General features: G+C 40.3%; 10 protein-coding genes across 19 annotated transcripts; 3 read left to right on the top strand and 7 right to left on the bottom strand.

The window, feature by feature from the left end:
• Positions 1-7,502: 7,502 nt before the first annotated feature.
• LOC115733943 (aldehyde dehydrogenase family 2 member C4-like) lies at positions 7,503-11,547 on the bottom strand. Its single transcript, XM_048277403.1, has 9 exons — positions 11,415-11,547; positions 10,807-10,949; positions 9,230-9,613; positions 8,835-8,924; positions 8,571-8,744; positions 8,334-8,471; positions 8,099-8,236; positions 7,928-7,989; positions 7,503-7,792 (listed from the first exon to the last, which is right to left on the bottom strand). Exons 1-9 carry the CDS (start codon positions 11,527-11,529, stop codon positions 7,519-7,521), a joined length of 1,518 nt encoding a protein of 505 aa, XP_048133360.1. The 5' UTR covers positions 11,530-11,547; the 3' UTR covers positions 7,503-7,518.
• Positions 11,548-16,972: 5,425 nt separating this feature from the next.
• LOC115734064 (TMV resistance protein N-like) lies at positions 16,973-24,178 on the bottom strand. The gene is made up of 6 exons (XM_048277396.1): positions 24,033-24,178; positions 23,280-23,867; positions 21,690-22,842; positions 21,142-21,423; positions 17,605-19,514; positions 16,973-17,235 (listed from the first exon to the last, which is right to left on the bottom strand). Exons 1-6 carry the CDS (start codon positions 24,089-24,091, stop codon positions 17,163-17,165), a joined length of 4,065 nt encoding a protein of 1,354 aa, XP_048133353.1. The 5' UTR covers positions 24,092-24,178; the 3' UTR covers positions 16,973-17,162.
• An 8,911-nt stretch (positions 24,179-33,089) lies between these two features.
• On the bottom strand, positions 33,090-40,326 carry LOC125314617 (disease resistance protein L6-like). Its single transcript, XM_048277408.1, has 6 exons — positions 40,053-40,326; positions 39,300-39,887; positions 37,742-38,894; positions 37,194-37,475; positions 33,699-35,608; positions 33,090-33,329 (listed from the first exon to the last, which is right to left on the bottom strand). Exons 1-6 carry the CDS (start codon positions 40,109-40,111, stop codon positions 33,257-33,259), a joined length of 4,065 nt encoding a protein of 1,354 aa, XP_048133365.1. The 5' UTR covers positions 40,112-40,326; the 3' UTR covers positions 33,090-33,256.
• A 15,645-nt stretch (positions 40,327-55,971) lies between these two features.
• On the top strand, positions 55,972-58,663 carry LOC125314825. The gene is made up of 4 exons (XM_048278048.1): positions 55,972-56,830; positions 56,930-57,652; positions 57,932-58,048; positions 58,386-58,663. The coding sequence occupies exons 1-4, from the start codon at positions 55,972-55,974 to the stop codon at positions 58,661-58,663; spliced, it is 1,977 nt and encodes a 658-aa protein (XP_048134005.1).
• A 15,362-nt stretch (positions 58,664-74,025) lies between these two features.
• On the bottom strand, positions 74,026-81,246 carry LOC125314618 (disease resistance protein L6-like). Its single transcript, XM_048277409.1, has 6 exons — positions 81,006-81,246; positions 80,253-80,840; positions 78,695-79,847; positions 78,154-78,428; positions 74,650-76,566; positions 74,026-74,280 (listed from the first exon to the last, which is right to left on the bottom strand). Exons 1-6 carry the CDS (start codon positions 81,062-81,064, stop codon positions 74,208-74,210), a joined length of 4,065 nt encoding a protein of 1,354 aa, XP_048133366.1. The 5' UTR covers positions 81,065-81,246; the 3' UTR covers positions 74,026-74,207.
• A 4,852-nt stretch (positions 81,247-86,098) lies between these two features.
• Positions 86,099-90,286, bottom strand: LOC115733402 (aldehyde dehydrogenase family 2 member C4-like). The gene is made up of 9 exons (XM_048277399.1): positions 90,135-90,286; positions 89,502-89,644; positions 87,875-88,258; positions 87,511-87,600; positions 87,209-87,382; positions 86,939-87,076; positions 86,703-86,840; positions 86,532-86,593; positions 86,099-86,387 (listed from the first exon to the last, which is right to left on the bottom strand). Exons 1-9 carry the CDS (start codon positions 90,247-90,249, stop codon positions 86,114-86,116), a joined length of 1,518 nt encoding a protein of 505 aa, XP_048133356.1. The 5' UTR covers positions 90,250-90,286; the 3' UTR covers positions 86,099-86,113.
• A 15,422-nt stretch (positions 90,287-105,708) lies between these two features.
• LOC115749091 (aldehyde dehydrogenase family 2 member C4-like) lies at positions 105,709-128,287 on the bottom strand. Of its 2 annotated transcripts, none has more exons than XM_048277398.1 (10): positions 128,283-128,287; positions 110,024-110,154; positions 109,407-109,549; positions 107,547-107,930; positions 107,183-107,272; positions 106,881-107,054; positions 106,651-106,788; positions 106,415-106,552; positions 106,244-106,305; positions 105,709-106,099 (listed from the first exon to the last, which is right to left on the bottom strand). In XM_048277398.1, exons 2-10 carry the CDS (start codon positions 110,136-110,138, stop codon positions 105,826-105,828), a joined length of 1,518 nt encoding a protein of 505 aa, XP_048133355.1. In that variant the 5' UTR covers positions 110,139-110,154; positions 128,283-128,287; the 3' UTR covers positions 105,709-105,825. The 2 variants fall into 2 exon arrangements, with proteins under 2 accessions (XP_048133355.1, XP_048133354.1); XM_048277397.1 differs by lacking the exon at positions 128,283-128,287 and adding an exon at positions 123,529-123,532.
• On the top strand, positions 120,528-127,088 carry LOC115749093 (15-cis-zeta-carotene isomerase, chloroplastic). 3 transcript variants are annotated; one of them, XM_048277405.1, is made up of 5 exons: positions 120,528-121,012; positions 123,708-124,140; positions 125,142-125,288; positions 125,457-125,666; positions 126,462-127,088. In XM_048277405.1, the coding sequence occupies exons 1-5, from the start codon at positions 120,975-120,977 to the stop codon at positions 126,783-126,785; spliced, it is 1,152 nt and encodes a 383-aa protein (XP_048133362.1). In that variant the 5' UTR covers positions 120,528-120,974; the 3' UTR covers positions 126,786-127,088. The 3 variants fall into 3 exon arrangements, with proteins under 3 accessions (XP_048133362.1, XP_048133361.1, XP_030541642.1); XM_048277404.1 differs by having other exon boundaries at positions 120,531-121,012; positions 126,450-127,088; XM_030685782.2 differs by lacking the exon at positions 120,528-121,012 and having other exon boundaries at positions 123,573-124,140; positions 126,450-127,088.
• LOC125314621 lies at positions 121,088-122,967 on the top strand. Its single transcript, XM_048277411.1, has 2 exons — positions 121,088-121,169; positions 122,432-122,967. Exons 1-2 carry the CDS (start codon positions 121,088-121,090, stop codon positions 122,950-122,952), a joined length of 603 nt encoding a protein of 200 aa, XP_048133368.1. The 3' UTR covers positions 122,953-122,967.
• Positions 128,288-131,839: 3,552 nt separating the features above from the next.
• On the bottom strand, positions 131,840-135,255 carry LOC115749094. 7 transcript variants are annotated; one of them, XR_007198099.1, is made up of 5 exons: positions 134,624-135,247; positions 133,298-133,369; positions 132,473-132,584; positions 132,297-132,365; positions 131,843-131,975 (listed from the first exon to the last, which is right to left on the bottom strand). XR_007198099.1 is itself a non-coding variant. In XM_048277406.1 (3 exons), the coding sequence occupies exons 1-3, from the start codon at positions 135,185-135,187 to the stop codon at positions 131,931-131,933; spliced, it is 681 nt and encodes a 226-aa protein (XP_048133363.1). In that variant the 5' UTR covers positions 135,188-135,255; the 3' UTR covers positions 131,840-131,930. The 7 variants fall into 7 exon arrangements, 3 of the variants coding, with proteins under 3 accessions (XP_048133363.1, XP_048133364.1, XP_030541643.1); XR_007198100.1 differs by lacking the exon at positions 132,473-132,584 and having other exon boundaries at positions 134,624-135,253; XR_007198097.1 differs by having other exon boundaries at positions 132,297-132,584; positions 134,624-135,246.
• Positions 135,256-136,426: the final 1,171 nt, after the last annotated feature.

Below are 136,426 nucleotides of genomic sequence, written 5' to 3'. Positions count from 1 at the left end.
CTAAAATTTTTAATAATTTGCCAATTTAGTCCTAAACATTTCAATTGTGCCAATTTAGTCATATATCGGCAAATCGTGAAAATGTTTGCTAAATTTACAAATCGTCAAAAGAGAGAACTCAATTGGCACAATTGAAATATTTATGACTGAATTGAATTGGCAAGCCCTCAAAAAGTTAAGGACTCAATTGGCACAATCGAAATATTTACGATTGAATATGCCACCATACAATAAGTTTAGGACTTTTAAAACAAATTTCTCTTTATCCGCTGATTACAGGTGACGAGACGAAAGATTAGCCGCGACACAAAAAGATGCTTGTTGAATGGCTTGGATAAGGGCTAGTACTTCGCACAGGCGCTACTTAAGTTGAGGGGATATAACGTGAAAAACGTGTAATCACAGGAGACCACCCCTCGATCAACTAGGTTAGGAGTTTAAGATCTTCGATGTGCAACATAATTGGTGAGAAGACACAAACAATCTGACGTGAACGAACCAATTTAATTGATTGATACTTATGGCTCAACGGTCACGTGCAAGATATTGCTAGTTTCTGCCGGAGCATCGAACGGGACGACGGGCTAGCTTTATTATAATCATGGAAGGTAGGGAATCTTTTCTACATAATATGCACATCCATGTGTATCAAAAAAGTCCCAAGCTATTAGAAACGGACCCACCTGCCTTTCGTATCTTAATCGTCACTCCCTCTTGCTCGAAGACTCTCAGGCGGAGAAAATTTTCCTAAAAGTCATAAATCTATTACTTTTTCGACAATTTAGTCTTAAATTTTTTAATTATATCAATTAATTCTTAAATATTTTCATGTTTTTTCTATTGAGTCTATCCGACCAATTATGGCCAGAATTCACCGATGCGGACATCGGGTCCTAAATGTCGTTTGTTGAAGTATTTCTCACACATCACTTGACAACGGGTCCTAAATGCTCTTTATAATTATGTGGTCTTTGTATATATATCGGTTTAAGTTTTTGGATTGGATTTTCGAACAATATTGAAGTTTATCATTCATTCCCTAATTATTTAATTAACTACTTTTACGTTCTTTTATTTGCACCATATATGTTTCGCTATTTCACATCTTGGTTAGGACGTCAAGCATTGAAAAATGGGCTAATATTTTCCTTCATCGCATCTTGGAGGATTACAACCAATTGGAGGAATTTGCTCCAATAAAAACCTCATGCTTGCTCCGTTTGTTTTCTACAGAAAATAAGGGTGCGATGCGGAAAATAAGAATGCATGACAACACTTCTAAAAGTAAATTTCTGGTTAGAAGTGCTTACGGAGCGGAAATCCGTTTAATAACATAACTTCTCAAATAGAAATCTGTTTGGTAAAAATTTCTATTTCCAAAAGAAATTTCTACTTCTAAGGTAAGTTTTCACTTCTGAAATTGTTTTTCCCCCAATTTGAGAGGTTAAAAAGAATTGTTTCTTAACTCAAGAAGTACTTCTCGCATCATCTTCTTTTCATTATACCCCTACTCTCTTTTTTACCACACCGGCCTCCGCCAACCTCCACCGCCGACCACCACCCTCGTTGCCAAACACTAACCAACACCCGCCATTGCCCACCGGAGACCTCCACCGATTGCTACCCATTGCCGCCACCTACCGACTGTCCCTCGCTGCCAACCACCGTCCACACCTGACCTCTGCTGGCTGCCGCTTATCGCCGCCGGTGACCACCGCCACCTGCCAACCAACACCGCCATTGCCCACCATCGATCTTCGCCGGCCGTCGCTAACCATCGACCACCGCTGTGACGCCCCGGAATTTCGTAGTTTGTTAAGAGACCAAGTTCAATAAAAAGGATTATTGTTGAATTCTAGTTGGTATAAAATTTCGGATCAAAAGGACGTAAGTGACGATTTTTTGGACGTTTCCCGAAATGTCGTTCGATTTCGATTGGGTCTCGAAATCGTGGTCATCGCGACTTAGGATTTTTATTCGTCGTGCCTAAAATTTTCCGGACCGAACCTAGCCCATGAAAATCCAAATTTTATCCCCAATCGATTGAGCCAAAAATCCAATTAGTCCCGATTTGTCAAATTACGGAACCGCCCTTGGATATTATGTATTTGAGACAAGATATTTAATTATTTGGTGGGCCCCACTTTCAGTCAAATTGGTCAAAACCCTAGCAGCCCACGTGATTATTTTCTCTTTTCTCCTCTCTCTTCTCTTTCTCTCCCTCACGTCTGCAGCCCCCCTGTTTTCCTTCGCGCGACTTCCTCCCCATCCATCACCGAACCATCTTCTTCCTTGGCGATTTTTGCCAAAACACCACCTCTATCCACCACCTTACTCCTCAATCCACCACTCCTTGCCGCCACCACCATCATCCCGGCCGCCGTTCGCCACCGGAAAGCCCAGAACAGCCCCGACGAAATTTTGCTCTGTTTAAGCCCCTGTTTTGCCCGGTTCTGTTTCCAGCCGTTGTGCACCGCTCCGCCGCCTTCCTCTGCCCATATCCGACCACCACATACTCCTCAAAACTCCATCGAACCATCCCCACCAGCCCCGCGACCTCGCGTCACCGCCGGAGCCCCGAAACAGCCCAAAACCGTCCCTCCCCTGCTGCTGTATAGTGCAGTTTTTAGAGTCTGACTTGGAGAAACAAAGCTTGTTCGCATAGCAAACGGACCCGAAACCACCCGAAATTTTGTACACACCTTCCTCTACCTCTCTACGACGTTACCAGCTAAAGAAAACCCCCAGATCAGTCCTCGAAATCGAAACTGTACACGTCGCCGTCCGGACTGCTCAATCTGCCCTGTTTTTTTAGAAACCGGACTGTTCTGCACCGTTGCTGTTCGGTCGCTTCCGGCCACCATCCGCCGCCCCCAGCTGGTCCCGAAGGTCGTCCTCGACTTGTAGGTGAGTCCCCCAGCCTTCCCCAGCCTCGCCTCAGCCCGCGAGATCGTTTTTCCCCCAAATTCAGCCGGTTTCCCCTGTTTTACCTCTGTTAATTCTGTTTTTCAGCTTCCGTCGCTCGCCGGACCTCCAATCGCTGAGCTGCTACCGTTTGCAGCGATTTCCCCGCTGAACTTGTCACCGTTTTTCGGCCGTGAACAGTATCGCCGGAACAGTACCGCCGGTGAACAGTGTTCCGGCGTGAATAGTGATTTCCGGCCCCGACCTCAAAAATCGTGCCCGACCCGACCTCGACCACCGTTTTTGGTGAGTTGACCCTAATCCTTGGTTAGGGCGCTAATTGCGCCTAGAATTAGTTAGCTAGTCGGTAGGGAATTTAGGTAGGTTTGATTATGGTCGGATTAGTTAGAAACCCGGTTTAGGGTAAATGACCATAATCGATTAAATTAGAATTGTCTGTGGCTAATTGTTGTTAGATGAATTTGACTGTATGTTGTGATTTGATCGCGAGCGAGCGATAGGTTAAGGACGAGCGATCGATTGACGATTATAAATCGAATTGGCTAATCAATGACTTTGACACGAAATTGAGCCTTTATGTGGCCTAATCGAATTGGTTTATTCGTGTTGAATTGATGACTTTGTTTGGGTGGATCGCCTCGTTGAAATATTGATTTGAGTACCTTGAATGCTCATTGAGTGAATTGGCATTCGCTTGGGAGTTAATTGTCCCGTGTGTCGTTGCGGCGTCGATTTGGTAGTCTGCATATGCATATGACCGTGTGCAAGATCAAAGACATAATTTAGCATGAAAATGGCCTTGGGCCGAGTCTTTGAGCACGTACGTGTGAGCATCCGGCCTAAATCAAAGAGAATAAATTGATTGATGTGTCGGGTATGCTTTGTATGGTCATATGAAGGAACGATGATGGGTTTTTCCTGGCAAGTTCGTCATGCGCCATAGTACACACCGTACCATTTTTTATGTAACCACACGACTTGCCGGAAGCACGATAATTCATGCCCCGTATGGTACGTACGGTTTTAAGGGATTATCGGATGCCGGTCGCAGCTTGTGAAGGACCGACGCCCCGTATAGGGATGCCTACTTGCCGTGCCGTGCGAGTGCCTGGATACACCGCTTGTAGTAGCCGTTGCCGAGAGGGAAAAGGAACGTAGCCCGGTCCTGCCGGAAGAATGCGGGATCGCATTAATTGTGAGAGTCGATCACGCCGGTCGCGTGGATCCTCATCACTGTGGCGCCAAGGGCGCGATCATCGTTAATAAATGGACTTGTGTGGTGTCCGATGCATACTTCGTGAGTGTGATGCGGTGTTCAGTTGGTTGTCCGATGTGATTGTTGGGTTGAGTCAAACATTGCATTATGTGTGGCTGAAGGCTGGTAAGTATGCATGTGGATGATTATTGCCATGTGATATGATTGTTGGATAAATGGCTGTATCGTGGTGTTATAATCCGCGTGGTTAGGATGTTTTAGGTGAATCAGTGTCCTAACCGAGCTTAGGCTTGATTCACTAAGATTTATATCTCACCCCGTTGTGGGAACCATTTTCAGATCCCGGGTGATGGAGCTTTATGGATACCAAGGCCAAGTTATGAGAGTGGTATTTTGGAATAGATGAGAAGTTAAGCTTATCTGACCTAGTAACCTTTTGAGGTCTTAGTGAGCCGCCCCGAAGTATGGGGTTGTATATCTTTCTGTAGCTCGGTAGGGTTAAGACTCATCTGCTGTCCGGTGATTGTATATGTTACTTTTGACTATTTTCCTTGGTATGTATTTCCTGCTATGCTATCCCCGTTGTTTATATGTTGTCCGGGAGTAAACCGTTTCCGCATGCGTATATAATTGAAAGGTCGATAACGCGCCTGGGACGTTATCCTTCGTGACCTCGTGGCGGTTTGGTAGGGATGTTGCGGGCTCGAGAGTCGGGGCGTGACAACCGCCTACCTCCGTTGGTTGCCGCCCCTTGTCGCCAACCACCGCCCAACGTTGACCGCCAACCTTTGACCACCGCTCTGCTAGCCACCTTTGTCGAATTGCCGTCTCCTGCAGCTAGAGTAAAAATACATAATATTTTTTATTTTAAAAGTAAATAATATTTTTCAATAATAAAAATTATTTTTTAAAGAAATTTCAAAAGTTTAAAAATGAAGTAGAAATTTTTTGGCTGTCGACAATAATTTTTCGTAGAAGATTTTCTATTGATAATATTTCAGAAGTAGAAATTTTCGACCGTTACCGAATGAATTTCCTTGATAAGAAATCAACTTCGAGAGTAGAAGTATAAAAATCAACTTCTGGCTAGAAGTTAATTTTTGAAGTAGAAGTGTTGCCATGTGCGTCCTAAATGATTTATAATTTTTTTAAAAAAATGATCTCTTATATTTCTTAAAATAATTAGTCAATGAAAAAAATCTATTATCGACAACAATTTATGTATAAGCATTTTCAAGGATAATGAAAAAAATTCATTCATTCATTTTTATAAGCGAAATAGCAATTAATTTTAAGAAAATATTTTTCAAATCATTTTTTTTTTCGCAAAACAAACGAAACCATAGAAAATTATCTCGTCATTTTCATTCCAGTTTGCTTGTGAGAGCAGGTAAGCTTGAAGGTGGCATTTTCATATATCCTCAGCCAGCTAGCCTTGATAATACTAGCCACCTAAATGGTCAACTAATCCCATGGATGCATGGAAATCATCTAGTATAAATTTGTTATTGCTTCACTCACGAAGTGACGAGCATGAACCAGAAATCACATTGCACTAAGGTTTCATTTGTTTCACGTAAAACAACTTTCAAGAATTTTTTTTTATTTTCGAGCATTTGGTTCATAAAAAAATTAGTCAATGCAAACATATTCAAAAGCGAAGAAAATATTTTCCTCTTTTTGAAAAAAGAAAATCATTTTCCCTTCTCTTTCTTTCACCAAATCAAGCACGTAGTTCTCCATACATTCTATTTCGTTATTTTGATTTCTTTTTATTTTTCACTTTCTTTTTAAAAAAAATTAAATTTCTAATTATCTTTCTTATCTTTTTTATATTTTTCTTTTTCGTTTTTCCTTCTTCTTCAGCCGGCCACCGATTATGGTGACGGTTGACAACCAGCCACAGGTGAGGTGGTCCGGTGGAATCGTGTAGTCCAATAAGTCATCAACAAACAAGGAAATCGATTTGAGGGATACCCAGAAATAGACAGGCCACCAAAAGAATTATAGGCGACAGGAATTAGTAACAAGGACTGTTGCCAGTCGACCACAAATTACAATTATGTGTTGAAATTAGAGGACAATAGGATCTGTCGATTCCAATGTCAAATGACTATTCTTTTTTGGTCGGAAAATAGACTTTCGTTACTTTGAAACACCAAATAAATCAAAGTTTTCGACATCAACACATAGGGGTTTAGGTATAGAATAAAGCCATGTGGAGAGGAGGGAGCCGGATTACTGTGCTTTTGCTGTCCAATCCGAGGTCCCATTAGTAGCTTTTTAAAATGATGATTAACGAACGAAAAACATGCCTAAAATCTCGGAGATTCCCAAATACGGTTAATTAAATTTATGAGGAAAATTTCAAATAAAGATATGAATTGCCTTCACATTCTCAAATAATGACATGAAGTTGACTTTGTTTCAAATAAGGGCATGACTAAGGAGCATTTTCGTCTTTTCATTTTTTGAGTTTTGTTTTTCTATTTTTTCGTCATTTCTATTTTTTTTCTTTTTTCTTTTTGCCTTCTCTTTTCTTTTTCTTTCCTTTTTTCCTTTTTTTTCTTCCTCCCCTCCCTAGGCCATCGCCAACCTCAGACCACCCTCGCTTGGGCCAACGTCAGGCAAGGGCTGCCCTTGCGCCGGCGTCTAACTAGGGCTGCCGTCACCCTGGTGAGGTAATTCTCGCTTGGGCAAGCGAGGGGTCCCCTCGCCTTTGCCGGACGCCGGCTCGAGCGAGGGTAGCCGGATGCCGGCTTGTGCAACACCGGGTTGGGCTAGGGTGGCCCCTAAGGCTGGTGATGGCCTGGGACGGGAGGGGAGAAAAAAAAAAAAGGAAAAAGAAAAGGCAAAAAGGGAAAAAAAGAAAAGAAACGAAAAACAGAAAAAGAATACAAAACCAAAAAAAATGAAAGGATGAAAATGCCCTTCGGTCATGTCCTTTTTTGAAACAATTTGAGCGCTTCAGGCCCCATTGCAAACAAAGCCCACTTCAAGCCTTTTTTAAAAATTTTCCCAATTTATTATTTACCTTTTATCGTGTTTCCTATTGATATGTTATTCCTGCACCTTAAAATTCCAGGACTTCCTCTTGATTTTCCTCCAATTTCAAGCCAAGTAGTTTCCCATCCTAGATCAACGCAGCACCCCTTATTTTTCACTTTCTAGGTGAAACGAGTACAGGAAAACTCTTGACGATAGACAACACAGAAATTGCACACCACAACTGGCCCTTTCGTAGCATGAAAATGTTAACATCATCTGTGTGCCAAAATGATCTGCATTCCGTTTCTTGTAATTATACCTCATAATTCTGAATTACACATTGTTTGAGCCACCATATGATGCAAAGCTCTTGTCCCAGAAAAATTCTCTCAAAGCCAGGGAGAGTTATAAATCGGGGTCACAACGGATTTAACGTGTAGGTACTTGTGGAGGGCATCCAAACCGAGATCTCTCCCGAAGCCGCTCATCTTGTAGCCACCATAAGGGCAGTCGTTGTCGAACGCAAAGTAGCAGTTTATCCAGATGACGCCAGCTCGGATTGACCTCGAGACCGTGTTCGCCAGATCTATGTTCTTCGTCAGAATCCCTGCCGCTAGACCGTACCTGGTGTCGTTGGCCCTCTTGATTGCCTCCTCCACGGTCCTGCAATCCTCCGTAAAATGATGAATGTTGCACAATGTACTATAATAGTTCTCTGTGTTTGTTTCAGCTACAAAGAGTAGTGGCTCAATTGCGTCGAACCAATAGCTTTGGATACCAACAGTGGGGCATACTCACTTGAATTTCATGAGCGACATGACGGGGCCGAAAATCTCATCCTTCACGATCATGTTGTCCTCCTGATGGAACCAGAGAGTTCGAGGATAGCGCAAAATAGATAGAAGTTTAATTCCTCTCAAAGCAAAGCCGCATGTTCTTTAAGGAACGTGCTGTGGATTGATAGTGCACCTTAACATTCGTGAAAATTGTTGGCTTAATGTAATACCCTTCGGTGCCCATACGCTCGCCCCCGGTCAAAAGAGTGGCTCCTTCTCTCTTTCCATGCTCGATGTAAGAAAGTATCTTCTCAAATTGTTTCTTATTGACCTAGGATTTACCACAATTCGTGTCAGGCTAATTGTCTACCATAAGCTTTATCGAACAATCTAGCCGATTCTTGCTTCATGCTAGCATTCGCTCTTACCTGCGGTCCTTGACGGACATTAGGATCAAACGGGTCGCCGACCGACCAAGTCTTCGCCTTCGCCACTAGCTTCTTCTCAAACTCTTCACAGATCCCTTCCTGAACATAGACACGAGAGCCTGCAACACATATTTCTCCCTGAAACAGAGGGTTCAATCAAGAAACCATCATGATGTCGGGCATTCGGAGCTTATTCTTTGTTTTCGCAAACTCCAAAAAAAAAATCAAACGCCTTACCTTGTTAAAGAGGATACCAGTTAGAGCAAGATCAGTAGCGGTATCTAAATCGGCATCATCAAAGACTATGAGAGGCGATTTCCCGCCCACTTCGAGGGACACTTGTTTCAAGTTGCTTGTTGCCGCAGCCTGCATCACCATGCGTCCTACTTCCGTAGATCCCGTAAAACTGACCTGAAGTGAGGTTTTGCAAGTTGCATTAGTCCAAGCTGAAAACTCATGAGCACATCAAATTTCCATGAAAGAAAGAACTTGGGATCGTACCATATCAATGTCCATATGACTGCTTATCGCCGCACCGGCCGTCGGTCCAAAACCGGTTATGACATTGATCACTCCATCAGGAACACCGGCCTGATAAAAAGCAAACCAAGATTTAAAGGCAGAAAATTTACTTGGATAATTTTCATGTGTATCCTCCCCTTCTTTTTTTCGACAACTGTTTTTTGCAACAACTTTGTTATGACATAACAGATATTCAAAGCGTGTTTTCACTTGCTTAACCATCACTTCTAGACTAATAAATGACGAAATTATTTCGATGTGCCTACTGAACTAATTCCAAATAATTAAATTATCTATTTATTAATACAATTGCATGATAGAAAAAATGACTTCTGCTCTCAAAAAGCGTCTTTCCCACGTCAATATCGACGTACCTTCTTAGCCAAATGACCGTAAAAGAGAGCCGACAGAGGGGTTTGCTCAGCGGGCTTCACGACCATGGTGCAACCAGCCGCCAGTGCCGGGGCAACCTTGACAAAGAACATGGTGGTCGGGAAGTTCCAAGGGATGATGTGCCCGACCACGCCAATGGGCTCCCGCAGCGTGTAACCATGAAGCTCACGCGACATCTTCAATACCTCGCCATGGATCTTGTCCGCTGCGCCGGCATAGTACCTGAGACATGTGGCAGCAAGAGGGATGTCCATGGCCTTGCCCATACCGAACAGCTTCCCGGCGTCGATAGTGTCCAGAGCGGCCAGCTCATCTATATTCTCTTCGATCAAGTCTGCGAATTTCGACATGATCCTTCGTCTTTGCTGTTGATCAAATTTATAATCAAATGTAATATAGAATTCAAGTTCATGAACATTGGGATTCAGAATGCAATGTGGCTTCCTCACAGGAAACTATGTTCTGGATTTGGATAGAACTTCCTTTGTTACATCAAAATTAAGAAGATAATACCACCAGAATTAATTCGTAAATTCATGAATCGCTTATGAATACAATTTTTATCGAATTACACTTGTTAACAAACATCTAACCGCCTGCATGTAGGGATTTTTTTTTTTTTTTGGTTCCATGTCTCTTTGTATTTAAACATGGAATTGCAGACAACTTTATACAATCAGCACAAAAGCACAAAAGAACACACGACAAACCAATCGAATCACATGTCAATGTTTTCAATGCTCACAACTTGTCGTTTGTCCGTATGGTATTGCTTGATAGGGTCGGACACTTCCAAATTCAACGGCCATTAAGTACTTTGTTGTGGCCCCCCGGAAGATAGGGGAAAACGAAAAATAAATCCCGAAAATATAATTAATTTTATTATTATTTTACCCAAAATCGTATTTTGATCGCCATCATCTCAACCATTATTAGTCATGGAGAAGATACTTTCATTTGGTTGGTCCTCCCTGATTTCTTAGGGCTCAACGCCGCCCTCCTCCCTTGCTTGCCTCTTTGAAATCACCAAATTAGGGACCGCTCAGGTTTGACCAATATTTGAGAAAATGTTACTGAAAATTGGAAAATATCTTTGGAGGAAAATTTGACGTCTTCGTTGTAATCAATGCTCCGTTAGTTTCACGGATAGTAAATGATGCCGAAAATATTTTCATTTTGAACAACATAACAATTTATGTCTAAATACTTTCGTGGACGTGAAAGTATTTTTTTTGCTTGTTTATTCATTTTTTTAAGCGATTCAAATAATCATCTTTGGGAAAATATATTCCGAACCATTCATTTTGCACAAAACAAATCAAGCCTAAGTTGAAGAAGATTTTTCGATGAATCATACGACGTAGTCACTTAAATAGAATTTATAATTTTGCCCCTAGACGCTGCAGTTGCACAAGTATTCTTTTCGATGTTACAGTTGCTTATGCTAGATTAGGAAAATAACTATTTCGGCATAGCTAACTTTAATAGAAAATGCTAAGCAGTTAAAGCCGTTTTGTAAGGTGACGAGTCAATAAATTGAAGGGGCAGGGGACGTTACGTAGCCGGGAAGGCGGGGCCAAGGTCCATGGTCAAATGCCTGGCGGGCAGCTTTCACGGCCAAATCCACGTCCTCTTTGTCTCCCTCTGCAACTCTCGCTGTCACTTGTCCATTTCTTGGATCTATCGTCTCCAATGTCCTCCCTGTTCATCCAGTTTCGATCACCATCGGAAACTAGAAACCAAAAAGGGGAAAAGAAGAAGAAGAAACCGACGAGAAAAAGAATTTGTGGGGACTGAACGAGTTTTTCTAATGGTCAACTGCAATACGATGTAAGATTTCTCTCAAGGGTCCATCTTGATTCAGATGGTCCTTGTCCTTTCGATGCTCTGTTTTTCTGTACTCCGAACAGAGCGTGTGAATTTCACTCATCAAGAGCAGAACAGCTCGAGTGAGATCAAAACCAACTTCAGGGCAATCGGATCATGGCACGACCGTAGTTTTTTTTTTTTTTTATTAAACTTTTTTAGAAAAAGGATAAGCTGGCAAAGAACAGAACTTTACGAGCACATCTGTCTGAGAGAAGAGTGCGGTGAAACATGAAACAGAGTAATGAATCTTCATCAAGCCAGCGCAAGAACTTGACAAGAAAGTTGGTGACTTTCTACCTTTGACAGAGTCGACGAACTTGCCATTGATGAAGAGCTTGGTGAACTTGATCTCCGGGACGTGAGCATCGTAAGTCTTCAGACTCCCGTTCCCGTTGCTCTGGTTCTCTGCCATCTCTCACTCCTCTGCACTCAAAACTCTCTTACGTTTTTGGCAGAGGGAGGAGGGACGGTCCCCTTATATAATAGATAGTCGTTTTTCTTCTAGCAACACCTAGGTCGGATTCATGAATCATCCTTGTTTTTTGCCTTTTCGGTTTTGACTTAAGTTCATAAAAGAATAATTTACAGAACACCGTATAAAACCTCGTAATTCGTGTTCACGACATTTAAGTTAATAGCATATGACGGGAAAATTTTTCAATCCGGTATGTTAAGAATTAAGAATTAAGAATTCAAGAGTTCGGTCAAAATTCATGTGAACACAAATGCACTAGCTAAGGTTTATGTGTTGATTTCTTTAACTACTATGCAAATGATATGTCTAGCATTCAGATTCAGCTATATTATGACATTTTTTTTTTGTCTTTTTTTCACTCAAGGATGGAGTTTCATTATATTCATGTGGTATTTATGATGTAATAACTATATAAACATGACAAAAATTGAGTTCTTATGCTCCACAACATATACTACGTAAAAGGAGAAAAAAACTCTTGTAAGTCATAAGGACAACCAAAACCCTTTTAAAAACAGCTTAATTAAACCCTAAAAGGGCATTTTTTTTTTAATCATACAGTGTGGCGTGGTCGAGACGTGTATGCACTCACGCCACACGTGTTGACCACGCCTTTTTTTTCCGTCGTGCATATGGATGGAATTCCATGTGGTCTAAAAGTCAGAGGACATCAACTTATTTCCCAAAGTTGACGAGACTCGCGCGCAACTGGCGGTTGAAAGACCACGTTAAAACTAGCTATGAACTGTCTTAATTCAAATAAAATTAATCAGAGAAAAAATTTTAAATAAAGATTCGAAGTGTTCTCATTATTTCATGAAAGGGACTGATCAAAAGTATTTTCTTTATTTTTTTAATTTTCTTCCTTTTTCTTTTTTTTTTCCTTTTCTTCTTGCTAGTTGACCGGCCACCGTCAAGAAGGACGGACAAAAAAGAAAAAGAAAAAAAATAGGAAAAAAGAAAAATAGTATAGAAATTAAAAACGAAAATGACGAAAATGCCCTCGATCATGCTCTTGTTTGAAATGATGTCACTTTTAGCCTTTATTTCGAATTTTTCCTTAATCAGTTGACACATTTAATCACGGGTCTTAGTCCGTTTGATTTCATTTTGCTCAAAATGTCTAGTCGAAGGGGATAATGGGAAGTTTGCGTTTCTATATTTGGCTGTGCATTTAATGCGCATCTTTGCACCAATGAGAAATGGCAAGAAATGGCGTCCCGGCCGTTACTTGGGGTTGACTTGTCTCTATTGGAACGAGATGATTCCTTTCCCCCTACGAAAAAGTAGGCAATTGCTTTGAGTGTTCCAACGATGAAATCCAACTCGTTCTTGACATTTTGTTGGGTTTTGAAAATTGGAAACGAAAATGCACTTCAGCCGCCTGAAGGATGCATATACGTGACGATTGATATAGAATACGAATTAAATTTCAAGTATTCGTGATTTTTTTTCGTGCTCTTTAAAGTTTGTGATCGATATCGATGTCCGGAAAAATATTCATGTGAATGAGAACAATCAAATCGAGCAACGAGTGAATCATGAAGCATTTTATCACGGTGAGATTAAAATTTGAAGATCACCACCAAGAGACACCATGAAGTAAGAGGTGGGAGGCAATATGCCCTTGCCGAAGTAGCTTGGGTGATTAGTGCATTAGTGGCATGAGTTGCTGGATAAGTGCAGCCAAGCATTATTTATGATTATCATATTTGCAATAATTGATTCTAGCAAAATAAGTGATAATTTTCTAAAAAGTTGTAAACATTTTGTATTGCGGTCAATTCAATCTTAAACTTTTCAATTTAGTCAATTTACTCTGAAACTTTTAAACAATTTTATAATGTAGCCTATTCCGACCAATTTTGTCTGAAAATTGCCGATGTAAACGCCAATTATCCTACGTGGGATGGTTGAAGGGCCATTTTTTATTTTCTTAATTTTTTCCTTTCCTTTTTCTTTTTTTTTTTCCTATTTTCTTCCGCTGGTCAGCTTGCTTGACGAAACAAGACATTTTCGACCAAAATTAATCATAAAAACATATTGACAAATCGTTAAAAGGTTGGGGACTAAATTGGTTAAACTAAAAAAATTAGATATAAGGATACTAGAAGTACCAAAAGTTTTGTATGACGCTCATTTTGGTGTAATTTTTTCTTGTCGAGTCACTTGAATGCCGCTTGAAAAAAAGCAAACACTTAGGTGCCAACGCCAATTGGGTTGCCCGAAATTTGACGTGACCACATGTTAATAATTTCCCCGACCAGTGTGGTTTGCCGGCATACCCAATTAGCATACCCCTAAACAACGTCACTACATGTTTTGCCTCAAATTTACAACCCTAATTTGAATTTTCCCATATTCAAAATCCTAATTCAATTTTCCCCCAAAACCGCATTCTTCCCCTAAGAAACGGCAGGAATCCCTGGCCACTAAACATCAGCGGGGACTTCAATCGCCATCTATCTCACTACCCTCATCATGTCCCTCCTTCATGTGCCTCATCCTGAGCCTCTCGAGAAACATCATGTGCTTCATGGGCTGAATCGCCGGTCGCTGGCACGACGGCTGCGGCACCGGCAATAACACATGGGCATGAGCTTGAGCCTTGCTAGCATCGTCGTGGGATGATGATTTGATGAGGCACCTGGCGAATGGAGGAGGAGGAGGAGGAGGGGGAAAATAGAGGAGGAGAGAGAGAGACTGGGACAAGATTGCTCGATCCATGCTCCCATACTTCGTGCGTGCGGCGTCGTTTAGGAAGTCCACGTGGACTTGTTTTTAATATAAAGATGACATGTACGATTACATATTTATTATAAATCTATTGAAATTTATCGTTGAAAATACTTAAGTGATCATTTTTTTATTCAATTTTGCATTTAAGTGAGGCGGCTAAAAATTTCGGCACCAAAGTGAGAACCTTATCAAACTTTTGACACTTTTAATGTTCTTAGACGAAAAGTTTGAAACAAATTGTCTGCCGTATAATAAGTTTATGACTTTTTTAAAAAATATATATAATAAAATAAAAAGGGTACGGAGATTAAGGATATTTTAGTAAATATGAGGGTTGACACCACATTCAATAGTTCGTCTTACAATTTGTATGCATAGATATTTTTATGTCCATTCTAACGCCGCCAAACCGTCATGAATCGTAATGGAAATTCTTCTTTGTTTTTCTCAAAATGAAAACTGGCGATGATAAGGATGGTCAGACCAATAATTGAATTCGCTCTTGCGGCACTGGCAGCCCATTTCGTCAGATTGTGGTCCTTACGAAAATGACTCGTCAATTAAAAATTTCGTGCGAGGAGCATTCACAATATACGATATTTGTTCGTCCTTGGATAATTTTTTTTAATATTCTCAGAAGTACGTAGTTTGTGTATTATTAGTATGGATAAATACACCGAAAATCCTAAAACTTACCGTCAAAATACAGTCGAGTCTTAAAACTTTAAAAGAACGTCATCAAATCCTAAAATTTATCGCGGTAGTATAATTGAGTCCTAAAACTTTCGGGAAGTGCAATCAAATCCTAAAAAAAATTTTAGTTTGTACAATCAAGTTCTAACGTTTATCAGCATTTTCCATTTATCAAGTTGGACAAAATTAATGAAAGGACTCGATTGCACTAACTTAACAAATTTTAGTACTTGATTACACTTTTTAAAAGTTTTAAGACTCAATTGCACTTTTGTGACAAGTTTTATAACTTCCAATGCACTTATCCCTTATTAGTATTGAGGTAGTGAGGGGCGGTCACCAAAAGGTCATCGAATCATCGAAACAAAACTCAAATCGTCTCCCACCACTCTAAACAACGACCGTATAAGGAATGTTTATCAAGATAAATTTAAGCGTATGTGACGAATTTAGTCATCATGTGGAAAATGATCAACTAAAAAAGAAAAGTGAAAAGACATTACTCTCGGCAATCTACTCGATCATTAATTGATCTTGTTTCTTTGGCTTACACATTAAAGGTGCGTATTAGAGAACTTTTACAAATTAATGTCGTCTTTGTTTCATGAAAAATGACTCATTTGGAAGATACTTTACTGTAAAATGATCGCTCATATCGCTTGAACTAATTAGTCCATGAAAAATGTTATTATTTTCAACAATAATTTATGTGCAAACATTTTCATAAACAATAAAAAAAAATTTCCCTACAATCATTTTTGTAAGCGATACAATCCATTATTCTTAGAAAAATATTTTTCAAATCAGTTATTTTTCTCGAAATAAAAAGAGCCTAAATGTCATACAGAATTCCCTCATTCTCCTATCGACAAAGATTTATAATTTACTATCTCGATTGGCTCATCATTTCTGTGGAGCTCGGTTGACTATTAAAGACAAAAAAGGGAAAATCAACCCAACATTTCCTTTGCATATTGCGGCAAGAATTTCAAACTCTATTAATAAGTACTCCAAAGGGGACGGACTTGAACTTGAACTCTCTCTTAACTGCCACCCTGGATGAATGTATCACATTTATACTACGCACTCCTAACAAAAAGTAAGGTCTAGAGAAACTAGGCCATATTCTTACAAGCTATTTCTAGTGATGTTCTAACAAAAACAACATTAATCTACTTTAATTTTTCATAAGAAAAATCATCTGCAAAGCTATATAAATATCTGTATCTTTACTACATATAATAAAATGCACTCCTCCAACTCTTTGGGCATTTTCAGTGTTTCGGTTGAATATCTAAAAAGATTTGAACTTCTGTTAACGTAATGTTTCCCTTTACTTCATAGTTCTCGAATTCTGTTCTAGTTAGCATTGTTGACCTATAGAGCGTTTCTAGTATTATATTGTCTTTTTACATTCCACTTGTTTCTCGGTAAATCAGCAATTGAAAAATACTTCTTCTCATTTTCTGTTGTTTGTATTGCTTAAGAAAATGAGCCAACAAAATAATGTTTCTATCTTCAACAAAAATAAGGTATTTGTCTCGTATGAAAACATTTCATGTTGACTTATCTTCCTAAGTGATAAAACTAACACTTTATCTTAATCTTTTATAGATTTTTACGGAAAATGCTATCAAAAACCTCAAAGTATACCGATGTGAACCAACTACAACTTTTTTTTTACCAAAAAACTCCTACCTTGTACTAGTGTGACGCATATCCTTTCCCTTGCGTAACGTCGGAAAAAGAAAATGGAAACAAGCCTAAAAAACAAAAAGAAATATTCCAGACCGATAAACCTTGAATCTCAACTAGCCTATTCAAGCATTTTAGAGTCAAGCGTGGTGAACTAAGAAGTTACTTCAAGATTGAAAGCTCTCTCCCGTGTGATTATTGGGTCTAGACTTGTTGGTCGCCTTGACTCTGATACCAGTTTTGAGTGATCTTGGGCTCTCTCGTACCAACAGTTAGCTGAAAGGATGATATTTTTCCTCATACTTATAAACCGACCACCAACTCCTTGCATAACCGATGTGGGATAAACCTAACAATAATATCTCTTAAGCCAAAGTGGCAAGAATGACATAGGAACAGAATGCAGTTGGGGAAAATTTCCTTACATTAACCAAAAGAAGGCTTCAGGAGTCAGCGTTTAACAATTTCCTTGCTCTAAAAACCTCTGCAATAATGGATTGAAGGACTTCTTCATAGCTGCAGAAATGCACAATTGAAGGACAGTACATTTTAGTTGGACAGACAGAAATTTAAAGGATGTTAATATGACGATCTGATTGTTGATTTGATTTCTCAAACCATAGTGACCGAAAGATCTTTTAACTCAGAATACAAAAGAAGAGAAAAACAAGAGAGTAGACAGAAGAATATGTGCAGTTGTACCAGTACCGGATATCACAAACTAGAATGATCTACCTCTTATTCTATAGGATTGAATTTGTTCGAGTGGACAATTATTTGAATGCAAAAGGGTTGCGTTGCAGAACTTTGAAACTCCCTGTGTTGGGAAAGTTCAATTCAATGACTGTTTTATCTCATGATTTAGCAGCGAAATAGCAGAATTACCTGGAATTTTTCAATACGAAACCCTTCATTGCTGCAACCTGAATTAGGGCCTCTTCCCATGACTTCACTTCGTTGTTGTCGAAGTTCGTTCGGTGCTTGTCCAGGTCGCTTTTATACAAATCAGTTTTGAGCTTAACGTCATCAATCTCCACATCGTAGAACATGGGGAGGATTCTTCTTTTCCCCTTTGATTCTGACGTGCATTTTACCATGTGGGCAAGCTTGCGGAGACAACAATGACTAGAAGCGTAGCTTCTAGAAAAGATGGGTATGCAAATATTGGAGTTACCGAGTGCCTGTAGAATCTCTTCCCCAATCCCTTCATTGGACCTCAAATCATCCTGATTACTATAAACAGAAACTCGATCTTGTAACATCCCATAGTGAAGGAAATTGACAATGCTGAAACGAATGTCTAGTCCCTTAAAACTCAAGAACACATCGTACATTGGTAATCTGTGGGAAAGCCAAATCGATCTCGAGACATCCAATAATCTTTCCAGGATAGTGCGGCCACGACTATCCAACACCCAACTTTCTAAGCCCTCGATGCCCTCAATGGCTCTTAAATTTGGACACGCTTCTAACTCTAGATGTTGTAGCTTACCCAACTTAGCCAAGTTGGGTAACTGCCCTATTAAACCACAATTGGAAAGAAGGAGGTACTGCAAAGATTCCAGTTCCGATAAACCTTGAATCTCAACTAGCTTATTCAAGCCCTTCAGTTCCAAGCGCTCCAGACATCTTAAGAGTGATAGACCAGGTATTTTCTCAAGGGATTTACATCTACGTATGAAGAGTTCCCTCGGATGTGTTAGGCCTGGATTGATAGGTAAGTGTGATATTGCACAGTCAATTACATGCAGAACTGTCAAATTTACCAAGTTGGAAAATTGTGGCAATGGACTAATACCCCTGAGTTTCAAGGTCGACAAATGAGATGGGAGCTGAAAGGACGGTTGCTCTCTCATTGAAGTTGCTTCAAGTTTGGACTGATAGTCCTGCCAAGTAGAGCGAGGTATATTTGTCGAATTGCTGAATCTTTGTAATTCTAGATGTTCTAAATCAATGATGCTTGAGGGGTGAGGGACAAGAGAGAAGTCCGGAGCTTGAACCGCCAGGAATTTCAAACTTGATGGAAGAGCCGGCACTCGTTGAAGCTCAATCGAACCCACTTCAAGTTCTTGGAGATGGAGACGACTTATCTCCGGAGGCAATCTAGAAACACTAGTAAATGCTAAGTTCAATGTCTTCAAATGGATTAGCTTCCCAATTTCCTCCAAGTTTTTATCCGTCGGATCCCAAGATCGATTGGCATATAAACCTTCAAGCATCTCCAGTCCTCCAATAGTACAAGGAAACTCCTTTATCTGAGTTCTCCGTAAACTCAACACCCTTAGTTTCTTTAAGTTTCCGATAGAATCAGGTAGTTGAACTAAGCCTGACGCTGATACATCCAACTCTATCAACATTTTTAGCTCCCCAATTGAGCTTGGAAGTTCCTTTATCCCCACGCACCCGTGTAAAGTTAAGCATGTAAGACTCGCTAGCCCTCCAAATGAGTCCGGGAGTTGGCGGATTTTAGGATGCTCGTTTAATTTAAAACTCGACAAAGATTTCAAATTCCCAAATCTCTCTGGAAGCTTCAAGAGTCGAAAATTTTGGGGCATGACAATCTGCTTTAATGATTGTAGAGAACCGACTTCTTCAGGCAACTCCCCAAGAGAACTACACCCTTTGATATTCAAAGTCTCTAGGAGTTGAAGTTTAGAAATGGAGGGGTGAATAGTGATTAAGTTGGAACACCGAGCAAGTGTTAACGTCTCCAAAGATGTGAAATTAGAGAAGTCGGGTGTCCTCCTCAACTTTGGGCAATCCGTTAAATCCAGAACTTTTAATTTTTCTGTCATCTGCAAAGAAAAACGTGGAATTAAAAAGAATGAAACACATCAATCAATCTAGATCGTTTACATAAGTAATTATTCTCATTTTTATAATTCAATATACTCCAACATTTAATTGCAAATGGTGCGACTAGGTTGCTTCTAATTACTAGAGATTTATTTGATAAAACAGTTGGTTTGTTCGTAAAATATCATTGGTAACCGATACTACTAGTGAAGTATACAAGCAATTAATTCATACTCTAAAAATGAAAAAAAACAAAAAAACAAAAAAAGCCTGCTCATTTATAGAAAACGAAAGGCTGCTTATAATCTACTAGGGCGAGCCGAGCGAGCCTGGTAAATCGGTTCTTTCATTAGTCTTTTGACCACTCATAAGCGTTGGTACTTGCAAAATCAAAATAAAGCTAACAACATGCTATGAATTCATTGTAAAAGAATAGGTCTCTTCATAACTCAGAACCATTAACCAATTCTCGCAGTGAAGTATGCTAGCAATTCATAGTCTTCTAGCTGAAATACACACTCGTTTGTCAAAGCGAACGACTGTTCATAGTCTACAAGGATATTTCAACCTGATAAGTAAATTATTTTATTTGTATGTTGCTAATAAATTGAACTTGGTACTCATTAAAACTGAAGCGATGGCCATAATCTACTGACCATTTACCACGATAAATAGTATTTTGTTTGTAAGTTACAGCAGTTAAATGACACTATTAGTAAAGTATCTGCGCAAATTGTAACCTACTAATTACTGATGGGGGTCGCTCGGTATACTCAAAAACAATTGGTGATCTGCTATTAGGTTTCATGATGGTAAAAATTGCTATTTCTTTGACAATTTATCGAACTCAAAAGTTGCCAATCAGTTGTTACTTATCAACGATATTTCCAATTTACCATTCACCTACCATTCCAATTTACAATGCACACATGGAACTCTATTTCGAGTCTATCAACTATATGAGAATAGGACACCTTTATATATCCCTCACTCGTGCATCTTCATGATGTAGAGTTCTATGGGGGTAGACGCACATACACGAAAAGAGTGGTATTGGCTCTAGCACCATAATAGAAAGTCCAATCCAAAATCTTAAGCTAACAGATGGAAGGAAACGGCATGAATATAAAGAGCATATAAGACCCATTGTCAAGCAAAGTAGGATAATATTTTAACAAATAGCTATTAGAAAAGCGACTGCAACAAGCCATAAAGCATCCCGAGTTCAAACTCCAATGTAGGTAAATCTTAAATTCCTCAAACCAAGTTGATGATGGATGCTTGGATAATACTATGGACTGGGGAGCACAGCTAATGATTCTTGCCAGTGCAGATTTCAAGCATATCATATTTGTATGTGGCTCGATTATTAAAGCAGTCTCTAGGGAATGAATGAGATAAAGAACAACAATGATATGCCACTCGTTATATCATATACTGGGCTGCCATGTGATTCTATAGCTTCCTCTTCTTTCTTTCCAAAAGGGTTTAGCTGGTTGTAGCCGACTCTAGATGTTGGACTTGTATAGAATGTTTTAGATCAGGGGATCACGCAACCTATGTATAAAGTGCATCGAATGATCCCTAGACATGGATAGAAGGTGAATATAGTAGGGCATATCCTACCTGGATTTGGCTCCACCCACCCCAATCATCTTCGATATCGCTCCTTGAAAGGTTTAGCACAACCAAATTAGCAAAATGAAAACTCTCCGCGTAAAATTCATTTTGCTTAATTTCCCAAGAAAGCCATCTTAACTCCGAAAGAAGATTGCCGAAGTTGCCAAGCATATCAATGCCTTTCACTTGAAGGAACCTTAGGTTTGGTAGAGCAGCTAGTTCTTCAGATGCAATGCCGTGGCTGCAGCCATCGGAAGTCAGGCTTAGTGCTACCACATCTTCATTTCTCTGCATATCACAGACTCAAGATTGAACATGCAACATAAACTGTTCTCTGTTTTCTCAAAATTTCAAGACAGCTACTTAAAAAGCCAATTGTCAGGCGATGTCTTTTGGGTCTCTCTTCAAACTTTGAGATCTTTGACCTGAAGGTCTGACGGAGAGATGTAACAGCCACAAGACAAAAGCGACAGTAGACTAAGCTATCTATCGGATGCATATTTTAACAAAATTGCTTCTCTAAACGGGAAAGAACAGATGCAGTTCCAGTTTACCTTTCTTCGCTCCAGTAGTTTCAGGGCATCCTCACGAATCCACACCCTACAAAACTTGCGAGGACACGCTCGAAGAACAATGTGCCTTCCAAAGTCTCGAACTTGGTCGTGCATCCAAAACCTGTTGTCATCTCTAATCTTGATCAAGGACCTTTGAGAGAGAACCCTCATTGCAATGCTGGGAAAGTATCCACAATCGTTCCACATGATAACCGGATATGTTCTGTCGACATTGATGAAGAAGCAGGCTATATCCAAAAATACCTCTTGGTGCTTGTCCTCTAATCGTTCATAACTTATCATTAACGTGTCTCGGACATCCTCAAAAGGACCTTCCTTTAACTTCCTCAACGTCTCGTCCCATACTTCTCTTTTATCCAAATGCCCCAAATCTTTGCCCCAGTCAAAAAGGTTGGACCCTATCACGACAACAGCCAAAGGGAGCATGCCCACTGTACGAACAATTTCTCTTGAAAGAGCATGATATTCTTCTACAGCAGAGTCACTTCTGAATGCATGCTTATGGAACAGATGAAGTGCTAAATCAAATCTCATTCCACGAACTTCATAACGCAAAATTCCTTCAGGTTGGTTTGGGACAACTTTACTGGATAAGCCCACTTCAGCCATCAGGATGCTTTCATCCCTAGTTGTTATAATGATTCTGCTACCAGAACAAAACCAATCAGATTTTCCGGCTGCAAGTTTTTCGAGTTGCTCTTTCTTGTCTAGATCATCAAGAATAATGAGTACTTCTTTATTACTCAATGCTTTTTTTATCATCTTGACCCCACCATCAACATCTTTAATTTGGTTAGCAATCCCATGGCCAACCAAATCTGATAAGAGCTTTTTCTGCAATTCTATAAGTCCACCATGAGATTGCGATGACGCTCGAACATCTGCCAGAAAACTACAACGGTCAAAGTGAAAAGATAGTTTGTTGAACATGACTTTGGCAAGAGTTGTTTTTCCAACACCACCCATGCCGTGGATACCGACAAAACGTACGCCACCAGCGCCAACATCTAACAACTTCATTATGGCTTCCATCTGAGCAGTGTCTTCAACCAAATGTTCGGTCACAATTGTTTGTCTTGTATTAAGTTTACGGGAAACCTCTTCAACAATCAATTCGATTTGTTCTCCTTGGCTGCAGCAAAGCATGAAAAATGCATTTCATTCAAAGACTTGATAGACCACAGGACTCTAGGCAACATGTAGATGCATAACTCAGCTGTTTCAACTACTCAAACAAATTGCAAACTAAGTTCTATAATCATTTGGACCAAAAAAAAAAAAAAAGTTCTATAATCATTTGAACTGGAAATTTTCAAGTGCACGTTGGGTTTTAGTTTTTTGGGGGTTTGAAAAAAGTTTTCCACCCATACCTATTTACCATTTGTAGTTTTTCGAGCACAATCTTAGTCAGAATTCCTTGAACTTCTAAAGTAATGCCACATTGATATAAGTTTGAAAATTTGGACACCACAAAGTTTCTTTCAAAGTAAAAGTGCAGGAAAATTCCCCTCTGCAAGAGGCTTCTTCCACATTGTGCTTATTAACCATAAAAAGTTTGAGCCAATTTACCCTTTGCCTTTAAGATCCCATCCCTTTATACGTGCAACCTCAACAAGGGCATTTTCCCACCGCTTCAATTCCTCGGAGCCAAACTTCTTCTTGTGCTTGGGCATGGCTTTTCTATATAACTTGGTTTTGAGCTTGACATCGTCAGAATTCACGTCGTAGAAGATGGGAAGTATCTCTTTCTTCTCATCTGATGGTGAGGTGCATTCCACCATGTGCGCAACCTCACGTAGACACCATGAACTGTTAGCATAACCCTTAGAGAAGATAGGTATGTAGATTCGAGACTTGTCAAGCGCATTCAAAAGCTCTCCATGAATTTCTTTACCGACTCGGAGTTCTTCGTTGTCGAGGAAAACGCGGATTCCCGCATCTCTCAAGCGATGGTAAAGACAACTGGTGAATCCATTGCGTGTATCTGGTCCTCGGAAACTTAGGAACACATCGTACTCTTCGCAAGATGCATCATCGGCTCTCGAGGTTGACTCTGAGTCCCTCCTTGACGCTCGGTTCTCTTTTCCAGGCCCATGGTTCGTTCTTGAGGTTGATTCCGAGTCCCTCCTCTTCCATTTCGTCAATTGTCTCCAAACCCTGCCAAAAATTACAAACTTTTAATCTGGTCGAGACTTGAAAAATAGGAATGTAAATTGAACAAGCGGGCTGAATTGCATCAAACATGTCCAGGAGCAAAGTCTCATTGTTTGCTGCGTTATCTGTCAACAAGAGCTCGAACAGAAGTTGAATCAGAGCACTTACAGTCCTCCTACAATCAAAGCAAGGATGGTGATTAGAGCCTGACTCCCGCCGAATTCCATGAGAGGGCTGATCCTCTCAGCTGTATTCACCCACAGGAGAGAACCACGCTTCTGTAAAAAATGCCTAGTTGGGAGAGTTCAGTGAAGGAAGATTGACTGACTTGTCAAGGTAAAGAGAAGAAGGGCAAAGTCAATGCAGGGCGCCGAAACTCAACATTGGAGGTGCACAGAGACTGAGAGGAGTCAACAGTGGCGGGCGAGAAAGGAGAAGTGCCGGTGGAAAATTCAAAGCCCAACATGATAAATTCATGTGCCGTGCACCTGTTCCGACACTAACATGATTAAAGAACAACTAGTTGAAGATTAATTGAAAAGAAAAAAAATCTCACTAACAACCAAAAAGAAGAAAGGCACAGGAAACGGGTAAAACTGAAATCTTCGAGAGAAATTTAACAGAATATTCCACGTTTTAAGCCGTTACAGGCACAATGACTAGATTCGTCTCAAATTTCAAATTACATGCATTTTTTCAAGCCAGTATGTAAATAGTAGGGATAACGATGCAAATGGTCCATAAACTTTGACATAATATGCAACATGATCTCTAAATTTTTAATTTATTCGATGCGATCCTTGAACTTTTGATACATGTTCAATTTAGTTCTTGAACTATATGAAAATATTCAATATTATCTTTCAATTAATTGAAATTCAGATACAACATTGAATATTTTAATTTAATTTAAGTACCAAATCGAATATGTGTCAAAAGTTTCAAAGACCACATCAAACAGATTAAAAGGTTAAAGGTCACATTATACGCCGAGCCACGGTGTGACGTCCCGAAATTTCGACATCCTCAAGAAAAATAGATTCGAGGGATTTTGATCACGAACTTTGGCCTGGTAAATGAATTTAGATTTTCGAGGGTTTAAGAGATCATAATCGGATTGCTCTGTGATGTCGATCGGTGGAAGTCAAGCTAGTGTAGTCAATCGTAAAATCGTAATGTCGAGACCCTTCACGCTTGAGCCTAGCCCCGACCGAACCCTAGTTACGAAATTACTCATTGACCCTCAGTTTCTAATTTCGGTAGATTAATTTATCCCGTGAGCTAAGTTATTAAATTGCCTCTTGATATTTACACTATAGAATAAAGAAATTCAATTTTGACTTGACTTTAATAGTCTCCACTTATCCTTTTCTCCCATTCATTACTATCACCTATTTCTCTCTCCCCTCTCTTCTGTCACGTCACCCCCCCCTCCCCCCCTCCCCCAGCTTGCCGACCTCTCTCTCCCTCTCCCCCCTTACGGCAACTCCCCCACCATCACATCACCACCCACTCACCTTTTCCCCCACCCACTCACCCTCTCTCCTCCCCGTCTCTCTTCCTTCGCACCCACCGCCGCGCCCCCGCCACCCCTCCCCCCCTGACTCTCCCTCACTCTCTCTTTCTCTCTCTCTCTCTTCTCTCCTCCTCCTCCTCTTCTTCTTCTTCTTCCTTCTTTCTCTGGTCTTCTTTTGCAACGTCGCCCCAACCGAATCTGCTGCTGCTGCTTCGCCGACTCACAGCCACCGCCACTGCTCCACCTCGCGTCACCGTTGCCACCACCACATCGCCACCAGCCGCTCAACCTCCGTCCACGCTCGCCGGTTGCCACGCCATCCCAAGCTCAGCCCAACGCAGGCCCGAGCCCCTTAGCCCGGCCTCCCTTGTTCGTCATCCCAAACCGGGACTCTTGGAAAAAATAATGGAATGGAGTAATAATGTATTCGGACTTTGATGCGTATAATCAATCTCTTTTAGGATCAATTTACCCCACAAAGTTACTATAGGTTTCTGACAAATTCCCTTCAGGATACAACAAAGTCACAATGAGAATACTGGATAACAATTTCAGTAAATCTCCTAAAACTCTCTACGAAATAATGAAGATTGACTGTTTCTCTTTTGAAGAAAAATGAAAGAATAAAAGTTAACTAAAGAAATTGAACAGAATTGTCCTTTATATAATACTAATAGAACACACCTCTTGGTGTCCAAACTACTCATGTACGAACACACATATTCATGTCCGAAACATCGCACTTATTCATGTCCGAAACATCATACCAATTCATGTCCGAAACATTACAATTCGGACATGACCGTTCGTGAGTGATGACAATCATTCAGACACAACCGTTAATAAGTGACAACCGCCGTTCGGACGCAATTGTTCATGTCCGAATAGTCATAATTAATAATATATAATATAATTATAAAAAGAATTGATTTCGAAATATAAATAAATAAATAAATAAAAATAATTAAGGTTTATTTCCGTCCGCGGCGCACAAGTGTGCAAAGTGCTAAGTATGTAATAATCGCGCACCAGCACACGGGTATAATGGGGTCTAGCCCACTTGCCCATTTCTTTATTCCGAAAAACTATTGTGGCCTTCTAACTAATAAAGAGACTTACACTATTCTTTATATCCTATGTGGGATTGAAAATGCAGCTTTTGTTTTACAAACAAACTTCAACAATCCCCCACTTTGTTTATAAAACAAATATATTTTGTTAATAAAATATATATATTTTAAAATTTGATACAGCCAAAATTTCATGAGATCATTATACATACATGAAGGTTTCTTTTGAGTTAAACCTTCATTTAATGCAAGTATCTCAAAGTTCTATTAAAGTCACAAGTAGCTGCTGGCTTTAAACTTGTTACTTTTACTAATAGTACCGGACTTACCGCACATATATTAACCTCTTGTTTCAACGAGAAGTTTATAATATACTTAGCATTGTTATGGCCTTGTGCTTGTATCTTTTCATGAGTTCTCTAGAAAGCAACCATAACTTTCGTAAGAAGCGGCACCACTTTTAAGCTCATATAGGTGAAGTATCAATCACATGTTTCTGTTACTAATGAACACGATACATTAATGTATTAGACTTCATTAAGAATATAATTTAGCCTCTAAAACGTAATGCACAATACCGATTTCTCATATTGGGGCTTATCAGTATTATACAATCACTTTCAGTAATTTGTTCTTACCCATTAAACCATATTACTAGTGATGTGCTAGTATTTGGTCGGGTTACCATTACTAGTGATTTAATTAAATGGTTTCAACCTCATTTCTTTTGAGCTCATTATTACTACTTCTCTTGGTAGTGCCTTCGTGAAAGGGTCAGCCAGATTCTTGCTTAACCTTACATAGACAATTGCTATGGTACTATCTTGAATCAATTGTCTTACATACTCATGTCTTAGACTAATATGCCTAGACTTACCATTCTAGGTGCTACTATATGCTTTTGCCAAAGTAGTTTGACTATCACAATAGATAGAAATATGAGGCATTGGACTAAGCCACAATTTGATATCTAACAACAAATTTCTAATCCATTCAGCATCTTTCCCTGCTGCTGCTAAAGCTATAAATGGGTAAGAACATAAACGACGTCATCTGCATGTTTTGCCTCGAGTGTAAAACCCTAATTTGAATTTTTCCAAATTCAAAACCCTAATTCAATTTTCCCTCAAAACCACATTCTTCCCCTAAGAAATGGCAGGAATCCCTAGGGACTGGATATTAGCGGGGACTTCAATCGCCAATCTATCCCCCAACACTCAGCACGTCCCTCCTGCTTTTGCTTTCCGGAAGTCTACTTTGTTGTGGCTTTGGAGCATCCTTCAAGTGCCTCATCCTCAGTCTCTCGAGAAACATCATGTGCTTCATGGGCTGAACCGCCGGTCGGTGGCACGACGACGGCGGTAGCGACAATAACACATGGGCCTGAGCTTGAGCCTTGCCAGCATCGTCGTGTGATGATAATCTGATGAGGCACTTGGCAGAGGAGAGGGGGGAGATTGGGAGGAAATTAGAGGAGAGAGAGACTGGGACAAGATTGCTCGACCCATGCTCCCACACTTCGTGCGTGCGGCGTCGTTTAGGAAGTCCACGTGGACTTGTTTTTAATATAAAGATGACATGTCTGATTAAATATTTTATTATAAATTTATCGAAATTTATTGCTAGAAACACTTAAGTGATCGTTTTTTTTTATCCGATTTGGCACATAAGTGAGGCGGCGAAAAATTTCGGCACCAAAGTAAGAACCCGATCAAAGTTTCGGTATTTCTAATGTCCTTAAGCGAAAAGTTTGAAACAAATTATCTGCTGTATAATAAATTTAAGATTTTTTTTAAAAAAATTGTAATAAAATAACAAAGGGTACGGTGATTAAGGATATTTTCGTAAATATGAGGGATGACACCAAATTCAAAAGTTTGTCTTACAATTTGTATGCATAGATATTTTTATGTCCATTCTAACACCGCCACACCGTCATGAATCCTAATGAAAATTCTTCATTGTTTTTCTCAAAATGAAAACTGGCGATGATAAGGATGGTCAGACCAATAATTGAATTCGCTCTTGCGGTACTGGCAGCCCATAAAATCTTCGTGCAATGAGCATTCACAGAATACGATATTTGTTCGCCCTCGGATAATTTTGTTTAATATTCTCAGAAGTACGTAGTTTGTGTATTATTAGTATGGATAAATACACCGAAAATCCTAAAACTTACCGTCAAAATACAGTCGAGTCTTAAAACTTTAAAAGAGCGCTATCAAATCCTAAAACTTATCGCGGAAGTACAATCGAGTCTTAAAACTTTTAGGAAGTGCATTCAAATCCTAAATTTTTTTTAGTTAGTGCAATCAAGTCCTAACGTTTGTTAGCATTTTTCATTTATCAAGTTGGACAAAGTTAATCGAAGGATTCGATTGCACCAACTTATCAAGTTTTAGTATTTGATTGCACTTTTTAAAAGTTTTAGGACTCAATTGTACTTTCGTGACAAGTTTTAGAACTTCTAGTGCACTTATTCCTTATCAATATTGAGGTAGTGAGGGGAAGTCACCATAAGGTCATCGAATCATCGAAACAAAACTTAAAATTGTCACCCACCACTTTAGACAACGATGGTATAAGGAGTGTTTATCAAGATAAATTTAAGCGTATGCGATGAATCGTGTCATCATGTGAAATGATCAATTGAAAAAGAAAAGTGAAAAGATATTACTCTCGGCAATCTACTCGATCATTAATTGATGTCATTTCTTTGGCTTACACATTAAAGGTGTGTATTAGAGAACTTTGACAAAGTAACTCATCTTTGTTTCGTGAAAAATGACTCATTTGGAAGATACTTTCGTGTAAAATGATCGCTCATATCTCTTGAACTAATTAGTGCATGAAAAATGTTATTATTTTCAACAATAATTTATGTGCAAACATTTTCATAAACAATAAAAAAAAATTTCCCTACAATCATTTTTGTAAGCGATACAATCCATTATTTTTAGAAAAATATCTTTCAAATCAATTATTTTTCGCGAAGTAAAAAGAGCCTAAATGTCATACAGAATTCCCTCATTCTCCTATCGACAAAGATTTATAATTTACTATCTCGATTGGTTGATCATTTCTATGGTGCTCGGTTAAATATTGAAGACAAAAAAGGGAAAATCAACCCAACATTTCCTTTGCATATTGCGGCAAGAATTTCACACTCTATTAATAAGTACTCCAAAGGGAAAAGACTTGAACTTGAACTCCCTCTTGACTGTCACCCTGGATGAATGCATCACATTTATACTACGCGCTCCTAACAAAAAGTAAGGTCTTGAGAAACTAGGCCGTATTCTTACAAGCTATTTCTAGTGATGTTCTAACAAAACCAACATTAATCTACTTTAATTTTTCATAAGAAAAATCATCTGCAAAGCTATATAAATATCTGTATCTTTACTATATATAATAAAATGTGCTTCTCCAACTCTTTGGGCATTTTCAGCGTTTCCCTTGAATATCTTAAAAGATTTGAACTTCTGTTAACGTAATGTTTCCCTTTACTTCATAGTTCTTGAATTCTGTTCTAGTTAGCATTGAAAAATACTTCTTCTCATTTTCTGTTGTTTGTATTGCTTAAGAAAATGAGCCAACAAAATAATGTTTCTATCTTCAACAAAAGTAAGGTATTTGTCTCGTATGAAAACATTTCATGTTGGCTTATCTTCCTAAGTGATAAAACTAACACTTTAACTTAATATTTTATAGATTTTTACGGAAAATGGTATCAAAAACCTCAAAGTATACCAATGTGAACCAACTACAATTTTTTTTTACCAAAAAACTCCTACCTTGTACTAGTGTGACGCATATCCTTTCCCTCAAAGATTGCCGTCTTGCGTGGTGGCAAGCATCGCATTGTCAATGTTTTCCCGGACAAGTGGCAATGATGTGGCGTCACGTGAACGCAACGTTGGAAAAAGAAAATGGAAACAAGCCTCAAAAACAAAAAGAAATATTCCAAACCGATAAACCTCGAATCTCAACTAGCCTATTCAAGCATTTTAGAGTCAAGCGTGGTGAACCAAGAAGTTACTTCAAGATTGAAAGCTCTCTCCCATGTGATTATGGGTCTAGATTTGTTGTTCACCTTGACTCTAATACCAATGTGTTGACACCTAAATTTTGATTTTTCTTATCATGCATTAAAAAAAAAAAAAAGAAGGGTAGTTTTAGTTCTCACAAAAAAAAAAGTCAATAAAGAGAGAAAGAATCATGGTCTGGGCGTGGGGAAATCAAGCAAAATATATTCATATATCAGCTGAAGGAGCAAAAAGAAATAAAAATCAAGAAAATATGCGTGAATATTTACAAAAAAGGAAAGACCATCTCTCAAGACGCACACTTTTTCTAATATAAAAGGGGAGACCACCAAACTATTTGTGGGGGGGGGCAATTTCTGCTCACAAAAAGAAAAGGGATACACGTGAGCATAAGAGAAAAAGAGAGAAGTTTTTTTAAACGTGGATTGGTTGTGTTTGGTGCTTCTCCTCCTGGCTAGGTGCCCCTTTTTGCTACTGATTCGACCTCGAATCTTGCCGCTGAGTACCCAATCTTCATGCTGTTCAATACCGGTTTCGTCACTGTCTGGGGCCTTTCTTCGCTGCTGATTGGTGCCCGGATCCACTGCTCTCCAGCCCTATTTTCACTGCTGTTCAAGGTTTATTTTGCTGCGACTTAGTGCGTAATTCGGCCACTGTTTAGTTCGGTTTTCCACAGCTGTTAAGGGAGTAATCTAGCTGCTGTTTAGTGGCTTTTCACTGCTGAATCGAGCACAAAACAGCTTTGTTTTTTTGGGTATTTTTGCTACTAATCGGTGCAGATTTGTATCGTTGTTAAAAGACGATTAGCTTGGCGTTTTCGAGTGATTTTCCTTGCAAATTGGCGTGGACTGAGGTTCAAATTAGCTGCTGCAAGTTCATCTTGCCAAGGTTTCCTTAGGCGCGCAAATCTCAACCGATCGGTCTAAGCAAAGTCGCTTGGTGTTCAAGTTTGCTTCAAGATCAAATTAGGTAACCTTTCTAATCTATTGATATTTGGAAAATTGCTTGCTTGATTTGAATATTCGGTGGATAAAGTAAATTTCGGATATTTGGTTGCCTAGTTTGGTGGATTTTGAACGTAGAGCATATCTCCCATTTTCAAAATTGTACATATCTTGAGCATAGTATATCTTTGGATATTTGATTTAAATTTAAGATAATCTGAAGTCCTATCATATCTTAAAGATATTACACACATCTTTTGGAATATTGAAGATTATCTTGTGTCTAAATTGGAATCCTTAAAAAATCCTTATCATATCTTTTAAACTTGAAAATTATATAATATACTTTGAAGATCTCAAGAGATAACTTTCCCTAAATTTAAAAGATATCGATATCCTTTGCGGATAGGGCCATATGCCCTTTAAAATTTTGGTAATCCCCTATGGGTTTTCGAAATTCATGCGGCCTTGATTGATTTTTACTTTTATATTTAGCATGTTTATATTCTGCATATTGTTTGCCATTTATTGTCATAAAGTTTGAACTTTAGTAAGCAATATTGCCCATAACACATGCTCCCTATTTGTGCCTTATCCCTCGGAAAACGTACATTAAAGGCAACATATGACTTCGATCTCGAAGTACGATCGTGCCCGTACATGTGAATTAGATATCAAATCCTCGATCTCGAGGAGCGGATCGCTAATTCCTAAATAGAATTTCAAGGTTTGCCCTATGTATATAGGGACGACGGTAAGTCTATAATATATTCACTTGCTAACCCTAATCTCGGGGGATGTTGTGCATAAAAATCAGAATTTCGGATTTAAAGGTGTTTTATGGGCAATATTGTTTATTTTTGTTCAAATTTCATTGTTTTCATGGTTTAAATAATTTCCTAAAAAATCCCAAAAAAAGATGTCACGTTTTCTTAAGCTTAATCACATTTCTCTTCACTTCTTGCATGAAAATAATGTCTAATAAAATTAGGACTTTGAGAAATCAATTTCTTAAGTTAAATTAGATGTTACTTCACGTTAGGGTAGTTTTTACCTTTATTTTTTCATGAATCCGAAAATACACAAAAATATACCAAAAAAATACCATCCACGTTGCATAGCATTATAGTTTAGTTTGCATTATTATATTTTCCTTGTCATGCATATTTGCCACGTCATTATGCCATGTCACGTATTTTTGCTATGTCATTACATCTCACATGTCATATAGGTAAATTGCATTAGCATTGCATTTAATAAAAGAAAACCCAAAAAAAAAAAAAATTAATTCAAATCATCAAACTAAGGATTTTTCATGAAAATCGGGTACCGAAAGGGCATTAATTGAAAAGTTAATGTAACAAAGTCCCCGAATTCATTTAATCTCTGGTTCGTATGAAACAAAGTATTTTCTCCCGAATACTTTATTTAGGTTTCTAATCTACCTACCATAAAAGATTAGTGGCGGCTCCAATTTAAAATCTTGGCATGTAATTGAACCTAAGTTGCGATTCGGTAGGACTTGGGAGAGTCCGAATTAGGTTAGTTAATCTAATTAACCTAATAATCCCTTAACCTGAAAAAACCAATTTTTAGGTCGCGACACAATGTTGAGTGATCTTGAGCTCTCTCGTACTAACAGTTAGCTGAAAGGATAAGATTTTCCCTCATACTTATAAACTGACTACCAACTCCTCGCACAACCGATGTGGGATAAACCTAACAACAATATCTCTTAAGCCAAAGTGGCAAGAATGACATAGGAACAGAATGCAGTTGGGGAAAATTTCCTTACATTAACCAAAAGAAGGCTTCAGGAGTCAGCGTTTAACAATTTCCTTGCTCTGAAAACCTCTGCAATAATGGATTGAAGGACTTCTTCATAGCTGCAGCAATGCACAATTGAAGGACAGTACATTTTAGTTGGACAGACAGAAATTTAAAGGATGTTAATATGACGATCTGATTGTTGATTTGATTTCTCAAACCATAGTGACCGAAAGATCTTTTAACTCAGAATACAAAAGAAGAGAAAAACAAGAGAGTAGACAGAAGAATATGTGCAGTTGTACCAGTACCGGATATCACAAACTAGAATGATCTACTTCTTATTCTACAGGATTGAATTTGTTCGAGTGGACAATTATTTGAATGCAAAAGGGTTGCGTTGCAGAACTTTGAAACTCTCTGTGTTGGGAAAGTTCAATTCAGTGACTGTTTTATCTCATGATTTAGCAGCGAAATAGCAGAATTACCTGGTATTTTCCAAGACGAAACCCTTCATTGCTGCAACCTGAATTAGGGCCTCTTCCCATGACTTCACTTCGTTGTTGTCGAAGTTCGTCCGGTGCTTGTCCAGGTCGCTTTTATATAAATCAGTTTTGAGCTTAACGTCATCAATCTCCACATCGTAGAACATGGGGAGGATTCTTCTTTTCCCCTTTGATTCTGACATGCATTTTACCATGTGGGCAAGCTCGCGGAGACAACAATGACTAGAAGCATAGTTTCTAGAAAAAATGGGTATGTAAATATTGGAGTTACCAAGTGCCTGTAGAATCTCTTCCCCAATCCCTTCGTTGGACCTCAAATCATCCCGATCACTATAAACAGAAACTCGATCTTGTAACATCCAATAGTGAAGGAAATTGACAATGCCGAGACGAATGTCTAGTCCCGTAGAACATAGGAACACATCGTACATTGGTAATCTGCGGGAAAGCCAAATCGATCTCGAGACATCCAATAATCTTTCTAGGATAGTGCGGCCACGACTATCCAACACCCAGCTTTCTAAGCCCTCGATGCCCTCAATGGCTCTTAAATTTGGACACGCTTCTAGCTCTAGATGTTGTAGCTTACCCAACTTAGCCAAGTTGGGTAATTGTCCTATTAAACCACAATTGGAAAGAAGGAGGTACTGCAAAGATTCCAGTTCCGATAAACCTTGAATCTCAACTAGCTTATTCAAGCCCTTCGGTTCCAAGCGCTCTAGACACCTTAAGAGTGATAAACCAGGTATTTTCTCAAGGGATTGACATCTACGTATGAACAGTTCCCTCGGATGTGTTAGGCCTGGATTGACAGGTAAGTGTGATATTGCACAGTCAATTACATGTAGAACTGTCAAATTTAACAAGTTGGAAAATTGTGGCAAAGGACTAATACCCCTGAGTTTCAAGGTCGACAAATGAGATGGAAGCTGATAGGACGGTTGCTCTCTCATCGAAGTTGCTTCAAGTTTGGACTGATAGTCCCGCCAAGCGGAGCGAGGTATATTTGTCGAATTGCTGAATCTTTGTAATTCCAGATGTTCTAAATCGGTGATGCTTGAGGGGTGAGGGACAAGAGAGAAGTCCGGAGCTTGAACCGCCAGGAATTTCAAACTTGATGGAAGAGCCGGCACTTGTTGAAGCTCAATCGAACCCACTTCAAACTTTTGGAGATGGAGACGACTTATCTGCGGAGGCAATCTAGAAACACTAGTAAATGCTAAGTTCAATGTCTTCAAATGGATTAGCTTCCCAATTTCCTCCAAGTTTTTATCCGTCGGATCCCAAGATCGCTGGGCATATAAACCTTCAAGCATCTCCAGTCCTCCAATTGTACGAGGAAACTCCTTTATCTTAGTTCCACGTAAAATCAACACCCTTAGTTTCTTTAAGTTTCCGATAGAATCAGGTAGTTGAACTAAGCCTGTCGCTGATACATCCAACTCTATCAACGTTTTTAGCTCCCCAATTGAGCTTGGAAGTTCCTTTATCCCTACGCACCCGCGTAAAGCTAAGCATGTAAGACTCGCCATCCCTCCAAATGAGTCCGGGAGTTGGCGGATTTTAGGATGCTCGTTTAATTTAAAACTCGACAAAGATTTCAAATTCCCAATTCTCTCTGGAAGCTTTGAGAGTCGAAAATTTTGGGGCATGACGATCTGCTTTAATGATGGTAGGGAACCGACTTCTTCAGGCAACTCCCCAAGAGAACTACACCCTTTGATATTCAAAGTCTCTAGGAGTTGAAGTTTAGAAATGGAGGGGTGAATAGTGATTAAGTTGGAACACCGAGTAAGTGTTAACGTCTCCAAAGATGTGAAATTAGAGAAGTTAGGTGTCCTCCTCAACTTTGGGCAATCTGTTAAATCCAGAACTTTTAATTTTTTTGTCATCTGCAAAGAAAAATGTGGAATTAAAAAGAATGAAACACATCAATCAATCTATATCGTTAACGTAAGTAATTATTCTCATTTTTATAATACAATATACTCCAACATTTAATTGCAAATGGTGCGACTAGGTTGCTTCTAATTACTAGAGATTTATTTGATAAAACAGTTGGTTTGTTCGTGAAATATCACTGGTAACCGGTACTACTAGTGAAGTATATGGCAATTAATTCATACTCTAAAATTGAAAAAGAAAAATACTCATTTATAGAAAACGAAAGGCTGCTTATAATCTACTAGGGCGAGCCTGGTAAATCGATTCTTTCATCAGTCTTTTGACGACCCATAAGCGTTGGTACTTGCAAAATCAAAATAAAGCTAACAACATGCTATGAATTCATTGTAAAAGAATAGGTCTCTTCATAACTCAGAACCATTAACCAATACTCGCAGCAATTCGTAGTCTACTAGCTGAAATACACGCTCGTTTGTCAAAGCGAACGACTGTTCATAGTCTCCAAGGATATTTCAACCTGATAAGTAAATTATTTTTTTTGCATGCTGCTAATAAATTAAACTTGGTACTCAGTAAAACTGAAGCGATGGCCATAATCTACTGACCATTTACCACGATACATAGTATTTTGTTTGTAAGTTACAACAGGTAAATAACACTATCAGTAAAGTATCTGCACAAATTGTAATCTCCTAACTACTGAAGGGGGTCACCCGGAATACTCAAAATCAATTGGTGGTCTGCTATTAGGTTTCATGATGGTAAAAATTGTTATTTCTTCGACAATTTATCGAACTCGAAAGTTGCCAATCAGTTCTTGCTTATTGCTTATCAACGATATTTCCAATTTACCATTCACCTATCATTCAAATTTACAATGCACACATGGAACTCTATTTCGAGACTATCAATATATGAGAATCGGACACTTCTATATATCCCTCACTCTTGCATCTTCAGGATGTAGAGTTCTATGGGGGTAGACGCACATACACGAAAGGAGTAGTATTGGCTCTAACAACATAATAGAAAGTCAAATCCAAAAGCTTAAGCTAACAAATGGAAGGAGAGCCACGTGAATTTAAAAAACATATAAGACCTGTTGTCAAGTAAAATAGGATAATATTTTAACAAATAGCTATCAGAAAAGCGACTGCAACAAGCCACAAAGCATCCCGAGTTCAAACTCCAATGTAGACAAATCTTGAATTCCTCAAACCAAGGTGATGATGGATGCTTGGATAATACTATGGACTGGGGAGCACAGCTAATGATTCTTGCTAGTACAGATTTTAAGCATATCATATTTATATGTGGCTCGATTACTAAAGCAGTCTGTAGGGAATGAATGAGATACAGAACAACAATGATATGCCACTCGTTATATCATTTACTGGGTTGTCATGTGATTATAAAGCTTCCTCTTCTTTCTTTCCAAATGTGTTTAGCTGGTTGGAGTCGACTCTAGATGTTAGACTTACACAGAATGTTTTAGATCAGGGGATCACGCAAGCTATGCATTGAATGATCCGTAGACATGGGCAGAAGGCGATAGAGCAGGGCATATCGTACCTGGATTTGGCTCCACCCACCCCAGTCATCTTCGATATTGCTCCTTGAAAGGTTTAGCACAACCAAATTAGCAAAATAAAAACTCTCCACGTAAAATTCATTTTGCTTAATTTCCCAAGAAAGCCATCTTAACTCCGAAAGAAGATTGCCGAAGTTGCCAAGCATATCAATGCCTTTCACTTGAAGGAACCTTAGATTTGGTAGAGCAGCTAGTTCTTCAGCTGCAATGCCATGGCTGCAGTCATCGGAAGTCAGGCTTAGTGCTACCACATCTTCATTTCTCTGCATATCACAGGCTCAACATTGAACATGCAACATAAACTGTTCTCTGTTTTCTCAAAATTTCAAGAAAGCTACTTAAAAAGCGAATTGTCAGGCGATGTCTTTTGGGTCTCTCTTCAAACTTTGACATCTTTGACGTGAAGGTTTGACGGAGAGTTGTAACAACCGCAAGACAAAAGCGGCGGTAAACAAAGCTATCTATTGGATGCATATTTTAACAAAATTGCTTCTCTAAATGGGAAAGAACATATGCAGTTCCAGTTTACCTTTCTTCCCTCCAGCAGTTTCAGGGCATCCTCACAAATCCACACCCTACAAAACTTGCAAGGATATACTCGAAGAACAATGTACCTTCCAAAATCTCTAACTTGGTCATGCATCCAAAACCCATTGTCATCTCTAATCTTGATCAAGGACCTTTGAGAGAGAACCCTCATTGCAATGCTGGGAAAGTACCCACAATCCTTCCACATGATAACCGGATATGTTTTGTCGGTATTGATGAAAAAACAGGCTATATCCAAAAATACCTCTTGGTGCTTATCCTCTAATCGTTCATAACTTATCATTAACGTATCTCGGACATCCTCAAAAGGACCGTCTTTTAACTTTCTCAGCGTTTCGTCCCATACTTCTCTTTTATCCAAATGCCCCAAATCTTTTCCCCAGTCGAAAAGGTTGGACCCTATCACCACGACAGCCAAAGGAAGCATGCCCACTGTACGAACAATTTCTCTTGAAAGAGCATCATATCCTTCTGCAGCAGAGTCACTTCTGAATGCATGCTTATAAAACAGATGAAGTGCTAAATCAAATCTCATTCCACGAACTTCATAACGCAAAATTCCTTCAGGTTGGTTTAGGACAACTTTACTGGATAAGCTCACTTGAGTCATCAGGATGCTTTCATCCCTAGTTGTGATAATGATTCTGCTACCAGAACAAAACCAATCAGATTTTCCGGCTGCGAGTTTTTCGAGTTGCTCTTTCTTGTCTAGATCATCAAGAATAATGAGTACTTCTTTGTTACTCAATGCTTTTTTTATCATCTTGATCCCACCATCAACATCTTTAATTTGGTTAGCAATCCCATGGCCGGCCAAATCTGATAAGAGCTTTTTCTGCAATTCTATAAGTCCATCATGAGGTTGTGATGATGTTCGAACATCTGCAAGAAAACTACAACGCTCAAAGTGAAGAGATAGTTTGTTGAACATTACTTTGGCAAGAGTTGTTTTTCCAACACCACCCATACCATGGATACCGACAAAACGTACGCCACCAGACCCAACATCTAACAACTTCATTATGGCTTCGATCTGATCAGTATCTTCAACCAAATGTTCAGTCACAATTATTTGTCTTGTCTTAAGTTTATGGGAAACCTCTTCAACAATCAATTCGATTTGTTCTCCTTGGCTGCAGCAAAGAATGAAAATTGCGTTTCATTCAAAGACTAGATAGACTACAGGACTCTAGGCAACATGTAGATACATAACTCAGCTACTTCAACTACTCAAACAAATTGCAAATTAAGTATTATAATCATTTGAACCGGAAATTTTCGAGTGCAGGTTGGGTTTGACATAGTTTTTTGCGGGTTTGAAAAAAGTTTTCCACCCACGCCTCTTTACCTTTTGTAGTTTTTCGAGCACAATCTTAGTCAGAATTCCTTGAACTTCTAATGTAATGCCACATTGATGTAAGTTTGAAAATTTGGACACCACAAAGTTTCTTCCAAAGTAAAAGTGCTGGAAAATTCCCCTCTGCAAGAGCCTTCTTCCACATTGTGCTTATTAACCACAAAAAGTTGAGCAAATTTACCCTTTGCCTTTGAGATCCCATCCCTTTATACGTGCAACCTCAACAAGGGCATTTTCCCAGCGCTTCAATTCCTCGGAGCCAAACTTCTTCTCGTGCTTGGGCATGGCTTTTCTATATAACTTGGTTTTGAGCTTGACATCGTCAGAATCCACGTCGTAGAAGATGGGAAGTATCTCTTTCTTCTCACCTGATGGTGAGGTGCATTCCACCATGTGCGCAACCTCACAGAGACACCACGAACTATCAGCATAACCCGTAGAGAAGATAGGCATGTAAATTCGAGACTTGTCAAGCGCATTCAGAAGCTCTCCACGAATTTCTTTACCGACTCGGAGTTCTTCGTTGTCAAAGAAAACGCGGATTCCCACATCTCTCAAGCGATGGTAAAGACAACTGGTGAATCCATTGCGTGTATCCGGTCCCCGGAAACTTAGGAACACATCGTACTCTTCGCGAGATGCATCATCGGCTCTCGAGGTTGACTCTGAGTCCCTCCTTGACGCCCGGTTCTCTTTTCCAGGCCCATGGTCCGTTCTTGAGGTTGATTCCGAGTCCCTCCTCTTCCATTTCGTCAATTGTCTCCAAACCCTGCCAAAAATTACAAACTTTTAATCTGGTCGAGACTTGAAAAATAGGAATGTAAGTAGAACAAGCGGGCTGAATTGCATCAAACATGTCCAGGAGCAAAGTCTCACTGTTTGCTGCGTTATCTGTCAACAAGAGCTCGAACAGAAGTTGAATCAGAGCACTTACAGTCCTCCTACAATCAAAGCAAGGATGGTGATTAGAGCCTGACTCCCGCCGAATTCCATGAGAGGGCTGATCCTCTCAGCTGTATTCACCCACAGGAGAGAACCACGCTTCTCTAAAAAATGCCTAGTTGGGAGGGTTCAGTGAAGGAAGATCGACTGACTTGTCAAGGTAAAGAGAAGAACGGCAAGGTCAATGCAGGGAGGTTGAAGGCGGGTTTCTGGGAAACGAAGGAAGACGCCGAAACTCAACATGGAGGTGCCCAGAGACTGAGAGGAGTCAACAGTGGTGGGAAAGAAAGGAGAAGTGCCGGTGGAAAATTCAAAGCCAAACATAATAAATTCATGTGCCGTGCACCTTCCGACGTCTAATATGATTAAAGAACAGCTAGTTGAAGATTAAAAAGTAAAAAAATCTCTCTAACAACCAAAAAGAAGAAAGGAACAAGAAACGGGCAAAACTGAAATCTTCGAGAGAAATTTAACAGAATATTCCACGTTTTAAGCTGTCACAAGGACAATGGCTAGATTCGTCTCAAATTTCAAATTACATGCATTTTTTCAGGCCAGTATGTAAATGGTAGGGATAACTAGACATGGCTATATGGAACCGTGGGCCCGGAACTAGCCCGTTGACCGGGCCCACTATTCCATAATTATGGGAACCGGCCCGGAACCGCCTGTTCCGGGCCGGTTCCAACCCACTAATAAAAAAAAAAAAAAAAAAGATATGGGCTGGTGGGGCAAAGAGCCGTTGGGCTCTCTGCCCCACAGGCCCCCCCTGCCCGCCCCCCTCCTCCACCCACCAAAGAGCCGTTGCAACTAGAGGGTGCCATTTGGGCCCGTGGGCCCGGAACCGGCCCGTTGACCCGGCCCACGGTTCCAACCCGGAACCGGCTCGTTGACCGGGCCCACGGTTCCAATCCGGAACCGTGGGAACCGGAATTTTTTTTTTTTTTAAAAAAAGTGGGGCTCGAGGCGGAGCCGTTGGGCTCTCCGCCCGGGCCCCACCCTTCCCCCACCGCCGGTTCCGAGCCGATTCGAACAGTAATTTTTTTTAAAAAAAAAGTGGGGCTCGGGGGCGAGAGCCGTTGGGCTCTGCCCCGGCCCCACCCTCCCCCCCCCCACCTTCCTCTTTGGGCCGTTGCCAAAAAAAAAAAAAAATTAAAATTAATTCTTGCCTATAAATACATATGCTCCCCCTTTCATTTTTGTCACAAATTCTCTGAACAATCTCTCGAATTCTCTCTGAAATCCTCTCAAATCTTTCAAATTCTCCCAATTCTCTCAATCCCGACTCAATTCTCTCAATCGGATTTCCGATCAATTCTCTCAAAAATGGCAAGTGGAAGCGGAAATGCCGACAAGGGCAAGATGACTATGGGAGATTCCGAGTATCCCATTCCTGAATATGATCCTCGTGAGTATGCAAGTTGGGAAGACGACGACGATAATATAAACTATGTCCCGATTCCGAACGTCGAGCACATCCCAACACAAGAAAGTTTTCATCCTCCCACTGGTGTCGAAGAAGCGTCAACGGCAAATGAGCCGGAACGGAAGGGCCGAGATAATACATCCGACTTGTGGCTACACTTCGACAAGGTACGTGATGAAGGCGAATGTAAGTATAATATAAAATGTAAATATTGTTCGCAAACATATAAATTTACGAAAGGAGACGGCTATGGAACATTCCGTCGGCATTTGACGAAAAAACATCCAACGCAAGCGGGGATCGACAATACGCAACAACAAATTTCCGGGTACGCCACTTCTAAGCCTCATCATTTATTTCGTTTCACTGAAGCACTTTATAAACAAACATTAGGTGAATATGTTGCCCTTGATCATGCTCCTTTTAATACTGGTGAAAATTTTAATATGAAATATTTGATAAATACTGCGTTGGTTCCCCAAGCGCCAACTATTCCAAAAAATACTCTTAAACGCGAAGTTTTTCATCTTTATAAAAAAGGAAAAAAATCTTTAGCAAAATTTTTTGCGGAATTCAATGGACGTGTGCATATATGTAGCGATATTTGGAGTGATCCTTGGCAAATTCATTCTTATATGGGTGTCACGTGTCATTGGATATGTGACGATTGGAGGATTCAAAATTTATGTGTACAAGATGGTTTACGAACTCTTGACACTTCTCTCGCCCCAATAAAGAGTGCAATTAAATTTTTATGGAGTCGTCCCCATTGTATGAAATCGTGGGGAAAATTTTGTAAACAAAATGGGAGAAGGGCAAGAAGATTTCCAAAAGATATTCCGACTCGTTGGAATTCTACGTACGAGTTGCTTCGGCAAACTTTTGAATATAAAGATTTATTATGTATGTTTATTTCATAAAATATTCCCGAAATTACTTTACTTCCTCAACATTGGGACGTTTGCAAGAAAATTTTAGATATTTTGAAAATTTTTAATGATGCTACTAAGACTTTATCTAGTATTTATTATCCTACTACGCATTTATTTTTAATAGAATGTGTTAATATTGGTAGTGTTTTTAGTGAATATGAAAATGATACCGAATTAGGTCGAACTATTTTAGTAATGCGAGAAAAATGGTTGCATTATTATTTGCAAATTCCTCTTGTCTATTTAGTTGGTATTGTTTTTTATCCACGTATTAAATTAGACGGTTTACATGATTATTTGAATGTGTATTATCATGATTGTTTACATTTGGAAGATTCAATAGATATTTCAAATATACTAGGAGATGTTAAAGAATCTATAGTAGCATTATATGGAGAATTTTGTAGTAGATATGGTTTAAGTGATTCTGGATCTTTACAATCTACTGCCTCACGTAGCGAAGGTGGTAGTTCACTTAGTAGAGGGTATAATATGCTTAAGAGTAGGCAAAAAAATAAAAAAGGGGCAACATGTAGTATTTCTGAATTAGAAAAATATTTAACCACTCAATTTGAGTTTCGTGATGCAGAACATAGTACAGATTTCGACATCCCGAATTGGTGGAAGAGTCACCAAATCGATTATCCAGTTCTCGCCCTCATCGCTCGTCGGATATTAGTAACCCCTTCTTCAACGGTTGCAGTTGAACAAGCATTTAGTGCTGTAGGATTAATTTTGGACTCTCGCCGTTCAAGATTAAGCCCCGACTCTGTGGAAGCTCAAACTTGTGTCGGCGATTGGACGAGGGCGAAATATCGACACCAAGAGTTAGATCGTGAACACGAATTTTTTAGCGATGATGTTGGAGATACCACCGCCACGGGTACCATAACGGGTAGCGACGATTGACGATGAGGTAAGTTGGGGTTCTCAAAGGTAAAAGAACTACATGGGCTTTGATTCTTCTATCCCCAAGAAGATATGTAAGCGCTTAATGATAATTCATTAAGTTCAAGCCCATTCCTCCTCTTTTTTTTTTCCTCATATTTTATTACAATGTACAATTTAATTGTATTTTATAATTCATAATTTATTATGTTTATTTTATTATTTATTATTTTAAAAATTAATATTAAAAAAGGAATCGGAATGAACCACCGGTTCCGAAGCGGAACCGGAACCGGCGGTTCCACCGAACCGGCCGTCTCTAGTTGCAACATGCAACGGCCAATTGGTCATGCAGACAATGGCCAAATTGGCCGTTGTTTAAAAAAAAAATTGAATTGTTTTTAATTCTTGCCTATAAATACCTATCCTCCCCATTTCATTTTTCTCACAAATCCTCTCAACAATTTTTTCAAATTCTCTCAAATCTTCTCAATTCGCTCAAATTCTCTCAATTCGCTCAATTCTCTCAATCCCGCCTCAATTCTCTCAATCGGATTTCCGATCAATTCTCTCAAAAATGGCAAGTGGAAGCAGAAATGCTGAAAAGGGCAAGATGACTATGGGAGATTCCGAGTATCCCATTTCTAAATATGATCCTCGTGAGTATGCATGTTGAGAAGACAACGACGATAATATCAACATTGTCCCGATTCCGAACGTTGAGCACATCCCAACACAAGAAAGTTTTCATCTTCCTACTGGTGTCGAAGAAACGTCAACGGCAAATGAGCCAGAACGGAAGGGCCGAGATAGTACATCTAACTTATGGCTACACTTCGATAAGTTACGTGATGAAAGCGAAGGTAAGTATAATATAAAATGTAAATATGATTCGCAAACATATAAATTTAAGAAAGGAGACGGTTGCGGAACATTCCGTCGGCATTTGACAAAAAAACATCCAACGCAAGCGGGGATGGACAATACGCAACAACAAATTTCCGGATATACCAATCCTAATACTCATCCTTTATTCCGTTACACTGATGCATTTTATAAATAAACATTAGTTGAATATGTTGCCCTTGATCATGCTCCGTTTACTACTGGTGAAAATTTTAATTTGAAATATTTGATAAATATTGCGTTGGTTCCGCAAGCACCAACTATTCCAAAAGGTACTCTTAAACGCGAAGTTTTTCATCTTTATAAAAAGGAAAAAAAAATTTAGCAAATTTTTTTGCGGAATTCAATGGACGTGTGCATATAGATAGCGATATTTGGAGTGATTTTTGGCAAATTCATTCTTATATGGGTGTCACATGTCATTGGATAGGTGACGATTGGACCATTCAAAAAAGACTTATTGCATTTCAAGTTTTTGATGAAAGACATTCGGCTCATAATATTTATAGAATAATTAGACAAGTTTTATAAGAATATAATTTGATAAATAAAGTATTTTCAATTGGTTTTGATAATACCGCCGCAAACACCACTTCTATTCCCGTATTAGAAAATATTTGCAAACCCACTTTTGACGGATAATTTTTTCACATTAGATGTGCTTGCCTTGTTTTAAATTTATGTGTACAATATGGTTTACGAACTCTTGACACTTTTCTCGCTCCAATAAATAGTGCAATTAAATTTTTATAGAGTCGTCCCCATTTTATGAAATCATGGGGAAAATTTTGTAAACAACATGGGAGAAGGGCAAAAAAATTTCCAAAAGATATTCCGACTCGTTGGAATTCTACCTAGGAGCTGCTTAGGCAAACTTTTGATTACAAATATTTATTATGTATGTTTATTTCACAAAATATTTCTGAAATTACTTTACTTCCGCAACATTGGGACGTTTGCAAAAATTTTTTAGGTTTTTTGAAAATTTTTAATGATGCTAATAAGACTTTATCTGGTATTTATTATCCTACTACGCATTCATTTTTAATAGAGTGTGTTAATATTGGTAGTGTTTTTAGTGAATATGAAAATGATACTGAATTAGCTCGAACTATTTTAGTAATGCGAGAAAAATGGTTGCATTATTATTTTCAAATTCCTCTTGTCTATTTAGTTGGTATTATTTTTTATCAACATATTAAATTAGACGGTTTACTAGGTTATTTGAATGTGTATTATCATGATTGTTTACATTTGGAAGATTCAATAGATATTTCAAATATACAAGGAAATGTTAAAGAATCTATAGTAGTATTATATGGAGAATTTTGTAGTATATATTGTTGACACCTAATTTTGGGCAATCCCATATTATTATTATTATTATTATTATTATTATTATTCATTAAATAAGAACACGTCTAATTTATTTTCGTCTTATTGCAAAATAGAAAAAATAAAAAAATATATACAACTATTGCTTTTATAAAAAAAAAAAAAGAAAGAAAGAAAAAAAAATGAAATGATAAGCTATTGAATATGCATATTTTCTTGTTGTACTATAGAATAAAAAAAATCAAAAATCAAATTTTATTTTATTATTTTATTTTATTTTTTTTAAGAAAAAAGAAAAAAAAAAAGAGAATAAAAAAATTGGATCGGGTTAGTCAAGCTCGCCCATGCGAGACTCGGCCCACGCTCTCTTTTCTTCTCAGGCGCAGCAGGCCCACGCGGGCCAGCCCAGCTGGGTTTCTTTTTCCCCCAAGTGGACAGCCCACCTTTTCCTCTTATTTCCCCAAAGCCCATCTCCTCTTTTATTCTTCCTTAGCCCATCTCTCATCTGTTAGCCCACATCTTCCCTCATGGACCCAAGCGAATGGCCCTTCTCGACAGCCCATTTTTTCTTCTTTTTATCCACTAGCCTACACTCTTTTTCTTTCCACCCATGCTCTCCACTCACGCCACTCCTCCCTGCACACCATCACGTCACTCTTAAATATACTGCGTACTTTACATGGTCTCCAATTGACCCACGTCCACATCATCCGGTTTTTACTCTCGTCCACGCAAGCAAGCTTGGGGAAGGAGTCAAGAAAAAGAGAAAAGAAAGAGAGAAAGGCAGGTGCGAGGGTTTGGCCCGGGGACAAAAAAAAATATGGAAGAAAAACTGAGAGAGAATTGAGTGAGGTTCGGCTCCAGGAAAAAAGTTGGATTCAGCGAAAAAAAATAGAGAGGAGATAGAGAAAAGGGAGGGAGTTTGGGAGTTGGCCTTGAAGGAGAAGGAGCAGATATGGGAGAAGCACTATTTTGTGCGCGCGTTTCCCCCCATTACACTTGATCAGTGGCCTCAGTCGTTCACCACCGCCATATTCTCGTCCAACCAGGTAAGTCAAATCCTCTCTTGTCGCTCCATGTCGCCTGAGCTGAACAAAAAATATATATTTTACTTTGATTAGTTGCCTTTTAGAGCGTTCTCTGCATGGTATAATTTACTCTTTCGGTGCCACTGTTCCCGTCGATTTTCGTGCCTCTCTTTGGTCCTGCTATGTTTCCTTGCTATGGGTGTCGTTGTGGAGCTTCCCTTGATGTCGGTGGTGTTGGTCGGGTGTCAAGCAAGAGCGAGCGGAGGTGACATCGTAGCTTGAACCAGTGGCCTTGTAAGCGCGAGCAAAAGAGTCGCATAAGCTTCGAACAATGACGAAACAATGATAAAGGCAAAGTAGACTAACTTGACGATGCCCGCATGAGCAAAAGGAAGGGCATGGTCGAGACCAGTAGCGATCCGACGAGATGGTAGAGTGTCCTGGTGGCGACACAGTGAACGAGCAGGAGAGGTGGTACAATAGCTCGAGCTCGTGACGATGCAAGCTTGGACTGAGGCGACGCGTGCGTAAGCGGTGCGGCGCACGAACACTGATCAGCGACGATGCCGTTGCGAGCAGAAGGAGGTCAGGCCGGACCGGCGTGGAAGACCGGCGGCCGACGAATCCGTCGTCCAGACTCGCGCCCAAACCAGCGGCGTTAGCTTTAGTCATGGCCGTAAGCGAAGTCGGAGTTGCAGACGCGCAAAAAAAGACGATGAACAGTGGCAATCGCGCGACGAGTGGATCTCGGCGATGCGGTGAACGAAACCTCACGGCGGCGCGATGATCGAGTCTTGGCGGTGCAGCGGCTAGGCGAGTGAAAGCTGTTGGCGTTGGAAGTGCAAAACTGCCGTCGGGTTTGCAGGTAGAGGCAGACGCGAAACGAAGAAGACGATCAACAGTAGCACGAGTTGGTCTTTGGGTTTGAAAGGCTGTCGTGCGGGCTGATCAAACAGGCCGGCAGAATAGAGAAAGAGAGATTGGGCTGGCGGCTGCAAGAAAAAAGAAGAAAAATGGGCCTGATTTGTGTTGCTGGTTGAGCGGGCTGAGGAAGAGAAGGAGAAGAGGAGAAGTTGGGCCAGCGTGAGAAAAAGAAAAGAAAAGGAAGGTGGGCCTCGTTGGTCTTATTTCAAGAATGTGGGCCTGGGGCTTTTTGGTTCAACAAAAGGGCTTTTTGGGCGTGAAAGAGATGGCAAAAAGAAAAGAAAAAGTGGGCTTGAGCCCTTTTTGTGCCCATCCGGCCCGAGTTTGATTCTCTCTCGGACCGGGTCTGCCCAAAGAGACTTGATCCAGGTCCGGGTCCGAGGACCCGACCCGGGCCCGGTTCCCTTTAATTAAAAATAATAATAATAATAATAAAATTAATAATAATAAAAAATTCGAAAAATAAATAAATAAAATTCAAAAAATCAGAAAAATTCCAGAAAATTAAAAAAATGGTTTTCATGACCTTTTTACCCCTATTGTAAATTTTAAGCCTTAAATTGGCGTTGATTGAAGACCGATGTCCAATCCGGTCGATAACTCATCGTAATTCGACCTTCGTGTCGAAATTGTTTGTTTAAATATCGCCATCATAGATTTGGTCTGCATGTGCTTATCCTTATCTTTATTTGACATGTTTACCTAATTGAGTGTTTACATACACTGCCTTTTGAAAAATTGTCCGTTAATCGCTTTTCCTATATGTTAGGTTAAGGATAAATAGGTAATTGCACGAAATGACAGAAAAACATTATGCATGATCATTTAGTACTGGTTAGATACCTGATGAGCTTAAAATGATATGCAGAATGTGTGGTCATCTTGAGAAATATCAACTGGTTAGGTACCGAAAGGGCGCTAATTATCTAGTTAGCGTAAACAAGTCCCCGAACCTAGAAGCTCCGGTTGCGTAGGAATTGAGATAACCCTCCCGTATCTCGATTGGTTTCTAGCCGACCCCAATAGGCTAGTGGCGACTCTTAATAGCACTTTAATTTGCTAATATAAAAAATGAATCCAATGTCACGCGAGGTAGGACTTGGGAGAGTCCATGCCATTGATCTATGGCAATACCTCTAAACCCCGTCGGACCCTCCGAGGGAGGCCGAAGGCGAGGTCGCGCCAGCTTGGCGACTTCATTGGGGAAAATAGGTTAGAAACCTGTGTAGACTTAGGCCGTAATAACCAATTGATTGTTCCCTAATTTGATCACCATTTTGCCATGTTGCTAAAAAATCGGGTTCATATGCTAATTTTGTGATTAGATGTTCTTGCGGGTTTGGAGTTATAAGGGGCGGAGTGACTTGTTGACATATCTGTTTTGCAGGGAGCCGTAGGAATGTATGTTTTCCGGATGTATATAGAAGCGGTGTTTGATTTACCCTGCTATGCATGTTTTTCATACACTATACTTTTTGCACACACATCCAGTGGTCAAACCCGGATTACGACCCCGAAAAACCCCTAGGAGGTAACAGAAATAGATTGGGCCATACGCAAGTCCGCAAATGGCACGATCATTTCTGATCCCGCTCATCATCTCGAAATGTGTGCCCCGACCCGATTATCTTTGTCGGCGTTTTTGGGGCAGTATATCATTCCGTTGTGATGGGAGCCTTTAGCCATTAGTTTACCCTACCCTTTATGTGTCAAACCTCACTGTTAGTGCGTGTGTTTATGCCATTAACAGATAGCATCCATCAATCACTGTAAGTATAATCTCTACTCTGTCTTATTTTTTTTTCCTATGTCTCTTTCGGTTATGTTTTTGTTACATCCATTGACTGATTGAAATATTTATATATGATATAGACTCGATGGGAAAGCATGATATCACCATTATCCCTATCCCCGAAAGACTTTTGTTGACATGGTGGGAGGGTATGGATCGTCACAATAAGCGATATGTCAAAGAACTGGTTGGCTACCTCATACATCTACTCTGGGTTCGTTGTCGGGCCCACGCCATCCAAGCCATGGCACATTTTTGGAATCCGATCACATCCACCTTCATCTTCAATGGCCACGAATTAACCCCCACCATCGAAGAATACTACCTCATAAGTGGTGTCCGCCTGGAAGAAAGACTGATTGAACCCCCTTTAGGTCGTGATCCCGCAAGCACCTTCGCCGAATTCCTCGATACACCCAAAGTCGAGATCACCAAAGTGCTCAAAATCAATGCTGGCCGTTGTCCTCCGACCTTTTTATTTGGGAAATTCTCGAAGCTGCCAAAAAAGGATGGCACCAAATCCGCCCGAGCTTTTCTTTTAGCATTTTTTCGTTTCATAATTTTTCCCGTGTCTACGGTCGCTATGAACCCTCTTCTTGCCCATGTTGTGAGACAAGTCTGCATCAAATGGGACTTCATCCCTATGATTCTTGCTGAATCCTTCTTGTCTCAACAATTTTAAAGCTGATACCAATGGGAAAAAAGTGTTTCATGCGCCTGCTGGACTTTTGTACACCCGGTTTATCTCTCACATTCATGAAACATCCTTCCACATGGTATATTCTGATCTCAAGCATCGCACTCACCCACTTGAAAAGCTTATACAATTGTAGATGCAACCTTATACACGGTCATACCGCGCTTGGTTTCATTTCTTGAGGAGCTTAGCCCCGGACCAAATCCGATGGAAATTCAGGGGTTCCCAATTTCAAAGCATCCACCTTGCTGCCACCCACACCGATCACATACCCCTATTGGGATTCACTGGGGCCACTACCTGTTACCCATTGAGGACGTTCGGACAATGTGGAGCTCTTCAAGATGTCCCGCCGCCACCGAGAGGACAATTATTCGGGTTTAACCTCCCGCACAAGCAGATGGATGAACAGGAAATCGCCCTCCGACAAGTGGACATTGACAATATCAAGAATGCCCGGGAGAGTTGCTTTAAGCGGACCATTGTTCAAGTTCCCGAACTAGAGGGCGAGATGGGACTCCATCAAGCATCTTGGGCATACATTCACCGCCCCGAGGATCCTAATTGCCGAATCGTTTTACCTGTCATCCCCCCGGAAGTCATTCATCCCGGGCTGCAGCGAGAAGATGGTCAATAAGCTAAAAAAAAAAAAAAAAAAAAAAGGGATAGGTCGCCCGAAACTCCCATTTTGTGGTCAAGGGAGCGAGCATTTTGATATCGATGGAATTGTTACCCATCGAGTTTGTGTCATATTTTGGTGTTTTTTGAGCTGGTGTTTTTGTAATATGTTGTGAAAACCCTTTTTAAGCTTAGTATATGAAGCATTTATTTCCTTATCGACATTCTCATTAATTTAATTATTACGTGTTTTTCCGTTTGAGAATGTATTCTTTTCTAAACGACCCGTGATAGAGTCTATTCTCTCAATTTAAATTTGCTGGAGAATTTACATGTCCCGAGTTCGTTGCAAAAGTTTATATTTTCAAAGGAAATCGCGTATATTTTTATTCGAAGTCACCGATGAATTTTACTTTCTCCGGGTAGATATTGCGGGCTTTACGCGTTCACCCATTCGTACTAGGTCCGAAACGGCAAGTATGGAAGCCCGTATAGATGATGAAGCGCGGAATCGAAATCTAGGAGCTGCCGCCTTCGCGGAGATCCAGGATTTAAGGGCTATGTTGATCCAGTTATCTACCGAAGTCAGAGCACTTTCGGTGCAACGCAATCGGAATCAAGTGCAGCTTCCGCCGCGAGTTGAGATGCATGGTCTTGTTGACGACCTCCCAGCAAACCCAATCGTTGAAGAAGCGGTAACTCGAGTCCTTACGCCCGCTCCTCTTGATCCCATTTCGGCAGCCATCTCGGCCCGATTAGAGGAGGAAACTAAAAAGCGATTTGCCGATCCGGAGCAGCGGCTCAAGGATAAGCATGGACTCGAAAATGTTGGGGATCTGTCCCGATATGACAAGATCGACTTTCCCGATAAGTTTAAAGTTCCATACTTTACGAAGTATTCGGGCAAGGGCGATTCGAGGGCACACTTAGTTTATTACACCAATCATATGGGTCGATACGTCAAGAATGTTCCTTTGCTGATACAGACTTTCCCGAACAGTTTGGAGGACGCAGCGCTTCTGTGGTTCTTGGATCCGAAGCCGGATAAAGTTACAAGATGGGAAGATTTGGCTAAGGCATTCGTAGAACAATACCAATACAACACCGAGATGGCCCCAACAAGGGAAGTGTTGTCCCGTACGATCAAGAAGAGAGACGAGTCATTTAGAGTTTTTGCACATAGATGGCGTGCTTTGGCTGCTGAAGTTCGCCCACCTCTCGAGGAACCCGAGATGATCAGCATGTTTGTAAAAACTCTTCCAAATGAGTTTTATCAAAAGCTCATTGGAGCAGGATTTCAGAATTTTCCCTTGCTCGTCGAAGCTGGGGAAAGAATTGAGGGTGGAATGCATGAAGGAAGAATAGCGGAAGGTACCCGTAGAAGGACACCAATCAGAAAGGAAAAGGAGGTCGAAGTATCCTTTGTTCAAGCTCCAGTTACCCGATCGACGCTAACTTCCCAACCTGTCCCTAATCGGATGGCGTCCGCATCCGGAAGTTATCAGAATAGTGGATATCAGAATACTCATTTCAGAAAGCCAAGACAGTTTACTCCATTGCCGAGGCCATTATCACAACTTTTACTCGCTTTGTTAGGCAAACAGCTTGTGACTAAAGAAGTCGCTCGAGCTAACCCCCCGAAGTATCGTGGGTTCGACCTTTCCAAATCTTGCGCTTTCCATATGGGAGAAAGAGGGCACGACGTTGACGGTTGCTACGTCCTCAAGCATAAAGTCCAGGATCTTCTAGAGGGAAATCGTTTATCGTTTAAGGACTTCGAGCCGAATGTGTAGAGAAACCCGCTACCGGGCCATGCCCCAAATGTGGCGATCATTGAAGAGGTGAGAAGCGTCACCAAGAAGAGATTCCGAATAGATGTTGTGGAAATATATCAAGCACTCGTTTCGTCTGGACATTACAGTGGTACGGATTTAATCCCCATCCAAGAGAAACGTGTGCGCATCGCGGAGATGGTCTGAACCGGAGTAATTCGGGCTACCCCAAATGAAGTCATTGGCTCTTCAACCCCTCATGTGGTTGGTATTCCTGAAACCGCCCCTGTCGAGCCAAAATTGGAGACGGCCGCAGTTGAGCTCGAAAACGCCTTTGTCGAGCTGGAAAACGTGAATGTACCCGAGGTGGCGCTGGCGCAGCCAGACGAGAATCACGATCTAATAGCTGATGTCTCATACAACTCGCACTACTCTTGGGATCAAGAATTCCTACGAAGTGCATATGCTGCAGGGGAGATCGTTGATACTTTAGGACAGCCCAATAGTGGATATGATTTTCTAGTAAAATATTCACCACCGTCTTGGTTCTTTGAGGAGCCCATCCCCGAAACACGAACGTATTGGAATGAGTGGGGAGATGAGTTCGATGCACTGGAGCCCACCGACAAAGCGATCTCACTAATTAAAGCAGAGCAGAGTGTCGGCACGGAAGATGCCGCTCTTGATGATACGGTTGCCCCCGAAATAGTACCGGATTTGAATGAGACACTCATCGCTATGGTAGAGCCCGTAGTAATAGACCTCACCGTCGTAGAGGCTCTAGGCGATTACGAACTTGAAGATGAAGGCCATATGGTTATTGATCTCACTTCCGAAGAATTCATCCGTATGGGGGCTCAGTTGGATGCTAGCTTGGACATCGTAGGAAGCGGCCTATGCCCAATCACGGTTGACACACCGTCGGCGGTTGCAAGTGAAGGCGCACCCGTTGCCATCGACAATAAGGAAGTGGCCTGGGACTATGGGGCCGAGGCGATTGATTCGGTCACCCGGACGGGTCGTTCTTATGCACCTCCGGGGCCGTCTCGGAAGAAACCCGTGACGGAAGCGGAGGCTGAACATCTTTTATCCGTTGTAAAAACTAGTGAATTCTCTGTGGTGGATCAACTTAGAAAAATGCCGGCCCCGATTTCCCTCCTCGAGTTATTCCAATCGTCGGAAAAGCATAAAGAAGCCCTTCTAAAGGTGCTCAATGAGGTGCATGTTCCCGATACTACTAGCGCACTCCAGTTGGAAGAATTCGTCGGCTCTATTTTGCTGAATGATCAAATATCATTTTCTGATGACGATCTTCCGTCCGGTGGTCCTTCGCATTGCAATGCTCTCCACATCTCCATTAAGTGCCGAAGCGAAATGGTTTCACGAGTCCTTATTGACAATGGGTCTGCTGTGAACATTTGCCCCCCGAATACATACCGTCTATTGGGATTTGAAGAGTCGCAGATGCATCCATCTAGATCAAATGTGAGGGCTTTCGATGGTATGAGCAAGAATGTCCTTGGTAAGGCTAAACTGGAAGTGTTAATTGGGCCTTCCAAGTTCTCAATGACGTTTCAAATTCTGGACATTCCATCTTCCTTCAACATGCTGCTGGGTAGACCGTGGATTCATATGGCCGGGGCCGTCCCTTTAAGCCTCCATCAGAAGGTTCGATTTATTGATAACGGTCAAATGATAACGATTAATGGAGAAATGGACATGCGACTTCTTGAGGGAGTTGTCGTCTCCTACATTCCGCCTAGGGCTGAAGAAGAAGCCGGTTATCATACATTCGAACCGGTATCAACAATACATGTCCCGGAAGATGCTGTCACTCAACCCCGTCATTTGTCGCCCGCCCCTTATGTCTAGCAGAGTGTTGCTTCAATACGGACATATCCCCGGAGAAGGTTTAGGATTGTATGGTCGGGGCATCACCGAACCCATTCGCGTAGAACCGGATAATGGCCCTTTCGGACTTGGTTATTCAGGCAGCCGTAACCGATTTGACGGCCCCACGACTTGTCTGTTTCGACGTAGGCGTCGTAATGCAGCTAATCCTTACCCATCTCCCACCTGGTGTAGTCGCTATGGCCGAGGAAGTCGGGGCAACCGGGAAGGTCGCACGGATAATGCCGCTCGCCTGGTGGTGGGTGAGAGTTCAGGTAGCCGACCCATTGGGAATCCCCTCAAGTTGTTTTTTCCCCGTCCGCCTAAAATGTTAGATGACACAATCCTCTCTAACTTAGATGGGATAGCACAACTGTTTGAAGAACACGGTACCGACACCGTCATCACACCTCTTGATGTTGACGCCTTCTTTGAAGAGCAAGCTCCTAAGGGTGAGCCTATCGATTCTCGGAAGATTATTCCGGATGAACTTCCGGCATCCGAGGAGGTGGAGTCGTCGAGCGGTTCCCCCAACTCTCCAGAGTAGGATCATGGGTTTGTCTGTTTTTTGTCATGTACATATGTTTTTCCCGCTCCCGCCAAGGACCGTGTTTCTGATGTGCTAACCGTTTTTTGGATACCCCCAGGTCTCGAGCCGTTGGCTTGGGGGAAGTACATGTTGTAATGCGGCTCCCAGTTAAATAAAACGAGCATATGTTTATTAAGGACGTGTGAAAGTATACTACCGGTCCCATGACGATGCAATTATGAGCCTAAATATAATCCAGAGGGCTGGACTTTTACACGCTTCCTAGTTTTGACTTTTTGCAAAAAAAAATCCGGATGACCCGATGATATGAGGGTATTTCCCGGGGCTTACCCATTTGAAAAATGTTTTTGTAAATCTCCTTTCAAAAACACACTTTTCCGTTTTTTGTTTATATGTTATTGAAATGAATTAACCTTTCTGCATCATGTCTCGGGCATAGCATTCTTCATATTCATGATAAGAGCACATGTGACTCGGATTCGCCGGGCGACGATTCTTCAGACTCGGGCAGCGATAGTGACGATCTAAAAGGGATTGAGATCGAATGGAGTCGCCACGAGGAGTCAGAGCCGTTGGATGAACCGAACCGATCGACATGAATTTGGGTACCGAAGACAATATCCGAGAGACCAAAATTGGGGCAGGGTTACAGGAAGCAGAAGCCGCCAGATTGGTCCGTCTTCTTCAAGAGTTTCGGGATGTATTCGCTTGGTCATACACCGACATGCCAGGATTGGATCCGGATATAGTGCAACATGCACTACCGACTAACCCGGATATACCGCCGAAGAAGCAACGGTTGAGAAGGACAAAGCCCGAGTTGTCTAAAAAGATTGAGGAGGAAGTAATGAAGCTCCTAAAAGTCAATTTCATTGAAGTCGCTCATTACCCGGATTGGATAGCGAATATCGTCCCGGTGATGAAGAAAGACGGGAGAGTCAGGGTGTGCGTTGACTACCGTGATCCGAATAAGGCCAGCCCCAAAGATGACTTCCCGCTCCCGCATATTGACGTACTAGTTGACAATGCGGCCGGGTTCGAGCTTTTCTCCTTCATGGATGGTTTTTCCGGTTATAACCAGATTCGAATGAAAGAAGAAGACAGAAGCAAAACTTCCTTTATAACCCCATGGGGAACCTTTTGCTATAGAGTCATGCCTTTTGGCCTGAAAAATGTGGGTGCCATGTATCAAAGAGCCATGGTGGCCTTGTTCCGTGATATGATGCACAATGAAATCGAAGTATACGTCGATGACATGATTGCGAAGTCAAGATCGGGCGAGGACCATGTTGCGATTCTCCGCAAGCTATTTGAGCGCCTACGTAAATACCGATTACGTCTCGCTCCCGCAAAATGCGTATTTGGGGCAAGGTCCGGGAAATTATTGGGCTTCATGGTCGGTAGTAGAGGCATCGAGATTGATCCGTCCAAGGTGAAGGCCATATGCGAGCTGCGACCCCCGTCTTACGTGAAAGAAGTTCGTAGTTTGCTGGGGAGATTGAACTATGTGGCAAGATTCATATCCCAGCTATCAGATCTTGCTAGGCCATTTTTCAAGCTTCTCAAGAAGAATGCAAAGATTGTATGGGATATTGAATGTCAGACCGCTTTCTTGAAGATTCAAGAATATCCGACTCATTCCCTTGTTTTGGTTCCACCTGTTCCAGGCGTGCCTCTAATCCTTTATCCGACCATCCACAAAGAGTCTTTGGGAGCTGTATTGGCACGTAAAAGACCATCGAGTGGAAAGGAATGCGCGATATACTATCTCAGCAAGAAATTCTCCGATTCTCAAGCTAATTACTCGGAGGTCGAGAAGACTTGCGTAGCTCTAGTTTGGGTATTACACAGACTGCGGCAGTATATCCTTCACCATCAGATTATGTTAACCACCGAATGTGATCCCATCAAGTATCTGCTGGAAAAGCCGGCGTTGGTTGGCAGATTGGCCAAGTGGCAGATTCTTATTTCTGAGTTCGATGTGCAGACCATGACACGGAAGTCGGTGAAAGGTCGAGCAATAGCAGACATGTTAGCAGAGAATGCTTCGGGACCGTAGGTGGGAGATGAGATAGACCCTCTTGATGACCGTGTTTTTTTGGTTACTGCAGAAAAGTGGGTCATGTACTTCGACGGGCCTGTTAACTTATCCGGATCCGGCACAGGGGCAGTCCTTATCTCCCCGGATGGCCAGCACTATCCAAGAGCCGCCAAGTTATTGTTTCCGTGCACCAATAACATCGCTGAATACGAGGCCTGCATTCTCGGGCTGCAGGCTGCCATGGAGATGGAAATTCGGAGACTGCAAGTTTATGGCGACTCTGCCCTCATTATCCTTCGGACAGAAGGCAAATGGAAAACTCGTGACCCGAAGTTGATCCCATATCATGAGTTTCTGGAAGATATAATCGAAGAGTTCGATGAGATAGCGTTCGAGTATCTTCCTAGAGCCCGCAACCGGTTGCGAGACGCGTTGGCCACCCTATCCTCAATGTTCCAAGTGACTGCAGGTTCGGACATCGAGCCATTGAGAATCGAAATCTTGAAGCATTCTGCTTACTCCATGCTAATAGAAGAAGAGATAGATGGAGAGCCATGGTATCAAGACATTAAGGTTTACCTGCAGAGCAGAGAGTTCCCCGAAGGGAGTGAAGCAACTGACAGGAAGTATTTGATGAAACTGTCTTTGAAGTTTTTCCTCGGCGGCGATACGTTGTACAAAAGGTCATATGACTCCGTCCTCCCGAGGTGCGTTGACGCCAAGGAAGCCAATCGCTTGATGACCGAAATCCATGAGGGTGAATGTGGCCCCCATATAAATGGCTACCTCTTGAGTAAGAAGATCATGAGATTAGGATATTATTGGCTCACTTTGGAAGCCGATTGTATTCAGCATGTTCGTTCCCGCCATCGGTGTCGGGTCTATGGAGATAGAATCGCTGCTCCTCCCAATGAGTTGCACCGGATGTCCGAGGCGTGGCCTTTCTCAATGTGGGGGATCGACGTCATAGGGCCAATTAATCCTAAAGCTTCAAACGGACATCGTTTCATACTTGTGGCAATTGACTACTTCTCGAAGTGGATTGAAGCGAGTTCGTATGCCAATGTCACAGCCAAGAACGTGGCCGGGTTCTTGCGTCGAGATATCTTTGCTCGATATGGAGTGCCGGATGCTATAATCATCGACAACGGCTCAAACCTCAACAACAAAATGGTTGATGAGGTTCTTGGTGAGTTCCGTGTTCGGCATTTGAATTCTTCGCCTTACCGCCCGCAGATGAATAGTGCGGTAGAAGCGGCGAACAAGAACATCAAAAAGATTCTGTCTAAGACAGCAGAGAATTATCGGGATTGGCATGAGAGGCTCCCCTATGCACCGATGGCATACCGGACGTCGATCCGCACTTCAACCGGGGCAACTCCTTTCTCGTTGGTATATGGTATGGAAGCGGTGCTACCAGTGGAAACAGAAATTCCATCACTCAGGATTCAGTCACGATTGAAACTATCAGAAGCAGAGTGGATTCAACAGAGATATGAACAGTTGAATATGATTGACGAGAAAAGATCATGCGGGCTATCATCACGGCCAGTGTTACCAGAAGCGTGTGGCAAAGTCGTTCAACCGTAAAGTTCGTCCCCGGCTTTTCGAGATCGATGACTTGGTGCTGAAGAAGAGATTGGCATTTATACCGCACCGCGGAGGCAAGTTCACGCTAAACTATAAAGGGCCATATCTGATCAAGAAAGTCCTCCCTGGTGGCGCATTGATTTTAGCAGAGATGGACGGCCGTGTCCGGTCGAGTCCCGTAAATGCCGATATGGTGAAGAAGTATTTCCCATGAATAAAATCAGAGGCTCTGATGGCCTTTTCCTGTGCAGATCCGAGTCACTCTAATTATAAAACATCATATATATCATGCATACATGCATATCATATCCGTGTTGCGGATTTAGGTGTGATACTCAACGAACCCGAGCCAAATAACTGGATTAACTTAATCTGGAGCGCTTCAGGTAAAGGAAACCAGCAAGTGACCGACGCCCAAGGCTGCATGGAAAGCCGTGCCCCACCTCGGTGGGATCGCTTAAATAAAAACGAGACCCCCATCCGACGCCAACAGCGCCGTAGTCCGGTGGTTAGGGGAGTGAAGGCGGTCCGGAGCGCCCGGGGTTCGAACCCCGGGAATGGCATCCCAATGAGCCCCATTATAAAACCGGGGGGGCTCCCTTGTAAATAAAATAAATAAAAAAAAAAAAAAAACTTTTTGCACCCACTTCATTTTTTGCAATAATAAAAACTTTTTGCACCTCTTTTATTTTTTGCAAGAGGAGGGGAGCATTTTCCCGGAACGAAATCAGGACAATTGGAGCAGCAAAGAACTGCGTCGCTATCCATCTTAAAAAGTGCCCCTGCCACATCGGTTACTACACCGATGCACCAAACTCTTTTGATAACTTTCGGGAATGGGACAGTTCGTAAAATCCCAAGATGCTCTGTTAGCACAAATCCTCGGAAGAGTAAACACAAAGGGTCAACCGGTCTTTGCGGCCCGGGTAAGTATCCCTCTCCTAAAAATTTTGTAAGAAACATGACTGTTCAAATGTTTCATCCCCATGTGGATTATATTAAATGTTCAATCGGTAAACCATGAAAAAAAAAAAATCCACGTTCACTGAACAGGTGCGTCTATTCATGCATGCATGCATCTTGCATTGAAATTTCCCGCAGGTTCATCCGATGAGATGATTTTTACCAAATGAAGCGGAGGTATTGAGTTTGTCAAGTGAGAGTACTTAGGATGAAAAACAAGCCCCACATAAACACATTCCCGATACACTCTGAGATTGAGTGAAGTGAGAACAAAATTCGTGGCTTGGGATAGAGGATCCATTCGCAATGTGTACATGGGTCGAAGTGACGAAAGGCAGTTCTTTTTCTCCCCCATACACATTATATCCCTTGCTAGCCACTTTAAGCCTAAGAAAGGATAAATTCAAAATACCTCTGTCAAGAACCACCCCACACCGGGGCAAATGCAGGAGATCGTAGTTGAAAATCAGTTGGAGAAAGGTAAGAAAGATTTAATTGTCTTCACTTGCGTTAACCTTTGTGTGGTAACTTCAGGTGAGTTTTTATGGAGGCTCGAAGCGTCCCAAAATGAAGAAGAGCATTTCTTTCTCTATCCATACACAATATATCCTTTGCTAGCCAAGTTGAGCCCGAAATCATTCATTTATAAACCAGAGTGGTGATCATTTCCCCAAATTGGGGCAAGACATGTGTTTTGCCGGAAAATCGGTATCGATGTCAAGTGTCTCAAGAGTCCAAGGAGCTCACGAAAATAGCAAAGAAGAGAAGAAAAGGAAAATGAAAATCAAAGGGCTAAAAAAGCAAAGTGCCTAGTAAAAGCAAGGCCAAGGCCCAGAGAGGAAAAAGCCAAATGCAGAAAAGCATTGAGCTTACCTCGAGCAGAAACAAATGCAGAAAATAGAGAAAAACTCTTTTCTTGCCAAGCAAAAACAGATAGCTCATTGGACTCTCGAGGCATGTTGTGATCCCCAGAGCCATATGCTTTTCCCGGATGGAGCGAGATTGGTAAAAACACCAAGATGGTCACTAACTCATAAATAAATAAATAAAAAGTCATCGTAGCCTATAAGCCTTCCAAAACCGACATTACAACCCATCCGAAGACTCTTCCAATTGGGATGTTTCGAGTTGACATGAGGACTTTACAAAGAAGCTACCGCTTGAAGGAGTGGAGTCAATCATTTCTCGTCTTATCTTCCAGGTTCTTGACTTGTAAACCCGGTGAAGGTAGTAATTTCAAATATTTCCCTAGTGTGGCCTCAAAGCGGGAGAAACCCCTTGTGTAAGCCCATGACCAAGCCAACATTACGGTCCCCGAAAGACCTTTCAGATTGATCAATAATGTATGCATTGTGAATATGTCCGAAACCTTAGACACGAAAAGAGTGCGAGGTCTCGAGAGTATTTATCCCGTAACCCTCAAATGAGTGATTGGGATCAACAGAATATCCCCCAGCAAAAATGTGTGAGAAGCCCTTTCGGATTAAGGATTTTAGCTTGGCACGCTCAATAAACCCTTTTCATGAAGCAAAATTGTTGTCTTTCCCGAATAATAATAAAAATTTCAAAAAAAAAAAAGTGAAAAAGAAAAAATCATCATTTTCGGGAACGACGGTTCTCCCTTCAATTAATTTTCCCAATGGAGTCTAATGGTTAGCGATGTCATCTAACTGAGTGAGAAGCTTTCGGTATCACGTTGTGCCAAGTAGCTTCCCCAGCAAGTAGATGTAGCTCTATCTGCCCATGCATTTAATGTCATCTGTGCATCATTCTAAAATTGTTTCGAAAGTCCCAAGTTGCATAGGGAACCGGCTTGAGCAGTTCGGTTATTGGCGATAAGTTCCAAGCTAGGAAGCAAACATATCACGGATGTTCATTGGTGGAATTCCGATCGACATGCAAGCGCTAAGGTCGAGAGCTTGCCCGTGCAATCTAGAGAATGTACTCCGGAGGCCGAAGTGTAAGTTCAGCCCCGAGTAGCGCTCTCTCCCCATTGGCATATTATTTGTTAGAGCTAACCTTTCTTGGACAGGTAAGGTGAACTTTAGCTTCCCGATACCTATTCTATAAGCGGGTTTCCTCATTCCGGTGAGCATGATACAATGCTAAGCCTACTTTGTGACTTTTTCAAAATAGCCTTTTCACGAGTCAAAGACTCTGAACCGAGACTTTTTAACAGCCTTTTCACGGGTCAAAGACCCCGAACCGAGACTTTTCAAAATAGCCTTTCCACGAGTCAAAGACTCTGAACCGAGACTTTTTAACAGCCTTTTCACGGGTCAAAGACCCCGAACCGAGACTTTTCAAAATAGCCTTTCCATGAGTCAAAGACTCTGGATCGAGACTTTTTAACAGCCTTTTCACGGGTCAAAGACCATGAACCGAGACTTTTCAAAATAGCCTTTTCACGAGTCAAAGACTACGAATTGTGACTTTTCAACAACCTTTTCACGGGTCAAAGACCCCGAACCGAGACTTTTCAAAATAGCCTTTTCACGAGTCAAAGACTCTGAATTGTGACTTTTCAACAGCCTTTTCATGAGTCAAAGACTCTGAACCGAGACTTTTCAAAATAGCCTTTTCACGAGTCAAAGACTCTGAACCGTGACTTTTCAATCGCCTTTTCATGGGTCAGAATACCGTGAACCGTGTCGTTCCCTTTGGGGCCAAGTCCGTATCGTTTATACGGTCGTCCCGGAGGTGTGTTTGTTTGAGCTAACCTTGCACGAACAGGTACGGAGAGGCATGAGCCCCGGAACCAGTTCCCCGAGCAAGTCCCCTCAAGTCTGGTGAGCCTTAAAGCCCGGAACAAACGCATTGCCAAGTGAAGGCCAACCCAGTATCATTTATACGGTCATGCCATTTCCATCCGAGACCAAGCCCGTATCATTTATACGGTCGTTTCGTAGTTTTGTTTGTTTCAGTTAACCTTGCATGCGCAGGTACTAAGAGGATTGAAACCCCGGAGCATATTCTCCGAGCGAGTCTCCCCATTTTTGGTCTCGATAGTTGCTTTGGCGGTTCTTCCTAAGCACTTGTCAAAAGAGTTCTTCGACAAAATTAGGTGTCCATTCGTCTTGGAATGGAACCTCTTCGAGCTCCCATTCCAAGAGGGGCAAATGTTGACACCTAATTTTGGGCAATCCCATATTATTATTATTATTATTATTATTATTATTATTATTCATTAAATAAGAACACGTCTAATTTATTTTCGTCTTATTGCAAAATAGAAAAAATAAAAAAATATATACAACTATTGCTTTTATAAAAAAAAAAAAAAGAAAGAAAGAAAAAAAAAATGAAATGATAAGCTATTGAATATGCATATTTTCTTGTTGTACTATAGAATAAAAAAAATCAAAAATCAAATTTTATTTTATTATTTTATTTTATTTTTTTTAAGAAAAAGAAAAAAAAAAGAGAATAAAAAAATTGGATCGGGTTAGTCAAGCTCGCCCATGCGAGACTCGGCCCACGCTCTCTTTTCTTCTCAGGCGCAGCAGGCCCACGCGGGCCAGCCCAGCTGGGTTTCTTTTTCCCCCAAGTGGACAGCCCACCTTTTCCTCTTATTTCCCCAAAGCCCATCTCCTCTTTTATTCTTCCTTAGCCCATCTCTCATCTGTTAGCCCACATCTTCCCTCATGGACCCAAGCGAATGGCCCTTCTCGACAGCCCATTTTTTCTTCTTTTTATCCACTAGCCTACACTCTTTTTCTTTCCACCCATGCTCTCCACTCACGCCACTCCTCCCTGCACACCATCACGTCACTCTTAAATATACTGCGTACTTTACATGGTCTCCAATTGACCCACGTCCACATCATCCGGTTTTTACTCTCGTCCACGCAAGCAAGCTTGGGGAAGGAGTCAAGAAAAAGAGAAAAGAAAGAGAGAAAGGCAGGTGCGAGGGTTTGGCCCGGGGACAAAAAAAAATATGGAAGAAAAACTGAGAGAGAATTGAGTGAGGTTCGGCTCCAGGAAAAAAGTTGGATTCAGCGAAAAAAAATAGAGAGGAGATAGAGAAAAGGGAGGGAGTTTGGGAGTTGGCCTTGAAGGAGAAGGAGCAGATATGGGAGAAGCACTATTTTGTGCGCGCGTTTCCCCCCATTACACTTGATCAGTGGCCTCAGTCGTTCACCACCGCCATATTCTCGTCCAACCAGGTAAGTCAAATCCTCTCTTGTCGCTCCATGTCGCCTGAGCTGAACAAAAAATATATATTTTACTTTGATTAGTTGCCTTTTAGAGCGTTCTCTGCATGGTATAATTTACTCTTTCGGTGCCACTGTTCCCGTCGATTTTCGTGCCTCTCTTTGGTCCTGCTATGTTTCCTTGCTATGGGTGTCGTTGTGGAGCTTCCCTTGATGTCGGTGGTGTTGGTCGGGTGTCAAGCAAGAGCGAGCGGAGGTGACATCGTAGCTTGAACCAGTGGCCTTGTAAGCGCGAGCAAAAGAGTCGCATAAGCTTCGAACAATGACGAAACAATGATAAAGGCAAAGTAGACTAACTTGACGATGCCCGCATGAGCAAAAGGAAGGGCATGGTCGAGACCAGTAGCGATCCGACGAGATGGTAGAGTGTCCTGGTGGCGACACAGTGAACGAGCAGGAGAGGTGGTACAATAGCTCGGGCTCGTGACGATGCAAGCTTGGACTGAGGCGACGCGTGCGTAAGCGGTGCGGCGCACGAACACTGATCAGCGACGATGCCGTTGCGAGCAGAAGGAGGTCAGGCCGGACCGGCGTGGAAGACCGGCGGCCGACGAATCCGTCGTCCAGACTCGCGCCCAAACCAGCGGCGTTAGCTTTAGTCATGGCCGTAAGCGAAGTCGGAGTTGCAGACGCGCAAAAAAAGACGATGAACAGTGGCAATCGCGCGACGAGTGGATCTCGGCGATGCGGTGAACGAAACCTCACGGCGGCGCGATGATCGAGTCTTGGCGGTGCAGCGGCTAGGCGAGTGAAAGCTGTTGGCGTTGGAAGTGCAAAACTGCCGTCGGGTTTGCAGGTAGAGGCAGACGCGAAACGAAGAAGACGATCAACAGTAGCACGAGTTGGTCTTTGGGTTTGAAGGCTGTCGTGCGGGCTGATCAAACAGGCCGGCAGAATAGAGAAAGAGAGATTGGGCTGGCGGCTGCAAGAAAAAAAGAAGAAAAATGGGCCTGATTTGTGTTGCTGGTTGAGCGGGCTGAGGAAGAGAAGGAGAAGAGGAGAAGTTGGGCCAGCGTGAGAAAAAGAAAAGAAAAGGAAGGTGGGCCTCGTTGGTCTTATTTCAAGAATGTGGGCCTGGGGCTTTTTGGTTCAACAAAAGGGCTTTTTGGGCGTGAAAGAGATGGCAAAAAGAAAAGAAAAAGTGGGCTTGAGCCCTTTTTGTGCCCATCCGGCCCGAGTTTGATTCTCTCTCGGACCGGGTCTGCCCAAAGAGACTTGATCCAGGTCCGGGTCCGAGGACCCGACCCGGGCCCGGTTCCCTTTAATTAAAAATAATAATAATAATAATAAAATTAATAATAATAAAAAATTCGAAAAATAAATAAATAAAATTCAAAAAATCAGAAAAATTCCAGAAAATTAAAAAATGGTTTTCATGACCTTTTTACCCCTATTGTAAATTTTAAGCCTTAAATTGGCGTTGATTGAAGACCGATGTCCAATCCGGTCGATAACTCATCGTAATTCGACCTTCGTGTCGAAATTGTTTGTTTAAATATCGCCATCATAGATTTGGTCTGCATGTGCTTATCCTTATCTTTATTTGGCATGTTTACCTAATTGAGTGTTTACATACACTGCCTTTTGAAAAATTGTCTGTTAATCGCTTTTCCTATCCGTTAGGTTAAGGATAAATAGGTAATTGCACGAAATGACAGAAAAACATTATGCATGATCATTTAGTACTGGTTAGATACCTGATGAGCTTAAAATGATATGCAGAATGTGTGGTCATCTTGAGAAATATCAACTGGTTAGGTACCGAAAGGGCGCTAATTATCTAGTTAGCGTAAACAAGTCCCCGAACCTAGAAGCTCTGGTTGCGTAGGAATTGAGATAACCCTCCCGTATCTTGATTGGTTTCTAGCCGACCCCAATAGGCTAGTGGCGACTCTTAATAGCACTTTAATTTGCTAATATAAAAAATGAATCCAATGTCACGCGAGGTAGGACTTGGGAGAGTCCATGCCATTGATCTATGGCAATACCTCTAAACCCCGCCGGACCCTCCGAGGGAGGCCGAAGGCGAGGTCGCGCCATATATGGTTTAAGTGATTCCGGATTTTTACAATCTACTGTCTCACGTAGCGAATGTGGTAGTTCACTTAGTAGAGGGTATAATATGCTCAAGAGTAGGCAAGAAAGAAAAGGGGGTAACATGTAGTATTTTTTAATTAGAAAAATATTTAACCACTCAATTTGAGTTTCGTGATGCAGAACATAGTACAGATTTCGAAATCCTAAAGTGGTGAAAGAGTCACCAAATCGATTACCCAATTCTCGCCCTCATCGCTCGCGAGATACTAGCAACCCCTTCTTCAACGGTTGCGGTTGAACAAGCATTTAGCTCTAGAGGATTAGTTTTGGACTCTCGTCGTTCAAAATTAAGCCCGGAGTCCGTGGAAGCTCAAGCTTGTGTCGACGATTGGACGATGGTGAAATTTCGACACCAAGAGCTGGATCGAGAATACGAATTTTTTAGTGAGGATTGTGGAGATACCACCGCCACGGGTACCACAATGGGTAGCGACGATTGATGATGAGGTAAGTTGGAGTTATCAAAGGTAAAAGAATTACATGGGCTTTGATTCTTCTATCCCCAAGAAGATATGTAGGCGTTTAATGATAATTCATTAAGTTCAAGCATATTCCTTCTATCTCTCTTTTTTCCCTACATTTTATTACAATGTACAATTTGATTATATTTTATATTTTATAATTTATTATGTTTATTTTATTATTTTAAAAATTAAAATTAAAAAAAAAAAAGGAACCGGAGGGAATCGGCATGAGAACCGGCCCGAAACCGCCGGTTCCTGAACCGGAACCCGTGGTTTCAAGGAACCCGCCATGCCTAGGGATAACGACGTAAATGGCCCATAAACTTTGACATAATGTGCAACGTGATCTCTAAAATTTTAATTTATTCGATGCGATCTTTGAACTTTTGATACATGTTTAATTTAGTTAATGAACTATATGAAAATATTTAATATTATCCTTCAATTAATTCAAATACAAAGACAACATTGAATATTTTAATTTAATTCAAGTACTAAATCGAATATGTGTCAAAAGTTTCAAAGACCACATCAAACAGATTAAAAGGTCAAAGGCCACATTATACGCCGAGCCACAAAGTGACGTCTCGAAATTTCGACATCCTTAAGAAAAATACATTCGAGGGATTTTGATCACAAACTTTGGCCTAGTAAATAAACTTAGATTTTCGAGGGTATAAGAGACCATAATCGGATTGCTCTGTGATGTCAATCGGTGGAAGTCAAGCTAGAGTAGTCAAACGTAAAATCGTAGTGCCGAGACCCTTCGTCCTTGAGCCTAGCCCCGATCGAATCCTACTTTTGAAATTACTAATTGACCCTCAATTTCTAGTATCGGTAGATTAAGGTTCTGTTTGGCAATGATTCCGATCCTCTGTTTCCGTTCCCAGAAACAAAAAATGACCAGAAACATGTTTGGTAATGGAAAAAAAAAATGATTTTGATTCCGGTCCCGGAACACTTTTGGACCACTTTTCAGAAGCAAAAAAAAGATGATTCCGGTGTTTTGGGACACTTTTGGGGATCACTTTTTTACACGATATACTTATGACTTATCCCTCATACTTATAATTAAAATTTTAATATAAAATGGTATTATTTTTAAAAAAAAGTCCACGTGGATTTTCAAATTTATATAAATTAAAATAAATTAAAATTCAATTTTAAAAATTGCTAAAAGCTAATTTTCTTAAATTAAAAATTTTATTTAAGGTAAATTTAATAAAAAATTTAAAATTTTAAGAAAAAAGCTAAAATTTTGAAAAAAAATTCTCGTCACCAGATTCTTCCCCCCCCCCCCCCTTTTTTTAAATTAGCTTTTTTTGGTAAAATTTTAAGCCTATTTTTAAATTCAATTTAAATTTATATTTATATTTAAAAAATTATTTTTTAGAAAAATTTTAAATCTAATTTATTTTTATATTAAGGGACCTCTAATACGCATGTTTTTTTTTCGAATTTTTAGCTATTTTATTTTTTATTCTAATTAAGTTTGTATTTTTTATTTCCTAGTATGTTTTTTCAACTTTTATCTTTTTTTTTATTAAAGACTGGACCCAACCCTTCACGTCGCGAACTAAATCTCCATTTTTTCTCCAATTTTTCGAGCCACACAAAATTTGTCGAGTCGGGTGAAGAAAGATCAATGTAGTTGAGTTGCAGGTCTTGTAAGCTTGTACGATGTGTAATTACAAGAGTGCAAAACGATAGGCGGTTGCACAATGAGAAGCTTTTCTTTCATTTTTTTTTTTTGGTAATCAATCTAAAAGTCACGAGAAATAATAACAAACAAATGATTTAGACAAATTCTGTAAATGTAATATGAATTACTTTTCAAACAATATAAACGATTGCATACTCATGAAAAATCGACAAACGAATTGGGAACGGAAATTTTGTTACTTTTTCTTTTTTTTTTTTTTTGCTCCATAATCACTATTTGATTATTTCCCCTATTCTTTGCCATCAAATGTGATTATAAAATTATTTGATTTAAATGAAAAATTGGGAACGGAAATTTTGTGTAGCTACCAAACGCGTTCCTGTTCCAGGAACAAAAATTTTAAACGATTACCAAATGCATTTTGATTCTCAAAAAATCATCCAAGGAACAGAATTAAAAAAAGTGATTTTGATCGAAATCGTTTTTTGAGAACAGAATCACTGCCAAATAGAATCTAATTTATCTCGGGAGCTAAGTTATCAATTTAACTCTTGACATTTACACTACAAGATAAAAAAAATTCAATTTTAACTTGACTTTCATAGGCTCCACTTATCCTTTTCTCCCATTCATCACTATCACCTATTTTTCTCCCCCTTCTTTTCTCACCTCACCCCCCAACTTGCCGACCCCCTCTCTCTCTCTCTCTCTCTCTCTCCCCTTGCGGCAACTCCCCCACTTCCATCACATCACCACCCACTCACCCTTTCCCCCAGCCCACTCACGCTCTCTCCTCCCTCCCCCCCTCTCTTCCTTTCCCTCCCTCCCCCCCCCCGCCGCGCGACTCTCCCTCACTCTCTCATCCATCACTTATCCTTTACTCCCATCCATCACTATCACCTATTTCTCTCTTCCCTCTCCTCTCACCTCACCCCCCAACTTGCCGACCTCTCTCTCCCTCTCCCCCTTTACGGCAACTCCCCCACTTCCATCACATCACATCACCACTTACTGACCTTTTCCCCCACCTACTCACTCTCTCATCCGTCACCCGCCCGCCCCAACACCACCCACCCCGGCCCGGCGAACGTGACTCTCCCTCACTCTCTCCTTCTGCGCCTGCCCCCCGGTGACGTGACTTCTCTCTCTCTCCTCCTCCTCTTCTTGTTCTTCTTCCTTCTTTCTCTGGTCTTCTTTTGCAACGTCCCCCCAACCGAATCTGCTGCGGCTGCTTCGCCGACTCACAGCCACCACCACTGCTCCACCTCGCGTCACCGTCGCCACCAGCCGCTCAACCTCCGTCCACGCTCGCCAGTTGCCACGCCATCCCAAGCTCAGCCCAACGTCGGCCCGAGCCCCTTAGCCCGGCCTCCCTTGTTCGTCATCCCAAACCAGGATTGTTGGAAAAAATAATGGAATTGAATAATAATATAGTCGGACTTTGAGGCGTGTAATCACTCTCTTTTAAGATCAATTTGCCCCACAAAGTTACTATATGTTTCTGGCAAATTCTTTTCAGGATACAACAAAATCACAATAAGAATACTGGATAGCAATTCCAGTAAATCTCCTAAAACTCTATACGAAACAATGAAGATTGACTGTCTTTCTTTTGAAGAAAAACGAAAGAATAAAAGTTAACTAAAGAAATCGAACAGAATTGTCCTTTGTATAATACTAATAGAACACACCTCTTAGTGTCTAAACTACTCATGTCCGAAACATCGCACCAATTCATGTCCGAAACATTACAATTCGAACATGACCGTTCGTGAGTGATTACAATCATTCGGACACAACCGTTCGTGAGTGACAACCGTTGTTCGGACCCAACTGTTCATGTCCGAACAGTCATAATTAAAAATATAGAATATAATTATAAAAAGAATTGATTTCGAAATATAAATAAATAAATAAAAATAATTAAGGTTTATTTCCATCCGCGGTGCGCAAGCGTGCAAAGTGCTAAGTACGTAATAATCGTGCAATCACACGCGCTCCCGCACGCGGGTATAGTGGGGTCTAGCTCACTTGTCCATTTCTTTATTCCGAAAGACTATTGTGGCCTTTTAACTAATAAAAAGACTTGTACTATTCTTTATATCCTATGTGGGATTGAAAATGCAGCTTTTGTTTTACAAACAAACTTCAACAATCCCTCATTTTGTTTGTAAAACAAATATATATTTTTTAAAATTTGATACAGCCAAAATTTCATGAGATCAGTATATATACATGAAGGTCTCTTTTAAATTAAACCTTCATTTAATGCAAGTATCTCAAAGTTCTATCAAAGCCACAAGTAGCTGCTGGCATTAAACTTATTACTTTTACTAATAGTACCGGACTTACCACACATATATTAACCTCTTATTTCAACGAGAAGTTTATAATATACTTAGCACTGTTATGGCCTTGTGCTTGTACATTTTCATGAGCTCTCTAGAAAGTAACCATAACTTTCGTAAGAACCGACACCACTTCTAAGCTCATATAGGTGAAGTATCAATCACATGTTTCTCTTACTAATGAACACGATACATTAATGTATTATACTTCATTAAGAATATAATTCAGCCTCTAAAACGTAACGCATAATACTGATTTCTCATGTCCGGGCTTATATCAATATTATACAATCACTTTCAGTAACTTGTTCTTACCCATTAAACCATATTACTAGTGATGTGCTAGTATTTGGTCGGGTTACCATTACTAGTGATTTAATTAAATGATTTCAACCCCATTTCTTTTGAGCTCATTATTACTACCTCTTTTGGTAGTGCCTTTATGAAAGGGTCAGTCAGATTCTTGTTTGACCTTATATAGACAATTGTTATGGTACTATCTTGAATTAATTGTCTTACATACTTATGTCGTAGACTAATATACCTGGACTTACCATTATAGGTGCTACTATATGCTCTTGCCAAAGTAGTTTGACTATCACAATCGATAGAAATATGAGGCATTGGACTAAGCCACAATTTGATATCTAACAACAAATTTCTAATCCATTCAGCCTCTTTCCCTACTGATGCTAAAGCTATAAATGGGTAAGAACATAAACGACGTCATCTGCATGTTTTGCCTCGAATGTAAAACCCTAATTTGAATTTTTCCAAATTCAAAACCCTAATTCAATTTTCCCTCAAAACCACATTCTTCCCCTAAGAAACGGCAGGAATCCGTAGGCACTGAATATCAGCGGGGACTTCAATCGCCAATCTATCCCACAACCCTCAGCACGTCCCTCCTGCTTTTGCTTTCCGGAAGTCTACTTTGTTGTGGCGTTGGAGCATCCTTCAAGTGCTTCATCCTCAACCTCTCGAGAAACATCATGTGCTTCATGGGCTGAACCGCTGATCGGTGGCACGACGACGGCGGTAGCGACAGTAACACATGGGCCTGAGCTTGAGCCTTGCCAGCATCGTCGTGTGATGATAATCTGATGAGGCACCTGGCAGAGGAAAGGGGGTAGAGTGGGAGGAAATTAGAGGAGAGAGAGACTGGGACAAGATTGCTCGACCCATGCTCCCACACTTCGTGCGTGCAGCGTCGTTTAGGAAGTCCATGTGGACTTGTTTTTAATATAAAGATGACATGCTTGATTAAATATTTTATTATAAATTTATCGAAATTTATTGCTGGAAACACTTTTTTATCCGATTTGGCACATAAGTGAGGCAGCGAAAAATTTCAGCACCAAAGTAAGAACTTGATCAAAGTTTCGATATTTCTAATGTCCTTAGGCAAAATGATTGAAACAAATTATCTGCTGTATAATAAATTTAGGACTTTTTAGAAAAGAAATTGTAATAAAATAATGAAGGGTATGGAGATTAAGGATATTTTCGTAAATATGAGGGTTGACACCACATTCAATAGTTCGTCTTACACTTTGTATACATGGATATTTTTATGTCCATTCCAACACCGCCACGCCGTCATGAATCCTAATGAAAATTCTTCTTTGTTTTTCTCAAAATGAAAACTGGCGATGATAAGGATGGTCAGACCAATAATTGAATTCACTCTTGCTGTACTAGCTGCCCATTTCGTCAGATTGTGGTTCTTACGAAAATGACTCGTCAATTGAAAATTTCGTGCAACGAGCATTCACAGAATGCGATATTCGTTCGCCCTTGGATAATTTTTTTTAATATTCTCAGAAGTACGTAGTTTGTGTATTATTAATATGGATAAATACATTGAAAGTCCTAAAATTTACCGTTACAGTACAGTCGAGTCTTAAAACTTTTAAACAGCACAATCAAGTTCTAAAACTTGTCGCGAAAGTACAACTTAGTTCTAAAAATTTTAGAAAGTACAATCAAGTCCTAAAAATTTTCTAGTTGGCGCAATCAAGTCCTAAAGTTTGTTAGCATTTTCCATTTATGAAGTTGGACAAAATTAATAAAATGATTCGATTGCACTAACTTAACAAGTTTTAGTACTTAATTACACTTTTTGAAAGTTTTAAAACTCAATTACACTTTCGTGATAAATTTTAGAACTTTCAAGGCACTTTTCTCTTATCAGTATTGAAGTAGTGAGGGGCAGTCACCATAAGGTCATTGAAACAAAACTTAAATCGCCTCCCACCACTCTAGACAACGACCGTATAAGCAATGTTTGTAAAGAAAAATTTAAGCGTATGTGATGAATCGTGTCATCATGTAGAATGATCAACTAAAAAAGAAAAGTGAAAAGACATTACTCTCGGCAATCTACTCAATCATTAATTGATCTCGTTTCTTTGGCTTACACATTAAAGGTGTGTATTAGAGAACTTTTACAAATTAATGTCATCTTTGTTTCACGAAAAAATGACTCACTTGGAAGATACTTTACTGGAAAATAATCGCTCATATTGCTTGAACTAATTAGTCAATGAAAAATATTATTATTTTCGATATTAATTTATGTGCAAATATTTTCATATGCAATAAAAAAAGGTTTCCCCACAATCATTTTTGTAAGCAATACAGCAATTATTTAAAAAAAAATTCAAATCAGTCATTTTTTGCAAACTACAATGAACCCATATGTCATCCAGAATTCCCGCATTCTCAAATCGATAAAGATTTCTAATTCACTATCTTGATTGGTTCATCATTTCTATGGTACTCGGTTGAATATTGAAGACAAAAAAGGAAAAATCAACCCGACATGTCCTTTGCATATTGCGGCAAGAATTTCACACTCTATTAATAAGTACTCCAAAAGGGACAGATTCGAACTTGAGTTCCCTCTTGACTGTCATCCTGAATGAATGTATCACATTTATACTACGTGCTCCTAACAAAAGGTAAGATCTTGAGAAACTAGGGCATATTCTCACAAGCTATTGCTAGAGATGTTCTAACAAAAATACCATTAATCTACTTTAATTTTTCAGAAGAAAAATCATCTGCAAAGCTATATAAATATCTGTATCTTTACTACATATAATAAAATGTGCTTCTCCAACTCTTTGGGCATTTTCAGCGTTTCCCTTGAATATCTTAAAAGATTTGAACTTCTGTTAACGTAATGTTTCCCTTTACTTCATAGTTCTGGAATTCTGTTCTAGTTAGCATTGAAAAATACTTCTTCTCATTTTCTGTTGTTTGTATTGCTTAAGAAAATGAGCCAACAAAATAATGTTTCTATCTTCAACAAAAGTAAGGTATTTGTCTCGTATGAAAACATTTCATGTTGACTTATCTTCCTAAGTGATAAAACTAACACTTTATCTTAATCTTTTATAGATTTTTACGGAAAAAGCTATAAAAAACCTCAAAGTATACCAATGTGAACCAACTACAATGTTTTTTTACCAAAAAACTCCTACCTTGTACTAGTGTGACGCATATCCTTTCCCTCAAAGATTGCCGTCTTGCGTGGTGGCAAGCATCGCATTGTCAATGTTTTCCCGGACAAGTGGCAATGATGTGGCGTCACGTGAACGCAACGTTGGAAAAAGAAAATGGAAACAAGCCTAAAAAACAAAAAGAAATATTCCAAACCGATAAACCTCGAATCTCAACTAGCCTATTCAAGCATTTTAGAGTCAAGCGTGGTGAACCAAGAAGTTACTTCAAGATTGAAAGCTCTCTCCCATGTGATTATGGGTCTAGACTTGTTGTTCACCTTCACTCTGATACCAGTGTTAAGCGATCTTGAGCTCTCTCGTACCAACAGTTAGCTGAAAGGATAATATTTTCCCTCATAATTATAAACTGACTACCAACTCCTTGCACAACTGATGTGGGATAAACCTAACAACAATATCTCTTAAGCCAAAGTGGCAAGAATGACATAGGAACAGAATGCAGTTGGGGAAAATTTCCTTACATTAACCAAAAGAAGGCTTCAGGAGTCAGCGTTTAACAATTTCCTTGCTCTGAAAACCTCTGCAATAATGGATTGAAGGACTTCTTCATAGCTGCAGCAATGCACAATTGAAGGACAGTACATTTTAGTTGGACAGACAGAAATTTAAAGGATGTTAATATGACGATCTGATTGTTGATTTGATTTCTCAAACCATAGTGACCGAAAGATCTTTTAACTCAGAATACAAAAGAAGAGAAAAACAAGAGAGTAGACAGAAGAATATGTGCAGTTGTACCAGTATCGGATATCACAAACTAGAATGATCTACTTCTTATTCTATAGGATTGAATTTGTTCGAGTGGACAATTATTTGAATGCAAAAGGGTTGCGTTGCAGAACTTTGAAACTCTCTGTGTTGGGAAAGTTCAATTCAACGACTGTTTTACCTCATGATTTGGCAGCGAAATAGCAGAATTACCTGGTATTTTTCAAGACGAAACCCTTCATTGCTGCAACCTGAATTAGGGCCTCTTCCCATGACTTCACTTCGTTGTTGTCGAAGTTCGTCCGGTGCTTGTCCAGGTCGCTTTTATATAAATCAGTTTTGAGCTTAACGTCATCAATCTCCACATCGTAGAACATGGGGAGGATTCTTCTTTTCCCCTTTGATTCTGACATGCATTTTACCATGTGGGCAAGCTCGCGGAGACAACAATGACTAGAAGCATAGTTTCTAGAAAAAATGGGTATGTAAATATTGGAGTTACCAAGTGCCTGTAGAATCTCTTCCCCAATCCCTTCGTTGGACCTCAAATCATCCCGATCACTATAAACAGAAACTCGATCTTGTAACATCCAATAGTGAAGGAAATTGACAATGCCGAGACGAATGTCTAGTCCCTTAGAACATAGGAACACATCGTACATTGGTAATCTGCAGGAAAGCCAAATCGATCTCGAGACATCCAATAATCTTTCTAGGATAGTGCGGCCACGACTATCCAACACCCAGCTTTCTAAGCCCTCGATGCCCTCAATGGCTCTTAAATTTGGACACGCTTCTAGCTCTAGATGTTGTAGCTTACCCAACTTAGCCAAGTTGGGTAATTGTCCTATTAAACCACAATTGGAAAGAAGGAGGTACTGCAAAGATTCCAATTCCGATAAACCTTGAATCTCAACTAGCTTATTCAAGCCCTTCGGTTCCAAGCGCTCCGGACACCTTAAGAGTGATAAACCAGGTATTTTCTCAAGGGATTGACATCTACGTATGAACAGTTCCCTCGGATGTGTTAGGCCTAGATTGACAGGTAAGTGTGATATTGCACAATCAATTACATGTAGAACTGTCAAATTTAACAAGTTGGAAAATTGTGGCAATGGACTAATACCCCCGAGTTTCAAGGTCGACAAATGAGATGGAAGCCGATAGGACGGTTGCTCTCTCATCGAAGTTGCTTCAAGTTTGGACTGATAGTCCCGCCAAGCAGAGCGAGGTATATTTGTCGAATTGCTGAATCTTTGTAATTCCAGATGTTCTAAATTAGTGATGCTTGAGGGGTGAGGGACAAGAGAGAAGTCCGAAGCTTGAACCGCCAGGAATTTCAAACTTGATGGAAGAGCCGGCACTTGTTGAAGCTCAATCGAACCCACTTCAAACTTTTGGAGATGGAGACGACTTATCTGCGGAGGCAATCTAGAAACACTAGTAAATGCTAAGTTCAATGTCTTCAAATGGATTAGCTTCCCAATTTCCTCCAAGTTTTTATCCGTCGGATCCCAAGATCGCTCGGCATATAAACCTTCAAGCATCTCCAATCCTCCAATTGTACAAGGAAACTCCTTTATCTTAGTTCCACGTAAAATCAACACCCTTAGTTTCTTTAAGTTTCCGATAGAATCGGGTAGTTGAACTAAGCCTGTCGCTGATACATCCAACTCTATCAACGTTTTTAGCTCCCCAATTGAGCTTGGAAGTTCCTTTATCCCTACGCACCCGTGTAAAGTTAAGCATGTAAGACTCGCCATCCCTCCAAATGAGTCCGGGAGTTGGCGGATTTTAGGATGCTCGTTTAATTTAAAACTCGACAAAGATCTCAAATTCCCAAATCTCTCTGGAAGCTTCGAGAGTCGAAAATTTTGGGGCATGACAATCTGCTTTAATGATTGTAGGGAACCGACTTCTTCAGGCAACTCCCCAAGAGAACTACACCCTTTGATATTCAAAGTCTCTAGGAGTTGAAGTTTAGAAATGGAGGGGTGAATACTAATTAAGTTGGAACACCGAGCAAGTGTTAACGTCTCCAAAGATGTGAAATTAGAGAAGTCAGGTGTCCTCCTCAACTTTGGGCAATCTGTTAAATCCAGAACTTTTAATTTTTTTGTCATCCGCAAAGAAAAACGTGGAATTAAAAAGAATGAAACACATCAATCAATCTATATCGTTAACATAAGTAATTAGTCTCATTTTTATAATACAATATACTCCAACATTTAATTGCAAATGGTGCGACTAGGTTGCTTCTAATTACTAGAGATTTATTTGATAAAACAGTTGGTTTGTTCGTGAAATATCACTGGTAACCGGTACTACTAGTGAAGTATATGAGCAATTAATTCATACTCTAAAATTGAAAAAGAAAAATGCTCATTTATAGAAAACGAAAGGCTGCTTATAATCTACTAGGGCGAGCCTGGTAAATCAATCCTTTCATTAGTCTTTTGACGACCCATAAGCGTTGGTACTTGCAAAATCAAAATAAAGCTAACAGCATGCTATGAATTCATTGTAAAAGAATAGGTCTCTTCATAACTTAGAACCATTAACCAATACTCGCAGCAATTCGCAGTCTACTAGCTGAAATACACGCTCGTTTGTCAAAGCGAACGACTGTTCATAGTCTCCAAGGATATTTCAACCTGATAAGTAAATTATTTTATTTGTATGCTGCTAATAAATTAAACTTGGTACTCAGTAAAACTGAAGCGATGGCCATAATCTACTGACCATTTAGCACGATACATAGTATTTTGTTTGTAAGTTACAACAGTTAAATAACACTATTAGTAAAGTATCTGCACAAATTGTAATCTACTAACTACTGAAGGGGGTCACTCGGAATACTCAAAAACAATTGGTGGTCTGCTATTAGGTTTCATGATGGTAAAAATTGTTATTTCTTCGACAATTTATCGAACTTGAAAGTTGCCAATTAGTTCTTGCTTATCAACGATATTTCCAATTTACCATTCACCTATCATTCAAATTTACAGTGCACATATGGAACTCTATTTCGAGTCTATCAATATATGAGAATCAGACACTTCTATATATTCCTCACTCGTGCATCTTCATGATGTAGAGTTCTACGGAGATAGATGCACATACACGAAAGGAGTAGTCTTGGCTTTAACATCATAATAGAAAGTCAAATCCAAAAGCTTAAGCTAACAGATGGAAGGAGACCGCGTGAATTTAAAAAGCATATAAGACCCGTTGTTAAGTAAAGTAGGATAATATTTTAACAAATAGCTATCAGAAAAGCGACTACAACAAGCCACAAAGCATCCCGAGTTCAAACTTCAATGTAGGCAAATCTTGAATTCCTCAAACCAAGGTGATGATGGATGCTTGGATAATACTATGGACTGGGGAGCACATCTAATGATTCTTGCTAGTACAGATTTTAAGCATATCATATTTATATGTGGCTCGATTACTAAAGCAGTCTGTAGGGAATGAATGAGATACAGAACAACAATGATATGCCACTCGTTATATCATTTACCGGGCTGTCATGTGATTCTAGAGCTTCCTCTTCTTTCTTTCCAAATGTGTTTAGCTAGTTGTAGTCGACTCTGGATGTTAGACTTACACAGAATGTTTTAGATCAGGGGATCACGCAAGCTATGTATAACGTGCATTGAATGATCCGTAGACATGGATAGTAGGTGATAGAGTAGCGCATATCGTACCTGGATTTGGCTCCACCCACCCCAGTCATCTTCGATGTCGCTTCTTGAAAGGTTTAGCACAACCAAATTAGCAAAATGAAAACTCCCCGCGTAAAATTCATTTTGCTTAATTTCCCAAGAAAGCCATCTTAACTCTGAAAGAAGATTGCCGAAGTTGCCAAGCATATCAATGCCTTTCACTTGAAGGAACCTTAGGTTTGGTAGAGCAGCTAGTTCTTCAGATGCAATGCCGTCGCTGCAGCCATCGGAAGTCAGGCTTAGTGCTACCACATCTTCATTTCTCTGCATATCACAGACTCAAGATTGAACATGCAACATAAACTGTTCTCTGTTTTCTCAAAATTTCAAGAAAGCTACTTAAAAAGCCAATTGTCAGGCGATGTCTTTTGGGTCTCTCTTCAAACTTTGAGATCTTTGACCTGAAGGTTTGACGGAGAGATGTAACAACCGCAAGACAAAAGCGACGGTAAACAAAGCTATCTATCGGATGCATATTTTAACAAAATTGCGTCTCTAAACGGGAAAGAACAGATGCAGTTCCAGTTTACCTTTCTTCGCTCCAGTAGTTTCAGGGCATCCTCACAAATCCACACCCTACAAAACTTGCGAGGATATACTCGAAGAACAATGTACCTTCCAAAATCTCGAACTTGGTCATGCATCCAAAACCTGTTGTCATCTCTAATCTTGATCAAGGACCTTTGAGAGAGAACCCTCATTGCAATGCTGGGAAAGTACCCACAATCTTTCCACATGATAACCGGATATGTTTTGTCGGTATTGATGAAAAAGCAGGCTATATCCAAAAATACCTCTTGGTGCTTATCCTCTAATCGTTCATAACTTATCATTAACGTATCTCGAACATCCTCAAAAGGACCTTCTTTTAACTTCCTCAGCGTTTCGTCCCACACTTCTCTTTTATCCAAATGCCCCAAATCTTTTCCCCAGTCGAAAAGGTTGGACCCTATCACCACGACAGCCAAAGGAAGCATGCCCACTGTACGAACAATTTCTCTTGAAAGAGCATCATATCCTTCTACAGCAGAGTCACTTCTGAATGCATGCTTATAGAATAGATGAAGTGCTAAATCAAATCTCATTCCACGAACTTCATAACGCAAAATTACTTCAGGTTGGTTTAGGACAACTTTACTGGATAAGCTCACTTGAGTCATCGGGATGCTTTCATCCCTAGTTGTGATAATGATCCCGCTACCGTAACAAAACCAATCAGATTTTCCGGCTGCGAGTTTTTCGAGCTGCTCTTTCTTGTCTAGATCATCAAGAATAATGAGTACTTCTTTATTACTCAATGCTTTTTTTATCATCTTGATCCCACCATCAACATCTTTAATTTGGTTAGCAATCCCATGGCCGACCAAATCTGATAAGAGCTTTTTCTGCAATTCTATAAGTCCATCATGAGGTTGTGATAATGTTCGAACATCTGCAAGAAAACTACAACGCTCAAAGTGAAGAGATAGTTTGTTGAACATTACTTTGGTAAGAGTTGTTTTTCCAACACCACCCATGCCATGGATACCGACAAAACGCACGCCACCAGACCCAACATCTAACAACTTCATTATGGCTTCGATCTGATCGGTATCTTCAACCAAATGTTCGGTCACAATTATTTGTCTTGTCTTAAGTTTATGGGAAACCTCTTCAACAATCAATTCGATTTGTTCTCCTTGGCTGCAGCAAAGAATGAAAATTGCGTTTCATTCAAAGACTAGATAGACTACAGGACTCTAGGCAATATGTAGATACATAACTCAGCTATTTCAACTACTCAAAGAAATTACAAATTAAGTACTATAATCATTTGAACCGGAAATTTTCGATTGCAGGTTGGGTTTGACATAGTTTTTTGCGGGTTTGAAAAAAGTTTTCCACCCACGCCTCTTTACCTTTTGTAGTTTTTCGAGCACAATCTTAGTCAGAATTCCATGAACTTCTAATATAATGCCACATCGATGTAAGTTTGAAAATTTGGACACCACAAAGTTTCTTCCAAAGTAAAATTGCAGAATAATTCCCCTCTGCAAGAGCCTTCTTCCACATTGTGCTTATTAACCACAAAAAGTTGAGCAAATTTACCCTTTGCCTTTAAGATCCCATCCCTTTATACGTGCAACCTCAACAAGGGCATTTTCCCAGCGCTTCAATTCCTCGGAGCCAAACTTCTTCTCGTGCTTGGGCATGGCTTTTCTATATAACTTGGTTTTGAGCTTGACATCGTCAGAATCCACGTCGTAGAAGATGGGAAGTATCTCTTTCTTCTCACCTGATGGTGAGGTGCATTCCACCATGTGCGCAACCTCACGGAGACACCACGAACTGTTAGCATAACCCGTAGAGAAGATAGGTATGTAGATTCGAGACTTGTCAAGCGCATTCAAAAGCTCTCCATGAATTTCTTTACCGACTCGGAGTTCTTCGTTGTCGAAGAAAACGCGGATTCCCGCATCTCTCAAGCGATGGTAAAGACAACTGGTGAATCCATTGCGTGTATCCGGTCCTCGGAAACTTAGGAACACATCGTACTCTTCGCGAGATGCATCATCGGCTCTTGAGGTTGACTCTGAGTCCCTCCTTGACGCCCGGTTCTCTTTTCCAGGCCCATGGTCCGTTCTTGAGGTTGATTCCGAGTCCCTCCTCTTCCATTTCGTTAATTGTCTCCAAACCCTGCCAAAAATTACAAACTTTTAATCTGGTCGAGACTTGAAAAATAGGAATGTAAATTGAACAAGCGGGCTGAATTGCATCAGACATGTCCAGGAGCAAAGTCTCATTGTTTGCTGCGTTATCTGTCAACAAGAGCTCGAACAGAAGTTGAATCAGAGCACTTACAGTCCTCCTACAATCAAAGCAAGGATGGTGATTAGAGCCTGACTCCCGCCGAATTCCATGAGAGGGCTGATCCTCTCAGCTGTATTCACCCACAGGAGAGAACCACGCTTCTCTAAAAAATGCCTAGTTGGGAGGGTTCAGTGAAGGAAGATCGACTGACTTGTCAAGGTAAAGAGAAGAAGGGCAAGGTCAATGCCGGGAGGTTGAAGGCGGGTTTCTGGGAAACGATGGAAGACGCCGAAGCTCAACATGGAGGTGCCCAGAGACTGAGGGGAGTCAACAGTGGTGGGAAAGAAACGAGAAGTGCCGGTGGAAAATTCAAAGCCAAACATAATAAATTCATGTGCCGTGCACCTTCCGACACTAATATGATTAAAGAACAGCAAGTTGAAGATTAAAAAGAAAAAAAATCTCACCAACAACCAAAAAGAAGAAAGGAACAAGAAAGGGGCAAAACTGAAATCTTCGAGAGAAATTTAACAGAATATTCCACGTTTTAAGCCGTCACAAGGACAATGGCTAGATTCGTCTCAAATTTCAAATTACATGCATTTTTTCAGGCCAGTATGTAAATGGTAGGGATAACGATGCAAATGGTCCATAAACTTTGACATAATATGCAACGTGATCTCTAAATTTTTAATTTATTCGATACAATCCTTGAACTTTTGATACATGTTTAATTTAGTTCTTGAACTATATGAAAATGTTCAACATTATTCTTCAATTAATTCAAATTAAGAGACAATATTGAATATTTTACTCTAATTCAAGTACAAAATCAAATATGTGCCAAAAGTTTCAAAGACCACATTAAACAGATTAAAAGGTCAAAGGCCATATTTTGTTTCATTTTTGCCAAATGGTAAATGGTTCAGTTTTCTTTCCTTCCGGCCTATTCATGATTGTCATTGTCATTTGACAAAAAGAAAAAAATGTATAATAGCTAGGAGACAAAGAAATCGTAGGTTTTTCTCTATCACGAAAGAACATTATTGGACATTGGCCGGTGGTTTTTCGTCTACTAATGACAACACTTTTGGAGCACAATTTCTGTTTCAAAAGTGCTTGTGGAGCATTTTTTTTTTCTCCAGAAATAATTTAGAGGCCACTTGAAGAAGTTAAAAAAAAAATTCCTCTCTTTAAAAGTAGAAAAATCAACTTCCGATTAGAAGTTGATTTCTAGAGCAGAAATGTTGCCATGGGCATTGGCCTATTGGAATTGACTTTTATGTTTTAGCTTTTTCTTTCCAAAATTTTTAGCGCACACTTAGGTTTCTTTCACTCTTAGGCCCGGAATCTTTTACATTAATAAAAAACCGACACGTTTTTTTTTTTTTTTCAAGTGTAACTTCTCACCATTTTTAATAGTTAAGGAAATATATTAAGCATTGTCAAGAACGGAAAATATTTCAATGTTTTTTTAGGAAATATTTTAGCTTAGTTTTTTTTTTTTTTCCGTTTCAGCCGCAAAAAGTTAAAAAAAGAAAGAAAAAAAAACATTGCCACATGCATTCCTTTTTAATCACTCAGAATTGTTAAAAAAAAAAAAAGCAAAAAGCTTAGAAATATGAATAAAAGATACTACAGGAAGTGTCAAGGTCCTACTTGATCATAATTACTTTTATCATGCTTAAAATATTCATAACTATTTCTTTCACAAATATCTCCTAAATTAATCATTCTTTTTTTTTCTTTCGCATAGTTCAGTTTAAAAATTTTAATCTAGTCCATATTAAAAACTACTTTCTGAAACTAATGCAACTTAAGATAATTTTCTCTTGCGACATATCTGTGCTCAATTTTTTCATATTATGTTCATAATTTCTTTTCATGAATTTTTATCCTATCATTTCACAATAGGAAACTTTTTTAAAAATCTTTTAAAGGTCCATTTATTGCATGCGTGCCTTGCACGTGCACTTTTGTAATGTTAATTAAGCACTCTTTTTAGGAAAAATTCTCATTAGACGGTGACAAGAGCGACAACTTGATGGAATCCAATTTGCGGACGATCCTCAGCGCTGCATTCACCAGCAAATCATAAACGACCGGCATTTGAACCCTGGCTTTGTAAAAATAAGCAAATTGTGACAACATGCAATGAAAGAAGATTGGGCTATTGCCTCTCGAGGACGGGTGATCTTCGGCTTCGTGGTTGCTCTCAATGTGATGACAACATCAAGAATAAGGGGAGGATGAAGGTGAATTTTGGTGAAAGAGTGGACCAGTACAAATACATAAAGGGTAAATAACACAAATTATCCTTAAACTTTGACCAATTATGCAATGTATTCCTCAAACTTTAAATTTATTTAATATGGTTCATGAACTTTAGCGCAATGTGTAATGTCGTCTTTAAGCTTTTAATTTGTTTATTATAGTCCCTGAATTTTTTTGTACATGTTCAATATGATCCTTAAACTTTTGGTATATGATCAATTTAGTTCTTGAATTATATAAAAATGTTCAATACCGTCATTGAACTTGAATTAATGGGAGGCCAACATTGAACATTATCGTACACTCCAGGGACTAAATTGAACATGTATCAGAAGTCTATGGACCACATTAAACAAATTAAAAGCTTAAGGATGATATTGCATATTGGGCTAAATTGAGATAAATTAAATTTCCAAAGTTACGATTGGGAGAGTCCGTGCTAAGTGTTTGCTTAGTAATTCATTAGATTTCCTTTGGTGGTCTAGAAATTGTTAAAAATTATACACGTCGGCGTCAAGATGGCTGACATCCAAGTTAGCAATTTTCAACCTAAATTGGCTTGATAGACTGAATTGGCACCAAAGTGAAAATGTTTAGGATTAAATTGGTCCAATTGAAAAGTTTATGACAGAATTGATATCAATCAATAGGTTTAGAACTTTTTTAGTACTTTTGTCTTGAAGATTCAAAAAGGAAAAATCCGACAAACAATGACAAAAAAAAAATAGGAGGTCAAAATCGAAATTTCAAGAGAAATTTAACGGAATATTCCATGTTTTAACGATGCTAGGGGGTACTTTTTAAATTTATCTCAAATTTGAAAATTCATATATTTTTTCTAACTTATAAGTAAGACTTCATTTGTTTCATAAAAATGAATAAATTGAAAATTATTATTCTAAAAAAATCAGTGGTATTGCTTGTAAAAGAAATGAAAGATAAATATTTTCATCATTCACGAATATATTTAAAAATAAATTATTTCCGATAAAAAAAATTAATTGACTAAATACTTTAAATAATATAGCCGACTATTTAAAAAATGTATTTTAAATCAATCATTTTTTTCAAAATAAATGGAGCATGGATGGTAAAAATATATATATATATATATATATATATATAGATATATATATATTTGGCCTTCTGACCTATTCATGCTTTTCATTGTGACTTGGCCCACAATAGGGTACAAAACCTAGAAGACAGAGAAAAGGTAGGTTTACTCTTTGTAACAAAAGAATCACGTTAATTAATTGGATATACAATGGTGTTTTTTCTGTTAATTAATTGGGCTGTTCGGATTGATTTTTATTTTTCTAATTTTTTTTCAAACTTTGCAATGCACACTTCAATTTTTGTTTTTTCAATCTTAGGATCAGAAACTTTCACGCTATACAAATATTGACAAGTAAATTTAAGTACATCATTTTCGTATTAGTTGAAAGAATACTTTAATTCGTTACAAGAGAGTGAAAAAGTTAGATTTTGGGTTTTTAAGTCACAATAAATAGGCTCGGGAGAGTTTTGTTTTGTATCTAGCTGGAAAGAATTAAAGGAAAAATTAATAGGATTCGGCGTACAATCAAATCGAAGTAAAACGTAAAGTAAGAAAGAGAAATCTTATCCTAGTTCACCTTACATTAGAGCTACGTTCAACAGAGGATTGCATTATAATGAACACATCGCTTCTCTTATTACATCACTCAATTACAAGCGAACAAGAGTATATATAGCAATAGTTATTCATGAACGAGACTCACGTGCTTTCCGGGTGGGCGAACCACATCTCAACAAAAATGGGCACATCCTTTCCTTTTTAATAATCTAAGAATTGTAAATGAAACATTCATCGTCATGATATTGCTGGAAATCGTTCGTCTGGTGTAGAGACCGGCCTAGCTAGGCCAGACTGGTATTTTGTAATGTCTAGGTGTGGAAAATTGTCGTTCGAACTTGTGGGTGCATTCATCTAAACACCTTTGCAGTACCTTGGACGACTCAAACATGCAAACCAGCTGCCGGGTTTGTAAAGCACGACTTAAATTAATTCGTGTTGTCGGGTATTTCAATGTAAAGAATTGGGATTACGCCTTTAAATTTTTTATTTAAATGAACTAGTTACCAGCTCTATAATTTTTTTTGACCATCGAATGAGGTGGTGCGTTCATATTATTAGTCGAGAGTGCCTTTTTGACCGATGGCTATGCTAGGTGCTGTTTGTTTTCTAAAGAGAATCTTCCACTTTCCCGTTCTCATTCCCTTTTTTACTAGAATCCCATATTTAGTAATTCCCGAACTTTCTTCATGAACGTAAGATTATGTTCATTCGAAAGACGATTGCATATTCCTGACTTACTGCATAAACTGATCCGAAAAAAAGTCTTATCTATGATGACTGCGGAGTTCATGTTTGTTCTCCTTCTCTCCTTTTCTTTCTTCCTTTCTTCTTTTTTCCAATCTGGTTCGTAGTGTTAGCATACACTTTTCTCTTTAAATTCCATTCAACGTGTTACTTTGCTTTTTTTGTTTTTTTTGGTGAGGAAGGTTGGAGGGCACCCTCCGAGCCGGAGGTCCGCTGTTTCAAATCTCATCAACTGAAAGTTAGTTTCGACACCGTGAACAAGTAGAGCCATCGACAGTTGATGTAGCAGCAGTGCTTGCAATGCCGAGTAACAGTTGGCAAATCGGATGGCCTCGGAAGTTGTAACTTTGTCTAGAAAATGATCATCAACATAGCCTTAAAATCTCCGAGAACGTGCAACAGTAAGCGTAGCTAGAAACCCTTAACATCGTGTGAATTCTGTTTATTGTAAAATTAAACTCGTAATTCTGAATTACAACATTATTTGATGATGCAAAGTACTTTTCCCTCCATTGTTCTCTCAAAGCCAGGGAGAATTGTAAATCGGGGTCACAACAGATTTGACATGTAGGTATTTGTAGAGAGCATCCAAGCCCAAATCTCTCCCGAAGCCGCTCATCTTGTAGCCACCTATAGGACAGTCGTTCTCGATCGCAAAGTAGCAGTTTATCCAGATCACGCCCGCTCGGATGGACCTCGAGACCGTGTTCGCCAGATCTATGTTCTTCGTCAGAACCCCCGCCTCTAGACCGTACCTCGTATCGTTGGCCCTCTTGATCGCCTCCTCCACAGTCCTGCAATCCGCCACAAAATGATGAATGCTGCACAATGTGCTATAATAGTTCTCTATGTTTGTTCCAGTTACAAATAGTAGTGGCTCAATCGCATCGGACCCGAGTAAACGGTAGCTTTGGGGACAAATAGCGGGGCATACTCACTTGAATTTCATGAGCGACAAGACAGGGCCGAAAATCTCGTCCTTCACAATCACGTTGTCCTCCTGATGAACCGAGAGAATTCGACGATAACGCAAAACAGACAGAAGTTCAGTTCCTCTCAAAACAAAGCCGCATGTTCTTTAAGGAATGTGTTGTGGATTGGTAGCGTACCTTAACATTTGTGAAGATTGTTGGCTGAATGTAGTACCCTTCGGTCCCCACACGCTCGCCGCCGGTCAAAAGCGTCGCTCCCTCTCTCTTTCCATGCTCAATGTAAGAAAGTATCTTCTCAAACTGTTTCTTGTCGACCTAGGATTTTACCATAATTCGTGTTAAGCTATTTGTCAACCGTATGCCCCATCGGAAAATCTAGCTGGTTCTTGCTTCCTGCTAGTGTTCGTTCTTACCTGCGGTCCTTGATGGACATTCGGGTCAAACGGGTCACCGACCGACCAAGCCTTCGCCTTCACGACTAGCTTCTTCTCAAACTCTTCATAGATCCCTTCCTGAACATAGACACGAGAGCCCGCAACGCATACTTCTCCCTGAAACCATCACGATTTCGAGTATTCAAACCTTATTCTTTTTTTTTTTTTTTTGGGTGAATAATTCAAAGCTTATTCTTTGTTTTCGCAAATTCCAAAATATAACAATAAAAAGAAAATCAGACACCTTACCTTGTTAAAGAGGATACCGGTTAGAGCAAGATCGGTAGCAGTATCTAAATCGGCATCATCAAAGATTATGAGAGGCGATTTCCCGCCCAATTCGAGCGACACATGCTTCAAATTGCTCGTTGCCGCGGCCTGCATCACGATGCGTCCCACTTCTGTAGACCCCGTAAAACCGACCTGAAGTGAGGTTTTCACGCCGTATCGATTCATGCTAAAATCTCACGAGCTTATATTCGCAAAATTCAACCGATATTACGTGGTACAAATATAGAAAATTTCATGAAAGAAAGAACTTTGGATCGCACCATATCAATGTCCATATGACTGCTTATCGCCGCACCGGCCGTCGATCCAAAACCGGTTACAACATTAATCACTCCATCGGGAACACCAGCCTGATACAAACCAAACCAAGGTATAACGGCAGAAACATTACCCGAATAACTTTGTTATGGCATAACAGATATTCAAAATCATGTTATAGTTTGATGAGACTATTCTCTTCATAATTAACCACAACTCATAGCCTAATAAATGACGAAATTATTTCATTTTTGTCTACTGAAAACTAATTCCAAATAATTAAATTATCTACTTATTAGTACAATTACATGCTAGAAAAATGACTTCTGCTCTCAAAAAGCATATTTTCCAAGTCAGTTGACGTACCTTCTTAGCCAAATGAGCATAAAAGAGAGCCGATAGAGGGGTTTGCTCGGCGGGCTTCATGACCATGGTGCAACCAGCCGCTAGTGCCGGGGCGACCTTCATAAAGAACATGGTGGTCGGGAAGTTCCAAGGGATGATGTGCCCGACCACGCCGACGGGTTCCCGCAGCGTGTACCCATGAAGTTCACGCGACATCTTCAGTACCTCGCCGTGGATCTTGTCCGCTGCGCCGGCATAGTACCTGAGCAATGTGGCAACGTGAGGGATGTCCATGGCCTTGCCGATGCTGAATATCTTCCCAGCGTCAATAGCGTCCAGCGCAGCCAGTTCTTCTATGTTCTCTTCGATCAAGTCTGCGAATTTCGACATGATCCTTCCTCTTTGCTGTTGATGGAATTCATAATCAAATGTCATACAAAAATCAAAATTCATGAAAATTAGGAGATAGGATGAAATTTAGCTTCCACACTGAAAAAATATCAAAAAGAAAGGCCTTGCGTTATTGATTGAAACAGAACAATGCTACACTTACTCGGACCGGTCTACAAAGTTAGTTTATTAACTGACGGTGTCGGGCTATAAGCGATTTTCTAAACAAGTGACCACTACTGGAGAACTATAATAGTTTGACATGTCATCTAACAAACCGATTTTAATTCAATAAAATGAACCAAAATATATGTTCTCACTGAAAAATGAACTAAAGCATATTTTGCATATTAAGGGGCATTCCTAGCATACGAAACAAATGCAAAGACTAAGTATAAGTTCAATCGAGTTAATCACATTTGAAGAATAATTAAACTTTACTCCCTAAAGGAACGCTCGATTCCCGATTTATATTTTTGGAGAATGCTTTCTGACAGTCTGACAGTACTGTCGGTTATTTTTTTTATCATAAATCCACACACCATCATCATTCCGTATTTTGCATAAAGAGCTCATTAATTAGAACATCATGGGGTCAGAAATAATGACGGTACTGTCAAACTATCAAGCTAGCGGCTTCTTAAATTTTTTCATCATAATGATTAACATATGACTCCAAAGGTTTGGTTATGTGTCCCTTTTTGCTATTTGTGTAAACTTTGCCTGCGATTCCACGTTTAGAAACAAAGAGAGAAAGAACGAACAAGAGACAAAAAAACAAAAAAGAATATTAATCGGCCAATGATGTTGTTTTTTTATTGGTTAGTTCACGTGTCGTTGTTACGTGATGCGCTGTCGAATAAAATCACAACCATATCATCAAGAATGCTGCTGATTGGCTCGAGAAGGGAAAAAAAATACAAAATCATGTAGTGAACTGTCAATTTTCTTAATTTTAAGGTTACATTTGAATCAGTTAACAGTTCTTTAATAAAATGAATAGGAGGAAAACACGATAATTAATTTGCTAAATCAATTTACTAAATGCGGCGTCGAGTTCTAACTTCTAAGCAGTTGATTTGCTCAAACTATCTCACACAAATATTCCGGCCAAAGTTAATGGTGTAATTACAATAGAATTACATTCATAAGCGAGTTTATGGATTAATTTCTATTGGTATTAATTTCTTAATTCGACGGAAAGGGATCGGAAAGAAGAAAAAGAAGACAAAAAGGAGAGAGACTGGAAGGGACATACGTAGCCGGCTATCCGTGGCCAAGGGCCATGGTCAAATGCTTGGCGGGCAGCTTTCACAGCCAGATCCACGTCCTCTTTGTCTCCCTCCGCAACTCTTGCCGTCACTTGTCCATTTCTTGGATCTATCGTCTCGAAGGTCCTCCCTGTTCATCAAATTTCATTCGCCGTCATAAACTAGAAACCCAAAAGGGGAAAAACGAGGAGAAGAAAGCAACGAGAACAAGAATTTGTAAGGACTGAACGAGTTTTTATATGGTCAACTGCGATACGATGTGAGGTTCTCTCAAGGTCGATCTTGATTCAGATGGTCGTTTTCCTTTCGATGCTCTGTTTTTCTGTGCTCAGAACAGAGCAGGTGAATTTCACTCATCCAAAAACTAACTGCTTGAATGGTGGACCCAAACCAACTTCAGGAGAATTAGTTCAGGGCACGACTGTACTTTTCTTTCTCTTTTATTAGTTCAGGGCACGACTGTACTTTTCTTTCTCTTTTTCAGGAAAAGGATAAGCTAGCAAGAACAGAACTTTTCGAGAACATCTGTCTGAGACAAGCGTGCGGTGAGACGTGAAACAGAGTAATGAATCTTCATCAAGGCAGGGCAAAAACTTGACAAGAAGCTGGTGAATTTCTACCTTTGACAGAGTCGACGAACTCGCCATTGATGAAGAGCTTGGTGAACTTGATCTCTGGAACGTGAGCATCAAAAGTCTTCAGACCCCCTATTCCATTGCTCTGGTTCTCTGCCATCTCTGTCTTCTCTGCACTCAGAATCTCTTACGTTTTTGAGGGGCAGGGAGGGTCCCCTTTTATAATGGATAGTCGTTTTCCTCCTCGCAACATGTAGGGGTATTTCGGGAATAAAAACTTTTGCGATGATATATTTTTTTTATTGCTCATGGTGACAAGGAGAGGAAAAATCGGTCACGATACACAATTGACCAAATTTCCATGAATTCCTCCCTGTTTTTTTCTTTTTTTTTGCCTTTTCTTCTTGGACCTTAGTCCATTGAAAAATAAATAAATTACCGAACACCATCGGTCGGATTCAACAAAGGCTCGTAATTCACGTTCACGATACTCAAGTTAAGAGCATGTATCAGTAAATCATTCATCACACGAACTCATCCCATCGATTATGTCAAGAGTTCAAGATTTCGACAAAACTCATTGTGAACACAAATATGTTAGCTAGATTTCCGTGTCGATTTCTTTAATTATCATTAAAATGATATGTCTAGTATCCCGCTATATCACGACATTTTTTTTCCTCCTCTTTTCCGACTCAAGGATGGAGTTTGATTATATTCGCAGTCGTCGAAAAGTTTTGTCTCCTCATGTCGTATTTATGATGCAATAATTGTATAAACAAGAGGAAGATTGAGTTCTTAATGACCCTTATTTTGTTTTGTTTTGTCATACTTAGTGATCCATGTGAATGCTACGGGAAAGGCCGGAACTCTTTTAAGGAAAACTCAACAATGCCGTTTTTAAGACTTACTTTTTGTCATCATGGGCGACATACGACTTCGAGCAAGGCATGGTCAACACGTGTGTATATTCACGCCACGTGTGTTGACCGTGCATTTTTCTTTTTCCCTTCATTTAAAAGTTCGTTTGAGGTTTAAAAGTCAGAGAACATCGAATTGATAAAAAGGCTTACCACTTTAAAATTGATAGGTGGAGTAACTTTTATTTTTCCCTTTTTGGGGTGCAAGTTATATATATATATATTAAAATCTTTTGTAAGTCTTGTGGTGCCAGTATATTGGCTTATATTCACTTCAAAACATTTGAAAGCTTTTGAAATATACGAATAATAACGTGCGAAATTCACACGTAATATTGCATGAGTTCAAAAGATCGAAAATATAACGGCGGCAGAAAAAAAATAAATTGCATTTCACTTTTTAGAAGCCACGACAATCAAGCTCTCGTTAATTATTCAGCTGTGACACAAGAGGAAGAAATTACACGTCGCTAGAAAAGATTGCCCGGCAAAAGAATGTGAGCATCCTGTGAAATAGTCGAATAGTAAAAACGAAAGGAGGGAAAACTTTCCAACGAATAATTATCATAGATTTTGAATGATTAAATGAACGTGTTTATTTTTGTAGACATAAATTTGGTGAACCGCGTGCTATGCTATTTTTGTAGAGTCGTGAATTAGGCGTACGACATAAATTCGGTGATCTACATAACTAAGAGATTTAATGAATTAGGCGCTTCAGGTGCTTTGATTTCGCTAATTAGCTCGATTTGAATAATGGATTGAAATAGAAATTCCGGTCTATAAGTTCTTGTGGTGGCGGGGGAGAATGATCCATATTCCACCATCTTGCTTTGGGGCATGCATAATGGAGGAATTAGAGGGCTTTGCTAAAAGCTGATAAAGTTTGGGTACGGAAGGCTCATAGGGTTTGGTAGGAGTGAACGAAATACCATCTCAAATATAGTAAAGACAAGGTTTGGTAATTTTAATGATGATGGAGCCGCTTGGAGGGGTTATTGAAAACCAAATTTAGAATAGGGCCAATAAAAAGTGTTGCGAAACGTGAGGATATATATATAACAAAGCGCTTTCTCTCATAGTCTACCTCTCTTGGATTTAGTTATTTCTTTCGCTCCAAGCTCCCTCGAATAACAACTCTTAGTCGACGGAGGCTACATCATCTCAACTCAAGTTGAGATTTTCTCTTCTCTCCCGATCTGATATGGGATTATTTTCTTTTCCTTTTTTTATTTTTTTTCTTTGTTTACTGCCGTTTTTTTTTAGCTAACATCATTAAAAATCAACTTGCTGCTTCAGATCCTTCAAACCAAGAAGTTCAATTGGATCGAGGAGAGATACGATGAGTTCATGTTGCAGTGAAAGTGTTTATATGACTTCTGTGAGCTTTGGAAGCTCTCATATCCTGATCAAGATCTAGATCTTGGAGTTCTTTTTCCTCGATTTAGATTTAGATTTGAGAGTTCTTTAGAGGTGTGTTTGTACTCGTCCAACCTCGCCCGATCTAGATTTGAGAGCATATTCAACCTCTTTTTCGGTGCGTGTGTATGATAATAGTGCTGAGATTTTTGAACCTAGGCATACACCGCACACTACACAAGCGGTAGTTATCGCAGAAGGAGATTACGGTGTGTGCTCATCAATTCTAGATTTGGCGATCCTTCGTTCTTTGATGTTGAGACGGATTTGTTATTATAGGATGATAGTATGCTTATCACAACAAGTTGTACTTTGTTGTTCTACTTTGCTATTTGGGATTTCCTTTATTTTGAACCTCTCATGTATCTTGAGATATGAATGAAATATTCACTTTCGACCAAAAAATAGTAAAAATGTAATGGGCCAATAAAGGTTTTCCATAACGAAAAAATTGAAGACAAAAACAACTGAAAAAAATAACATTTTTATTTCTAAAAAATGTTTAGCTTAAAAATAAATGCACGTAATTAAAAGTGATTTTTCTTGTCTCGTGATAAATAGATGCACAACCGAATGAAGTAAATTTTGAATAATTAAAGTGTAGATTGAAATTTTATCCATGACACAGAGTAGATTATTGTGCAAAACGTGCAACCGAAAATGAAATAAGAATGACAAATATCCATTTAATTTTAAATTTTATGATGACCGAATTGAATCGATCGTTGGTTAAATCAACGTCACGCGTATATATCAAATTCGATTTTTTGTCGTATATCGAGCTTATCAATCAAACAATAGCGATCGATTTTACCTTTTACAGATAATTAGTATGAATATGATGTGGGAATTCATATTGCAAGTTTTCTTTTCGAGCATTGAACGAGGATGATAGGCTCGTTTTCTTCCCACCGCCTCTGTACACAAGTTTTACGATAGCTTTTTTATATATCCTTAACCAGCTTTGCCTCGATAATGCTGGGTATCTAAATGGTCAACTAATCCCCGTAAATACATGGATATCATCTCATATAGATAAATTGAGTAATGTTGAAATCAAATCGAATTGTATAAGCTCTGGTTTGAATACACACTTTGCAATTTTTATTCCCCGAAAGTCTAGTCGCTCCGGGGAGTCGCAATCTCCATTCAAAAAGTCAAGCCATCTCAAGCCGCCCTGACGAATGTTCTTTCGGGTCAACATCGGCTGTTCGTGGGAGCGGTGCATATGTCGACGGAGGAGGGGGACACGAGACAAAGACCATTTGTCGAGACAAAGCCACTCTAGACGCAATCTTAACAACCTCGTCAATAGAGTCGAAACTTTACTTTCTAATTAAAATCTGACTATACTTAAATCTTCTTACCGAGATACGTGGACTCCGTTTGTTTCATTAAAAATAAATAATTCAAAAAATATTTTCTCAAAAATAATTAGATGTATAGTTTAAAAAATTAGTTAATTGAAAAAATTTTATTATCCGCAATAATTTATATCTAAATATTTTCATGGACGGTAAAAATATTTTTTCTTCATTAGCGCATCATCAAGTTTTGCTAAGTATAAGGTGTAATAGGGTCCATCTTTAGCCAATTATCTTCGTTTGAAAGACTAGAAAAACCCTTCACTTATATATTGGCCCACACGCTTACTTTAGTCATATCGCCCCTAAAATTTTGTAATGTCGTCCCTAAGCTTTTAATTTGTTTATTATAGCCCTTGAATTTTGTATACATGTTCAATATGATCCCTAGACTTTTGGTATATGATCAATTTAGTTATTGAATTATATAAAATTGTTCAATATTGTCCTCGAACTTGAATTAATGAAAGGCCAACATTGAACATTATCGTACACTCCAGGGACTAAACCGAACATGTATCAGAAGTCTAGGGACCACATTGAACAAATTAAAAACTTAAGGATGATATTGTATATTGGGCTAAATTGAGATAAATTAAATTTCCAAAGTTACGATCGGGAGAATCCGTGCTAAGTGTTTGCTTAGTAATTCATTAGATTTCCTTTGGTGGTCTAGAAATTGTTAAAAATTATACACGTCGGCGTCGGGATGGCCGACATCCAAGTTAGCAATTTCCAACCTAAATTAGCCGAATGGATTGAATTGACACCAAAGTGAAAAGATTTAGGATTAAATTGGTACAATTAAAAGATTTATGACTGAATTAGTATCAATCAATAGGTTTAGAACATTTTTGGCACTCTTGCCTTGAAGATTCAAAAAGGAAAAAATCTCAAAAACAATGACAAAAAAAAAAGAATGGGAGGTTAAAATCAAAATTTCAAGAGAAATTTAACGGAATATTCCATGTTTTAACGGTGCTAGGGGGTACTTTCTAAATTTATCTCAAATTTGAAAATTCATATATTTTTTCAAACTTATAAGTGAGACTTCGTTTGTTTCATAAAAATGAATAAATCGAAAAATATTATTCTAAAAAAATCCGTGGTATTGCTTGTAAAAGAAATGAAAGATAAATACTTTCATCATTCACGAATATATTTAAAAATAAATTATTGCCGATAAAAAAAATTAATTGACTAAATACTTTAAATAATATATCCGACTATATATATTGCCTTCTGACCTATTCATGCTTTTCATTGAGACTTGGCCCACAATAGGGTACAAGACCTAGAAGACAGAGAAAAGGTAGGTTTACTCTTTGTGACAAAAGAATCACGTTAATTAATTGGATATACAATGGTGTTTTTTCTGTTAATTAATTGGGCTGTTCGGATCGATTTTTATTTTTCTAATTTTTTTTTCAAACTTTGCAATGCATACTTCAATTTTTGTTTTTTCAATCTTAGGATCAGAAACTTTCACGCTATACAAATATTGACAAGTAAATTTAAGTACATCATTTTCTTATTAGTTGAAAGAATACTTTAATTCGTTACAAGAGAATGAAAAAGTTAGATTATGGGTTTTTAAGTCACAATAAATAGGCTCGGGAGAGTTTTGTTTTGTATCTAGCTGGAAAGAGTTAAAATGAAAAATTAATAGGATTCGGTGCACAATCAAATCGAAGTAAAACGTAAAGTAAGAAAGAGAAATCTTATCCTGATTCACCTTACACTAGAGCTACGTTCAACAAAGGATTCCACTATAATTAGCAAATCGCTTCTCTTGTTACATCACTCAATTACAAGCGAACAAGAGTATATTTATGCGGATGTCACTAGTAGTGCGTTACGGATCGATTGGATCGACAGAAATCCAATCGGAAGGCGAAATGGTGCTGCGACTAGAACCGGCGGATCGGGTCGATGACGTCGGATTGAGCTCAAATTTAGTAGGCTGAAGCGAAACGGCGTCCCGATCAATACTCACTGCCTTTGGTTGTGACTAACGATGAATTTTGGCGGTTTGGGAATGTCTAGATGGGTTTTCCTATTTTTTTTAGTATTTTTCGGGCTTAATTTTATTTCAGTAGCACTTTTGTAATTTTTTTTTTTTTATGTTTCGATCCTAATTGGACTAGGGTTAGGATAACACCCTCTAAAAGGTGTTTATCAAGTTTTTTGAAGAACAACATCAATAATATTCACAGAATTTTCGAGATTTCTCTCCTTTTAGCAAGGATTTACTTGCGATCTTCGTTGAACGCTGCGTCGGGTGGTGTCAGAGCCTATGACGACCGGCGGTGGTCTTTGTGACGATGCTCAGGAGACCGGAGTCCCAATCCTTGGGGACGATGCGCTGCAACGTTTGGAGCAGCGTTTAATGGAACGCATAAATCAACGATTTGATCAAGGCCTTCGTCGTTTCGAAGAGCGATTTGACGAGATAGCAAATCAATTCGAGGGTCTCGACGTTAATGTGAACCGGAATCGGCGACATGGCGTAAGGCCGGGTGCAGATTTTGCTCGTGGTGACCCTGTCGATAGGCTCGTTCCTGCTCGCAAGCGGGATAATCCTCTTTATTCAGAGAGTTCGGAAGAAAAGAAAATCGAAGTTTCGGATGAAGAACGTGCTGATTATGCAAATCGGAACCTTTATGGAGGAATTCGAATGGGACGTTACAACGATTGTGAAAGAAGAGACGGCAGGTGATGCTACGACTTTCATGAAGGTAATGACTTTAAACTAAAAGTCGATATCCCTTATTTTAATGGAGGTCGGGGAATATAGGAATTTCTGGATTGGGTTGTTGGTATAGATAAATTCTTCGATTATATGGAAACCCTTAGTGAGAAAAAGGTGCGATTAGTAACCTGTAGATTGAAGGGGGGTGCATCCGCATGGTGGGAGAGATTGCAGAATAGGAGAGAGAGAGATAAGGAAAAGAACGAGTTCGAACTTGGCAGAGGATGAGAAGGTTGCTGAAGTAGGAGTTCCTTCCTCCTAATTATGAGCAGATCATGGTCCAGCAATATCAACGTTGCCGCCGGGGCAATCGATCCGTACATGAGTACACGGCGTAATTTATGAGGTTGGCGGAGCGGAATAATCTATCGGAGACGGAGGGACAACAAGTGGTCAGATGTCTCGATGGGTTGAATCCCTTCATCCGAGATAAGATTGTAGTGTAGTTTTTGCGAAATCTGTCTCAAGCGAAGAACATGGCGATGAAGGCAGAGATGATGCAGCAAGAATGGGGTAAAAGAGACTACGAGAACTATAGAGGTAGCAGTTCGAACAGCTCCGTAGAGAAGAGCGGCTTCAACAATCGTTATGACACGGAGCGGAGTTGGGATGATAAGGCGGTGGAGAAGCGCCCTATGAACGAGGCGAGGGATAAAGGAACGCAAGAGCAGAAATCTGCGAACCCAAATCCTTACGCTAAACCAGCGGGGATAAAGTGCTACGGGTGTAATCAACCTGGGCACAGATCTAATGAATGCCCTCAGAGAAAGACAGTTAACGTGGCCATGAAGAAAGAGGAGGAAGATGGATATTGTTGTAAACCGGATAGCAACGAGGATGATTTTGAAGAAGTGGAAGAGGAGGAGATAAATTGTGTTGTGCGCGGGATGATGTTAGCCCCAAAATAGGAGAATGATTCGCAGCGCCATCGGTTATTCCGAACCAAATGTACCATTATGGGAAAGTCTTTGCTGTGGTCATTGACAGTGCGACCATGGAGAACATTATTGGGAAAGAGACAGTGAAGAAGCTAGGAATACCTGTGGAGAAGCATCCTAACCCATACACATGGATTAAATCCGGAGCGGACAGCATTCGGGTGACTGAGCGATGTAAAATTCCATTCTTTATTGGTAAATATCATGATGAATTGTATTGTGATGTGGTAGACATGGATGTATGTCATGTGTTATTTGGGAGGCCATGGCAATTTGATGTAGATACTCAGACTTCAGGGAGGAGCAATAAGTATAGTCTTGTGAAGGATGGTGTGAAGTATACACTACTGCCTCTGAAGAACAAAAGCAAACAGATTGCCGGAAGTAATTTCCTTACACTTACAAGGAAATTTGACTCTGAAATTAAGGAGATGAGGGAAATTCATGTTTTGATAGTGAAGCAGGCCATAGAGACAGAGTTTGAACTACAAGTGGAGGAGCAACCTGAATCAATTAGGCCTTTATTGAAGGAATTTAGCGAGTTGATGCCCGAAGAGATTCCAGACGGGTTGCCTCCTATGCGCGATATTCAGCACCATATAGACTTAATTCCTGGTGCTAGTCTGTCTAATCTACCGCACCGCAGGATGAGTCCGAAGGAGAGCGAGATTCTAAAGGAGAAGGTGGAGGAGTTGCTGCGAAAGAGGCATATTCAGAATAGTATGAGCCCATGTGTTGTTCTTGCTTTGTTAACTCCTACGAAAAATGAGAGTTGGCGGATGTGTGTAAATAGCGGAGCCATCAACAAGATAACTGTGGGCTACAAGTTTCCTATTCCAAGATTGGATGACATGCTGGATAGATTGTATGACGCTAAGTGGTTTTCGAAGCTGGATTTGAAGAGCGGATATCATCAGATTCGTATTCAGCCTGGCGATGAGTGGAAAACAGCTTTCAAGACAAAAGAAGGGCTGTACGAGTGGTTGGTGATGCCGTTCGGGCTTTCTAATGCTCCAAGCATGTTCATGAGGCTTATGAATTAGGTTCAGAAATCTTTTATTGGCAAATTTTTTGTAATTTATTTTGATGATATCCTGATTTATAGTAAAACCGAGGAGGAGCATTTGATGCATTTGAGGGAGGTGTTGACGACTTTGCAGATTAATAAGTTGTATGTAAATCTTAAGAAATGCAATTTTCTGACTAATAAGCTGTTATTCTTGGGATTTGTTATTACTGCTGAGGGAATAAAGGTGGATGAGGCGAAAGTAAGAGCAATAAGAGAGTGGTCAGCTCCTAAAACGGTTTACGAAGTAAGTGTTGACACACGATTTTTAATCAGCTTTTCTTTAGAAAAATTTTCAAAAATCCATAAAAATTTCATAAAATTGAAAAATCAATTTTGGAAGCCTTGGCCAAGCTTAAGGATCCATTTTTGAACAAAAAAAAATAAAAATATTTTTTGATATTTTTCACATTTTTTAGTATTTTTCATATATTAGAAAAATACCCAAAATTCACAAAAAAAATAGCATTTTCGGCCTAAAAAATATGGGAAAATATTCAATATTTTTCCTTTAATTCCCTCTTCATTTTGGCCATTGAAAAATTGGAAAATTCAACTTGGGGTCACATGAGTCTTCACAAATGTGGACCTAAATTGAGCCAAAAAAATCATTTGAGGTCTTTCTTTTGTTTTTCTTAGTTTGAGTCAGTTACGACATTTGATTCTTACACCTTTAATTGCATTTTGGTCCAATCAATTTCAATTTTTGAGCAAATGGAAAAATGGACTTCTTCGCATTTCAAATATAGTCCGCGATTTTCGATTAGTGTCAAGTTGATCATGTTAAAAGTGAACCCATGCACATGTGAACCTTGACCCATAGATTTTTCAGCATTTTAAACACATTGGTGAAGTCAGATTGAGACGAAGCGATCTTTAAGAGCCCTAATTGAACACATTTTACATTCGAACTAATCTTGAAATTTAGGGATTTTTGCGTAAAACCGAACCAATCAGACCCAAACTTGTCATTTTTAGATAAAGTTCTTGCTCTAGAGACTAGTTTTGAGGTTCAATTTCACGGAAAAGGGTCGCATTGATGTTGAATTGGGACATACACGTAAAAAATGATGAAATGAATGAAAAGAGTTGACCAAGTCAACAAATTGAGCAAACCAACTAGTTGACCAGGTCAGCCCAAATGGACGAACAGGAGCCATCCGAAGCTTCTTTCTCGCGCACGTACAGGGAAGAAAAAAAGAAAATGGCTTGACCTTGATTATACCCAACAACTTCCAAGGAACTCCAGTGGATATACCATCGCACGAGCGACCTCCCGACGAGGCCAGCTGGCTCCGGCCCGAAGGCAAAACAGAAATGGACGCCAAAAGTTTGTTACAGGAAGTTCTAAAAGGAGATTAAAACGAGATTGAGAACAGGGGGGAGAAAAAAATTAGAGACGAAGAGAGAGGGAACGAAAGAACGGAGGGAGAGATAGGTGCGAGAGGACGACTTCACAGGAGAGAGAGAGCGCGAGTTCTTGAGAGAGCGATTCAAGAGGCCGAGCTCACCACCGTCGCACTACCCCGTGCCGCCATCATCGCCGGCGAAACCAGGTCAGTCCCACTCGTCCCGATTATGCTCTGTTTTTAGATCAAATCTGTGCTTGAATGTGATCACGCGATTCGAGACTTGTTCATACGTTCTCAACCTTCGATTAGAGCCTAGAACAACATCTAAGCCTAGCCTTGACCTTTTTTTGTGCATCGAACGTCGATTTCCCCATGGCCGAACCATTCCCGAACCTCACTGGAGTCGCGAACTATTGGCTTCCAAAGGACAATCACGGAGCGCCAAGGATGATTAAGTAAGTTTCCTTAGATCTCTTGGATGCTATTTGAATGCTTTGACCGAAGTTAGAATGGTGGAACTGCGAAAACTAGAGCTCGCCGGAAAAGTGCATTCTGGCCGGACCTGTTTGGCCTCTTTTAGGATAGTTCCCACCGTTAGATCGCGCTGATTTTCGGATATGTTATAGATGACGTCGAGATGATTCCGTTGGTACCTAGATCGCCCAAATCGGACGAGATTTCACCGTTGGATCGTGCCGGGAAGCCGTCGGCCATCCATCTCGTCGGAGTCTAGAGGCAGGAGACGAAGCTGACGTGGCGGTCAGCGGGTCAACGGGCTTACGTGGCCCTGACGTGGCGCTGATGTGGCGGCCACGTCAGCCGGCCGTTATAACAGAAAAACAAAAATAACAAACTTGATCTGACGTTTAGCGTAGTGCCACGTGTCGTGATCTGGGATTTTTGGAAAATAAAAAATGATTTTTCAAAATATTCTGATTTTTCAAAAATAAAAAAAATATATTTTGTGATCGCGCGGCCCAGGTTTGGCCGCGTGTCACAATTCAGATCGTTGGATCATCCTTCAAAAAAAAAATTAAAGGAAAAATCATTTTTGGATAAAAATAATACTTTTGATCGGACGGTCGTGGACTAGCCACGTCGTCCGATCCTGACCATAGATTTGATCTCTAGATCTGAGGGTCGTGGGTTAGCCACGTGGCCCATTTGAGACCTTAGATTCTTCCCATGATCGGAGCGTCAATATTGAGCCACGTGGCGCACCCTGAGTCGTAGATCTCATTGTCCGATCGGAGTGTCCAGAGAGCGCCACGTGGCGCAATCTGGGACACACATTTCATTTGGGTGGGAATTTTGAAAATTGAATGAAAAATCTGAATTTTTTAAAAAATTCGAACGGAATTCCAAAAGCGGCGTCGTTTTGGCCGAGGCCGATCCGGATCCACGTGGGCCGGGCCGGCCGCTCTTGAGTCATGGGCCGGATCACCCGATCCGGCCCGGAAAATATTTTTCTTAAAAAAAAAAATCGAAAAATGATTTTTAAAAATCCAAAAAATTTGAAAAATCATAGAAAAATCCAAAAAAATTAGTAAAAATTGTAGAAAATTCCCAAAAATTCCAAAAATTCTCAAAAATTGAGGAATGGCTACAATCAACTAGCCAATCCTATTTTTGAGATTTCTTCTTCCGATCTTTCCAAAAATGACAATTTTACCCTTTAGAGGGTAATTTGTCCCCAAAAATTCATAAAAAATTCCAGAAAATTCCAAAAAATGTCGGAAATTAGGAAATGAGTCAGTTTAGGTGGCCAATCCTATTATCAACACTTTTCACTCCGGATCTTTTCTGAAATGACGATTTTGCCCCTTTTTGGCAAATCGTCCCCAAATTTTCTCAAAATTACGATTTTGCCCATCATGAGCAAATCATTTCCAAATCACTCCAGACCTCTTCTTATGCTTTGAAGACCCTTTCTCTAAGCCAATAGGGCTATACTGGGAATGCCACGCTGATTTGATGCGATTTATCCGCACGTTATGGATTCCTTGATTTGCGCATTTACTTTAATTGATTGTGATTGCTAGGATAGTCACTCCCATCCGCATGAACTCCTAGATTAGGATTCGTACCCCACTCGTCTGCATGAAATCCGAGGTTAGAAAATTCATTCAACTTAGGTACCGAAAGGGCGTCAACTCTGATAGTTGGCGTAACTAAGTCCCCGAACCCACTTCTCTGGTTCTCACGGAATCGAATAGAAACTCCCGACTATTCGATAGGGTTTCCAATCGTACCTTCCACGAAACGATTGGTGGCGACTCCGAGGCATGCACACGTAGCACATGCCATTAGACCGCACCGAAAGGTTGACTCGACTTTATCCTCCGCCGCGATTTGGGTAATGGGCCTTGGGAGAGGCCCGCGTCCGAAGGTCCACACGCAACCGGGCCGGAAGGGCGACCCATTAGCCCACGATCTCCCGCCGACGAGAGAGGGTCGCGACGCAAAGGAGTTTCCATGGGTTGGCTACCTTTTATAGGCGTTTTATTAAAAATTTCAGTACTATTGCAACCTCAATTACAGAGTGTATGAAGAAAGGTAAATTTGTATGGGGGGAGAAAGCTTAGAATAGTTTTGCTGTTACGAAGGAGAAATATGTACCGCGCCTATTCCGGCTTTACCCGATTTTGATAAACTGTTTGAAGTAGACTGTGATGCTAGTGGAGTGGACATATGAGCAATTTTATCTCAAGAGCGCAAACCGGTTTGCTATTTCAATGAGAAGCTTAACGACGCGAGGCAGAAGTAGAGTACTTATGACAAAGAATTTTATTCTGTCGTAAGGGCTTTGAAGACTTGAGAGCATTATTTGATCGGAAAGAATTCATGCTATATTCTGATCATGAAGCGTTGAAGTATCTCGAATAGTCGAAGAGGATTTGCAAAGACATGCATGGGCGTTGGCGTCAATTTTTGCAAAAATTTTCTTTCAAATTACAACACAAGTCGGGTGTATAGAATATAGTAGGCGATGCGTTGAGCAGGAGAGCTGGCTTGTTGATTACGTTAAGCCAAGACATTCCGGGATTCGAGCAACTGAAAGACTGTTATGCAAGCGATGATGACTTTGGGCAGATTTGGGAGTCATGTGCTTCTGGTCAACCTATGCAAGAATTCTATGCCATGGATGGTTATCCGATGCGAGGTAATCAGCTTTGCCTTCCTCGGACCTCATTACGAGAGAAGGTAATTCGTGATTTACACGAAGGAGGATTAGCTGCACATCCGGGACGCGACAAAACTATTGCTGCAGTTAGGGAGCGATTTTACTGGCCCCAGTTGCGTAGAGACATCGGCGGTATGTGCAAAAATGTTATGTTTGTCGAGCCGCTAAAGGGCAATCTAAGAATACAAGTCTATACATGCCTTTACTTGTTCCCGGCAATATATGGGAAGATATGTCTATAGATTTTGTGCTTGGTTTGCCACGAACCCAAAAAGGCGTGGATTCTATTTTTGTTGTGGTAGATAGGTTTTCCAAGATGGCACACTTCATTTCTTGTAGGAAAACGTCTAATACGGTAAGTGTGGCCAGATTATTTTTCAAAGAAGTAGTTCGCTTGCATGGAGTGCCTAAATCTATTACATCGGATCGGGAAAGTAAATTTCTAAGGCATTTTTGGAGGATTTTGTGGAAGCTCTTTGACTCTTCTTTGAATTTTAGTAGCACAACACACCCACAAACCGATGGTCAGACAGAGGTGGTCAATAGGACTCTGGGAAACTTGATTAAGAGCATTTGTGGAGATAAGCCGAAGTAGTGGGATGTTGTTTTATCCCGGGCGAGTTTGCTTATAATAATGCAGTCCATAATTCTATTGGTAGATCGCCTTTTTCTGTTGTCTATACCAAGGCGCCTCAGCATACTCCGGATTTGATATAGTTGCCTAAGCAAGCGAGACAAGAGTGTTGCAGCGGATCATATGGCTAGACAGGTTGTAGAGGTGCATCATGAAGTCGGACGTAAGTCGAAGGAAGCTAATAAGAAATATAAGGCAGCCGCAGATAAGCACAAACGGAAGCGGGTATTTGAGGTAGGTGATCAAGTCATGGTATTTCTTCGTAAGGAGTGGTTACCAGTTGGATCTTACAACAAATTGCAGCGAGAAGAAGTACGAGCCTTATACTGTCGGCGGGAGTATTAACGATAATGCTTATGTTATAGACCTTTCACATAGCATGGGCATATCCAACACTTTTAATGTTGCTGATTTGTCGCCATTTCACGAGTCAACCGAACCGATGTATCCGGATTCTAATTTTAACTCAAGGACGAGTTTTTCTCAAGTGGAGGAGAATGATACGGATGTCATTAGTAGTGCGTTCATAAATCGATTGGATCGACAGAAATCCAATCGGAAGGCGAAACGGTGCTGCGGCTAGAACCGCAGGATAGGGTCGACGAAGTCGGATTGAGCTCAAATTTGGTAGGCTGAAACGAAACGGTGTTCTGATCAATACTCACTGCCTTTGGCTGTGACTAACGATGAATTTTGGCAGTTCGGGAATGTCTAGATGGGTTTTCCTTTTTTTTTTTAGTATTTTTCGGCCTTAATTTTATTTCAGTGGCACTTTTGTAATTTTCCGTTTTTTTATATTTTGATTCCTAATTGGACTAAGGTTAGGATAACACCCTATAAAAGGTGTTTATCACGTTTTTTTTTTTTAAGGATATCATCAATAATATTCACAGAATTTTCGAGATTTCTCTCCTTTTAGCAATGATTTACTTGCGATCTTCGCTAAACGCTGCGTCATATATATAGCGATAGTTATTTATGAACGGGGCTCACGTGCTTTCTGGAAGTGCGAACCACATCCCAACAAAAATGGGCACATCCTTTCCTTTTTAATAATCTAAGAATTGTAAATGAAACATTCATTATCATGATAGTGCTGGAAATCGTTCGTGCGGTGTAGAGATCGGCCTAGCTAGGCCGGACCGGTATTTTTTAATGTCTGGTTGTGGAAAATTGTCGTTGGAACTTGTGGGTGCATTCATCTAAACACCTTTGCAGTACCTTGGACGACTCAAACATGCAAACCAGCTGCCGGGTTTGTAAAGCACGACTTAAATTAATTCGTGTTGTCGGGTATTTCAATGTTAAGAATTGAGGGGCCATTACGCCTTTAAATTTTTTATTTAAATGAACTAGTTACCATCTCCATAAATTTCGTTTTGACCATCGAACGAGGTGGTGCGTTCATATTATTAGTCGAGAGTGCCTTTTTGACCGATGGCTATGCTAGGTGCTGTTTGCTTTCTAAAGAGAATCTTCCACTTTCCTGTTCTCATTCCCTTTTTTACTAGAATCCCATATTTAGTAATTCCCGAACTTTCTTCATGAACGCAAGATTATGTTCATTCGAAAGACGATGGCATATTCCTGACTTACTGCATAAACAGATCCGAAAAAAAGTCTTATCTACGACGAGTGCGGAGTTCATGTTTGTTCTCCTTCTCTCCTTTTCTTTCTTCCTTTCTTCTTTTTTCCAATCTGGTTCATAGTGTCAGCATACACTTTTCTCATTAAGTTCCGTTCAACGCGTGACTTTGTTTTTTTGTTTTCTTTGGTGAGGAAGGTTGGAGGGCACCCTTCGAGTCGGAGATCTGCTGTTTCAAATCTCATCAACCGAAAGTTAGTTTCGACACTGTGAACAAGTAGATCCGAGTAACGGTTGGCAAATCGGATGGCCTCAGAAGTTGTAACTTTGTCTAGAAAATGATCATCAACATAGCCTTAAAATCTCCAAGAACGTGCAACAAGAACGTGCAACAGTAAGCGTAGCTAGAAACCCTTAACATCGTGTGAATTCTGTTTGTTGTAAAATTAAACTCGTAATTCTGAATTACAACATTATTTGAGTCACCGCATGATGCAAAGTTCTTTTCCCTCCAGTGTTCTCTCAAAGCCAGGGAGAATTGTAAATCGGGGTCACAACAGATTTGACATGTAGGTATTTGTGGAGAGCATCCAAGCCGAAGTCTCTCCCGAAGCCACTCATCTTGTAGCCACCGTAAGGACAATCGTTGTCGAACGCAAAGTAGCAGTTTATCCAAATCACGCCCGCTCGGATTGACCTCGAGACCGTGTTCGCCAGATCTATGTTCTTCGTCAGAACCCCCGCAGCTAGACCGTACCTCGTATCGTTGGCCCTCTTGATCGCCTCCTCCACAGTCCTGCAATCCGCCATAAAATGATGAATGCTGCACAATGTACTATAATTGTTCTCTATGTTTGTTCCAGCTAAAAGTAGTAGTGGTTCAATCGCATCGGAACCGGGTAAGCAGTAGCTTTGGGGACAAATAGCGGGGCACACTCACTTGAATTTCATGAGCGACATGACGGGGCCGAAAATCTCGTCCTTCACGATCACGTTGTCCTCCTGATGACACCAGAGAATTCGACGATAACGCAAAACAGACAGAAGTTCAGTTCCTCTCAAAACAAAGCCGCATATTCTTTAAGGAATGTGCTGTGGATTGGTAGTGTACCTTAACATTTGTGAAGATTGTTGGCTGAATGTAGTACCCTTTGGTGCCCAGACGCTCGCCGCCGGTCAAAAGCGTCGCTCCTTCTCTCTTTCCATGCTCAATGTAAGAAAGTATCCTCTCAAACTGTTTCTTGTCGACCTAGGATTTTACCATAATTCGTGTTAAGCTATTTGTCAACCGTATGCCCCATCGGAAAATCTAACTGGTTCTTGTTTCCTGCTAGTGTTCGTTCTTACCTGCGGTCCTTGACGGACATTCGGGTCAAACGGATCGCCGACCAACCAAGCCTTCGCCTTCGCGACTAGCTTCTTCTCAAACTCTTCATAGATCCCTTCCTGAACATAGACACGAGAGCCCGCAACGCATATTTCTCCCTGAAACCATCACGATTTAGGGCATTCAAAGCTTATTCTTTGTTTTCGCAAATTCCAAAATATAAAAGTAAAAAGAAAATCAGACACCTTACCTTGTTAAAGAGGATACCAGTTAGAGCAAGATCGGTAGCAGTATCTAAATCGGCATCATCAAAGATTATGAGAGGCGATTTCCCGCCCAATTCGAGTGACACATGCTTCAAATTGCTCGTTGCCGCGGCCTGCATCACGATGCGTCCCACTTCTGTAGACCCCGTAAAACTAACCTGAAGTGAGGTTTTCACGCCGCATCGATTCATGCTAAAATCTCACGAGCATATATTCACAAAATTCAACCGATGTTACGTGGTACAAATATGGAAAATTTCATGAAAGAAAGAACTTGGGATCGTACCATATCAATGTCCATATGACTACTTATCGCCGCACCGGCCGTCGATCCAAAACCGGTTACAACATTAATCACTCCATCGGGAACACCAGCCTGATACAAACCAAACCAAGGTATAACGGCAGAAGCATTACCCGAATAACTTTGTCATGGCATAACAGATATTAAAAATCATGTTATAGTTTGATGAGACTATTCTCTTCATAATTAACCACAACTCATAGCCTAATAAATGATGAAATTATTTCATTTTTGTCTACTGAAAAATAATTCCAAACAATTAAATTATCTACTTATTAGTACAATTACATGCTAGAAAAATGACTTCTGCTCCCGAAAAGCATCTTTTCCAAGTCGTTTGACGTACCTTCTTAGCCAAATGAGCATAAAAGAGAGCCGATAGAGGGGTTTGCTCAGCGGGCTTCAGGACCATCGTGCAACCAGCCGCTAGTGCCGGGGCGACCTTCATAAAGAACATGGTGGTCGGGAAGTTCCAAGGGATGATGTGCCCGACCACGCCGACCGGCTCCCGCAGCGTGTACCCATGAAGCTCACGCGACATCTTCAGTACCTCGCCATGGATCTTGTCCGCTGCGCCGGCATAGTACCTGAGCAATGTGGCAGCGTGAGGGATGTCCATGGCCTTGCCGATGCTGAATATCTTCCCGGCATCGATAGCGTCTAGAGCAGCCAGTTCTTCTATGTTCTCTTCGATCAAGTCTGAGAATTTCGACATGATCCTTCCTCTTTGCTGTTGATGGAATTCATAATCAAATGTCATATCAAAATCCAAAATTCATGAAAATTAGGAGATAGGATGAAATTTAGCTTCCACACGGAAAAAAGAACAAAAAGAAAGGCCTTGCGTTATTGATTGAAACAGAACAACGCTACACTTACTTGGACCGGTCTACAAAGTTAGTTTATTAACTGACGGTGTCGGGCTATAAGCGATTTTCTAAACAAGTGACCAATGCTGGAGAACTATAATAGTTTGAACAAACCGATTTTAATTCAATAAAATGAATCAAAATATATGTTCTCACTGAAAAATGAACTAAAGCATATTTTGCATATAAGGGGCATCCCTAGCCTTCGAAACAAATGCAGAGACTAAGTATAAGTTTAATCGAGTTAATCACATCTCAAGAATAAGTAAACTTTACCCCCTAAAGGAATGCTCGATTCCCGATATATAATTTTGAAGAATGCTTCCCTGACAATTTTGATGATAGTACTGTCGGTTATTTTTTTTTATCATAAATCCATACACTATCATCATTCCGTATTTTACATAAAGAGCTCATTAATTGGAACATCGTGGGGTTAAAAATAATGACGGTATTGTCGATCTGTCAAGCTAGCGACTTCCTATAATTTTTCATTATAATGATTAACTCGTTCCAGAAAGTGCTAAAGTTAGCCATGCTGAAATAGTTATTTTCCTAATCTAGCATAAACAACTGTAACAGTACAAAAGATTGGCATATTTTTTTCGTTTGTCCCTATCTTCTTTGGTTTTTTGTGGTTGTGGGGGAATTGTCCGTTGAATTTGGAGGTGTCTGACCATATACAATCAATACAGAAAGGACAAATTTCAGGTTGTGACAGCATTACAAAAGATTAACTCATAACTCTAAAGGTTTGGTTATGTGTCCTTTTTTGCTATTTGTGTAAACTTCGCCTGCGATTCCACGTTTAGAAACAAAGAGAGAAAGAACGAACGAGAGACAAAAAAACAAAAAAGAATATTAATCGGCCAATGATGTTGTTTTTTTATTGGTTTTTTTTTTTTCACTTGTCGTTGTTACGTGGAGCGTGGTCAAATAAAATCACAACCATATCATCAAGAATGCTGTTGATTGGCTCGAGAAGGGAAAAAAAAATACAAAATCATGTGGTGAACTATCATTTTTCTTAATTTTAAGATTATATTTGAATCGGTTAATAGTTCTTTAATAAAATGAATAGGAGGAAAACACGATAATTAATTCGCTAAATCAATTTACTAAGTGAGGCGTCGAGTTCTAACTTCTAAGCAGTTGATTTGCTCAAATTATCTCACACAAATATTCCGGCCAAAGTTAATGGTGTAATTACAATAGAATTAGATTCATAAGTGAATTTATGGATTAATTTCTATTGGTATTAATTTCTTAATTCGACGGAAAAGGGACCGGAAAGAAGAAAAAGAAGACAAAAAGGAGAGACACAGGAAGGGACGTACGTAGCCGGGCATCCGTGGCCAAGGGCCATGGTCAAATGCTTGGCGGGCGGCTTTCACAGCCAAGTCCACGTCCTCTTTGTCTCCCTCCGCAACTCTTGCCGTCACTTGTCCATTTCTTGGATCTATCGTCTCGAAGGTCCTCCCTGTTCATCAAATTTCATTCGCCGTCATAAACTAGAAACCCAAAAGGGGAAAAACGAGGAGAAGAAACCAACGAGAACAAGAATTTGTGGGGACTGAACGAGTTTTTATATGGTCAACTGCGAGTTTTTATATGGTCAACTGCGATACGATGTGAGGTTCTCTCAAGGTCGATCTTGATTCAGATGGTCGTTTTCCTTTCGATGCTCTGTTTTTCTGTGCTCAGAACAGAGCGGGTGAATTTCACTCATCCAAAAACTAACTGCTTTGAATGGTGGACCCAAACCAACTTCAGGAGAATTAGTTCAGGGCACGACTGTACTTTTTTTCTCTTTTTTAGGAAAAGGATAAGCTAGCAAGAACATAACTTTTCGAGAACATCCGTCTGAGAGAAGCGTGCGGTGAGACGTGAAACAGAGTAATGAATCTTCATCAAAGCAGCGCAAAAACTTGACAAGAAGCTGGTGAATTTCTACCTTTGACAGAGTCGACGAACTCGCCATTGATGAAGAGCTTGGTGAACTTGATCTCTGGAACGTGAGCATCAAAAGTCTTCAGACTCCCTTTTCCATTGCTCTGGTTCTCTGCCATCTCTGTCTTCTCTGCACTCAGAATCTCTTACGTTTTTGAGGGGCAGGGTGGGTCTCCTTATATAATAGATAGTCGTTTTCCTTCTCGCAACATGTAGGGGTATTTCGGGAATAAAAACTTATGCAAAGATATTTTTTTTATTGCTCATAGTGACAAGGAGAGGAAAAATGGGTCACGATACACAATTGACCTAATTTCCATGAATTCCTCCTTGTTTTTTTTTTTTTTTTTGCCTTTTCTTCTTGGACCTTAGTCCATTGAAAAATAAATAAATTACCGAACACCATCGGTCGGATTCGACAATGGCTCGTAATTCGCGTTCACGATGCTCGAGTTAAGAGCATGTATCAATAAATCGTTAATCACACGAACCCATCCCATCTATTTTGTTAAGAGTTCAAGACTTCGATCAAAATTCATTGTGTACACAGATATATTAGCTAGATTTACGTGTTGATTTCTTCAATTATCTTAAAAATGATATGTCTAGCGTCCCGCTATATCACGACATTTTTTTTTCCTCCTCTTTTCCGACTCAAGGATGGAGTTTGATTATATTCTCAGTCATCGAAAAGTTTTATCTCCTCATGTAGTATTTATGATGCAATAATTGTATAAACATGAGGAAGATTGAGTTCTTAATGACCTTTATTTTGTTTTGTTTTGTTTTGTCATACTTAATGATCCATGTGAATGTTACGGGAAAGGCCGGAACTCTTTTAAGGAAAACTATTGATAAAAAGGCTTACCACTTTAAAATTGATAGGTGGAGTAACTTTTATTTTTCCCTTTCCGGGGTGCAAGTTTTTTTTTTTTTGTATATTAAAACTTTGTAGTCTTGGTAGATATCATATTCACTTCAAAACATTGAAAGCTTAAATAAAATAATAAAAAATGCAAGCTAAAAAAAATAAACCGGGAAAAGAAATAAACCACAAAGCAGACAAGCAAGCGTAATTATTAGCGAGGAAGGGAAAGAATTATACATGGAAAAGATTACCGGCAAAAAATGATACGAAAAAAAGTAAAAAAAGGAGGAAAACCAACAAAATATACATATTGAAGATTAAATGAACGCGTTTGTTTGTAGAGTCAGAATAGGCTAATGATGAAATTGGGAACCCCTATGCTATTTTGTAGAGTGAATTAGGAAAACATATAAAAGGATCTAAACAAGAGATTTAATGAATTAGGCGGTTCAGGCACTTTGATTTCGCTAATTAGCCCGATTTGAATAATGGATTGAAATAGAAATTCCGGTCTATAAGTTCTTGTGGTGGTGGGGGAGAATGATCCATATTCCACCATCTTGCTTTGGGGCATGCATAATGGAGGAATTAGAGGGCTTCGCTAAAAGCTGATAAAGTTTGGGTACGGAAGGTTCATAGGGTTTGGTAGGAGTGAACGAAATACCATCTCAAATATAGTAAAGACAAGGTTTGGTAATTTTAATGATGATGGAGCCGCTTGGAGGGGTTATTGAAAACCAAATTTAGAATAGGGCCAATAAAAAGTGTTGCGAAACGTGCGGACCAACAAAAAGTTATAAGATATAACGAGGCGTTTTCTCTCCTCGTCCACCTCTCTCTCTAATTTAACTATTTCTTTCACTCCAAGCTCCCTCGAATGAGGAATAACTCTTAGTCGACGGAGGCTCCATCTTCTCAACTCAAGTTGAGATTTTCTCTTCTCTCCCGATCTGATCTGGGATTATTTTCTTTTATTTTATTTTATTTTATTTTATTTCTTTGCTTACTGCCATTTTTTATGGCTACCATCATTAAAAATCAACTTGCTGCTTCAGATCCTTCAAACCAAGAAGTTCGATAGGACTAAGGAGAAATACGATGAGTTCATGCTGCAGTGAAAGCGTTCATATGACTTTTGTGAGCTTTGGAAGCCCTCATATCCTGATCAAGATCTAGATCTTGGAGTTCTTCTTCCTCGATTTAGATTTAGATTTGAGAGTTCTTTAGAAGCGTGTATGTACTCATCCAACCTCTCCCGATCTAGATCCGAGAGCATATTCAATCTCTTTTTTGGTGTGTGTATACGATAATAGTGCTGAGATTTCTAAACCTAGGCATACACCGCACACTAGGCAAGCGGTAATTATCGCAGAAGGAGATTATGATGTGTGCTCATCAATGTTAGATTTGGCGATCCTTCGTTCTATTTTGTTGTTGAGACGGATTTGTTATTATAGGATGATGGTATGCTTATCACAACAAGTTGTTTTTTGTTGTTCTACTTTGCTATTTGGGATTTCCTTTATTTTGAACCTCTCACGTATCTTTAGATATGAATGAAATATTCACTTTCGACCAAAAAAATAGTAAAAATGTAATGGGCCAATAAAGGTTTTCCACAACGAAAAAACTGAAGACAAAAACAACTGAAAAAAATAACATGTTTATTTCTAAAAAATGTTTAGTTTAAAAATAAATGCACGTAATTAAAAGTGATTTTTCTTGTCTCGTGATAAATAGATGCACAACTGAACGAAGTAAATTTTGAATAATTAAAGTGTAGATTGAAATTTTATCCATGACACGGAGTAGATTATTGTGCAAAACATGCAACCGAAAATGAAATAAGAATGACAAATATCCATTTAATTTTAAATTTTATGATGACCGAATTGAATCGATCATTGGTTAAATCAATGTCACGCGTATATATCAGATTCGATTTTTTGTCGTATACCGAGCTTATCAATCAAACAATAGCGATCGATTTTACCTTTTAAAGATAATTAGTATGAATATGATTTGGGAATTCATATTGCAAGTTTTCTTTTCGAGCATCAAACGAAGATGATAGGCTCATTTTTTCCCACCGCCTCTATACACAAGTTTTACGATAGCTTTTTTTTATATCCTTAACTAGCTTTGCCTCGATAATGTTGGGTATCTAAATGGTCAACTAATCCCCGTAAATACATGGATATCATCTCGTATAGATAAATTGAGTAATGTTGAAATCAAATCGAATTGTATAAGCTCTGGTTTGAATACACACTTTGCAATTTTTATTTCCCAAAAGTCTAATCGCTCCGGGTTGTCGCAATCTCCATTCAAAAAGTCAAGCCATCCCCAGCCGCCCTGACGTATGTTCTTTCGGGTCAACATCGGCTGTTCGTGGGAGCGGTGCATATGTCGACGGAGGAGGGGGACACCATTTGTCGAGACAAACACCATTTGTCGAGACAAAGCCACCCTAGACGCAATCTTAACGACCTCGTCATTAAAGTCGGAACTTTACTTTCTAATTAAAATCTGACCATACTTAAATCTTCTTACCGAGATATGTGGACTCCGTTTATTTCGTTAAAAATGAAAAATTCGAAAAATATTTTCTTAAAAATAATTACATGTATAGTTTAAAATAATTAGTCAATTGAAAAAATTTCATTATCCACAACAATTTATATTTAAATATTTTCGTGGACGGTAAAAACATTTTTCCTTCATTAGCGCATCGTCAAGTTTTGCTAAGTATAGGGTGTAATAGGGTCCATCTTTAGCCAATTATCTTCGTTTGAAAGATTAGAAAAACCCTTCACTTATATATTGACCCACAAGCTTACTTTAGTCATATCACCCCTAAAATTCTGCATTAGCACCCAAAAATATAAGATAAAAATTCCACCGTATCGCACGGGCAATGACTAGCCATCGACATAGTGGAGTCCTTTTGCTAGCTAACATCCATCCACGTATTGCTACGTTCATCGCCTCCTTGAAACTTTCTCCATTTGACATATCTAGAAGACATAGAAGTAAGCAAATACTATATTATCAATAAAAGTACTATAATTAAGAGTAAATTATCGAAATTTAAAGTAATCCAAATCAATTGCACACCATTTGCTCACGCAAGTAGTGACGACACTCTTCAATAAAGTGATAATCTGGTAAATTGACTGGCTCATAAGCATACTTTTAGCCATAAGAAAGCAATGTGAATTGGGTAAATTTAAGGTTTCGATAGATGATCAACCGTCTTTTGTCAAAGTTCACGCGGCTCCCGTTCACGACCGGTGGTTCAAAGACCGTGTTGAACTTATCTATAAAGTGCCTTATGTTAAATTAAATTAATCGGAGATGTTTAATCACAGAGTCTAATGCGTTTGATTTTATCTTGTGCATGGTCTAATCATAGGGGATTATCGGTAGTTTGCTTAATTTTGGAACTGCATATCATTGGTCAACGTACTCGATCGTTTTTGACATATTTGGTTGCACATATAATGCTCATCTTTCTTTTTCTGGTCAAAATTTAATGCTCATCTTTGAGCCAATGAGAAGTGGTAAGAATTGATTTCTGATCATTAAGGGTCTGTTTGGTAACACTTCCTTTTTTTTTTTATTCCCCATTCATTGGTTCCTAGGAACAGAAGAAGAACCGAAATCTATTTGGCAACCTCAGTTACTTTTTCTATTCCCGGGAAAAAATCAATGGCCAGGGAATAGAAACAAGAAACAAAAAAAAAAAACACTTCTCTTTTTTCCGGAAAAAGAATTAGAAAAAAATATTTTTGCTCAAAAATTGTTCTCGGGGAATAGAATTGTTACCAAAAAGGACCTAACTAGAATTGACTTTCTCGAAATTACTTAATTGCGAAAACGGTGGGCTCAAAACAATCTCTATTAGAACGACATGATTCTTTTTCCTACAAAAAAAAGTAGGCAATAGCTTTGAGTGTTCCAGTGATGAAATCTTTTTATTGTGTTGAGAATTGAGGATTCAGTCCTTTAAGGGTGGATACCAAATTTGAAAATTGATTTAGAGTACAAATTAGATCTCGAATCCATGTTGATTTTCTTCGTGCTCTCTAAATTTGTGATCAATATTGCTTGTACAAAAAAAGAAGTACATGCGAATGCAAATGGTCGAATTGAGCAATGAATCATGAAACATTTTCTTTCAATGAAATTGAAATTCAAAGATAATAAAGATCAACAATCCGCTGGATCATTTAATCGATCCCATTTCGTTGGCTTGCACATCAAAGAGCTTAGACAAATTAATGTCACCTCAATGTCATACTCCCTTGTCCTTATTTTGTTCGGTTACATACCGATGACTGAAAGTTAAAAAAAAAAAAAAGGGACGACCAACCTAGCGTTCCCTTTGCATATTGCAGCAAGAGTTTCACGCTCGCCACCAAATATCCCAAACGGGTTCTCTTGTGCGATCGCTGCTGCGAATAAATCCACAAGCGCAACTTCTAAAATAGTGCCGAAAACCTTAATCACCTGCTCACGTAAGCCATGACGACACTCTCTAATAGAAGTGATCATCCAGTAAATTGACTGATCGCAATGACCATGCTTTCGGGCTCCATTTTATTTCGATGAAAACGAATGATTTAGAAAATATTTTCTTAAAAAATGATCATTTGTATCACTAAAAAAAATGAATGAAATAAAAATATTTTCACCGTCTATGAAAATTATTTATACATAATTTGTTGTCGATAATGAAAATATTTTTCATTAACTAATTGTTATAAGCAACCGTTTTTTAAAAAAACACTTTCGAAAGTATCTATTTTTCCCGCAATAAATGAAGTCTCAGCTACTTAGAAAGCAATTGAAATGGGTAAATTTTTAAGGTTTACTGTATTTCCCCATGAAAGTAGAGTTTCTCAAGAACATTGCGTAAAACGAAGGTTGCGGCTGGATAACTAATCGTATTTTTACTAAAGTCGATTCTCGTGCATGGTCCAATCAAAAGGGTAAGATAGGCAGTTTCCATTGCATTGGTCAGCGACACACGACCGTCGTAAACTTATTTAGTCGTCCAATTAATGCACGTCTTCCCACCAATTAGAAACTTATTTAGTTGATCAGTCGATTCTCCTTCTTCTTTAGTGTTGTTGTCATTAATTAGAGTTGACTTTCTCGATTTTTTTTTTTTTTGGCTATACAAGATAATCTTTTTTCCCTCCAAAAAAAGTGGGATATTAGATAGGGAATTGCTTTAAGTTTTCCATAGATGAATAGGTTGAAATTTGAAAAATGGGTGTGTTTTAATCGTTTAGAGGGTGGACACTGAATTTCAAAAATTGACTTTAAATGTAATAAACTAGATATTAAGTACGCGCGATTATTCTCGTGCTCTTTAAAATTTGAGATCAGTATCGCTATTTGAAAAAAGTGTGTACGCAAATATAAATAATCAAATAGGGCAATGCATGAATTACGAGACATTTCCCCCTGAAAAAATTTGAAACTCATTAAGGTTTAGCAAAAAACCATTATAAAGCAAGAGGTTGTAAGTAACATATCCTTGCCTGGAATTATGGATAGCTACCGTCGCGTGGATTAGCGGATAAGTGGCATTAATTTGTGAACAAGTGAAGTCAAGAGCAAACAAATTTGAAGATAAGTGACGTGCATTTCTCTAATCGTTTTGATATTTTTAATGGGGGATAAGAGTTTGATCACATTAATAGATTTCAACAAAACGATAAAAGACAGGAAAATGAACGGCATTTCCAACAAGAAATTCAAAAGTTTGATTTCCGATTAAGATGCATACATAAATTTACATCCATACGCACCCCACGACGCCATTATCGATTTTAATAATTTCTCCTTTGGTTTTTTTCCCCTCAAAAATAAAAACTTGGGATGGCAACGATGGTGAGACCAATAATTGAGCTCGCTCTCGTAGTACTCCCAGCCCATTGACTTTTTTTTGTTGACTATGTGACTCGTTTATCTGGCTTGCCCATTAAAGATGCGTTTTAAAGAACTTTGACAAATTGATGTGACCCCGAAGTCGGCAAAAAAAAAGAATCCCTCGTTCTTGTAATCGATACAGATGTCCAGCCGCTGTTTCGATTGATCGATCAGTCTTTATCTTCTTGAGGTAAGAGTTTGAAGATAGACATGGCACGATCAACCTTACAAGCCCTTTACATGTTGCACCATGAATTCGATGTCCGATAACCAACCACGGCCTAGTTGTTCAATCTCTTATTCACCTTCCTTTTCGATCGTTCATTCATTGATCAAACATTATTTGATGTTTGGCCAAAGATTTAGGTTAACCAGTTCAAAGTACTCCACGACCTTTTAGATAGCCAGGTCTTTATATTCATGTGTGGCGCCAGCTTTTTCTCGTGTGAAAAAGTAAGTACGACAATTGCCCTTAACACCTGTACAAACACTCTTCTCTAGTGAAAATACGGTGGATGAAAATCCTGTGAGATGTAACGCAAATCTACCCTCTCCTTCTATATAAATTAATTAATCCACAAGAAACCTTCAATACATGATATGTCAGCAAATTAGATCGTCTCGTTAAGATTTCATAGACACATGGCCTGGAAAACACTAGAATTTGTTAGACAATCCTCTTTGGTGTTATTTACGTGTGGCCATCGTTAGGGCAACAGTACCTGTAGTTTTGTTCTCGATTTTAGTTAAAAGATGTACTTGGTTTGGTTTAGTTTAATTAACTGGGGTTTTTCCATTAATTTCACTCGATTAATTTTTTTAACATTTTTTAAAATTTGAAAAAAAAATAAAAACTCTAAAAAAAATTCTAAAACACCGGGTAGCCCAGCCCTAGGTAGGTCTAATTTTTTTTTTTTTTTTTTTTCTGGAACAATTTTTATTGAGTAGGGGCGTGCATACTTGATAGCGACTTATCAACAACATAAAGTATTATTGCGTTTCTATTCTATGGTTGGACCGTAATCATCGACTCCATCAAGATAGGGTTTCCTAAGCTAAACTCCATGCACCCGACACAAAGAATATATTCTATAAGTATTGTATTGTATAACGGAAATAAAATAAGTACAAGACCTTGAAATTTATCCAAGCAAATGTCAGTTTCGTGTCTCGATCCGGACCAAGTCTTTGCTCGGTTCTCATCATCCTTGACTCTGATGGCCCGACCCATCAGCTCACGACATGTCAGCATTTGAGAAATAAAAATAATTAAAAGCCTGGTCCGAAAGACATTATTGGGACGTTATTGCTTCTCATTTTTTATTGTTTTCGTGTCTTTCTGGATCGTTTACTTCTAGCGCAAACCCGAATGTTCCGCCCACCAATAGTGCTTCAAGTTAGCTGCCACCACATGCTGCGGCGATGGCGATTCGAATCAAGGTTATGTCAGTTCTGATCCTGTTGTAGCATCATAATTGTTGAGGAAAATTTCAAATAAAAACCTGAATTATCTTTATTTTTTCAAATAAGAACCTAAAATGAATTTTGTTTCAAATAAAGACCTGAAGTGCCTTCATTATTTCAAAGAAGGGCATGATTAAATGGTATTTTCGCCTTTTTCTTTTTCTTTTTCTTTTTCTTTTTCCCCTTCTCACCTCTCCCCCAACGTCTTCTGCTACTCTCAACACCTTCATCTTCTTCAACCCAACAACTTCTGCAACCTTGGACGGCCCTCCCGGGAGCATACAGCAGGCAGCCGGAGGCGTCATCGGCCGCGAGCATGGCGGCGAGGATGCCTCCGACACCGGTTTTGATGAGGATGTCAAAGAAGTCACGACAAAGGCGTGGGGATCACCGGTCTTGAGGTGGATCGGGTCCTCGAGGCGGACGAGGACGGCGCCGACGACAATGCAAGTGGTCCCGCCGCTGTCTATGCAGAGGAGGTAAGTGAGTTTGGCGACCTCGCAGTGGGACAACAATTTCTGCTTGAGCTTGGTGAAGATCTCCAAGACCTTGCTCAGCCTTTATTCTGCTTGAGGATTGCTCAGGACATTGGCAAGGTCTGGAAGGTGGAGACCATGCAGAAATAGAGGACCACTGCTTGCCACCGGGGATGCATCTCCCAGTTCTAAGACACATACATGTCATGCCCCCAAGTTTCATTTTTAAAAAAAAAAAATACTCTTCGATCGGGCCCTTTTTTGAAATAATGAGGGTATTTCAAGCCATTATTGAAATAAAGTCCACTTCAGACCCTTAGTTGAGAAAACAAACGTACTTCAGGCCCTAATTTTAAAAATAATAAAAAGTATGATCCGAAAGACATTATTGCTTCTTATTTTTATTTTATTTATTTTTTCGTGTCTTTCTGGATCGTTTACTTCTAGCGCAAACCTCGAATGCGGTAGCATCATAATTGCTGGGAGGTCTACCTAAATTTATTTATTTTTTTGGATGGGAGGTCTGCCTAAAATTGGGTAGCCCTAAAACCAATGTCTGTAATTGTTTTTTTTTTTTTTTTTCTTTTTTTTTTGGAGGAGGGGGGTTATTTGAAGGATTTCAAGTTGCACATTGCTGGACCGATCAAAAAGCTGCAAATTGTTGGGCCTATTCCAGTGCTTGGACTTCCAGGAAAAGTTGGGTTTGCTTTGTAAGCGATGCATCCCACCAGAAGCCCAATACGACATGATGTTGGCCGGGTCATTTTGGCCCAAATCAAGAAAAATCGTTTTCTACCTTTGTTGGGATTGTTGGTGTCTTTTTGCTATACAAAAGAAAAAAACTTTGGGCCAGAATTAAGATCCGAGCTAAAGTCGTACTTTTTATTGAGAAAAAAGGTAAGATTTAGGCCCAAATTAAGATAAAGCTGTCCTTTTTAATGAGGAAAAAAATAAAAGATTTGGGCACTAATTGAGACTGAGTTTGCTCTTTTTAAGGAATTGAACCGATGTTGTTCTTACGATCATTGGTTTGCTTCATCTCGCGATTCCGTGAAGTTATGAAATAGATTTAGGGCATTTGATTTGCAAAAAAAAAAAAGTGAATCAATTGAAAAATATTTTCCTAAAAATGATCATTTGTATTGACTTACAATAATGAATGAACTAAAAATATATTCATCATCCATGAAAATATTTAGACATAAATTGCTATCGATGATGAATTTTTTTTTTTTTCCATCAACTCATTATCTCAAGTGATACGAACGGTCGGCTTTTGGAAAATACTTTCCGGATCATTCATTTTTTTTTAAGACAAACGGAGTCATAGCCCTGGCTCTAAAACACATGACTCGATTTAAATTGTACGTTTTTAGTTATTTTTAAGACATGTACTTGTTTTTTTGGTCAGAAATAATATTTCATTTCATTTAAGACATGTACTTGACATTACCGTTCAATATCATTGTATCTCTCCAATATCGAGTTTGAGTAAAGCTCGACCTCTGCAATTTACTTTTAATAGTCAAACGGAGCCGAGTCGAGCTCAGCCTAACGAAAGGCACCATCGCATCAAGATCGAGCATAGAGGATTGCATACTCGAGTTGACTCAAGATAATTGCATACTCGAGTTAAGTCAACTCGAGTTGACTCAAGATCGAATAGTAAATCATGATTTCTCAAAACGAAAGCTATGCTAGTAAAAGTTCTTTTGATAATATAATGATGACAGTAGCATTCATCCAAATAATGCTCATCGAATTTCCTGTCATACCATATGCAGGTGCTAAAACGCAAAATCTCTCCATAGGGTAAACTATAAAGAGAAAGTACTAGATCGGGCATGATGAACAGATGGTAAAGAAGAAGGAGAAGGAGAGCGAGAGTCAATGGAAGAGGTACGTGATTGCCAGCGCCACCAGAAGAAGAAGGTAAGCTACTCCTTGATCTATCGTCGCTTTCCCTGCATTCAGTAAGTGGGAGAGAAGACATGTTGAATCTTTCCACCGTAGGTGATCGAAAGACAAGCGTGAAAATCATCCAAACACAAGCGCACCGTCGCCAGAAGGACCCTCCAGTGAAGGCGGAGGAGCCGCGCTCTGCCCGTGACCTGGCCGCAAAATCATCATCAGCGACCACACGAAGACGATAGTTCGGACCAGGACGAGGCAGTCTCGTCGGAGTCGTCGAAGAGCTCGCGTCGATGCAGAAACCAGAAACGCAGGAGAGAGAGAGAGAGCGCAGAGAAAAGAACAGGACAGAGCAAATGTATAATCAAGGTCGGGGAGTGGGTCAGTCGTGACATGTGAGCGAAGAATGAGTGGGTGGTGCGTGGCATTCAACTTTGCTTCTTTGAATATTCCATGGCGGATTTTTCTCGGCGACACGTCGAGCAAAAGTCTGGATTTTCCGAGAAAGTGAGGGTGGATTCGAAGGAACGAAACGCGTTGCCAGCAATAGAAAAGACCCTTTTCCTTCGTCAGTTTTCCTTTTCCCTCCGCGGGCTGCTAAACCCAGCCGAACTCGAAAACGGGGATAAGCCGGGGGATGTGTGCGCTCGGACGTAGTTCAACATTTGAGCCCTGACCCAATTCCGGTATTCAAGGCTCGAGACTTGATTCGAGCTCGACCAAGCTCAACTCGGACGCCTTTTCTATGAATTCGAGCACCGACTCTGTTCGACCGGATCAGTCAATCGAAACTAGAGCACCTGCTCGTGCTCAGGCTCAGATTTGGATTTCGTATTATGAACATGTTTTGTCAATTTTTTCGAGCTTCGGCTCGACTCTACTCGACACCAACTCGAAATTTGCAAGTTGAATCTGAGTACGACTTCACGAATTGGAAAGGCTAAAAGATTAGTGGGCTGAAAAGGGACACCCAGCCCAGCCCACCAACTCTCTTCTGCAAACCAATGGGATGCTGGTGATCGGACTATTACACAAATAGTTCTTGGACTTTTGTCTAAAGTGCGATATCGTCCATGAATTCTTACTTTACTCAATATGGTCCTTGCAATTTAGATAAATATTCAATTTAGCTTCTGAATATGATGAAAATATCCAATATTACTTTTCCACTAACTCGAGTTCGGAAACAATATTATATATTTTCATATAGTTCACGGACTATATTGAACATAGATTAGATTCATTAGGGATCACATTATCCATTAAAATAAAATTTAGAAATCACATTAAATAAAGGGCAAATGCCACCAAAAACCCCGAACTATCTTCATTGTAACACATTTACCCCAAACTTTTTTTTGTGACATTGAAAATCCCAAATTTCTATCATAGTGACACATCTACCCTCTATTAGGATTCCGTTAAAAATTTCCGTTAAAATCTGATGTGGCAATGACGTGGCGCCACATCAGATTTTTTTTTAAAAATGAAAATTGAAAAATACTGTTCATCGCCACTGTTCATCGTCTTCAACCTCGCATCCCTCGGCCAAAGCTCTTCTGGAGCTCGTTCACCGCTACCCATTGTCGCCGATAAGGCGCCATCGCCGGAGGGGGCGGCAGAGGTCGCCGGGGCTCGCTAGCCCCAGGCAAGGGTACGTGAGGCTTGCCAAGATCTGGGCAGAGATTTCGCGCTGGACTTAGCTTGGCCTCGAGCTATTTCTTTCCTTTTTACTCATACCTTGTTGGAGGTGAATCTGACGGAGGCTTGCCCAAATCGAAGTCGTTCAACAACTTGTTGGAGGTGAATCTGACGGAGGTGGTGAGCAGCGCCAGGGATCTAGAAAAGCTGGAGCATCCGTTCAACAAGAAGCGGCGGATCCTCCGCTGGTCCAAGAACTTCTCTCTCCTGTCCGCTAAGTCGATGCCCCTCTTCCCCCTCAGCGAAGAGGACGACGACGCGCCCGATCATTGCGAAGGGGACGACGGCGGTAGCGACGGAGACGGCGAGAAAGGCAAGGCCATCGCGGGCCGCCATGGGAGGAAGCGCAGTCTGTTCAAGTCCTCGAACTGCTTCGCACTGTCAGATCTACAAGAAGAGGACGAGGAAGACGACAAGGAGAAGGAAGAAGATGGAGGAAATCAAGCACTGGTGCTTGGCTTCTCTGACCCTAAGGTGAGGTTTCTAGATTTTTTTTTCGTCAGAAGGTTTCTGGATTTCGTTTTGCTGATAATGGTTGGAGGTGCGATTTTGTGTCGTTTGATTGCCTAGGGCTAGCGAGGCCTCATCTGGGGTTGGTGAGCGCCGGCCACCCTAGCCCAGGGCCGGCGACCTCTGCCGCCCCCTCCGGTAATGGCGCCTCGTCGATCACAATGGGTTGAGGCAAACAGCTCCGGAAAAGCTTTGGCCGAGGGATGAGAGGTTGAAGACGATGAACAGTAACTATAACGATGAACAGTATTTTTCAATTTTTGCTTTTTTAAAGAAATTTGATGTGGCGCCACGTCATTGCCACATCAGATTTTAACGAAGATTTTTAACGGAACCCTAATAGAGGGTAGATGTGTCACTATGATAGAAGTTTGGGATTTTTATTGTCACAAAAAAAAATTTGGGGTAAATGTGTCACAATGGGTATAGTTTAGGGTTTTTTATGGCATTTGCCCTTAAATAAATTAAACATTTAGAGACTACATTACATACCGATTTTGGAGATTATTTGTGTAATTATCCATAATTAGAATTTGGAAATAAGGTGGTGCTTTGCTCGCGTCACATGAGACCCACTTCAGTTACAGTTGCAAGGCAACATATCCCCACTTTCGTTTTTGTTGCCTCCCACGCAACCGAACAAAACTCCAAAATCCTCGAACCCCCGGCATCAACCCTCTGAGATTCTTCAGCTCCTGCTCCTCTGATGTCTCCGTCCTCGCCGATGCAGTTATAAAATCACCTCCCTCCAGTTTCCATCGTTCGCACAGTCCTCGATTCTGTGACTGAGTGTGGGCCGTGGCAGTGTCAGTGTCAGTGAGAGAGATAGAGAGAGAGATGGCGAGTTCTATGGTGCTCTCAAGCCCAATTTCCCACAAGACGCTCCCTTTTCGCTCCAGCTCTCGTCTGCTTGCCAAGACAAACCGACCCACCAGCTCAAGAATTCTCCTTGCCCCGCCGGCGGCCCCGTCGAAAATATCCCAACTTTCTGGGAAAGTTCTTGTTCGGACTTCTATAAGGGACAGCGACACGAAAGAGACTTCTTCCACGAGCTTGCCTTTGGTTGGGGAGGACTCGGCGGTGTTTGAAATCGGAGAGCAGAAGATCGTGTCGTGGGTGTACTTTACGGTGATTCTGGGAGTTGTTCTGTTCATTCTGAAAGTGGCCTGGCTTGATGGCTCTCCTTCAGGGTTGGGACTTGGCAAGGCCTTCATCGACTCTGTTTCTGGGCTCTCAGATAGCCCCGAGGTATTGTTTTTTTTTCCTTTTTTAGCTTTCGGTTAATTCTGGGTTGGTGGGTGCATACGATACGAATGTGAAGCGAAGCTCTGGAGTTAAAGGTTTAGGATTGAATTTTTTAGGTCCAGATTTTTTGTGGCTTGAGATCATGAGTGGATGTGGGGCTGGAATGGAAAAGGCATGTTTGCTTAAGTGAGCAGTAGATTTGGAGCTACGGGATTATGTGGGAGTATATGCTTTCAGAGAACATGGAAATTGCACTCCGTGAAGATGAACGAAGCATGAGTTTCTGTCTTCAATGCGTGAATTATGGAGTTGATATTTCTTCGATCATTTCGTTTGGTTGAGAACTCAATGAGCAAAGAGATGGAACTTTTGCTCAGATAGATGCCATAGCGCGTGGAATGAGGATCTCTATTTGTGATTTCTCTTTGGTGAATCTGGAGTCAAGGAGATGAATTTTGTCTCCATGATTAGAGCATGACATTGGATGTAAATAGTGTGGTGCGTGGGTTGTCCATCCTATCAAGTGTATCCACAGTTGGATATGTTAAATGACAAGGAAGTGAGGGGGTTGGCTAACTAAGAGAGAGATGCAGTTCCTTTCAACTGCTTGACGCAATTCACCTTCATAAGATCAGGGCACACCATCTAGGAAATGCATTTGAACCACTCATCTTCCTTTAGTCTCCTAGATTGAGAGAATCTGAATCCTTGAGAAAGAATTAGAAAATGGAGGAGGAAGTGGAGGTTGATGGACATGCCAAAAAGTTCTGCTTCCTCTGTAGACCTTTCTCTCTAGTCCAGTGGTAGCCGTGTTCATGTTCGCATTCGCCTCGTTGCATGCTGGTACATTAGATTGCACTTCTGATGTTGCCTCGGGTGCTCGAGTTTTGTAATGAACAGCTTCTCTTAACCCCCAAATTTTATTGCTGGTGCCTGCTTTATGCCAAATGCCATTGGAGTAGGATCTTGAAAACAGGAAAGTGATCTTAATTGTTTGTATGCAGGTTGTAATGTTATTGCTCACTCTCATTTTTGCCGTGGGCCATAGTGGATTGGCTAGTCTTAGGGATGCTGGAGAAAAGGTCATGGGCGCACGGGCCTACAGGGTGTTGTTTGCAGGCATATCTCTTCCATTGGCCGTTAGCACTGTGGTGTGTTTCTTACTTTAGGGATGGACAGTGCACAAGTACTCTACTAGCCTGTCATTAAATTTGATGTTGGTGCATTGTCTGAGTTTTCACTTCTCTTGCTTGCACCGTATGTTCCACAGATTGATTGGTGTTCCTTTACCGAATCTACTCTGACCTTTCGTGATTTAGGTCTACTTCATCAACCATAGATACGATGGAGTACAGTTGTGGCAGCTCCAGGGTGCTCCTGGAGTACATCAACTTGTGTGGTTCACAAATTTTGTCTCCTTTTTCCTCCTCTATCCTTCTACCTTTAACCTACTAGAGGTGGCAGCAGTTGATAAACCCAAGATGCATCTTTGGGAGACAGGAATCATGCGTATCACCAGGCACCCACAGGTAGAAATTCCATTCTACTTTTATATTCACAACCCACATTCCTTACCCAGGATGGGAAGTTGTTTGGAGACAGTCTAGTGATATCGGAATTAGGTGGAACCTGTAGTTTGAAGGAGGTTTGAGCTCATGCAGCAAATCCCTACTCAAAAGGGAAAAGTGAATTTTATTCTAGAATTTTTCCTAAATGATGCGAATTTGAAGAGGAAACACATGTATTTGACAGTTATAACTAATTGGAAGCTGGCTGCCCACAAGGCATGATAAAATGAGCTGTAATTGGTTGAGAGGTTATCCCCGAGAAGGTTCCATTTATTAGTGGCCTGGCTTGGGCAAGTTGCTTACTCTAGAATTTATGTATTTGAACTTTGGCTCAATGTTGGCACCTTGTCTTGAAAATTTCATTGTTCTCTTGTAGACTCCCTATATATATTTAATGGTAACCATGATCACAAAACAGGGAGGACTGGTCCGTCAAGTAGTAGGTGTTAGAACCTGTGTGACACACTCGCTATCATTACTCGTGGAGGCAAGCTATGTGGGAGATGAGGTTGTGACCAGATTCTAACACCTACAACTTGACGGACCAGTCCTCCCTGTTTTGTGATCATGGTTACCATTATATTCAAGTTGCATTTTGCCAAAAAAAAAAAAAAGAAAACAGAAGAGGGAGATTAGTTCCTTGAAAGAATGATTTTGCAACACTCCCTCTCTCCAATATGCAATGGTTTTAGTGAAAATAAAATGATGAAAAAGAGCTTACTTATGACATATTCTTCACTCCAGATGGTTGGGCAGGTCATGTGGTGCCTGGCTCACACGTTATGGATCGGCAACTCTGTGGCCTTGGCTGCATCAGTCGGCTTAATCGGACATCATCTCTTTGGTGCTTGGAACGGAGATAGAAGACTAGCCATCCGATATGGAGAGGCTTTTGAGACTGTGAAGAGCAGGACAAGCATCATTCCCTTCGCAGCAATTATTGAAGGCCGTCAGGAGTTGCCGAAAGATTACTACAAGGAGTTCCTCCGATTGCCATACCTATCGATCACGGTATTGACTTTGTTTGCCTATTATGCGCACCCGCTAATGCAAGCAGGAAGCTTCGGACTGCATTGGTAGCATGAACTGTACTTGCCGTCCGAAGAGCCAATATCAGCATCTTCCAAGTTGTACGCATCGGTTGCCTTTGTGGAAGTGTGGAATATATACATTGCCATGAAGCAGATCCCTCACAACATAACAAATCCGAAAGAAGATAGTTCTTTTATTGTTGAGAGAAAACAGTAGTAGAACAATGTGATGATTTTTTTTAACAGAGTAGATCAACTTGCATGCAGTTGATATACTTCAGATGCTAAAACTTTACGATCTGAAGATCATTTACCGTGAGGTTTTGGGAATGAAGATGTATTCTTTTGTAGAGTTTTTTCTCTCCTCTCTTGCAATCCTGATATCTTCACAAATTTGATCTTTCCTGCGAAATGTGAACAGGAAAAAAAAAAAAAATCCTGCCACGAGTTTATTTTAGCCATTTATTAGACAAACCATTTTCCTAAGATCGGGAAAAGTACCAAAAAAGTCCTAAACATAGTACATTGGTACAAATTCATTCTCAAATCTTTTAATTGGATCAATTTAGTTCTAGACTTTTTTATATTTGGCTATCATCAACACCCAAACCATCGTCGGCACAAATTACCAAATCGAGAATGGGGAACCCGAAAGGCGTGGTCTTGGTAGAATTGGATGACCCTGCGAGACTGGGATAGTCGAGCAAGGAGCTGACCATCTGGCAAAGGAAAGAGGATCAGCTGAGAGCTGCGTATGGGCCTGCAAGTCCATCTAAACCAAATTTTGAATCATTGGCTACAGGTTTCGGCAATTGAGAACCGGGACCACTGGTTCGGCCCTTGGTTCCAAAGGAAAATTAGACCATGCTCGTCCCCTACCGCAAGTGCTGATGTGGATTTTTTTTTTTTTTTGTAATGTTTAAATTATATTTTATTTTTCCTTTTCCTTTTCCTTTTCTTTTTGCTAGTGGCCAGAGTGAAAAAAATAAAAAAATAAAAAAGTATTAAAAAATTATTGAATAAATGTGCAGGCCAATATTAGTGATGCCACGTAGCACGACTAGTGTTCACATCAATGGTTTCTGAACTTTTACTGGCCTGCACTGAATTTGTACAAATACAAAAAGATTTAGGTCTAAATTGATTCAAAAGTTTATGAATAAACCGGTACCAATATGATAGATTCATGACTTTTTTTATACCTTTCATAATAAGATCTAGTATCACTAGCATAGAGTCCATGCAAACTCCTCCCAAAGCACCCACCTTTTTTCTCTTCCTCTACCTGTTGTCGTCGTCGCCGTCGCCGTCGCCGTCACCGTCAAACTCCAAGGTTGCAGCCAAAACAGTAGCAACACCTCCGTGCATTGCCGTCAACTTCAGTTTCATGTCTGCTGTAGAGAAATCGCCATTCCTAGAAGCTTAATTTGTCAGGAAGAGAGGGAACAACATGCCAAGAACACCGTGGATCCTAAGCGAACTTCTGCTACCAAACAAAGAAGAAATGAAGAGGTGATTTGACCATGTACTCTCCACTTCCATGAACGAAAAAACACAAGAAAACAAAGAAGTAAGAAATGGGTAAGGATCTGACTAGGAAAAGCATCAGCACCACCTTGTCACTTTCCAAGAACCAATGACTCCTCCTTCGAATCTCTCTGTTCCATCCACCCTTTTCTCCACGCATGTTCTCGTAGGAGAATCCCTTGTCGGAACGCCTTTTCTGCAGACTAGAGATGAGTATGGTTTCAAGTTAAAATCAGAAATCTAAAATCGAAACCTATGGAAACCGGTCCGATTTCAACTTCTAAGTTATGTATGATAGGTTTTAAATTACAAAAACTGAGAAACATGTTCCAACGGAATGATTTTAGAATTCATTATCTAAAACCCGAAACCTAAAACCCGAATCCCGAAATAATTTTTTTTGTTTTTCTTGATATATGTCTTCGCACGACCTTACAAGGTTTTATGGTGTCCGATGATAAGTGTATAATATGGAGCCAAACAAATTTTCAATTTTTTTGTTCCAAAAAATGAGGTACATGTTCCAATGGATTGGTTTTAGGTTCTAAATATAATATGTACACAACCTAAAATCGCTCACATTTATTTCCTCTTAACGGTTGTAGGGTTCATTCTCATTTTGCTTAACTAAAAATGAAAAAGAAAAAAAGAAATTGATAGGTTCTCGGATACCTTAGAACAAACACTAAAACTTGTGACAGGATAGGCTTTAGGTTTTAGGTTATGACGGGTAGATTTTAGGTTTCAAAAAATGAAGAACTTGAGGTGAAATCTAAAAAAAAAAAAAAAAACTTGAAATCGCCTATCCTTATTGCGTACATCAGTGTCCCAATAGCTTCCAACTTATTCCCGTCGCCATTATCATCAGGAACAGATTCGCGTCTAGAGTCCTTTGAAGTCACCATTCTTTGCTTGAAATATAGAGAAGAAAATTAGAGCTAAACAAATTTTTAGTTTCCTAATTCCAAAAAATGAAGCACATGTTCTAACGAGTTAGTTTTAGGCTCTGAATGTAACATGCACAGAACCCGAAACCGCTCGTCTTAACTTCTCACTTAGCGGTTGTAGCATTCATTCTCATTTTGCTTAACTAAAAATGAAAAATGAAAAGAAAAGAAATTGGCAGGCTCTTAGATATCTTGAAACCTATACTAAAATCCGTGACAAGGTAGGTTTTATGTTTCAGATTATGACGGGACGGTTTTAGATTTCAAAAAATGAAAAACTTATTTTGGTGGATAAATTTTAGGTTTTAGACAGAATCTATAAAAATAAAAAAACCTTAAATCGGACCCCAGTAGTGCATTCACCAGTATCACAGTAGCTTCCAACTGATTCCCGTCTCCATTATCATCAGGAACAGATTCGTGTCCAGAGTCCTGAAGCCACCATCCTTTGCTTGAAAGATAGAGAAGAAAATTTGAAAAAGAAACCGAAACTTTTGCCACCCAATTGCCAGATGTTGCCCGACTGTTGGTCGTCATGTCGATTGCTACCCTCAACCGACTTGCCACCTCAAGACTCCGCCGGCCACGTGCCACCAGGTCAATTGATGCCGAACTTTCCTTTAAACTAGTGGAAAACAACAAAAGTTGAGTCGCGCACAAAGCCAGTACTTTGGCTCATTCGATTGAATGCAATTTCATTCGATCATACACACGTTTATCCCCCGAATGGTAGCGACAGAGTTTCGATGGTTTCACGCCCTATCTTATCTTATACGAATTATGTGCTTGATGGCGTACGAATCGATCCTCGGCTTGAATTCTGATCGAGAAGGCTACGATGTGAGGTTTCCGTTTGATTTCTTGTCGATTCCGCAAGATTGTCCTAAACTCGCGGCCTTAGAAAACCTACCCTAAGAGGGTTACTATGTAAATACCCAATAGTGCAAGAGTGATTTTTCCGAAAAGAAATGGAAGTTAGATGGAAGGATTCAACAGATGAATCAAAAGGGTCATCAGAAAACAGCCGCTACTTAAAGATTTTGAGTTTGTGTTATCGTATTAGGCCATCGAGAGGACGACCGTGGGCAGCTTTCGCTTTTGAAGAGACACCTCAGTCTGGCTTCAGAAAGCCAAAGGCTTTTGTCAGGAATCGCATCAAAAGGAGCTACCGCCTTCCCCTTCACCTTTATTCCTTTGTGTCTAGACTTTCTATATATTGATCCACCTCAGCCTCAGATTCTGCCTATAGGCTAGAACACCGACAGCGTTGTAGAACGAGCATCACAGAGAGAGAGAGAGAGAGAGAGAGAGAGAGAGGGAGAGAGGGAGTGAGTTCAGCAGATACATCAATCATGTGCCATCCAGGAGACCCTTTGCTCAGCCTGAATGACCTGTCGTCGGTGCTACGAAGGTGGTACCCAGCACATGCTCTCGGAGCGACTGGAGCCACTGACCAGGACGTTAACGATGCCCGCGTGCCTGCAGCGGCGGCGGCGGCGGCTGCGGTTGATGGGCTCGGGTCGAAGAGGAGATGTGTGTGCTCGCCGACGCGGCACCCCAGATCTTTCCGGTGTAGGCGCCACCAGGCTGAGTATGTGTGGGGTGGTGGGATGGTAAGAAAATGACCAGAAGACACGTGCAAACTTGTAGCTCGCTGCTTGAGAAAAAGAAAGAAGGAAGGAAGCTAGGACATGTCTAGCTTTTCTGTCTGTGAATTGCGATGCCTTTGTCATTCCAGTTTTCAGTTTTACAAATGAAAAAATGGGTGATACGTGCAAGCCACTTTCTTTTGAATGTATGCCTGTGATTAAATGAGTAACTTATCGAAAATCCAGCTAATTCCTCGTGCCGGGTCAGTCTCGCAGTCCGCGGGCAAAAGAAGTAACAAAGAAGATCAGCCCCTTCACAAATTCCGTGCCTCATAGCTCCAAACCAAAAACCACAGATAATATGACAAGCCGGGTTCGAAATCAGCAGTCCAGGAGTGGCATGGCGGCGAGAGAGACTCGCCAGCGCATTAAAGCAGCTGCCATCGATGAAAGCACCGCCATGCCGAGCCAAGTGTGCAGAAATTGTATGGAAACTAGTCGTAAGAGAAGAACATAGAAGGGTGATTGTGCAGATACTCTTTACTTCCAAATTTTAACCTCTCTAATGAACTAAACAGTAGGAGCTTGGAGGCCAGTCGTCGTTTTGCCTACTATACTTATAGCTCCCGTTTGTTCTTTCTTACAACCTGTGTTCACAAATTGTGTCAACCCTTTTCATGAGGAGGAAAATGGCAGATAGTGCCGGAAAAACAGAATCATTCGGGATGGACATGCTGGAAATTCTTTTCAACAGAAAAATGAAGATAACATAGTAACATCTAACGATATAGGTCGCCCAGGTTCCTTGGTGCAACCTTAGATATTTCGAAAACCAATCTCCAAAGTCTGCATATTAGATCGTTCGACAAACAGCGAGTGGATAAATAATCATATTCAATATCTGCTAAGACTCTGAATATCAACTAACAGTAAAATTTTGTAGACCATCAGCACACCCATCATTATCAAAGGCCATTATCTGTAAGAATAAGAGGACACTGTTAAATGATGTCAACGGTCCAATCCAAGGGCATAACCAAGGTTCAAATCCTGGCAAAGGCAATTTTCTTAAGATGATCCTCAAGAATCTATTACCTTTGTAGTTATCCACTTCGAGGGGGATGGCAGGAACTACCACAACTTGATGGGATTTAGGTGCTCTCGGAGGCAAAAACCCTACTTCACTATAACAAAAGATAAAAAGAACAAAGTTGCAGTTGGTTCAGCAAGATTATCGCAACACTTTCAACGTTAAATATAGCTCATCCAACAGAAGATTAAAGACATTGGACCTCCAGTCCAAGAGACGCATCCATGACATACTGCTTTTGAAGAATTTATTAATACCAGCAGATAAAGGATATCCATTTTGTATATACACAGAGTTACCAGTCCTGCTGCTCTATAAATTTATGTATCTCACATTGTATGTGTCATCATTTGCATAATGAACCTATAAATAAAGGGGCGCCTGAAAAATGAATACAATCTACATACAGCGACGAAGACCAAGCTTTATCCCCAGTGAGAACATTTTGGAGTCCGGAGGAAAGCCTTCCGCAATCACTGCAAGCATTTAATGTTAGATATGTATTGACTGCTTGTACTTTCTCCTAAGACGCAGATAATCATAGCCATCGAGGATTTTCCACTGATCTGCTGGGAGTAATAACCAAAATCTGTCAAACTATGTAAGCTGGTGTAATGCAAAGATAACCAATAGACTTTCACTGAGGAGAGACTACTCGACAATCAACTCTTCACTGGCGAGGGATGAAAGAGCTCCTAGCAAAGAAAGAAAAGGAGGAAAAAATATCATTCAGTTTAGGCAGCAGTTTATCTGTTAGCTACACAGCATATTTTCCTATTCGTATATGCAACTAAGAATCGAAACTGTACGGTCATTGCATTCTTGAGTGAACGATTTCTCCTTATGTCCCACACAACATTACTAAATCTTACAGTTCACGGCCCAGTATCCATGCCCAACAGGTCAACATGGTACAACTATTGCAGTTGGACATCACAAATTAGTCCATCTGTACAAGAGCCTGGAAGGACTCGGTCATTACTATAAAACAGATTAACCTGAATTGACACAACTTATTCGAGCAAATCACACCACATGGGAGGAACATCAAGTATCCTAATTATCCTAATTGGAGAATACCCAGACAACATTACTAAATCTTACAGTTCACGGCCCAGTATCCATGCCCAACAGGTTAACATGGTATAACTATTGCAGTTGGACATCACAAATTAGTCCGACCGTACAAGAGCCTGGAAGGTCTCAGTCGTTACTATAAAACATATTAAAGGAGTCCACCCGAATTGACACAACTTATTCGAGCAAATCACACCACATGGGAGGCTCTCTCTCTCTCTCTCAAGGCATCTTGAGTAACCAATTATGGTAGATCACTCAAAACCACACATTAATCGTCCATAAAGAGATATTACACGTGAAATTGACATCAAATTGCAGAATTTCTCACCTCAGGAGAGCAGTTTTGATGGGCAATAGTCTGGTTCTTGACATTAACAGATACCTCACAAGATACCCTCGCCTAACACACATTTGAACACAAGAAATTCAAGATAAAATCAGTTAGAAAGCCATTCACATTTCAGTAGAACACAAGCGGCCACAATTATCCGTCACATTGCAGATGGTATGCTCCATTGAAGCCATGGGAAAGATAATTAAGACTCAGCATTCATCGAGAATGGTTTTCTTGCACCATTCAAACACATAGCTATGACTAATATGGCAACGCATATGAGAACTTTATACATTGATATTTCCTTCATACCGTTCATTTGTAAAGTAACAAACAGCATGCCTCATGAATGACAGGATTTTCAGGCCAGTGAGGTCACCAATTTGTAGCACAAAACCAGAAACAGAGCCCCAAACTCAATCAAGAAGTGGATATCATAGTTCAATCTAGAAGTGCATATCGCAGAAAGAAAAGTGCAACGACCAAAGCAGACAAGTTATTGACTAAATCAGCTATAAAAGAAACAATAAAGTAAAAGTCCGAGACTGTTACATATCACAAGAAAGAAGCAGCTTGCATACTGGGAAATGCTAAATACCTCTTAAACAAATCTCCGAGTCCACAAAATGCTACATGTTAGTAATAGTATCAGGATAACATATCATCAATAATCCAAAAGCCTTCCCTTCACTTTGATGAGCAGGCTAACAGACAAATGATCAAGTGAGTGCATCTGCGCTAACTGCTAATCAATGTGCATGAATAATGTAATCTCATATGCCAACTCCGCACATTTTCAAACGGGACAGGGCGCAGCTATGTCATATAAGCATTTCCCAAACAAATCAGAGTAGTCTTCCAACCTCTCCAGCAGACTGACACCGACAGATCCCGCTGTATATCAACTTTGTTTTCTCACAATGCACATGATGCCCTCGTACCCGATTTCAGTGTGTTGCCATGGTCAGCTCAAAATATTTGTCATCCACAAAAATCTAACCATTTTGCCACTACAATGCACATTGCCCTGGTGATCATATCAGCATTTCCAACCCTAAGTCTGGGGCATCACTACCATGATGCTCACAAGCTTCCAACTTTAAAAATACAAACTCTTAACAAAGTTCTTTCGGTACCCATACATTGACATTTCAAATCCACAAGTACTTCCATCAACAATTGAATCACCGCCCTTTGCACGGAAACAAACGCTAGTAATTGCCATTTTTCTCAAATCAAAGCGAATCAGAACACCACATTCCAAAGACAAATTTGCTACACACACTACAATCGACAATCAAAGCTTAGAGACACAATTACCTTAATAGGCAACTCAACGAACAGAATCCCCAAAACACCGTTGACTTTCGCGTCCGCGTCGAACGGCACCACACCCTTTGCCAAGTCCTCGAGCAGGTAAAACGCGTCGTGGACGACCTGGAGCCCGTCCAGGTCGAGCGTGGTGTCCACATACGACGACCCTCGCGCCCTGATCCTCTCGCCCTCCGTCGTGACGAACCCCAGCTCCCTCCCCCGGTACCCCACCGAGACGTTGAACGACCTCAGGTACATGGAGAACAGGTCCCTGTTCTGGACCCGGAGGGTGAGGTTGAAGGAGAGGTCGAGGGTGAGGCTCGGGGACATGCTGACCCGGACGCGGTTGAGCCTGATCCGGGTGAGCTGAACGGCGGGGTCGGAGGGGAAGAGGAGGAACGCGGAGGCGGCGACGAGGAGGAGAGCGGCGGAGAAGCCGAGGCAGCGGCGGAGGCGGAAGCCGCCGTGGCGGGGGTAAGGGGGGAGGACGACAACGACGGCGGCGGCGTTGGGTGGAGGAGGTGGGAGAGGAGCGTAGGGAATGGAGGCGGTGGAGTGCTTGGAGGACATGTTTGGACTGGCGATGAATTGGATGGGTTGTTCTGCCGTTGGAGTGTTTTATCGCGTGCGACCATTGCGATTCCTTTTTCCGTACACGACGGCATGGGGCGTCGGCCAGATTGACGCCAGGTGCTTGTAGGGGGTCATCGGTTCCCGGTCCGATCCGACTCCCTTCAAGAACCGAGAATCGGACTAATGGTCTTGATTCTCAATTTTTGAGAATCGAAAATCAGACCACAGATACGATCCTATTCCTAGGCGGTTCCATTAGATTAGACACAGGCCAAAAATATATATATATACACCATTCCTAATATGAAGTATATGAGATTGGTTATTTTCAAAAAATAAAACAAAGTGTAACTAAAAAGACTTCTACATAAGAGAATAAAAAATAGATAGTGTTAATAGCTTCTCAATTTAATAAAATTTCTTAGACACCCTTAACAAGTAAAGAGAGGATAACTTTTAAAAAAAAATTCGACTCGTCCAGTCCTAGGATCCTAGAATCGGGAACCAAACCGCTCCCTCTATAACCGGGAATCGGAGGTCCGGTCCGAGCAATCCCAATTCGGATGATCCGATTTGCTCATCCCTAGATGCCTGTATCTATCGAGAAAATATTGGGTAGGCTGGCCATGCCATGTCATCGTACACCCCGACATCGTACACCCCGACTAATCACGAGAGGACATGTGGCTTCACGTCAGTCGAGTGGAGCCTACAAGCTTTTCTGCACAAAAAATTCTTCATCTTTGAAAATCCCTCTTACGAAGACTTGCCACACCTAGATTGAGACCTCCTTTTTCTCTCTCCCCTTTTTTCTGCGGAAGAAGATGTGACCTCTTGTCCCTTCTCAAGAAGAAAGACGCGACACTCCTCTCTCCCTCTCTTTCTCGCTTTTGAAATTTTGGGTCTTCGACTTCTGTCTCTACTTCGCTTGCTCCGCGCTCTCTGCTTCGGTACTCGTTTGGTCTTTGCTCCAGCACTCTCTCCGTCCCTCGCTCTCCCTTTGCTCCGGCGCACGCTTGCTCTCGCTCGGTGCTCCTTAGTTCTCCGATGCTCGTTTGGTCTCTACTGCGGCACTCATTGACTCTTTGCTCCACCCCTCGCTCACTCCATTGCTCGAGGGTACTCTGCTCCGGCACTCACTCCCACGCTCCGCTCCGGCCCTGGCTCCCTCTCTCTGCTCCAGCATTCACGGGCTCTCTACTCCGACCCTCGCTCACTCCGTTGCTTGAGCATTGT

This window comes from Rhodamnia argentea, chromosome 4, assembly GCF_020921035.1.
Source record: "Rhodamnia argentea isolate NSW1041297 chromosome 4, ASM2092103v1, whole genome shotgun sequence".
Taxonomy (NCBI): domain Eukaryota; kingdom Viridiplantae; phylum Streptophyta; class Magnoliopsida; order Myrtales; family Myrtaceae; genus Rhodamnia; species Rhodamnia argentea.
The sequence above is the reverse complement of the archived record's forward strand: the minus strand, read 5'-3'. Positions and strand labels throughout refer to the sequence as shown.

Coding starts and splice junctions, on each gene's coding strand:
- LOC115733943 (XM_048277403.1), bottom strand. CDS start 11,529: ATGGCAGAGAACCAGAGCAACGGGAACGGGAGTCTGAAGACTTACGAT. Junction 9,614..10,806: donor GGCCCCGCCTTCCCGGCTAC/GTAACGTCCCCT, acceptor TTTGATCAACAG/CAAAGACGAAGGATCATGTC. Junction 8,745..8,834: donor GTCATATGGACATTGATATG/GTACGATCCCAA, acceptor ACCTCACTTCAG/GTCAGTTTTACGGGATCTAC.
- LOC115734064 (XM_048277396.1), bottom strand. CDS start 24,091: ATGGAATTCGGCGGGAGTCAGGCTCTAATCACCATCCTTGCTTTGATT. Junction 23,868..24,032: donor GCTTTGATTGTAGGAGGACT/GTAAGTGCTCTG, acceptor AATTTTTGGCAG/GGTTTGGAGACAATTGACGA. Junction 17,236..17,604: donor TTCGTATTGAAAAATTCCAG/GTAATTCTGCTA, acceptor GCATTTCTGCAG/CTATGAAGAAGTCCTTCAAT.
- LOC125314617 (XM_048277408.1), bottom strand. CDS start 40,111: ATGGAATTCGGCGGGAGTCAGGCTCTAATCACCATCCTTGCTTTGATT. Junction 37,476..37,741: donor AACTGCTGGAGGGAAGAAAG/GTAAACTGGAAC, acceptor TGTGATATGCAG/AGAAATGAAGATGTGGTAGC. Junction 33,330..33,698: donor TTCGTCTTGGAAAATACCAG/GTAATTCTGCTA, acceptor GCATTGCTGCAG/CTATGAAGAAGTCCTTCAAT.
- LOC125314825 (XM_048278048.1), top strand. CDS start 55,972: ATGCCTTTTGGCCTGAAAAATGTGGGTGCCATGTATCAAAGAGCCATG. Junction 57,653..57,931: donor TATAAATGGCTACCTCTTGA/GTAAGAAGATCA, acceptor CCAATGTCACAG/CCAAGAACGTGGCCGGGTTC. Junction 58,049..58,385: donor AATGGTTGATGAGGTTCTTG/GTGAGTTCCGTG, acceptor TGACGAGAAAAG/ATCATGCGGGCTATCATCAC.
- LOC125314618 (XM_048277409.1), bottom strand. CDS start 81,064: ATGGAATTCGGCGGGAGTCAGGCTCTAATCACCATCCTTGCTTTGATT. Junction 80,841..81,005: donor GCTTTGATTGTAGGAGGACT/GTAAGTGCTCTG, acceptor AATTTTTGGCAG/GGTTTGGAGACAATTAACGA. Junction 76,567..78,153: donor GACTGGGGTGGGTGGAGCCA/AATCCAGGTACG, acceptor TCCACGTTTTTC/TTTGCGGATGACAAAAAAAT.
- LOC115733402 (XM_048277399.1), bottom strand. CDS start 90,249: ATGGCAGAGAACCAGAGCAATGGAATAGGGGGTCTGAAGACTTTTGAT. Junction 89,645..90,134: donor GTTCGTCGACTCTGTCAAAG/GTAGAAATTCAC, acceptor TTTGATGAACAG/GGAGGACCTTCGAGACGATA. Junction 87,601..87,874: donor ATGCTCATTTGGCTAAGAAG/GTACGTCAACTG, acceptor GGTTTGTATCAG/GCTGGTGTTCCCGATGGAGT.
- LOC115749091 (XM_048277398.1), bottom strand. CDS start 110,138: ATGGCAGAGAACCAGAGCAATGGAAAAGGGAGTCTGAAGACTTTTGAT. Junction 107,055..107,182: donor GTCATATGGACATTGATATG/GTACGATCCCAA, acceptor ACCTCACTTCAG/GTTAGTTTTACGGGGTCTAC. Junction 106,306..106,414: donor CAATCTTCACAAATGTTAAG/GTACACTACCAA, acceptor TGGTGTCATCAG/GAGGACAACGTGATCGTGAA.
- LOC115749093 (XM_048277404.1), top strand. CDS start 120,975: ATGCAGAAACCAGAAACGCAGGAGAGAGAGAGAGAGCG. Junction 124,141..125,141: donor GGCTCTCAGATAGCCCCGAG/GTATTGTTTTTT, acceptor GTTTGTATGCAG/GTTGTAATGTTATTGCTCAC. Junction 125,289..125,456: donor CATTGGCCGTTAGCACTGTG/GTGTGTTTCTTA, acceptor TTCGTGATTTAG/GTCTACTTCATCAACCATAG.
- LOC125314621 (XM_048277411.1), top strand. CDS start 121,088: ATGAGTGGGTGGTGCGTGGCATTCAACTTTGCTTCTTTGAATATTCCA. Junction 121,170..122,431: donor CGGCGACACGTCGAGCAAAA/GTCTGGATTTTC, acceptor ACCTTGTTGGAG/GTGAATCTGACGGAGGCTTG.
- LOC115749094 (XM_048277406.1), bottom strand. CDS start 135,187: ATGTCCTCCAAGCACTCCACCGCCTCCATTCCCTACGCTCCTCTCCCA. Junction 133,370..134,623: donor TCGTTGAGTTGCCTATTAAG/GTAATTGTGTCT, acceptor AATGTGTGTTAG/GCGAGGGTATCTTGTGAGGT. Junction 131,976..133,297: donor ATCAAAACTGCTCTCCTGAG/GTGAGAAATTCT, acceptor ATAGTGAAGTAG/GGTTTTTGCCTCCGAGAGCA.